The sequence below is a fragment of the Calonectris borealis genome, chromosome 12 (genome assembly GCF_964195595.1).
Source record: "Calonectris borealis chromosome 12, bCalBor7.hap1.2, whole genome shotgun sequence".
Taxonomy (NCBI): Eukaryota; Metazoa; Chordata; class Aves; order Procellariiformes; family Procellariidae; genus Calonectris; species Calonectris borealis.
The window spans coordinates 13,229,985-13,333,448 of NC_134323.1; the positions used below are offsets into that span (position 1 = coordinate 13,229,985).

Sequence of the window (103,464 nt, forward strand, 5' to 3'; positions counted from 1 at the left end):
CATAGATTGAAGTTCTAGTTATTAATGTTTCTTGAGTCACCCTGCCTCTGAAATATAAATAATTAAGCTTTTGGTTTTTAAAATACATGGTTTCTCTAGAAGTGAATCCTTATGAGGCCATAAAACAATTATCATTTTAGAATTGCCGTAATGTTTTATGTTTTAATGAGTTCATTAATGCAAAGTATTAATTTTAGTCCTTTAAGATGGGATTTAGAAAATATTTTTTGAATATATGAAGATAATTATCTATTATGTTAATTTAGGAGGAAACGAAATGGACGACTTATCTTCAGACATGCTAAAATTGAAATTGACTTTCTTCAGAAAGACCATAACAGTGATTGAAATGGAAGAACACCCTTGGAACTCTTATGTTTACTTTGCTGTTGTTCAACTGTAATTTGGTTTTTTTGAAAGCAAAATGTCTCCAAATTTAAAAAAAAAAAAAAAAAAAAAGGATAATCTTTTGGTGTGTCAAACATCTTGCTGGAGGCTCTAAGCTACTCTTACAAGATGAATCTTTCACTGCCTGTGCTGTTCCAGGTAGTGGTGCTAACCCCTCTGGCTTTTCAGCCATGGCAGGGTTGTGTTAAGGAATGAACTTCTCAGATAAGAACCTTTGCTTGAATAAAATCATCAGTTTCTGAGTCTTTGTAGTTCAAATACATACAAGGGAAAGGCTATAGATTATTAGGTTGTTACTGATGACCTAAACCAGACTCTGGTTGTCTGGGTCTGTATGTAGAGCTGCATGGCATATTGAATATTTAGTACCAAAAGCAGAATGTGTCTGTTATTCGGTCTTTTTAATTAAAAAATAAATAATATATTCATAGGATAGAGGCAGTTTCATTCCAAAAGCACACTTCAGTTGGAATTCAGTTTCCCCTTCAAAGAAGCAAGACATAAAACTTCCAGCCTGTTCTACTACAGCCTTCATAATAATTAATTACTACTACTCTGATCCACTCCGATTATGTGGAGAAGATAATGTAAGCACAAAAAATTAAGACAGCCAACAGTCTGAACTAATGCTTTGGGACACCACATGGCTCTGGTTTCACAAACATCTGAGATTTCTGCAGTCAAATGTAACTAGTTTATAAACAGCTATTCCATGTAGTGGGAGTTGCAGAAGTGCAGGTGAGGGCAGAATCTGATCTAGCATGCTTTCTTTTCTCTGGAAAAGTGAAATGAAGCAAGCTGTGGCTTGCACATGTACATCAATGCCTCTTGAAATTCAAATGCTTAAAAAAGCTCAAGGAACTTATTTTTTTCAAATGAAGCGCTTTACAAGTGGTAGTACACGCATGTGGTGTTACAATGCTTCAAAATCATGCACGTCTCCATAAATCTTAAGTATAGAGCACCTAATTCTGCTTTAAAATGACTTAAAAAAAAGAGGAGTAGTATTAAAACCTTAGACATTTCTTTTGCCAAATACAGCAATGCACCTAAGAGCATGGTGCTGTCGTTTAGAAATGACTGATGCAAAAGATTTGACTTGTCAGTGTAAGCTGATTATGTAGCACTTTGCCCTCTGAAATAGCTATGTCATCACTTTGGTTTGTGTTCCAGTATTGGAAGTCACAGACTTCAAGTTACTGGAGGGATTATATTGAAACCACGCTAACAGTTACATGCAAGAGGTCTATAAGATAATGTCGTAAACAAGGGAAGCAATTAATTTTCTCTATTGCCTTTGTTTGAAGACTTTCTATGTGGCAGAATCAACATTTCTAGTTGTTAACTTTTTATCTGAAGAAAAAGATCCTTGACTCCCCTCTCCCTGACAATTAATTATGTTTTGCTGAAGGTTTCTGGAGATGAAATGTTCCAAGTCCAGAAGGTGGCAGACGTGGGATCAGTGCCTGTAGGTAATGCTGCTTAATGTGCCGCTGCAAGATGCTATATGCATTCCTTGTGATGTTCCCTTAATAATTCTTGTTTGGCAGATTTTTTTTTTTTTTTTAGGCTAAGCATCTTCCAAAGAGTGAATTGCTGAATTTTTCCCAAACGAAAGCAGTTTCATTCAGTTGTAAGAATTTTGTTAATATGGGTTAAGCTTTTTTTTCTTTTTAATTTTGAGTTGTCTTAATTAAGACACTCTGGTTCCTTTCTTTCAGAACAAAAGCTGAAATAGCAATGTCCAGCACTAAAAGAAAACAGTTGTATCTGTTCACAAGAAGGCTGAATTAGGTTGCACAAGCTGCCTTTGAAAAGTGTTTTGATTTTTCAGTATGAATATTCACTAATGAAACTGTTGGTACTTGTTTGTATGTAACACTCAGTGTAGCTTTATGACACATGTAAAAATGTCATCCTTGTTTCAGACTTGCCAAATGCTTAAAAATAAAAAAAGCCTTCAAAATACGCCAGAATGGTGGTTGCAACTAAAAGGTGCTAAGAATAGTCTTGCATGAATATTCGCAAGAATGTGCAGTAAAATATTGAAGTTCTTGAGAAAAGGAGAAGCAGTTGTAAGTCTCTGGCACTCAGCTTACCAGATTGACAGCATTCTAAAAAAGAGGGACTTTCCTTTTAGAGAGGGAATGAAATGAGAGCATTAGAATTGAGTTAATTGACAGAACAGAGGGAATAACACCACTGAAAAGATAATGGATGGAGATGGCTACTGAGGCTTGGACCGGATCAGCTCTACGTATCGTTCACTGGACTTAGAGACTGAGGCACTAGAGGACAGAGTGCTCTGACTTGCATGCAGTGGCCCAAGTGACCGCCTGCAATTTTTGTCTTGCCCTACGTTGCCCATTTTCCTCTGTGAAAAAGCCTGGCCAAGTTTTTGGTCTGATACTGCCCTGCAAGGCAGTCTGGGATAGGCGGTAAAAGCCTGAGCCAGGTACAGCGAATTCACAACACGGTCACAGTGCAAATGGGAATGGTGGGCTCGTGTTGTGGGAGGGTAATATATGCCTAGGCAGAGGCCCAGTAATTAAAGTTTGTATCTGAACACAGACTTAACGCACATTTTGGTTGCAGAGCAAACTTGGATGTTGCACTCAAGTTTAAATGACCGTAGTGATCATGTATGTCTTAAATGATAGGATAAAGGTGGAGATGAATGTTACTTGCTGTAGTTGGTTAATAAAAACTGTTTTACATCAATAATAAATCACTAAGTACTATTAGATTAAAACCTCTCTTTTCCAGAGGAATCAGGTGATTATCCATGAAGGACTTGGTATAGTGACGATGTTCAAAATTTTCAGATGGTCTGAAAGACTTAAGTTACTGTGCCCATAGGCAGAGGGGGAGAAGTAGGAAAAAATTCCATTTTATTCAAGATCAGTCACTGACTGCACAGAAAATCTCTTAAATCCAAAACAAAGGCAAAAGGCTAGGGGGAGAGCTCAGCCAAACCTAAAACTGGATTTATCTAGCTTAGATGTGGAGGTCAGTAAAGAGAGTGATAGAGACTGTTATCATCTGTGCTGTAATCTCACTGTGTGACTCAACTCACAACTACTCGTCAGCTGACAATATCCTTTGGTACTAATTGTTAGTTCATGTTGTAATGGGCTGGTTTTGAAACAAGCAAGTGGTATATTAGCCTTTGATGTATGTAAGAGATTGGGGTTACTGAATTAATACTGAAATTTGTGTATGTTATAAACCTCAATTGTTACACACAGGTTTGTTTTCCTGGCAGAAGCACACATGCCCCAGAAAAATACTGGATTGTCAGTAGGCAACTATAATTAGCAACTGTTTAACTAGCTGTATTAGGATGTTTTGACCGATACCTTGCAATGCTGTTTTGCTGGGCTGAGAAATTGCCAGTGAAATTGGCAGGATCTGAAATATCTCAAATTTAGCAAAAGCCTGTCAAAATCTCTCCAAGTCACCTTTTAACTGAACAGAAGTACAACACAACTATTAAGAGAATGCTGTCATATTTAAAATATTTTTAGCACCGTTTCCTCTGCTTTTGCATCTCTGCTCTGTCCTATTCTACCCCCTCCTCAAAAATAACTTAAATCTTTTGGCCAACTTCAGTAACAAGATCTCGCAGAGAGCTGACTTAATACCAGTTGCATGAAAATTAGTGGCTTGGTGGAGACGATAAATCCAAAGACTTCCTCTGCTTTAGGTAGGGATTGCCAAGTAAGTTTGGCTAGTTCATAGGCGAGACAGGCCAAACAAAAATCTGTCGGTCTGCACACATGGAACCTGGCATAGCACTTGCTTCCTTTCGCTCAAGCAGTAGTTCGAGGACATAAATAGGAGCTAAGCCTGCTGTGTGTGAAAAGGGACCCTCGGGAGGGTGCTGGGTCATTGGGCTCAGTGGGAGGGGTGAGGTGGGGAAGGTAGGAAGAGGAGACATAAGTCTGCAAGGAATCAGGATTTATTAGTTCCGCTGTGTATGACTTTGTAGAGTTGGGGCCATATGCTTGCTTGAGTTTACAGCCAGTGATGGAAGACTTGAAATTATTTTTCCTGTTTAAAAAAAGAAAGAAAGAAATAAGAAAAAAGAAAAAAAGCCAGAACTTTCCCTTGCATGTAGAAGACCCATGTAACTAAAGAAATACTCTGCAAGGGAATGAGCCAAATTAGCTGAATATAAAGTTCTGTCGTATGGAGGAATTAAGTGCTGTTGGAAAAAAAGGAATATTCTTTGAACTGTTGTCATGTTAGGTGATGTTATTAAAAAAAAAAAAAGTTCAGAAGGATAATTAAAAATGGAACTTTTTAAACATTTGCAATTCCCCACCAGAAGCGCAGGGGACTGATTGGTTTGGTTACGTAACAACAAACACAGTATTAAAACAGTTGAGGTCAGTTGTTTTCGCTGGCCCATTTCGTCCATGGAAAGAAAGAATGTAGTGAGTGTACTTCATCTTTTTTTTTTAATCCTGCTAAGGGACCTTTAAAACTTTGCTTATAAAACATGGTTTATACAATTTTTTCATCCTCCCCTTCAGCTTCCCACCTCCTCAAAAAATAAAAATTGGCTCTTTCCCTCCAAAGTCCTGCTGTACCCTACACGCTCCATCTCTTGCTATAAAAATACTAGATATCACAGGGGCAGCATGACCATGCCCACGCAGTCAGAGGAACTAGTGTTTTCTGACCTTCTGTTCTAAACCTGTGTGTTTTTATGGTTTTATTGGAAGAAGAGTACCTTTTTTCTCTGTTCGGGGCTTTTTTCCCCGCAGTTCCCTGAATAAATGTAGTGCCATGAATAAAACAAACACTGCTGTCAGTCTCTCTGCATATCTTTCGGTGTGCTTCATTATACACGATTCTTTCAAAAGAAATATAACCCACAGTCTTGGCTGGTTCCCAGCCCCGTTAAAGGTCTACTGGCACTTTTCTTAAGAATATGAGGGTTTACGTCTATTTTTTATAGAAATTAATTTCACCTCCCTGCTATGTAGAATGGCTGCTGCCCTTCAGCCCAGCTGTGGCTGCAAGGTAACCCCTCTCTGGCACTTGCAGATTGCAGATGTCCTTAAAAGTTTTTGGAGGTGAAAGGAGTCAGTGACTACTTCATCAGTGATGAAGGCAGAGGAAAAAAAAACCTGGACCAGTAGACAATACTGAAGGAGACGTCAATCTCTAATCCTGGAGTAAAAAAAAAAAAAGTTGCTCTGTGAATGGCTCATTGTTAATAGCACATAAAGTCATGTTCAGAAGTCTGCAAAGTAAGGGTCTAGCTAATTTTATTGGCACTGTGGCCTTTCTTGGTTTTGGGGGGATTTTTTTCTTCTGGTTGGTTTGCTTTTGAAGGGGAAGTGCTGTTTCCTGATAGTGATGGTGAAATTCCAGGACTACACTCTTACCTGTCTCCTTAAGAGGTGAAGCCGACCCCATACAGCTCCTGGAGACAGGTCCTGTGGTGACTTCCAGTCACCGCTGCCTTCTGGTCCCAGCTGTAAGACCCGATGGCTGCCCCGTGGTGCTCATATTGGAAGAATGTGTCACACAAGCATACGAGGCCTGCAGGGCTTTCCAGGGCTGCTCTGTTTATTTTCCAAAGCTGGAATACAGGTGAAGGTGTTGAAAGTACGCATGGGCTAATGTTACACTAGAACTGCAGGATAGGAATAGGATTCACTAACGCTTTCTGTTACTAGAGCTGCACTGTTTTAACCAGACGAAAAGCTAAGAAGGTCACTTGCTGTGCTGTGTCAGTATGTGCCTGAAGTATCCTGACCAAACTGTCAGATTTGAGAAGCGGGCACTATGCTGTCAGCTTGTGCAACTTCTCTGGATATTCAGTGGAAGAAGCTTTTATAGGTTGCCCTTCAAATTAGTTTCTTTCTAACCTTCTCTCTGCTTCTCTTGGTACTTGCCTCAGTTGATATGACTGTGCTTTGACTCCTATAGCTGAGGAATTCCGTTCTCGTTACTGTTCCTGACGCGCCTTTATGCTGAGTGGTCTTACCCTGGGAGGTTGCACAGTGCTACTTCAGCTGTGGCTGGACATGGTGAAGTAGCAATCGTTGCACTGTTCAGCAGCAGTCATCCTCTACCAGTTGGAGATAACTGCACGACTCCCCACTGTTCTGTCCAATTTTCCTTCTGCTGAAAGTCCGTGTCAGAACTTACAGCTTATGCCCATTGTATATTGTATTAATTCCTAATTCTGACTCAGCAGAATTATTTGCCCGCTTCCCATGCTGCTCGTCGCTACAAAATCAAAGTGTGCATGCCACACTCCCACACTGTGAAAATGGACAATTTACTGAACTAAAGCACTTAAAACTACCAGATGTTTTCCTAAAGCAAGTTCTTTATTAGCTTTTTAGGGTGGGGTGTTGGCTTTTTTTTTCCCCCCAACTGAAATGTTGAGAAAAAGCTTCAGCATTTTTTACATTGAGAAATTCAAGGGGGGAAAAAACCTCCTCTCTGATGCCAGAGTTAAACGCTAATCACTGCTCAGCTCTCTTGGAATTTGGCAGCATACCAGTGCTCCTTCCCTTTGGGTAGGTCATGTGGAAATACCGGAGCATTTTCTTAAAGAACCTCTCAGCCCTTTCCAGGTACTTGCACAGATGTAACTTTCCTGTTAGGATTCTAATTCCTTTTGCGCTCTTAACTACACTTAAACACCATTCGTAATAAGCACCATTCAGATCTACAAAATTTTATGTATAAGCATTAAAATATTTTAAGTGTGTTAAAACTACATAAATGCAGCTTTAAAAACGTGGTTTAAAGTTGATACTCAGTTGCAACAGAATCACACACTTTAATCTTGAAAATACAACTTCAGTGTGCTTAATGAAATGAACCCACAAGAAGTTCACAAGTTTATTAAAGGCTGTTTATTAAAGGCTGTATGAATAGCTGAAAGTTGAGAGATGAGGGTTGTTTTGTTCAGTTTGATCAGTGATAATATTTAAGATTCTCTTTCCACTGCTTTTGACACCTAAATCACCAGTTGGTTTTAATTTATCACTACTGTCCTGGAGATTTCTTTCTGATGGGGAATTTTTAATTCTGTCAAAGCTGGCTTAACGGTTCTGTAAAAATACAGATCTTTGATTATTTGATTGTAGTGTCTACGAATAGCATGCTTGGATTTCCTCCCCTCTGTGCTGTTTCTTCCTTGTTTTCTTTATTCAGTCATATTTTAGCTGGATGTGAAATCCTCTCTGATGAATTCTCTGAGCCGATTAGCTTGATCCTATGGTGGTGTCTCGAGTGCTGATCATTGACCTGGTTCCCCATTTTCCTAGTCTTGGTATGCAGCCACACAATGAAATGGCAGGCTGTGCTTGAAAAGCTCATGAACTTGTAAAAACAAAGTTATCTGAAAGCAACGTGATCTGCCTTGGATGAATGCAATGACCTTTTTACTGGATCAATACTTTTATTTACATATTAAATGTAGACTTTTTTTTCCTTCACGTGCTACAGAGCAGGCTGAAAAGGTGCCGTATCAGGCAAGAATGTGTGTAAAGGATTCCTTTGTTAAATGTTGGCAGCAACCTCACAAGCCCTTGCCAAGTCTGTCCAGCCCACCCACCCGTCCAGGAGGATGCCAGAAAATCCCCCAGTATGGCTTGGTATTGGCGCTGTGCCATTTATAGCAAGGGGGACGCTGGCTGTACAGACCACGGTGCCGAAAGGGGCACCATGGCTATGGCCGGCGATGCCGATCTCCCGCTGCCCTAGGAGCTGCCTGGAATGTCTCTGAAACCGCAGTCAGTGACGCTGTCAACACGCTCGCTGAAAACATGCCTCACAATTGTTCAAGTAACACTTCAGATAGAGCAGAGAGAACACTTACTGTGCTTTCACTACCTAGGCTATTAGCTCACGAAAGAACAGAGAGTTTTTGGTGTGTCTATGCTTCGCGGCATGCTCTCATGATTTTAAATACATTTAAACTCTGTGTCCTCCACTTCATAGGAAAAACTAAGCTATTCAGAAGTTTGCTGAAGGCTGGGCAGGACTCAGTGGCTATGCAAAAAAACAGAATCAAGATCTCTTATCGCCTAGCCTTTTTCGTAAATCACTCAACCATCTCTCCCTTTGTCCTTCATTTGCCTTAAGCAATACCACCTTTTGATTCTCCTTCAAAATACTGATGTGTTTGGTTAGAACTGCAAAAGCTTCATCAAAATAATGTTCACTGGATGTTTCAAAAATGTTTTCATTGTTTTGTTCAGGATAGTTTTCTAGAATTGCTGCAGCAGTCCCTCAAAACAAATGTTAAATGTCTCTGTAGGTAAATGTCGAAATCCTGTGTTCCTGAAACAGCTGTGGAACCGTCAGTTAAAAAGAATCCAGAGAAGCTCTCGGAAATGGCAACCACCTACCCATAATATTTCCTGCAAGAAAAGGAGCTTTGTGAGACTTCTGATTTCCCTAGAGTTATACAAGAATTGAAATAAAAGACTGTAAAAACCTATTAGTCCATCATGGCAGGATTTTCCTCTTACATTTATGATTTCATACCGTTAGGCTAGTTTCATGTGACCCAAGCAACAGAGTTTCCATCCTCTCCATGCCTTGCTCATGGTTTCTTTTCTTTTTCTTTTTTTTCTTTTCCTGCCATTTGCCCTTCACCAAAGGGCAATGTTTTTGTTTCTTAAGCACGTCTCCTAATTCTTCATCTTGCTTGAGAATATCAGCCTCTTCCAGCACCAGGGTGTACCAGAGAAGCTATGAAGAGACTTCTACTGGCTGCATACTGTCAAGGATGTCTCCAGTTAACCAAGCAATGACTGTTAATGGTAGGCAAAACCCCGACTCTTTCTCCATCCAGCGTTCCTGGTGTGCTGAGTCTGTCTCTTTGGCCCTACTTCTTAGGGTCTATTTATACAGAGGCCAAAGAAAAGAAGAAAAATCTCTTCAAATTAAAAATCACATGGTACTGGGCAGAACCCTCTAAAAGAAGAAGGATTAAAGGGGCTTCAAGAGAACTGAAAGGGAAAGATTAAGCAAAACGCAAAGATAACTGGAGGGGAAATCACAACGTTGATAATCCACAGTGTTCATGGAAAATAGAAAAAACTGTAGCGGTAAGACTCTTGGAGGCCAGAGGAAGATGCAAGAAGAATTAATATACGTGGAAGTCCTGTACTAGTAATGTTGAAAGAAGAGAAAACGGTGTAGGCTGTCAATGACAAGAACAAGAGTAGGGGTCTGGCTGATGAAGGTGGCAGGTCACAGGATGCAACACTGAACACCCTGACCTTCCGCTCAGTCTGTGGTACGCAGCAGTCTGTCTGTCTCTCTCCATGCTAAAAAAACCTTCTTCAGCTGCATTTGATACACCTGTACTTGCCAGATTATGTTGCAATTTCTCCTTATTTATGGTGACACAGCATGAGAAAAAGTGTCTCCAAAAAGTGATTCAGAGCCTGTCAAAACTAACCATTTACTTGGAAAACTTCACTATTTAAAATCACACTTTAAAATGTTTCTAACACTCTGAAGGTTTCCAGTATTCGAACTACTGCGGGTACAGTATCGTAACAGCTTGAAAGTGTAATTCTGAGCAGTGTGAACTGCTTTATGTATCTCGAAGGATTAACTCTCAGGAATACAATTTAAAATGTCAGTAGCGTTGACTTTCTCAGTGTTAGCATCAACATCAATGCATTTTAAAACACCCCAAATCAAAAAGCCTTTAACGCAACAGACGCTAATGCCTTCTGAAGTGCCAAAACCGCCAGCAGGCAACACCTGTATCGGCCAGGCGACTCCCGCCGAGCAAGGTGACCCGGCGGCCGCGCCCGCCCCAGGCGAGGTTCGGCGCCGGCCGCGGGGCGGGGAACCCCGCGGCGGGCCGGGGGCAGGTGCCCGCCGCTCCCCTGCCCGGGCGGCGCCGCGGGCGGCGGGCAGGCCGGCCCGGGGGCGGGGACGCGGCCGGGGGCAGGTGCCGGCCGCGGGGGCGGGGCGGGCGGGCGGCCGCGGGCCGGTGGAGGCACCGCCCGATCGCGGCGCGCCCTCCGGGGCGGGCTCTCTCCGCCCTTTCCGCTGAGCGCAGGGGGAGGAGCGGCGGCAGCAGCGTCCCCGGCCGGAGCCGAGCTGCCCTGCCGGGACCGGCGGAGGGGGGTGAGCCGCGGGGGTTGCGGGTGCCCCGGCAACCTCGTCCCAGCGGGAGCCCGGGCCGGGCGCGCCGCGGCGGCCCCGGGCACGGCGGCTCCCCGCGCCCCTCTGCGGGGTGAGGGCGCCCCCGAGCGGCGGGGCGCTGAGCGCGGTGTGCGGCGCTGAGGGCTGCCCGCGCGCCGCCGCGCCCCTCCTCCTCCTCCCCCTCCGGCGCGGGGCCGGGGCCGAGGCGGCGGCGGCCGGGCCGGGCCGGGGCACAGCACCATGCTGCCTTCGCCCTCCCCGCGCCGCTCCGCCTGACGGGGGACGGGGGGGCCATGCGGCCGGCGCTCCGCTAGGTGAGCGCGGCGCGGGACGGAGCTCCGCGGCCAGCCCCTCAGCAGCGCGGCGGCACCGGCACCATCGGCACCATGAGGAACGGCGATGACCTAGAGGGCTTCGATGGCGAGGCGTCCAGCACCTCCATGATCTCGGGGGCCAGCAGTCCCTACCAGCCCACCACGGAGCCCGTCAGCCAGCGCCGCGGGCTGGGCGGCCTCCGCTGCGACCTGGACTACCTGCGGGGCACCTTCGGCAGGATCAAGCTGGCCGAGGTGGTAGGTACCGCCGGCGGGGAGCGGGCCCGCGGCCGCCCGCGCTCGGGAGAGCCCCCGCGGCGGGCGCCTTCCCCCGTACCGCTGCGGGCGGGGAGCGGGGGAAGGCAGCCCCGCGGCAGCGGGGCCGAGCCGCTCGCCCTGCCGGGCCGGCGGCGAGGTTGCGTACCTGCGGGCGCGGCGCCTGGCGGCGGCCCAACCGTCCTCCATTTCAGGCGACCGGGAAGCCCGGCGCGGGCCGGGAGCCGCCGCAGCCGGCCCGGGAGCGCCGTGTCACCGGCCGCTGCCCAGCTCGGCGCCGGGGCGCGCGCTGTTTGAACGGTCACCTCCGCTGGGTGCGAGGGGCTGCGTCAGCCCGGTGCGGGGGGAGGCTCGGTTCGGCCCGGCAGCGGCGCGAGCAGCCCGCCCGGCTCCCGCCGTTCTGCCCGGCTGCCTGCCTGCCGTCCCCGGCGGCCGCAGGAAACGCCGCTGGATTTCGCCTGGCTCGAGGTACGTCCGGGCTTGCTCCCGTCAGGTGGTGCGGCTTCCCCTTGCAGCGGGAAACGGCCCGGGTGAGGCCTCCATTACGGTGGGTTTTGTAGGGGTGTTCGGCTGTGCCGGTTGATCTTAGTGAAAGACACTACCTCAGCGAGCGTGCCAGGGCCTGCCTGCGCCCTCAGATCACTGGGGTATTAAACGCCAGCACTGCGGGTTTTGTGTAGGTTAAAAAAAAAAGGCAACTTCTCAGTACATAAATACTTCAATTTAAATATTACACGTTCTTTCGCTTGGATGGGCTTACCGTGGAGAGCCGTTGCGGAGCGCCGTGGCGGTGGCCGGAGGCACGCAGCGGCCCTGACCAGGTGAAGCGGCCCCGGCAGCCCGCAGCTGCGCTGCCTGCCCCTGCCCGCGGGCAGCCCGGGGCTCCTGCCCGCGCGGCGCGCGTCTGTGGCGGGCCGGGGTCCTCGCGTGAGCGCCGCGTGATGGGTGGGCACCGCCCGAAGCTTCTCGGTGGGGAGCGGCAGGCGTGGGGCTCGACTTGGGTGCCGGCAAGGTGTTCGCTGACGTGCTTGCCTTTAACAGGCTGAAGTTCTCTTAAGGGCACGGAGTGAAGGAAAAGAAACCCTGGAGAACAAATCCCCAAACCCGCGTTTTTCCATTCTGAGTTAAATGTAAGCTGTATTTGTTCATGTGCTTTGAGCAGCTAAGCTGTTCAGTTTGATGGAGTCCGTGCAAGTCTTGGAGCACCACAGCAGCTGAACGTGTGTAGTAGCGCCTAAGGGTTTTGTCAGTTTTTCTCTTGATGATGCTGATGTTTGTCTTCATCTGATCTACTTTCAAAGTCACTTTGATACTGATATATTTTAAATCAACAAATGTGTTTTTCAGGATATTTTAAAGTAAATGTTTTATGAAAATGGCAGTGAGTTTGAAATAAATTTTTAAGTAGTTTATTACTCGGTAGTACAAATTGTTTTTCCTTAAAACAAGGGTGAGCTCTTTGAGGACTGTGATGACAGAAACATTTTAATATTTCATGTATATATAACTTCAGCATTTAAAACCACTGCTGGTTAGTACAAGACAAAGCTTGCACGTACAGGTTTCATGTAAAATACATTCAAAGTATCCGAGGTTCAACAGTGACACAAGTTTATAGAGGACTTCAGTGATGAATCTATGATCATTTTTTACAAATACCCAGTAAAATCCACGATTTGGAAGGGCTGTTTGTTTCCGTCTCATCTCCTCAGTGTAGAACAGAATCTGTGGTCTGCAAGTGGTAGCAATGAGCGTGTTACCCGAGTAGTCTAACAACAGGGAATAGCTGTATTTGTGTTACGTGTTTTCAGGACTGAAGCCAAAGAATCTGTCATCGCTGTGCAACACCTACCTGTCTGAACTGTTAAAAACTGGCCATGTGGTGGAAATCCTGGGGTGGTGCTTCCTAATATGCTGAAATAATCTGCCCTCGGGATTTTTGTTTCTGTTCCTACTGCTGATGCTTTCTGTAGTACACTAATAACTGTGGCAAGTCACATTAAAAGCTTGTAATTCAAATGAGTGATTACTGATCATGAGCAAGCGAATCCATTATTATTAAACTCTGATTTGCTTGGAACAAGTTCCGAAGGTACATGGACTACACCTCTTAATTTTTTAAGTCTTGTAACGAAAGATGGGGGGAAAACCACGCTGTGCTGGAGTTACAGATACGGAGTTTTCTTGTCTGTTGAACAAAGACGTCACTAATTCCAGTACATCGTTAGGAAGATGTGTACGTGCAGATTAGTATCTTCAGGGGAACTGAGTAATGTTTTTAATAAGAGTGATCTGAGCTATTGCGCATGGGTCCTACGGAGTGTATGAGTCCAGGGTCAGAAGTTAACAAGAAATTAAATTCGCTAGTATAGGATGGAAGCCTGTGTACCATCTCGACACGTTTAGTTTCTGCACAATTATACTCAAAAGAAGCTCTATCTAATTCGTGGTAATGACTGGTGGAGCAGACTACTGAATTTTGCTGACCGATGGAAAACTGAGCAGTTTTGGAAAAGAAAGAAAGGAGAGAACACGTTCCACAGTGCACTTAATTCGCTTATTTGCCAAGTATAATTATTTTAATTATAATGTTTAACAATATTTACAAAAATGCTGTAAGAACTAAACTGTATCAAAGTCCGTAGTATAGAACTCTAGCTCTTAAAAACGAGGAGGAAATCCCTTTATCTCACACAAGAAAACTTTTTGGGGAAAAAAAAAAAAAAGACAAGTATTGGTTAAGATAAAAGGTCTCTAAATATATTCTATTAAGAAGAATGCTACAGGAAAGATTACAATGCATGTGCTTCATTTAGCATCAGGATTTTTCTTAAAACACATATATGATTGACAGACAAAAGTATCAGCTTGAGACAAACATTGCTGTTTATTTTAATCTTCAGTAGAAGGACTTTCCGCAAATTAGTTCGTAGTGCTGTATATGAAGGATAACTGTTGGGCATTGTGGCTGTCCTGGTTTCGGCTGGGATAGAGTTAATTTTCTTCCCAGTAGCTGGTATAGTGCTGTGTTTTGGATTTAGTATGAGAATAATGTTGATAACAACTGATGTTTTAGTTGTGACTAAGTAGTGCTTACACTAAAATCAAAGACTTTTCAGCTTCTCATGCCCTACCGACTGACAAGGCTGGAGATGCACAAGAAGCTGGGAGGGGGCAGCCAGGACAGCTGACACAAACTGGCCAAAGGGATATTCCATACCATACGATGTCATGCTCAGTATATGAACTGGGGGGACTCGGTCGGGGGGCAGCGATTGCTGCTCGGGGACTGGCTGGGCATCGGTCGGTGGGTGGTGAGCAGTTACATCTTGTTTTTCCTGGGTTTTGTTTCTCTCTCTCTTTTTGTTGTTTTCCTTTTCATTACATTTTATTATTATTATTTATTATTATTATTATTATTATTGTTTTATTTTATTTCAATCATTAAACTGTTCTTACCTCAACCCATGAGTTTTCTCACTTTTACCCTTCTGATTCTCTCCCCCATCCCACCGGGGGAGGGGGAGAGGGTGAACGAGCGGCTGTGTGGTGCTTGGTTGCTAACTGGGGTTAAACCACAACACTGGCTGAAATGGCTTTTCTTCCAAATGCCCATTTTTGATTGTCAAAAGCAGAAGGAACAGGGAATGGGGGGAAAAAACCAAAGTGACTGAAAATAGGTGATTGGAGGGCTCTATTGTTTTGTTGTAGATTTGTCTTTATTGATTCAAAATACTGTTACAGGACTTGTTGCAAGGTGGAAAGCAGTGTGATGTTTTAGGCATATGGAGTAATTTAAGTGCTGCTAGAGGGGAGAATAATTTTAACTTGTATTTATTAATATTTCAAGAGAATATGCCCTGAGGTGTCCTTTAAAGGGGCACCGGCATAATGGGTTATGATAATGATTCATGTATAGTATTGTGCAACTTATTTCGGAGTATTATTTTGGCTTTCTTACCCTTGACTCCCAGAAAAGGTTGAATAGCATTATGTTTTTTTGTTAATTTTAAATTGGGTATGCAAACTAAGAAAAGTGTATTTTACTCTTTAGGGCTTCGTACTAATATTCAAGGCTAAGTCGAACAATTACGTAGTACATACGGCCGCCTGCTAATGGTCAGTAATATTCAATATGAAGAATAGCGATGAAGTAATAAAAAGGACCCATGTGGAACAGCTTAGTATTGAACTGATTTTCCTCTTTTTCAAAGTTTTATTGTTAGGCAGGTGAGCTTTTCAGAAAGTAGCTTTTTTGCCTGTATCTTACTGTTCTGTTGAAATGGTTGCGTGTGTGTTTATTTGGATCTGTGAGGAAACATCGTCTGTAACTGGGGCTGAAGCTGTAAGCCTCTTTTAAAGAAGCAGCTTGAAGGAAGGTGGTGAGTGTTGGACCATATCAGGAAAGGAGTTTTCAGGGTACTGGGGTGGCCGAGACACCTGATCGGGTGTCATCAGGCAGGCGGGAAGTAAATGGTGTGAAGGGAAATGAATTGGGGGGGGAGGACATAAAGTAGCTCTCAACGGTTTTGTGCCTTTTTTTTTTCTTTTTTTTTTTTCTTTTAAATGAGGGCTTGAACTTAAAATGGAAGTCAGGGAGAAGCCAGTAGACTTGTGTACTGACCAAAGAAATACGTTTCCTTTGGGGAAGTTGAAATCTAGGTGGAAATTGTCTCAGCTGACTTTCCAGCATGTAGATGGAGCAGTACCTTGCCATACGGCAGATGTGAGAGATCAGATAGCTGTCCTTGGAGACCAGACCAGAAAAGCTCTTTAGAGTTTGTTTTCATTACTCTGGCATGGTTTAATGTTTCTCATGCTTTTGGGGGCTTTAATACTTCCCATGGAGATTATTGTACAATAATCAAACAGATTAGGAAAACTTTCCTATGGACATCCTCAAATGATTTGTTTTATTTCAGTACTTCTTCCTCCTTCCCTTGAATGTCCTAAGGAGAGTCTCTCCTTTTCCTGAGTGTGCTTGCTGAAGAACGGTGTTTAGTATGTGAGGAATCAGGAGGGGCCTGTTGCTGTTACCCAAAAGAGATGGGCTGGTTAGCAGGTACCACCTCTTTGCTGGAAATTGTTTCACTTTAGATGAGGTTGCCTGCTTTTTTTTTCCTCACTTGATTTTTCTCTTCAGCTTTTCTAAATGCATTATTATTTTTCCTTGATTGTTATAATTCTGCACCTTCAAGGATCCTCCTGTCGTTAAAGTTGGGCGTAGACATATATTTCCCACTGAAATTCCCATGGTGAATCATGACTGCCTGTTGTCTGCTTCTCTGTTTCTTTGGGAACTGAAGCCTGTTCATCAGGCCACCAGGTGAGTTATGAGGAAACCAGGCAGGATCCTCTTGGGAGCCTTGTTGGTTCTCACCGGGATCCTGCCAGGTTTTCACAGGCACTTGATTTAAAGTGACATATATCACCTTTAACAGTTGGGACAATTGATGTGAAAAATTGTGCCTGGCCAGTTCTTGGCAGTGACATTGGCAGTGGTTAGGAATGGTTTAACTGGAGCAGTAGGATCACAGAGCAACCTTCTGATAGAAGTAGCAAGTGTCAGAAAACTCTTACCACGTGCTAGCTTGAAAGAGGGTACCATTTGGGGTGGTTAGTGATGGCCTCTGTGGCTCGGACGGCCCTAGACTTTCTTTTCTTCATGTGTCTGTTCCAAATGCTACAAAAATCCATCAGAGACTCCTTTTAAAAAAGATAATATTTCTGCTTGGGAGGTCTCCAAGCTACAAGTTGCTGATGAGTGTACAGGGAGGTATCACTGTGTGCTTGCTCTCGTCTTGTTCTCTATAGCATATGCTATTGCCCGTCAGTGGAGGCAAGATTTTGAGCTAAGCGAAATCTGGTGGGAATAGCAGTTCATATGTTCACAATTTTCAGAATAAAAAGGTCCATCTTCATTGGTGGAGAGTAGCTGAACATTGGAAAAAGTTGTTTTGTGGCTTACTGTCATATATTTCCAGATCCAGAAATTGGCTAAGGCCAGGACTACAGTAAAATTCTTTGCTATCAGGATCTATTGCAATGAAGAAAACAAAATTCGAAGAGCCTGTAATACACGCCTACGTGGGTAATAAGACTATTGAGAAGTCTCATTGTTAATTATATTAAAAAAATTAGAGTAATAACATTTATGTTCCAAGGAGTAAGCTAACTATTAGAATCTGGTTGAAAACTATTACGAGGTGTTCAGTAATCTCGTATTTAATTATTGCTGCCTTCTTGTGCCTTCAGCTCAGCATCTCATTCCGATCACTTCAGGAGGGGAGGATTAGATGTTGGGAGTCCCCAACCTCCCACCCCAGTCCAGCGTGTCGCATCTTGCGGCATGTGAGCTTTGGCATTTGGTCTTAGAATACTAATACTATACTATACTATTGTATTAAAAGGATCTCTTTGGAAAGATTTCTCTTTAAAGGTTGTAGATCTGGGTTGCCGTGTGGCGATATTTTTATTCTGACGTTTACCACAGAGGGAAGAATGATGAGATAACTGTTCAGCTTTGCTTTTTATTGTTTCTGTGTGTAACTAAAGACAAGACTGTGGTTGTCTTCCCACAGAAAGGTGAATGGGTTTTGGTCTCTTTTTGTGGTGTCTCTTAACTACCATCTGGCCGCGGGCTGGTGTCCTACTGTCAGTAAACTCCAAATTCCTGTTACAAATTTCTCTGCAAGATGGTGGATAGTTTTAAATTCTGCTTTCAGAAGAAATTTCTATAATCTCTGTAATAAGTATGCTCTATTTTTTTCCTCCCATTATGAACCAGTATAATATTAATAGATACGCTATACTAATTGTAGATGCTACAGAAAGAAATGTAGTTCTAATGGTATTATTGTTCGGAATGCTACCTTCTTTTCTTGTAATCTCTTTGGTAATGACTTTTGTTGATGAGCCTCCCTAGTGATTTAATTATCTTCTTGAGATAAGAAGACAAGGAGAAGGACTAGAAGTTTAAGAGGTTGTGTTTTTCTTGTAACATAACCAGTATAGGAGGAATCTGTTATTTCTGATGCGAGTTAATGCATTGTTTTGTCAAATCAACTTGCACACTTTTTGCTCGTTGTCATCCTGTGCTCAAAACTGCATTTCAGAAATAGCTGCATTGCTTCTAGACCTCAACAAATAATTTTGTACTGAAATTTTGTATACGAAGAGGACTAGATGCACAATGAATAGATATCTTAACAGTGGGTCAATTGCTGTTACTCCATAGCGGTAGTAGTCGCTATTTCTAAATTGGAGCTGGATTTAAAAAAAAAAAAAAATTCTGATTTAAAAAAAAAAGTCACCTAATTCTCAGATAATTTGTGTAGTCAGTTGCTTCCAAAACATGGAAGTAATGTTTACGTTTCTCTGGAAGTTGTACCATCAACTCTTCAGAATATGGGAGGAGGAAGGCAAAAGCTGGATAACACCAACCTGATGTAGAATACGTGTAAGAATGAACAACCATGAGTAGAGGAAAGATGGGTCAAAAATACGACTGACTATGAGCTGGCATAGCACTCACCCAAACTGAGAAGCCCACGCAGTGTGCAACAGCATGAGTCGAGTAGTGCAGTCTTTACAGTGACAGGTCTTGGGCATTGTTTTATTTAGTAGATGTCTAGGATGAAATCTGTACTCATGCTGCAGTCTGTTACTAGAATGGCATAATGCCTGAAATGTAGTTTCAGGTAAGCAGAGTAACTTTCCATGTTTTAATCTCACTGTGTGCAAATTAAACTGGGAACTATGAGTATCACATTTCTGACTTGTATTTAATTAATTGTATTTAAGGCTCTGGTATTTAACACCTTAGCTTGTGGAAGAATATGATGCATTTTTACCCAAACAACTGTCTTCAGCATTGTCTGCAGTTAAACTTTTTTTAATATGTAACTTGAATAACGTCTTGTTCAAGACACTTCTTTAAATTTTCTTTAGCTTGTTTGTACGTTCACAAAGTGTTCAGCTTGCAAATGAGCTGAACTTGTTTGTGGTAGTTCCTCTCATTACAGTATAGCTTAAAAACCCAGCAACCATGTGCCCGGTCTGTAGAAATACTTTCTGAGCTTAGATCTGGAGTTGCATACGGTAACTTTCACTTAAGCTAAACATTTTTATTTTCAAATGCTATAAATCTGCCAGTGATACAGCACTACTTGTAACAGTTCTGGCTATTTTTTGCGAAATTATTTTATGAATCAACTACAAGCATTTCCATATTAGTAATTTTCTGTACTTTTGTACATTTTAAACTGAAATGTTCATGCAAGAAAGCAACAAGTATGGCTGTGAATATTAGGAAATACTTAAATTCTACAAGTCTTTAATAATCTTCAGTAACTTTTGTCTTATGAAATTATTTTCATGGTAGGAACTGATATTGCCACTTGAATGTTGTGGCCAAATTAATTAGTTGTGTGATCATATACTCTTCTAAAATAAACTAATTGTTGCATTTAATACTTAGAAACTTTTTATCTAATGCAGATGAAACCCTTTATTAAATATTGGGATCTTTTAATTTTATCTGATGTTATCACTTAGTAACATTTTAAAGTATTTTGGAAAAAGTGCTCTTCCAGAGTTATAGGATAGTGTCCCAAGTCTTTGGGATGTTCAGTATGCTTAGTTCATGGTGGCAGTACAGTAAGAATTGTGACCGAGAAGGCGAAGGCATCGTTGCCAGAGTCTTAGGGCTTTTGTGTTGTTAACAACGTTTTATAGTCCTCTGTTTGCAGCCTGCCAAGTTTGTTTGCAGTCTTTAGGCAGATCTGTTCCCGGGTTATAAAATCGCGAGTAGGTGGGTTTGCAGTTATGCAATGAAAGGGCTCTTTTCTATTTTGGATGAGATACTACTGTATAACGCTTCTAAGACAGTCTAAACAGCAAGACGGGCTTGAAGGTTTCATGCATTCCCCAGTACAGCTGGCAGTGCTCTTTAATGTTCTGGCCTACATCTATTTTTTTAATGTTCTGTTTTACCAGTATGTCTAGACTCTTTTTGCCTTTTAAGGCATGGCATCTAAGGGGGCCTTCAGATTGCAATCTTGGGAACGTTGGGATTGCAAGGACATTGTGCACCATTTCCTTTAAACAAAAACAAACCCAAAAAACTTTAACGGATTCTTTAGGACTACTTTAAGTTCTTGATTGTTTTCTCATTAAAATTCCTTTCTTCTTTTAGTATTTGTGGGATGTTTGATGTTTACTCATAATTGGGATTAAATGGGGTTTTAAAGGATACAGACTGATTCTGATAGTCTTAAAATAGAACTTTCACTTTTTAAAATAGCCTAACAGGCTAGTTAAACAAGGGCCTGCGCAGATCAAATACTTGACAAATTTATGAGTACACCTTTACTTCTTAAAACCGATTAATTTATTCTACTGTTTGTTACAGATTTACAGTACTGTGTTTCAATATTGTTTTGACTAGTCAGGTTTCCAACACAGGTTGGCCTGTGAACATGAATGGGAACATGAAGCCAGGTCAAAAGTGTTGATTCTTCTCTTTTTTAAGAGCTGAGTAGAGAATTCTCATAAGTGAAGCAATAGCCAAATTTTTTTTACTTTGTTTAAAAGTCATACAAATACAATCTCAGTAACTTGCTGTGTTCCAGTAGAGAGGTGTGTGTATGTACCATGCAGGACATGTGCGTGCAGCCTGAAGACAAACATAGGGTAACTGTATTTTATCCATTTTGTTTAAATAGCAAAGATATGGTAAGTTATGAGTTCTTACAGCTTGACTTAATAGAAAATACTAGGAAATGGACTGAAGAGGATACTGTACCCTTGCTGGAAAACTGGGGATGGGAAGTTGGACAATGTACTGAGAGGTACCTCTCCTGGACATGCTCTCTTGAGCATCCTGCACAGTTGTTACTAACAAACTAATAAATGCTGATACAAAACTAGTGACTTTAGTGACACAGCTATTAAATTAGTCTTTAAGACAAACAAGAATTACCAATGATTTGTAAGGCAGCTAAGTTGTATCTTCCCCTTCCTTTGTGACTGAAAGTGAGGGTTACTAAACTTTCTTGAACACAGCTGTTAAGCTAGATTTTTTTCCCCATTTTGTTTCCTGTAGTCAGTTTTTACTCCATGTTACTATTGTAGTAAAGCCTGCATGAGTAGGACTAGCAGCACATGGGACTAGTGGAAAAGTATTTTATTCTCCCCCCTCCCACCGTTCTGCCCCCACTACGTGCAGCTGGCAGTGGCTGAGAAAGATGTAGAGGACTCAGTGTATACAAAATTACATTTAGTGCAGCACTGAAGAAATGTATGATATTTTTCTGACCTGTTTTTACCTAGCTTGTCTAAGAACATGATACGCAAATGCTAGTCAAATTGTGATAAAATTGGACTTGAAGAAACTTAGTTGAGTAGTTTTACTGTCTAAGAATTTCCACTTTTCTGTTACGTGCGTGATTTAATTATGGTTTTTGCCAGCACTCCGGAGCGCTGTTCTGAAGTCTGATGTGGACGTGTTGCAGTGGTTAATCTGCAGGAGTTCCCTTCGCTTTGTGGCCTGTCCCCCCCTGCTCCTCTGGCGCAGGCATGGGCACGCCGAGGCTTGCTGAGGTGGCCGTTGGCAGAATTGTACTGTCCGACCTTCGTGAGCTGCAGCTGCGTCTGAGGAACCTGCCGTGTCTCGCACCGGGCAGTATCGTTAGAGAGACTAGCTTGTGATGTTTGGGAATTAGCGAGAGGTGGCTATAAAAAGCTATGCTTGCAGGTGTCTGTCAAAATGAGTATGAGACAATGAGTGGGAAAATTAAGCCTGAAATATCAGGATATGGCGAAAAGGAGGGGGGGAACCCCTACCTCCTATAATTTACTGTTTTATGTCTACTCACTGAAGCCATTGGCGCAATTCAGTGTACTATAGATACAGTATAAGCCTTTCCATTTAGGAGTTGTTCATTTCACTGGATTGCATAGGAATTAAGTGATTAATACAGCATATAAATGGGCAAGTTAGAAAAGTATAACTCAGTATGTTGGGATTTTTTCATTGTTGTCTTGCAGGACCTGTTGCCTATGAAAATATTTTGAACTATGATACACATGAATTGTAGTTTCCAGAGGCTGGAGGCACAGGTTCCTGTGGAAAGAAATCGGTGGGAGAAATCGGTGTAAAACATCGGTTATGTTTTACACGTTCTGTTTGCCTTTTATTTAAAGCGTGGCTCTCTGTGTGATCTTCAAGTGAACATTCCTATAGGATGGGGTTGCTACAAAACTGTTGATGGGCTTTTGTTTATGGGACAGGTGGCATGTTACATTCCTCCTTCGTCTAATCTGGAAGGCATGTTTGAATCTCATTCAGGTTTCTGTGAGGAAGTGTAATGTGCCTAAAACAGACACCTCCTTGCAACGTGCCTTGGCTTCAGGTTCTGTTCAGTGGTTCTTTTGGTCATTTGCTTGGTTGGATAAAACCTGAAATACACCTAAATCAGAGTGAGGGTTTTTTTGTTTGCGCAGGGGTTTTTGTTTGTTTTGTTTTGTTAGGAAGATGGTTGTGTTTTGTTTGGGTGCGAGTAAATAAGACAAATTCGCAGTCAGGTCTGCAAAGTCATGCGAAATAGGGATAATCAACTTTTTACAGGTGCCAGAATAACAGTGGGTGAGATACCGATGGAGATGGGGCTGGGGGGGGGTCGTGAGGTGACTCTTGCAATCCCAGGGGGGTGCACCCCTAATGCCAGAAGGCACTGGTGTGAGGGGCCACCTGGGCAGCGACCTTGCTCTCACAGGGAGGCGGGAGGAGGTGGTGGCCACGGCCATGTCTGATGCTGGAGCCCGAGGCCGCGTTGCGCGGAGCGGCGTCGCACGGGTCTGGTCACTGACACCTCCAGAATGAGCCGCGTGGCAGTTGTGCATGTGCAGTTACTACTTCGAATGCTAAAATGGATTTGCTTTGAGGACAATATAAATGTGAAAAAAATGTGAAAAAAAATCTTAAATTATTTAGCAGTAACAGGAAGAACTATGTTGGTTTTTCCTTTCAAAAAAACCCCCAAACATAAAATACTTCCATACTGTAAAATACTGTTTGTTTAATGGTATTTGGACTGGAGCTGGTTTTGCATTTATAGTAGATAAGAATGTTTGTTGTATAGGTGTGTCCAAGCAATAAGCAAAACACTACTAATGCATAGTTAGCAGGAAATAAGTCACTGCTTCATGTCTGCAGCTTTTTTTTTCATTCTAGACTTTATGATTAAGTTCACTTCTAAAATTGATGCATTTCTATTTTAGCCGGTTGAGAATCTCTTCTGTTCACCTTAGTTCAGTCCAGTTAATTTTTTTTTTTTTTTTTAGAATAAGTGTTAGTTTTCATGTACTTAATGTTTCAAAACAACTATCATTCTGTTGTTAACTTTGAGTGTTCATTACCCTTGTTCTTAAATATGACCCTTTCTCATAATACGCCATCAAAATGTTTCTGGCCTCAGAAATATGTTCTGTATTTAGAATTGGTCTTTTGCCTAAGTTGAGAAAGGGAAGTCAGCAGTAGCTGAATCTTTCAAGGATTATAGAAAACTGCTGGAGGTGGCAAAAGATCAGCTGATTTAATAAAGATTCCACGATATTTAATGCGCTGAAGTCTTGCCATGTTACATCCAAAAGTGAACTAAGTAATAATGAAAACTTAAGGATTGCAGCTACATGTAAAACCCTAGAGGTGCAATGAAGATCTGAAATTTAAGTATTCTGCTATTATTTCTATCGTCACTACCAAAACGGAATCAGAGTGGCATTCGGAGGTCTTGGTTGAGTTTCTCTGGATTTGTCCAGTGTTGTATTTTGTGCCGTTAGAGCACAATTTAGTTTATCTGGGGTGCTGAACCACTGGTGCTTCTTAAGCTTCCCTCTCTGGTAAGCGTCGTTTTCCTAAATTTTCTATCTTGTAAGAGAAGTTTAATACTCATTTGTGATTTAAGGCTCCTTGCAGTCCAATTACCAGAGTTAATAACACGTTTCTTCTAGTCTTAAGGATGCAGACTAGGAACAGGCGGGAAATCAGTCATTCTTCTGCTTAGGGTAAAAGATGGTTTCCTGCTGGAGAAGCAGGACTGTGTTTAAGCCATATGATCCCAAATATTCGTATCTGTGCCAGCTGTTTTAGATGTGGGAAATGCATGTGCTTTGCAAGGAATGAGACCCACTTGGTTTCATACATTAAGTTGGGACTGCTGGGCCAAGTAAATGAGAACAATAAATCTAGATTTTAATTCAAGAAAGTTTAATGTCTTCAGATACTTTAAGTGGTGTAAAAGCAATTTATTTCTTCTCTATTTTGTGCATATGTATTCTGCTCTACCATTAATTTAAACAGTCTGGATGTAAAAATGTCTTGGTAGTGTGACATTCTTACTAAAATTCTGTGGGTATTTTTCAGGCAGAAAAAATGCTGACCATTTTGTGGTTTTCTGGAAATCATGCGTAATTATGTCATTTAACCACACAATAAGGCTTTCTGTGGTAACGTTTTAGATAAACAGGAAAACTCATTTTTTACTTTGTTTTCATTGCAGAACTGTCTTTTTTTATTTTTAGTGCAAAGTTGTTTGATTATTTTCTTCAAAAATAAAACACAACATGTTCTGACAGGAAAAATACACCATTAGCAACCTCCTAAAAGCTCTCTTTCAGCATTGGTGCCTGTCGTAGCACATTTTCTCCATTTTGGGGAAATACAGTGTTTTATGTCTGACGTGCCTGCTGTTGCCAAGAAAGTGATGTAAATATAAGCCATTTACATAGCCCTAAGGCAGATGATTTCTTCATTAAGGGCCCTTCTCCAGGGGAATTTACAGGAAAGTTGAGATGAATGCAATAATGGTAGGAGGCTAATGTGGCTAAATTAGAGGACATTGGATCCCAGTATAGAGGCTCTCTTTCAGGAATTAAACGGCCCTAAATTGTGGTCGCTTCATCCCCTTCCAGTAAGGGGCTGCTTCGCTCTGAATGGAGCCTTTATGCGGCGGTTCAGAGCTGTTTAATAGCAGCGGGATGGCCTCGCACTGTGCATGAGTTACCTTAGCAGTCCTAAATGTCCCAAACAAGAAAATTGGATAACAGTTTGCCAGTTTATTGAAGACAAAAAGCACAAAAAATCATTATTGGGAAATACATCTCATACTTAATCCTCTACTTGGCGGTTTTTTTCCTTCTGCCTTTGCATTACGTGGTGGTGGGAGATGAGGGATGAAGGGCAGGGGGAGGTTTGCTCCATCACGGAGTTGGAGCTGTATTGCACACACGGGCTGCAACTCTGGGCAGACCAGACATTTTCTAGCTTACCCTGAAGCTCATTCTTGCTGATCCTGCTCTGTTGACCAGACTCTTGCATCTCCTTTGTTCAAGAAAAAGGTGGTATTGCAGGCAGCCTGGGATACCTCTGGGTGGACCTGAGCATCCAGCAGAATAAGCAGATGCTTCCATCATGACAAAGCTGCGTATCAATGCAAAATCCACTGTACTTACTTCAAGAAGAGTGGAAGTAGAAGGGAAACCAAAAGCAACTGTTAAAAAAGAGAAAGATAGTAGTAAAAGAGAGTTATACAAATCTTAGGCCATTGGAGGAATTAGGGTGGAATAGAAAACTCTCCAAAGTACTCAGTGCAGAGAAAAACAGATGAAAAGGTTTGTTTCATCCATCAGAAGAAACTTTTTCTATTGACTCTGCCCGAGAAAGCTGTAGCTGTGTCATTTGTGGGAGAGAGCAGTAATTCATGTAAGAGGAGATGTCCACCATGTTCAACTTCTCATTTTTCCTCAGTAGATGAACCTTGAAACTTCTGCTTGTGGAAAAACTTGTCAAAACTCATCACCCTAAACTATGAGAAGAGGTGTGACTCCAAAGTAAAGGTCACCTCCTGTGTTGGACAAATGGCAGCGTGCATTTCGTTGGCTGAGACCTGTGCTGTGATACGATGGGTTTTTGTGTGTATTGGGTTTTTTGTTGTTTGTTTTTTGTTTGTTTTGGGTTTTTTTTGAGTTCTTGTTTTGTTTTGTTTTTTAGCTAGTCCTGTAATGCAGTCATGGGAGGCAGACGCAGGCCTAGATAGATCCTGTCTCCTGGTTTTCTGAAGTAGCGTTGGTGACTTGTGTTACAAAGCAAGAACAAAACTTCAGGAGCTGGGGAGTGAGGGTTTTTCTCTGCTGCAGCTTTGTGCCTCAGTCACCTGGGGCAGCAAGAGTCCCTGCCCTCAAATGGTGTCTGGATGGAGCATGGAGGCTTCCCAGGAGGGCTGGAGGGTCTTTGTCCTTCTTCCTTCTTCCCAAAAAGAGAGTGTATAGCCAACGCGGTAAGGCAAGGCACCATTTTACCTTGGATGTGTGGTGTGGCAGAGGGAAGAACGTAAGAAGCTCTGGAGAAGTGACTTTTTAGGTCTTTGAGCCGTGGTAAGCTGTGAGCTGCATGTAGGTTAGCTAATTCAGTAGGCAGCGATGGGTGGTAGACAGGCAACGGGATAAATGTAGGTTATAAAGAAGATGTTTTTATTATAGATACAGAGCTCTGTGAGAGAACAGGAGAAAATGATTAGTGCTAATCCTGCACTGAAGTCCCTCAGAAAATAAGCCGGGGTAGCTGAGACCAAGACTGACTTTTTGTCTGTCTGCAGTTTGCGGTGGGGCACTCTGGGGGCACGCTTGTGATCACATCGTCTGCTTTATGGCCATGTCAATCAAGTGGTATTCTGGGTGGCACAATTGTATTAATTCAGTACCTAATTTATATAGAGTGTCTCATAAATTATCTATTTCATACATTTAAAAATGTAGAGAAAATGAGGCATTTTTCTTACGATGTTAACACGTTCTTTTTTTTTAAATGAACTTGATCACTGGATGAGCCATGGCTTTGGCAAGTTGCTTTTGCTTATGTTGCAGCATTTACACAACACTTTTAAGTAATGTAGCTGTCTGAGTAAGTCAGGGGTTTGATTCTATAATGTATTTCACTTTCATTTCATGTGTTCAGAGTAGTTCGATTTTTTTATTAGAAACAAAATTAGGTTCATCTCTGAGTGGAATGGCCAGTGAAGGCAGCACTGGTGTGTTTTTATAGAAGATTCACATTACTTGTACTTAATTGGAAGGATGCTTCTGGCAAGTTTATAAATGTGTAGGAGGAGGAGATTACCCTGATGTTTCAAAGAGCAAATATTTCTTATTAAAGACTGAGATTTTTATTGTGTTTACGAAAAGGGAAGTTTCTGTGGGAGGATAGCTTTTTCTGATGTGGTGATTAATTAGGATTTTATTTTTTGTCACATCATTCATTGTGAGACAAATAATGTGCAGTTAACAGGAAGGTATTATCTGTAGCACTGGTAGGATGGATAATCTTTGAGAAGGGTTAAAGATATTTTTATCACAAGAAAAACGGTAACACATTTAGTTGGAATCTTGCTTAAAGTACAGAAGTCTTACAAATAAATTGTATGCATGGGAATGCTCTCCTTTCCCTGTCCCCCCAACCAAGAAGTGTTCAGGTGTCCCGATCCACTCTGTGATGATAATACTCCTGTTAATAGGCAGATATTGTGCATGTTTCCAAAACACAGCCTCCGCTTTGTGGCCAGAATCTCCATCATAAACTGAAGCAATTGAGGTTTTCTCCCAACCTTTCTGATAAACATATCAATAGACTTGGGCTGCCACAACCCAGACCATTGTACACTAATGCCGCTGCACGTTACTTAATCTGATGGCACATCTTCAGCTTTACGTGCATTTGAAATGGTTTGGGTTAAGTCAAATCTAAGTGTACACAACTAACACTTTTTTCATTATAAAGGTGTGTCACAGGTAAATGTCTTTTATAATTTCTTAAGGGATAAAGTGAAATCTTAAGGTAGAATTGCTCTGAGGTTTATTAACTATTAATTCTGAGCTTGGGGAGTATATAAATGACGTGATGATTAGTTCGTTGCTTCAAGTGCCTCTTCAGTACATAATTTATTTCTAATGCTTTATACAAGAAACTCTTTTTCATCTTTTTTGAGCTTTGACTGCTAAGATGGGTACGTTAGCCTTGAAGAAGCAATGCGATCTGGTATGGAGGAGAGCCAGTGTAAGATTTTAATCAGCAAAAGACCAGAGACTCCATATGCCAAGTAGCAGTTGCCCAGTGTAACAATCGGCGTGCCAGAGTTTTTGGCTCCTTCAGCCTAATGTTGGTGGCACAATTCAGAGCTGTTTATATTTTTAGAAAATGAACCTAATATTGTTTGGGCTTGTACAACAGTATTCCTAGGTAATATTGCAGAACCATTTCGTTTTTAAAAGAATAAAAATTTTAGAAGTGTCATAATATATCAAAAATAGTGGCAAGAACAATGGAGACTTTATTATATTGGAACATCTAAAAGTTAAAGTTTTGCCAGCTAACACTTAGCGTTAATACTTGATATTGATCCTGCTTGCAATGGCTAAGATATTTTTTTTTTTTAGATCTTTACTTTCTTTTTTTTTAAATTGTATTCAATGTCATCTTCAGTTATGAGGCTTGTGTTCACAGAAAAGGTGGACTTTGCTACATGCGAATACTGTAAAATGAAGCTGTATTTTGGACAGTGTTTTTGTATGTGTGTGATTGCTGAAATCATAGTTTGACTTTCATTCTGGTTTTCTGAATGTTCCATTTCACTGCATATTCCTTCTTTCTTTTTTTCCAAAGCTATTCAATGTCAAAGATAAAATCTGAAGTTAAGTGTTTAGTCACTGAGTATCCTTTCAGAATTTGTTTGATGTGAATTGGCCTGCTCTATTAGCTGGCAAAAATTAGTATGGCATGTGCTCTCTTAAAGAGAGTGTGTTAAGTGAACCGTGAGAGACTTTCTACCCAAGTGTGAGTTTTTTTATTAGAACTGTTTTGCTTTGTTTTAATCCATTTTTAAACTTAAATTAGCGGCTACTGAAGTAGGTGGCAAACAAAGCATGCGGGATATTGTCCTTTACTTACAATTACTGCTGATGTTAGTGACAAAAATGGTAACTTTCAAAATCCTTTTTTTCATTTTGCTCGTTTTGTTGTAGGAGGCAAAGACAAATTAATGGATGAAGCATAAAAAGTGCTGGAAGAAAGTGTATCTGCAAAACATTATTGAAATTGGCAAAGAAGAATTTAGCAGAAATTGATTTGTATTGTGGCTTCTGTCAATCTTTTAAACTTATGTTTTGTTTGTACAAAACCTTCAAATTATGGAATATTGAGCTCTGAGGAGGCTAACCCCCAGAGTTCTTCGCCCTCAAATTGAAGTGACTTACTACAGTCTCATTAGAATTTTGCGGCAGAGCAAAAAAGTGAATTCTTTCTGAAAAATGTAAGTGGGTGGGTGGGGGGGGTTGTTGTCTTGAAAACCAAAGCAAAACATTATTAAGACCTTCCTTGCTTGCCATGGAAAATTAAAAAAACAAAGCAAAACTGTCCATGCAACCGGTTTTCTTTTACCAGTTACATTTAAAGAGGAGTCAGTTTTAAACTTAGACTTATATATTTAAGTTGTATACTCTGTGTAGGTGTAAGTGGTAGCTAATATTGGTGTATGGTTTTTATATATTTTAGTTTTGTTCATTGGGCAGGTTTTTTTAAGTATACTGAATTTCACTGTTTTGTCCTAAATAGTAAATTAAACTCTTGTCTTGTAAAAGTCTGCATTTGTGTTAACTTTGCCAAGATGCCTTCTGAATTCAGTGTGACTAACCATTACCCAGTTAGATGTATGTGTTTGCAGCACCAGGAGTTTCTTCTTCATCTATTAGCTGCTTGTTTTATTGTCTTATTAGTAAGGAAATGATAAAATATGTTTTTATATGAAATATAGCATATTGATGATAAAAACCATGAAAAGGGCAGGCACTTTTGGAGGCTGGTAGAGATCCTGAATCTATTCTGTTTTGAATTGATTTAGATCTCAAGTTGGTAGTGAACTTTAAATAATAGCTTTATTGAAATGTCTTTCACAATCACACTATATTAATCCTATATAATTGAGCTTGAGGTTGTCCCAGTAAACAAATGCATTCCATCGTCAGGTTTTGGAATGAGTGAAAAATGAAATAAAATGTTTGAGGTGCCGTTTGCATATTAAGCCAATGGCCTGAAGGGCCTGAAGGTTTCATGCCTTTCTGGGTGTCTCAGTCATTTTGATGTTAGATGCCTTGTAATTTTGCTAAAATACACTTCTTTGAACCGAAGGTATCCAGAAAGTCTTGCATTAATTTGCTTTTGTTTTTGCTCTTTAGACAGTGCCCTGTTATAAACTAAAATCACACATTCCTGAGTGTAAACTGATCATGTTCCCAATGGAAATTTCAGGAATACTTGTGGCTATTTTCAAAATGTGGAAATCTATTTATATTTTTTCCACTTGTTTTTCTTCCTAGGTTTTGGCACTGATTGCTTTCATCTGCATAGAGACCATCATGGAATGCTCCCCTTGCGAAGGCCTTTATTTCTTTGAGTTTGTGAGCTGTAGCGCATTGGTGGTTACTGGAGTTCTGTTGCTTATGTTCAGTTTAAATCTTCACACAAGAATACCGCAGATCAACTGGAATCTTACTGTAAGTTCATACAAATCCTCACTCTGTTAAAAGTAGCTGCAAATCTGTTTTTAAGTTTGGTTTTTGAACTTTACTTTCTACTTATGTTTAAGATCGTGTATGAGTCTTCTTTATGCTGAGTAAAGTATACATTTTACTTACATTTATTTTGAACACTAACAGCAGAATGAGCTTTGAAATGTAGCAAGATTAAGCTACGTTAAATAGAACTAAAATTGTCTTCTGGTAGATTCTCTTTGGAAGGAAAAAAATCCTGCTAATGCCAGCAATTACTGTTTGTGGATGAAGTGGGTAAAAATGCAGCCTGTAGTTATTTAACTTTGACAGATGCTGTATTTACAGTAGCCTGTTGTTCTCTCTTAAGCTGTTTTCTATATTAGGACAGCCGTGCTACATATATTTTCTTACACAGATTAATACAATCATCGGGTAGTAATGTAAAAACTTATGTGCTTTCTGTGAAAATCAGGTGTTTTGAATTGCTCACGCACATAACTATTAAACATTGACTGGCAATGCTTAATGTATTCTCAAATGCGAGGAGTTTTAGGAAGAGAACTGCTGGCAGTGCACATTCCTTTTGTACAAGTCTCCATTTCCATGCTGTATTATGAGTTAAACTTTCAGATTGGGTTGCATAAACACAGGTCACAAAATCAACATGTTAGTCACTCTAGCAAAAGATCCGTCAGCTTCAAGGACAATATTTATATCAACTTCTTTGGACAGTACAGATGCATATGTGCCTGTTTTATTTTCTGTTCTGTTTTATTTTATAACAGTAATTTTGTAAGTACTGTTGGAGAACAGTCCCGGAGGTTTCTAGGCTTCTGTGTGATTTTTTTTTGTTTGTTTGTTTTTAATGTAATTTATTAATGTTGCAATTTGCATGTTTGCAGTAACTGTTTATAAGCCTAAATGACTTGTGTAAAATGAGGCTGGAATGTGGAATTAGATGATTCTTTGTACCCTGGGGATGCATGATCTATTCAGGAACTCTTTCCTAAGAGTACTTGGTAGATAGATTACATGCACTGAGAACTGTGACTGGTAACTGAAGGTGGCTTGCAAAAGAAAACCAGTGGAACCACTGGAATGTTACTGGGTTGTCTTGCCTTTGCTCCTTTTGTCTCCATTCTGCCAGTATTGTCATCACTTATCTTCGTGGCAAGCTGAAAAGCAGCAGCTGCAGAGAGAAGGTAGTCTCTGTTTCTGTTGCCGGCTTGGTTGTTTAATGAGCATCGCAACAGCCTGACAGCTGATAACAGCAATTGAAGACCATCTTTTTCTGTCTCGCAGTTCTGTATGTGCTAGTAGGATGTACAAGAGCATGATACCAGGTGTGTAAGTGCATCAGTGTCACATAAAATACACGATGGTTTTGCTGGTGTGAGGTGGGTGGTTTCACAGTGAATACTAGATCTAGCCTATGGTCAAAGTAAGTTTGACCAGGACTTTTTACCAGGAGCCCACAGAGTGGTATGCATGGTGTCCATGACTGAGCTGAAGTTGTAGCTCCGGAAGACTCAGTTTAATGACTTTGCATACCCTTGGTTTTGTATGTCTGTACCTTTTTGTTCTGTTGTTGAGCCCTGTGGCACACACCGCCTACCAGAACACTTTGACAGTATGTTGAACATACGTAAGTACAGAAGCCTAAATGTAGCTCTCTGCCTTCCCCCCAAATAATGCAGTAGACATCCGTGTGTAACTGGTAGGTCCTTTCAGTCACTCTGACTTCTTACCGTAGTCGAGTGACAAGAATTGCCACTTCGAGTGCAGCGTTACTTGTCTTTGCATAGCACTCTGTTAGAGATCTTCAGAGAAAAGAGGTCTTAAAAATTCAACCAGTTGTGGTGTGCTTTTTTTGTTTGTTTGTTTAGAAAGTTAAGTATTTTGGTTTTTAGGGCAATGGTCACACTCTGAACCCCCTACCTAAACAGCATGGAGCAACGTGACACGGTTGGAGTTCAGCCTGAAGGGCAAATGGAATACACTGCAAATGCTTTTGCTTTAGTTCATATGGCCAAATCAACAGAGGTAGAAGTAAATTGTCATGGTCTCGCAAGTCTCATTCTTCTAGTTACGTACTGGAGATGAAATGCTTCTTCCATCGTTACACCTGAGATCTCTAACAGAAGTGAGAGGAGAACTGGAAGCGTCTGCCTTCCATTGACTGATGAGACCATCCTTCTTCCTGGTATTGCTTGCTGATTTTTAACAATCATTAGTCTGATAGGACTGTTACTCTGAGGAGTGTGGGAGTATCTTCATTATTCAGATAGCTGTTGCAAGTACAGAGTGGGAGATCGAAGGCTGCTGATAAAACACCTATGGGAGATCACTTTGGCGAAGCTATAGGAAATTTAAGAATGTAGAGTTGTGGCTGAATGTTTTTTGGCTTATTTTGGCATTTTATTCTTTATAATTTAGATGTATGTTCATACATTATTTGCCTCTTTCAATATTTAGAACTTTCCTGTGTTTTGACGGTTATTTGATAATTTTGCAGCCTCTGTATGTGACACAGTTATCACAGGAGTTGCTTTCTGAACAAGACTTTCACACTCCTGAATGCCTTAGGAAGAAGTCACTCCTGCTTATGTATAAATTCATTAATATACATGCTTTAAAAAAAATGTATGACTTTATAATGGGTATTTACTTTGTGAAAAGTCTCAAAAGTTTGCTTTTAGAAGCTGTGTGAGAAGAAGAGACTGTTACAGTGCTTGAAAGAATTTAATAGTCTTAGATTTAGGAAGAAGACTTTCTTTAAACACAGCACTCGAACAAACTTTTTAGGAACCATTTGAAACCATTTGCTTTCAATATTAGACAGTACCAGGCCATCAACTGCTATTGTCCAACACAGGATTGTTTCCTTTAGTACTTTATTAAAATTAGACTTCTTTCTAATGCATTGTGGATATTGTCTGATGTCCACTATCCCTGAAATGAAAGGAATTGAAATTGTGGATAAGTATATACTAGCATCTAACAGATATGCAAATTTACTAAATTTTTTAAAATGTGTATTTTTAGCCATTTGGGGGGAAAGAGCTTTGTTTTGATCCTAATTAGAGACTTGCCAACCATTTTCACGTTTTCCTGAGGTAAACATGAAAGAAACATGGGGATGGTGAGGCCAGAACAGAACCTTGCTTGGACGTGTTGGAAAGAGGCAGGTCTTTTACAGTAAGATGAAAGAGCAGTCACTTGTCTGTGTTGTGCAGCACTAGCAATATTATGCAAAAATGCAAAAGCTGGGGAACCTGTCAGTGGAATTTTCCATTTCCTTTGTGCTTCACAGCTCAAAGGGAGACTATTCTGCAAGGAGACTTGCAAGTGGCATAAGGGAATGAAGAGCACACCACATCAGAGATTCCTGCTTAACTGATGAGCTGCTGCTTTGAAATGTTTGTTTTCAGAGTTAACTAAAAACTGAGTGTTTGCTATAACTTTGTGTTTGGCTAGATTATCCTTCTCTTTTTTTTTTTTAATTCATTATTTGAATCTCGTGTTCTGCAGGGAGAGCTTAAGATCTTGCAGCCAAACCGTGTGGATGACATGGCCCGCTGGAAGTAGGGATGGGGTAGGAAAGTTAACAGAAGTGTTTGTAGTAACTTTGGTGTTCTGGTGAATTTGCATGTGGTTTGCCAGGCTTTCTGACAATTACTGTCACTGCAGACAGGATCCCTCTGTAATGCTGCAGTACCTTTTTTCCAGGGCTGAGAACTGAGATGGCTTGGGGAGCGGGAGAATACTGAAATTTGAAGTGTTTCTTGGATGAGAGTTTGTATGAGGAGAGAAAGCTGAGTCATTACAGATGTAAATCATTGCATAATCAGCCAGTAGAATGGACTATTTATGTCTGTGTGTAGAAAAAAAATATTCCAATAGATCTTGACTGTTGATTTTTTTTTTTTTAAATTTTTTTTTTTAAACATCCACTGGAGCTCTGGTAGTGTATTTTGTGTGTGTGTGGAGTTCTGAATGCAGAGTTTTTCAGCCTGGAGCAACCTCAAAGATGAGGCACAGAACTGAGTACAGCACAAACTAATTAGAGTTTGCCGGGCTTATTAGCCTGGACTCAGTCCCAGGGAAGCGCTGCTACAGGGAGAAAACATGAGGAGTCAGGTGTGTCTCTTTGAAGACACAGATCAGTAGTTGTATTTTGTGCTGCCTGAAAACTTATTTCATCATCTTTGCAGGGTTGGGGTTTTTTCAGTTGTTGCAGCGATGAAACCTTGTGTGCAAACAACTGACACTGAAGTGGTTGGCAGAAAATTTGATGTGGTGCCAGAACGACAAACTGTCTTACGCCAACCTTGGCTCTGAAGAGTGTAATTACAACGCTGTAGTTCAAAGGCCTTCACAGGGCAGTCTTGATATTTTTTTTTTTAAAAATTTATTTGTATTTTTCCCCTTCTGTTTTGAAAAAACATCTTGGTTTTCTTTGGCTTGCTTAGCTGTTGAATGAGAAATTAAGTCAGTCATGCTTCACTTTTATGTTCACTGCTGTCAAAATAGCAATACCTATTAAGGATAATAATGAATATTTTATAAATTTTAAAAAATTGTCAGAATTAATTTCCTTGGGGTTAGTGCTCTTTGTGGACATTTGTTCTTATTTGGTGCAGCATGGTGTAAACAATGATGCATTTTTCTGTAAGAAATACAAACACAAGTTTTAAATATGAGAAATATTACATAGTTTGATAGTTATTGCTAGTAAAGTCTGCCGCTTTGTGACGATAAAGGCTGGTCCTGTCTGTGTGCAGGGAAAACAGTGAGGGAAAAACATGCAGGGAAAGCAGTGAGGAGCAGCTAAGAAAGAACTGAGAGGGAAATAGCCAGGTGATCTTCAAGAAACCAAAATGAAACAGGGATTGTAGAAGCATTCATTCAGGAATGTGTGTTGTCATTTACAGCAGAGTTACTACATCTAACAGAGCTTGTATTCCAACTCAAAAATAGTAATAAGAATAAAATCATATGAAACTTGGTTTTGAGGCCGCTTCTTCCTTTTCTTCAAAATCATAGCTTGTCCCTGATCTTTTGGAGAGAGGACTAAGGTTTTTGAAAGTCACTTGAGTTAATTCAGAGTTTTTTTACATACTTTTCTTGAGATGCTGGAAATAGAACTGATTTCCAGCAAGTGCCAGACACCTGGGACCGGATCAAAGCGCTCGAGCAGGAGCACCTGCAGATGAATGCTAGAGACCTTTGGGGGCTGCTGTGTGTGATGTGGGACCCACGGGGACCTTCAGCCCTGCGGGGGGGCCAGGCAGCATAGCCCTGCGTTGTGAGATGGGCACTAAAATACCTCTGTTTGCACAGCGTGAATCCAGCCCTCTGGGTCAGCAACATATTTCTGAAATCGTTGGTCACGAACTATTTTATCAGGGGGAAGCCATGCTTATGTAAAATGCTTATGTAAATCTTGGAGTAGCGGAATCTAGTGTTTGAATAAAGGCTCCCATACCTATGTAAGCCTAAATAAATGAGAAGGAGAGATGGGAATTAATGCTCATACAGTTAATTCTGTTCTTTCTACCTAGGACTTATTTTTGCTTGAGAAACTGTGTTTCCAATTGTGGTGCAAAATGCTCATACAATGTTTAATAATATGATTATAGAGTAAAATTACTGGAGTTTGACCAGAGGTGCTTGGTTTAGAGGACTGATTGGTATGTTTGTAAACTTGATAGTTTCATATAGAAACAAGGGAAAAAGTGCCCAAACCTTGCCAGTGAAGTACTGGTTGGAAGAAAAATCAGGGGCACTGTACCAAAAAAAAAAAAGGGGGGGGGGGGGCAATCAATAACCACACTTCCTCTCCCTTCCCCCTCCAACTGAAAAACAAACCACCAAAACCCAAACAGAGCTAAAAGGAAATGTTACTTTGAGCTCTCTCTTTTGTGGAAAATAACCTGGACAGCAGCAGACTGCTAACTTCTGTCACCTTTTGTGACAAAGTCAAGCTGTTGAAATGTGCTGGCTTCTTTTCCAGATTACATTCATTTACCTACTTTAAGCTCCATCTAAATGTAAACTCTTGGATTTCAGAAAGCAAATGACAAAAGCAACCACCAGTTTAAATGTCATATTTTTGTTTATACAAATTACAATTGCAATATGGCACTGTCTCCCTTTTAAATAGTATCTGGTTACTTCTGCAGTCTTACTTCACCACGAAATACAGGATAAAAAGGCAGAGCCTGTATTTTGATTGAATGTCTCTTAAAAGTTTGCATGTGTGAAGTCAGAGAGAACGATGGATAAAGGCACGTGGATATTACTGACATCTCTGAGCATCAGAGCCAACTCCTGGTAATGTACCAAACTGGAGGACTGAACAGAAGCTTTCGAAGCTGATGTCCCTTGCAGCTTTCAGGAGTTACTTAATGGGAGTTTCCAGGTCTGTTAACAGACCTCTTGTTCATAGCACCAGTTCAGCTTCTCCACCCTTATTAATCCAGGAACCATACCTGCCCAGACCCTTAAAACCAAAACACTTTAGGATGCTGTCCACTTTTCTTTTCTAGAGTTTCCCACCTTTACGGTAGAATCGGCAGAATAAAAGCCTCGCCCTATCTATTTTAGTATAAAATGCTGTCTTGGCATAAACCCATCTTCATCCACAAGTTAAGATGCCTCCTCTGCCTTATGCTCCTTCTGAGTGGGACAGATAGCTGGTGATGGCAGTACCAAATATATGTCCTTGGATACTCTTCTTTGGACTAATAGGACCATTGGTGACTGAACAGGATGACTTGCGAATAACTAGCAAGCGACTAGAAGTCAGTCTTTCATTTTTAAATCATTTTGGAAAGGAGAAAGGGAGCAGCAGCAGTCTAGAGTGGATTTGATTCAGCTCATAGATTTTATTCTCTGTTATGGATGGCAGCTTTGTACAGTATTTTATGGCACAGCATACTGTCTCATGAGGTTGCTGTAATTTCAGCAGAAATTCTTCTATCTGTGTGATGTGGTTTTTACTTTGTCTATAAATATAATAGCAAGAACTTCAGCTACATCATGGCCAGATTTGAAACGGCTCATCTTTTTTCAATTAGTTTATTCTTTTTATTGTCACGATTATTCATTTTCTCTTACGTGGAAAAAAGCTACATTATTTTAGGGAGTGTCCTTTACTTCTTGAATTCTTGCTGTAGTTCATTCTCTCTTGTTTCTGCTCTGACTTCTTCCAAAAGTGTTGTATTTTTTGTTTTCTTATCTTTCTGCTCAAGTAGTAAGTACCAAATTCTGGATTAAAAACCTCCACCAATACTTGCATCTGTGATGTTACCATTGTATGACAATGTTTTTGTTAAGTGTCATTGCTCCTTAAGCTCCAAACAATCTGATCTGTGAATATGAAAGATTGGGTTAGTTTTAGCTTTTTAAGAAACCAGCCTTATTGTATGAATGTTACTCAGTTATTAATTGCATTAAAAGGTTTTGACCTAAACAGGGAAAATAGAATTGCAGAAACGAATAAATTGGAGCCTGAAGGTGGAATCAAGTCTTTAGATTTGAATTGTTGGATTCTTTGCAAGGAAAAATTTGATATTCATTGTAAAGAGTACAATAAAATAAAATGCTGGTGATGATGACAAAGTTTCTAACGCACTTGTATCTTTGGTTTCCTGGAACAATCATGACAAAGGCACCAGCAGTCTAATTTCAGCAGTATTTCATATTCTGCAGTATCTCAAACTTCTTACAAGAAGCCTTCAAGTCAATTTGTAGCATGGAGATAGATGATAATGTCTGTCACATTGTGGATAGGTCTATCTGTCTTGCTTATACTATTCTCCTTTGGCAAGACGATCAAGCTGACAGATTCAAAAAGTCAGAGGACAGCAGGATTAATTAATAAGCACATCTGACCCCATAAATCATAGAGCATTATGTGTCATCCACTTAGTCTTTAAGTATGGTAGTAAAGAAGTACAAAATGTGTGTCTGAAAAAACACAATCTGGATGATAAGAAGTGAAAAAGTGCAATATTAAGCACATCTTTGGTTGTTTTGATGGTTAGCTCCCTTACAATTAAAACATACTTCATTTTGAATATGACTTTTGTCTTAGCTTCGCAGCTGTTAATTTCGTTACACTATTAATTTTGTTGTGCTTTTCTATGCTAAACTTTTAAAACAGCTAGTATTTTTTGATTATTTGAATGCTGGAGTCTTTATGTACACAGCTCAATCTTTTTAATATTCAAAGCTGTTTAGGTTCTTTGATTTATACTGTGAGAAATTTTCTTCTCCTTTCAAATAACTTCTGTGGCTCTTCCCTGTACCCTGGCCAATTTTTCAACATACTTTTAAAAATGTGGATACTGGAACAGGATGCAGCATTCCAGTGTCCCTTGCAAAGGTAAGATTGCCACCTTACACCTATCGTGTCCATATGTCCAAAGGAACGAATAACTGCTTTTTCTCCCTTTTTTTTGTCATGGCATCACATGTTGAGATGCTTACCTACTGTAATTACTAAGTTGTTCTGAGTTATTCTAGGATTTTGCCTCCATTCTGTAGGTCATTTCTGTAGGTGGCAAATGTACTCTGGTAGTAAAATACACAACTTGACCTTGGGTTGAGTTTTTTTTTTTAAAAAAAATTTTTTTTTAAGTTATTCAAGAGCATAGCAGCCCTCTCCTCAGTATTTAGTTTCAGCATTCTTGGTGACATACATATGTTTACTTTAGAGACTTGATCAAAATGTTGAATACTGTTGAGTCTGGTATCTGTTGTCATATATAGTGAGACTTTCCCTCTAGTGAAAAAAGGTTCGTGTAGATGAGAACTACAGCTTTTGTTGGCAACCCTGGAAGCACAGTTAGAGCTGCTAAACTCAGAGTTGGAGAGGAGGGTGCTTGGAGAAATTGCGAAATGCCATTTATTTTCTGATATCTCTATTTCTTAAATTTATCTCTGCAAGGCAAGAAATTATATAATTAAAATTGCAATAACTATTTAATAAAATTCCAATGATGTTTGATGCCGTAAGTACCAGATAACATCTATCTCAGTGAGCTTGAACAGAGATATAAAGTATCTCTCTAATTATACACTGACAGGTGAAAAGATGGTAGGAGTTTCTGAGACCCACAATTTGCTTTTGTTTCCTTACTATTTGGTAAGACAGTTTGGTTCTTACTGGGCTCATGAAATCTGAACATGTGGGTGGAAATAGCGATGAGCAATGGAAGCCTCTCAGATTTCTTGGGAAAGTCCCCCTTTTAGATGAGGATCAGGCTACAGTGATCATACAGTTTATCCCCAGGTATGCTTAATTTTGATAACCAGCTGTTGCTGAGTCAGTACCCTCAAAGTAGTTTTCCCTGTGAATAGGGAAAACTGTGCCAGAAACTTTGAGTTTTTACAGTTACTTTCTAAAGCATTCTGAAATCATGGCTAGAAAAACACATGTTTTGGGGGTGGCTGAATGACAATGGTCTTTTCAAAGCCTTTGTGCTGCGTAGCTGGAACATAGAATCATAGAATAGTTTGGGTTGGAAGGGACCTTAAAGGTCGTCTAGTCCAACCCCCCTGCCGTGGACAGGGACATCTTCAACTAGATCAGGTTGCTCAGAGCCCCGTCCAACCTGACCTTGAATGTTTCCAGGGATGGGGCATCTACCACCTCTCTGGGCAACCTGTGCCAGTGTTTCACCACCTTCATCATAAAAAATGTCTTCCTTATATCTAGTCTGAATCTCCCCTCTTTTAGTTTAAAACCATTCCCCCTTGTCCTGTCGCAACAGGCCCTGCTAAAAAGTCTGTCCCCATCTTTCTTATAAGCCCCCTTTAAGTATGGAAAGGCTGCAATAAGGTCTCCCCGAAGCCTTATCTTCTCCAGGCTGAAGAACCCCAACTCTCTCAGCCTTTCTTCATAGGAGAGTCATGGGATTCATACCCAGGGAATAAGTTTAGATTTATATCTTCTGTTTTCTGAGCCTAACTTCTTACAGCACTTCAAAAGATGCACTTCGGGGAAAAAATAATAACAATAAAAAAAAAATTATACTTGTAGTAAGTGGAAGAGCAGGACCAGGAAGGGAGTGTGACTTGCATGTGAAAGAAGAGAGTCAAGTAGAACAAATTTGTCCTTGAATTCTATTGAAAGAGTGGAGATGGGATTTTTTTAATGGTGGGAGTTGGCATGTTCAGTGTGGTTTTGTTGTGTTTTTTTTTTTTTTCTTGAACTGAAAACTAAGTTGCACAGCAAACTTGTGTACAGGTTTTCTTTCCATCCCGTTTGGCTATGATAGTATTCACCTCTTGCCGATTTCATGTTCCTTCAGGATATTTGTGCTGAACTGCCATTCCCTGATTCCTCCACAGCCCTCCTTGCTCCGACTTCGCCTATGCATTCAGTATTCATGATAGTCTGTTATTTCCTGCATCTCTGTAGTGTGCATATAGTGCAGTGTACATACATATCAAATGTTTTAAAAAATTGTAAAAGATGCCCTGAGTAACATACTGAACAGCTAGTCCCTAATGGATCTCGCACTTTATTTCTTCTATTATTTTAAAGTCTCAACTCTTGAATCTTTTTTTTCCTGGCGTCTCATCAGATAGTCTTGTATTGATATAAATATTCTTGTGCTAATAGCTGCCATTCAGAATTCTTATGTCCCAATGATATGTTAATGACCCTGCTTTTTGTAAGGCATGGCAGCATAATCATCTGAACACTAAGTGACATATATAGCAGATGTATAACTGAATTTTGTAAGGCATGGCAGCATAATCATATGAACACTAAGCGATATATGTAGCAGAGGTATAAATGAGTTGCATGTTGCCTGTCATTTTTCTGTGCTTGGAGCAAAGCACGAATTTTCCCTGAACGTAGGTGCCCCTGGGATGTTGCTATATGTATGTTCTAAAATGTCTGCTTGAAACATCAATTTTATGCAGTAAATACATAAAAATCTGTGTATTCTCACAATATGGGCAGCTGTTATAGAAATAGCATAGGACATACAGTTTTCTCCAATAAAGGCCTCAAAGAATTTGTAGTAAAATTCATGACTGTTACCTGGGCAGTGCATGAAGCACTGTTGTGATGTGAAAGAGAACAAGGGGTTCCTGGTACTAAAGCTTGATATTCAGGTTACTTCAGTGTCAGCTGAGGTAGAACAGCTTTACTCATTGTTTATGCTGGCAGTACTTTTCTAATAAACCCAGTAAAAATTGAGGTAACGTATCCAGAATCTGCACTGGTGCTTTGTAGTACACACTGTTTGACTACACTGTTCGGACTAATGTGCACACATGCTACGTTTCCTGCGTAATAATCTTTGCCTTCTTTTGTATAAGTGATAAACTGCATAGAAAGTGGGAAAGTATTGCTATAGTTCCTGTTCTAACCTTCTTCTGTTTCATCACTTCTAATAAAAGCAAGCAAAGAATCATTGTTTAGTAATGCTAATGAATTTATTTTTTTAGGATCTGGTCAACACTGGACTCAGCACTTTCTTCTTTTTCATTGCCTCTGTAGTACTTGCTGCTTTAAACCATAAAACTGGAGCAGAAATCGCTGCTGTGGTAAGAATTTGAACTTCTTTATATATGACTCTTATCTTCTATTGAAATTAAGAATAACTTTTCCCTCATGTTCATTGAATACTCCTGTTGCCTTTGCCACCGCAATTTACTTCTAATTTTACAGTTGGCTATATGCTAATTCTGATTTAGAAAGTATTGATTTGTTTGTCTTAAGGCTTCAGGCAAGAACAAAAAGAAAAATGACTTGCAGAGAACACTTTAACAGTTGAACTTGCCTTGCTTCTTTCTCTGTAGCTAGCTTAGATGATACTGCTCCATATTGCAAGCCTATGGAAAAGATAGAGCCAAAAATTCACAAGAGATTGGAGCTGCTTACACATAATTTGCTGAATTCTTCTTGCTCATTACAGATCGTTTTTGTTTTTTGGAGTGAGTATGGTAGTACTTTATTCAAGATTTTAAATCTAGAACAGTAAGGTCAAGCAAATTAATTTTGTGCTTGAGTTGGCAACCTCCCCCCCTCCTCCACCTGGACGTTGAAAATCACACAACAGTTCTGCAGAAGCATATGGGAAGAACTGCAGATGAGCTCCTTCTCCAGGCTGATGTCTGGACTGGTCATCTGTTCTCTTGTCATTCATTTGCTTTTGTGCACCCTGAGGAATGAACTGTTGGATGAAGAGCTGTATTCTTCTTTACAAGAGGTTCTTCCATTGAAGTTGCGTTGCAGGATTTAATTGTCGTGTTTGTAGACGGAGAACTTTGTTTTCTGGGATCATTGATCTTAGTTGCTTTTGCAGATTCTCTCGTTCATTGAAGAAGAAAAACATCAATTTTACAGGCTATGATGATTTGTCAGTGCAAATAAAGTAGAAAACTAAGTGTCTGAGGAATTTGTTGTGAAACTACTATTGTTCGTGTTTTCAAAAATTGTCTTTGACAATTTTTTCTACTTCTTGTAGATATTTGGTTTCTTGGCAATGGCAGTGTATGCTGTGAACACATATTTAGCTATTAAAAAGTGGCGAATGAACAGCAGACAACAAAGTAGTCGGCAGACCAGTGATTACATACGTGCTCGGACAGAATCCAGAGAAGTAGATCATCGCCCTGAGATTCAGCGTCTGGACGCATGAAAGCGACATTCAAATGGGACTGCAAAGGGAAAAGAAGTGCTTAACTCTCTCATGGAATAAAGGGTTTTTTCTTTATTTAAGGAAGAAAAGGAAGATCAGATGGCGGCAAAGAATGCCGAGCCCTGCATATGTGCAGAGATGCATTGAGTCAGAAGCTGTTGTCATGAAGGCAGTAAATGTTGGTCATTCAAAAGCAAGATGGGTTTAAGACGTCCACATATATATACATATATTATATATCTTATATAATATATAATATATATGTTTTGCAGTATGTTGTTTTGGATTAACTGTGCAGTACTTTCCTTCCCTCTCCCAAGTGCAAGCTCTGAACATACGTGTTCTGCCACTGTTTCTTCATCTATAGTAAACACCGTAAGACCAGCACTTACATTGCTTGGTTAATATAAGAAAGAAATCCACCAAAAGTAAATTTAATACATGTGAAAAGGAAGTGAGGGGCAAATAGCAATAACTTTAGCCATGTATCGTGTCCAGCAAACTCTCTGTATCCATCCTCATGCAGCCTCGGCAGTGCAGCTCAGTTCCTATCTGCAAGATCTCCTGCAGTTTCACTGTTGGTGCACTTACATAGCTGAAATGGACAACGCGGTTTTAGGTTGATGGATATAGTGTTGAGGTAGTTACCCTATGGGTTACTCCGAAATTGCCATATTCAGTTCATGCATGGCCTTGGCCAGTTCTGAACTTGTGCAAAATTACCATGTTTACTGAATGGTCACCATAATGCATCAAGTGCAAGTATGTGGTTTTCTGCTCATGTTGGGATACATTCTGTTTTTCATTCCGAAATGGGAAAAGAAATATGCTTGGGAGGCAGGGTGGAGGAAAGGGGGTTGAGGGGCACAGTAGAGAAAGAAGGGGTGGTCATCCAATAGCCTTGCATTCCAGTCATGGCTTTTTTCTTTTCTCTGTTTTGTTTGTTTGTTTTTTTTAAGGTTCAAACTTTCTGAGAAGCCTTCGGTAAGCAAGAACTAGGAAAAAATTACGATGTGCTTATAAAGTGTTTCTAAGGTTGCATTATTGTGATTCACGTGAGATAAATATTTTCCTTTTTGGAAGGTTGTTTGTTTCTTCTAAAATTAAAACTGTTGGTAGTAGGTAAAACTGATTTTTTTTTTTTTTTAATTGGGTATTTCTGCAAATTTTTTTCCCTAATATTTCTTTGGAAAATGAGTTTAGATAATCGGAGGATAATATGGTTGTATTGATTTGTTTAGAAATAGTTTTACCTAACTGAAGTTTTCTTATTTTAATTGTACTTCCAGTGAAGAGAAGGATATTTTCTCTACTCAAAACTTGAATTAATCAGTTAGACAATATCATAATGTTATTAGGAAGATGTCCCTTGATATTTTTCTGTTTTTTTGATTGGTGTTTTTATCTATGTAATCCATTATTTGGCGTATGTGCATGCCTGCATGTTACATGAAGAAAATGTGTAGGGGAGAAGATCTCTAGAGCTGAATTCCTTTCTGGTGTGAGCCGATGAAATCTTTGAAATTAGCGGAACTGTATGCCACATAAGCCTGAATTTATCTCACATTTGACTTGAACGCTTTTTGCATTGTGTTCTTATGTAGCTGTACTCTTCAGTGGATGAATGCAGTTAACTGGAGTCTTTAAGAACAAACGGCAATACGTTGCAATAGGTCACTTTTAAATATGAAAAACAGGTTATACCAAACAGAAGATCAGTAGAAGTGCCTGGGCTTTTTTAATTCCAGAGGGAACTGGGATAGTGACAGGTATGAACCTAACGCTGCAATGTTTGAATCAAGCAACAGAGAATTATTTTGGTGTGTGAAAAACGGGTGACAAAACTGATGTCTTTTCAATTTACTGATGTCTACAGTGCATTTCACCTTAGTGGCTAAGATGGAGTTCAGAAAGAGTTACTAATGAGGTTAAAGAAAACTTGCATTTTCTTAACAAGTAATGGTTTACCAGTTATTACAGTAACATTTTATTGTGCTTCATTGAAAGCTAATGCCAAAGGGAACACCAGTTTAAAAAAAGATCGAACCATGTAAGCCAGCCTCTATTGGGTTGAGAACATAGATATTTTATTGAGGTGGTGTCTCACCAAGATTACTGTGCGTTTCATGAAAAGTAAATGACAGTTCCATGTTCAGCGTGGTGTGAAATAACAAAGTTTATTATTGCCAGTACAGTTGTTATAGCCCTGCTGTTTTTCAGCAGGTTCTGCCTAGTATTGGCAAAGTTTGCAAGGAGTTTGTAGATATTGTCAATTACTAAAAGAGCCTTTTTAAAAGTAGCACAAGCATATCTAGACTGGAATTATAAACTGGCATTAAAGCAGTTTGTATAAAGATTATTAAAAAAAAAACCCCAAAACAAAACAAACAAACAAAACCCAAACACAAAAAGCCAAACAAACAAAACCCAAACCAACCCAACCAACCAAACAAAACCCCCAAAATGAAACCACACCAAAAAGCCCCAAACCCCCTACTCAAATACAGAATATTGTCCTCCAAGAAGATCCATGCTTTCAGAGCGGAACCCTCATCTGAAATCAAGAAACAGAAGTTAGGTGATGTGTAGCAAAGGCTTTTCATCAGGAGTGTATCCTGTTTGCTGGTTAATGACAAGGACTGAAATGGTGCGTACATAAGAGAAGGCCCCGTTCCTCTCCTGTACTCCCTGTGCTGATCCTGGTTTTTCAGAGGTGTGGGAGGTCTCGTGCATCTGTAAGTTTATGAATTTGGTATCTTTCAAATCCTTACACCTTTCCTTACATAGAAACAGGATAACTTCACGGAGCTTTTTCTGGAGTGAGATCAGGAAAAGCTTTTGTTATCTTTTAGCTGAAATGACAAATGCAGAATGATACAGTTATACTTCTAATACAGTGTAATACTTCATCATGTATAGTATACCTGAATGACCTTGAGTGCTTTTACATGTGAAGTAAGTTTTCTTGAACTGAGAACAGTATGCCATTATTTATTACTTACATCATGACTTGAGCTTAGCACAGCTTTCAGGGTAGAATTCAAAGAGAATATTAATTTAAAAAATGCTATCTGATACACTTTGTAAAACAGAAAAACAAATGTAAATTTGTAATTTCCTTATTTTGGGGACCAAAGATGATTTTAGTATTGTACAGTATATACTTTCTAAAAATCTAACTTAAGCATTTATTACTCTACAGAGACATTATTTACTATTTGGATTATATAGAGGGGAAATAAAGTAGCTGTGAGAGACAACTGAATTTGAAACATTAACATCATATGATATATACACGGTTGATCCCCCCCCAACTTAATTTTACACGGTGTATTGAAGAGGTGGTAATATTTTAAGTTACCCAAGTCATCATAAAAAGGCTCTGCAGGAAGAAAGTAGGGTAGAAAGTTTAAATTTTTTTTGAAACTTGCTTAGAAAAGTGATATTAAATTGCTTCTCCCAGCCAGTTAGTCTTGCTTGTAATTGCTGAGCATATACGGATAATTTCTTTTAGACCTTAAGAGTGCTGTTTAGCTCCATAAAGGGACTCAAAACCCACTGTAAATAAAACTAAATTAAAGCTAAACAGTTGAACCTTGTAGGAATGGGATGATTGAAACTGTAATGTTCTGATTAGTCCTCTTTTGTCAAACTAAGCCCTCAAATATGCAATCTCCATGTATTTCTGCTTGTAGAAATGACAGTAAATTTTGAAACCTATGCACAGGTGTCAAAAGATTAATTAAAGAATAAGATATGATTGGAGCACAGCATAGCAACTGTTGTATAGTGTTGTAAGAATACATGTTTTCCTTTTAATGCTATGTATGCTCAGTTTTGTCAGCCTTAGTTCAAGTTTATCCACATTCCTGTAATGATGTACAAGCTGCCTACAACAGAAGTTTCTAAAACCGTAATTAAGAACTGATTTGACACTTTCATCGCTTCTTAGTAAAGTTGATTCCTTCTTACTCTCCACTTGTTCCTTTCATTTCATATATTCATGCCTCATCTATCTTACATTTTAATATTTAATTTTTGTTAAGCCTTCTTCATTGATCTGCATAGTGTCTACTTTAATATAAGGAAGATAAGAATACTGTGTCCAACGTCTTTTTGCTTAAATACGGTACTCTTCCCTTTTATGATAGCTTATGATGTTTGGGCTGGGTGTGCTGGGAGAAGTTTTATTCTTTCCCCTAGGACTTTGGAAGCTAGCTGGTATACTGCATGTGTTTCTGCGTAAGCTTTCTGGTGGAAGCCACATGCTCAGAGGTTGAGAGGGTTAGAGATTCATCTACCTCTGCCTTTTCTGAGAGACAAGGTACTGACTCTAGAGATTGATGCCTGTATTTCAGTCTGTGCTATTCATCATGGGCTTTGTATTCAGCAATGAGCTGTGCCTTGGAAGCAGCTTCTCATCTTTTGCTTATAAGATGTCTCTTACGTGTGAATTCAAATAAAATCAGTAATGTGGGGTGCTTCTTCATAGTCTTTGTCACATGTGTTTCACTGTGCACCTCATGATATGATCTATAATTGTTTTATCTGTTTGTATTTCATTGTTGATTCTAGAAAGAAGAGGGGAAAACTGGGGCAGTTTCCAGCCTTCCCTAAGATAATCTTATTTTACTGTTTCTTTTTTCCCTATGAATTATTTTGTACCATATGATGATTGCCCCTTACTAACATAGCAGACTTACTGTAAAGTGCTGTGGAACACAGCAGGAGAATTGATCTGCTACAAGCTGCATGTGGACTGTTATGAGTGAATTAACCACTAGTTTTCTGTGAACTTTAAGGTCCCTAAACAAATTTGATATTTGTCACCTTTGTGTGTTTTGGGGATGTGCAGGCACAGCAAATGCTTATCTAATATGTGGTTTTATTAATGCAACCGTGTTTTTCCCCTCTCTTCCTTAGTCCGTGTTGTATATCTGTTATTTTCTTGTCTGATAACAACTTTGTAAACATTCCTACTTGTTCTTTTTTGTGAGAAAACAAACAAACAACAACCCAACAACCCAAAATAAGTAAGAATAATGTTTTTTGGGGCATAATTTAAAAAAACCCCAAACCTAATAGCATTCAAATAGTGTAGAAAATAGTATCCTCTCTTCTACTCAGATGAGATACTGAACAGCTTTGTACATGAAAATCAGATCATAAACAACAGGTCTTATGCTGAAAGCTCTGGAGCCAAACATCTTCAGCAGGTATTTAGGATAAATAAAAACATAGGTGCAATCTGATCATGAATTTGAGATGTGATAAAGGGTGAGAAAGAGAGAGAAACCCAAACTTGACGCTTAATAATCCAGTGCTTTCAAAATGAGACGCGAATGTTAATAATCCCCAACCGCAGAAGGAAAGATTGCTTCTGCGCTTTACAGCGAAGGAGAGAGAAACACCTTAAATCGGTAATAAAAGTAGGTGTAGAAGCGTGTGTTTCTTCCTAACTCTGGGGCTGTGCTGGCTGAGTAATACAGTTGGAGAGATTCTACGCCGATGTTCTTAATGGTGCATCTTAAAACCTGAGGTATGTGGACAAATCGGTGTGATTATCAAATAACTTCTGCTCAGCTGAAGTGTAGTAGTTGGTTCACAGAGACCTGCAGGACATAGATGCTTGCATCAGAAGGGCTCTGTGTATCTAGAAGAAAGGACAGTTTCAGACTACTTTCTGCTCAGTCCCGCTGAAATGAGTAAAGCCGTCATGTAGCATTTCTGAAAATTGGGTACTTAGTTCTTGTTTATAGCATAAAATAATGGAATGTTTGGAGGGCCAACAAAGCACAAAAAGACTGTGCAGATAGAGATATGTATGTGAATTTTAATGGCAACAAAAGTAATAATTTAAAAATGAAACTGAAATAGGTACAAAACCCAGCAGAATGTTTGAAAATAGTTTGTAGAAATTATGCCATATTCCTCTCTTTATTTTAACAGAGGGAGTTGGTTAAAAATGAATTGATACAAATATTCAGGAAATCTCTGCATGCCACTTTAGAGTTTTTCCTGGTATATTATTTTCCCAGTTAGCCACTTGGCCACCTGGATAGATCTGTTTGACAGAGTCAGAGCGGTGCTGTCCAACCTGAAAGGGTTCCTTTGTTGTTTTGGTCTTATTTTTGCGTTGTCTTTTTAAAATCTGTCTATAATTTAACCATTTGTATTCTAAAATAATCTTTTAAAAATCTGCTTACACTGTGATTTATGATAGCCTTTAATTTAGAGTATACAACACAATCTAATTTTCTTTTGGGATATGCAGCTTTCAAAAGTGTTCTTATATCTGCCCAGAAATGAAAGTTGTCTATTTATCATGAAAATGTGATTAGATAAAGTTACCTATCCAGAATCCCAGTGCAACTCTTTCAAATGTGCTGGATGGATGAGTTAGTGAAATTGCTTTTTAATCTCTATGGGTTAATAAATATTTTTTTATAACTAGCCACAGATATTCCTTTTTAAATTATACTTGGCAAACAGAAGATATTTAATTTTATATACAATATACATAGTTACCTTGATTGACATATTTATAACATAGAGCTTTGTGTTTACTATGAAGGTTTTATCTGTATACCATGGACTTAGTGGGTAAAATTTTAAAAAGCCAGTTAGCATATATGGAAGGATATGGAAACTATCTTCATGAATTCAGAATGCGGACATAGGAGCATTTCAAAAAGCAATAGCCAGATCATATTAACAGAGTATCTGGGTTTTTTCTTATTTTTTGATTGGGGCTGGTCCCTACAGCTATTTTAATAACATCTGGATGTGAGTAACAGAATGAAGTATGACCATCTGCCTCTTCTGACTGTCACGGATTATTGTCTAGAATATGGGAAATTTCAGGGTATTGTATTTGTTTTGCTTTGGACAAATGTCTCAATAGACATATTTAATTAAAACCTTCATGCGTTTGAAAGAAAATACCCTCTCTTAACTAGGCTGATTTATCACTTTTGGTAACCTTTTAATCCCAAAAGTATTATTGTCTAAATATTTTTAGTAATTTTGCATTTATCCTGATGTCTACAGGTTGAAGTGGTTCTGGCTAGCACCCTTTTACTACAACAATTGCTACCTTCATTTTTCTACTGTTTATACTTTAATCTTGAATGTTTACCGGTTTCTACTTGTTGGATATTGTGGAGGGAAAGTGTATCTTAGCACTACAGTTCATCCAGCTTTAACTCATACATCACAGTTCTGGAGTAAGAAAATATTTTGATTTATATATTGCGGCCAATTTATTGCATTTTTAAATGATTTCTATACTTAAGATACAACATTTATGACGTAATATAACAAATGACTTAGCTAATCATTATATCTGTCTAGACTTACTCTCTTCTGTGTTAGTGTCATTTTGAAACTATTTGTATATGTTGAAGTTTGTAAGGGTTCAGGAACCCACAATAAAATAGTAAAGTATGTATTTATTTCTCATTATAATGCTCAATTTTGATTTGAAAGTTGACACTTTGTATGTCTTTTCACAGAATTGTAAACGAATACCGAAAAACTGCTTCACCTAGTGTGCCTTCCATGTGTGGTATAAACACTTGTCATTCACAAAAATAGAGATGTAAATTTATTAAACCAGTAAACACTATTTTTGTAATGTGAGTCACTAACGCATCTCTGGCTTCGTTGTGCATTGTTTCCACTAATACCAGTTTTATGGCTACTGTAGTCATTGTTTTCCCTTTGTGCAGTAAATAGTAAATCTAATAGTGGTGAATCAAAAGATTGTATCACTTTTGCTCTGCTCTGCCTTCAGCCGCTACCTGAAAGGTGGAGATAAAGCAGATTGCTGATGTGAGCTAGAAGGTATTCCAAATTTCCTGAGTCCTTGAGACTTGTGTAAAGAGATGCTCGGTGTGGGATATCTGTATCCTCGGTGCTGATTCTGGGTCCTCTAGAAAATCACAGCAGGCGTAATCTAAACATTCTCATTCCAAGCCATAAATTATGGTGTCCAAGGAAGGAGCATCCAGGCCTGACTAAAAGACTTTATCCCTCAGGGATATAGGTCCTATATTGACAGATTTGTAATTGTGAACAGCTCAGACGTATTAGTCAAAATAGTGGGTTAGAATTCCATCTCGGACTGAGCAAAGGGGATGCAATTTTCCTTTTATCGTATGAGCACAAGTCTGCTGTGTAATACCCTTGGTATTTTGCTTTTGAAGTAAGAAAAATTGTAATGTTTTGCCAAGGAAAATCTTACAAGCATACTCTGTGTGTGAATGCAGAACCTGACTCTGTTGTCCTTACTCAGGCAAAATTCCCCGTTGACTTAGGGGACTGCAGATCAGGTACCTGTTTATCACCAAATCCTGATCAAGGATTTGAAGAATATCAGAAGTTAGCGAATGTTCATATAGAGAAAATTTACAGCTTTGAAGCAATTTCACATTATTTTGGTAAGTGTTCTGGAAGTTCTCAAACTGCACACGAGGCCAGCTGATAAAATAGATGCTTTTGTAGTGGTGCCTACCAGCTGTGATCACTGTCCCCTCGGTATCGGCAGCTGTTAGATGTGTAAGCGTAGCATCTTCCACTCCGTATGTGAAAGTTGTGCTGTTAATGCTTGACCAGTTTCAAAGGCAAGGTAACTCTACAAGAAAACGTAACCTCCAACTCGTTTTTACACCAGTAATGATTTTTCAGTATGTTGTGTGCTTCTTTTCTGTTGGTTCTTATGCTAAACAAAAACCACAAGTTGAAGAATTGTAATGTCTTGCAGTACAGAAAGCAGTCTTGTTTTTAGAATCTATACTGTTACAGCATAATTTAAATGGTATATTTATCAGTTTTAAATGTCATTTTGCTTTTCCAGTCTTTCGTATATGGGCACAATACTTTCTGTAGATTTTTTTTTAGTTGTCTTTCTGTCTTTTTTTTTCTTCTGATATTTGAAGATTTGAGCTCTATGGATTTTCATGGTACTCTTCTGATCATGTCTTCATAGTGGTAAAAGTCTGTATTTTTGTATGTAGGGAAAATGGTAGTTTTCTAACACTTATCTTGATCAATATAGTATGGAATCATTTGTGAAGGACTTCCTGTTTAATAAATGGACATATTAAAGTACTAAAACATTGTCTTCATCTGTAAAGGCAACATACAAACTCCAGTATACCGAGTGTTGTGATTGATTAATTGATAATCCAGTAAGTGCAGTTGCTAAGTGCACGTTGTATGCAAGACAATGGCATAGGGGTTAAACATCAAACAAACCAGCCCTGTCAGGTTTTTGTGACTACGTCTCTGATAAGACAAACTTCATAGATGCAGGAGTTAATGAAAAACCATGTATAAGCAGTCCTTGATGAGAGGTTATATGTAACAGAAAGCATATGGAACTGCTTTATTGCTGAAGTGGTTGTGGTGGGATTACTGTGGTGGAGGTTTCTCCATCTGGTACGCTGTAATGGGCCAAAGTGCTGTATCTGGTGGTTTGCAGCATCACGTTCTGGACTGAAAAAGGAATTCTGGGGCTGAAATGCCAGAATGAATGGGTAATGCTCTGCCACCTCATGGGCTGTAGGTTGCAAGTCCTAGCTTGATGCAGGTGGGATTTTTGGTATTCAGGCGCTTTAGGTGTGAGATGAAAGCACGGAGTTAATACGGGTAAGAACTGAGGAAACGCAGGGATGGTTGAATGAGTGTTGTGGAAAGATTTGGGAAAATTGATGATGCTCTTAAAACACTGCTTAGGGATAACGTGTGTGGGGAGGTGGTACGATTGAGCTTCTACAGAAGGATTCACTTCAGAAGGAGAGTCATGTGCTTGTACAACTTTTCTGCTAGAGGACGGGCGAGTTCATTTTGCCTGTGTGGGGTTGTCAGCAGTGGTAAATTCTAATCTGTTGTGGTGTTGCATCCATTGGACCTGCTTAGAGATCAGGCCTTAATGAAATTGATGCTCTTTAAGGCAACAAAGTGCTGGACTTCATGCCATATTGCTGCTGCTGCTGTTATCCATGCTGTTCCTTGGTCAAGAGAACCTTTGTCAGCTGTTGAATTAAAAAAGTTTATTCTGTCTGAGTTTCAAATACTGAATCTTCCTTCAGTCTCCTGGGAAGACTATAATTGATTTCTTATTTAATGGATCAGGCTAACAAAATGTGATGGACAGCATCACAGATATATAAAATAACAGCGCAGGTATTACTTGGCCAAAATTAACATTGGAATCACTGTTTTCTTTTTTAAGGAAATAGATTGAAAAATGGATTTTGTAAAAATTTTTTTTTTTAAATACACTTACATTTTCTGGGTAGCATTGTGTTACCTTCTGACCTAGAAGTTCTACAAAACATTCAGAGTACTGCGAGTTCTTCCGGTAAAGGAGGAATCTGTGTTGCAGTGAGAGTGTTTTGATGCAGTCCTGTTTACTCAGAAGAAAGTCAAGAGATAGTGTCTCCATCCTGACTTTTAAAACGATACTCCATGCAAAAAGGCGTCTCAAGTATCTTGTAACAAGATTCACATTCTCAGTGCTTATCTAAATTTATTCTGCTTCCTTGATGTATTCCCTTTTTTTCTCCATGCTCAGAAAAAGATTAAAGGATGGTTAGGTGGAGCTTCTACATGCATATGTAAAAATACAAGGTGATACGTATCTTGCATTTGCTCTTCAAGGGCAGTTTGCATCCTGGTCTTTGGAATGAAGCCACTTCATTTTATTATTTTTAATCTCTTACAAGGTTGGTTACAAGCTGCCTGCTATGAGGTTTAGCTCAGCCTAGTAGCAATATGTATGTTTTCTCATTTATTGATGCATTTTAGCAGTACTGGTGTCACAAAAATGCAGTTAGTGTTTGGTTACAAGTACCTGCTCACTTAATGGTACAGGCTGCTGTCCCCTAGCAGGGGAAGATGCAGTTATAAAATTCAGGCTTAGAAATTTGCACAGTGAACCCTTACTGGAAGCATAATGATGAAAAACATGTGCTTGCTATGCAGAGCATTAAATTGTCTTCTGCTTTCCAACACACTAGGCTGGTGAAAGCATTCTTCTCAAATACCACATAGGCTGAGATACACCACTTTTCATTTAGTATCATGGAAATTACTTTGTCAGTTGGAAACTTAAGACTTACAGAACTTTGGACAGTATCAGGTGAAAAGCAAAATCAAGTGGAGTAAGGGACAAAGTGTTAAAAGGACAGTTGAGCCTCTTACTTCAGTGAGAATCTGAAAAGGCTGCTTGGAAAGGTAAGGTCTTTTGAATTCCTTAATATCACATGTCCAAAATCACCACAGGTGAGATACTTACCTTCCACAGGTAAGTATAAAAGCTTTTTGATAGGAGGAGGAGGGAGAGAGACCTTCAAACAGTGTGAGAGCTGTATGAAGTCATTCATCTGTGACGCCAGCTGATTGTTTTTCCTTCCTGTTAGTGGCTTTGATTCACAGCGTTGGTATCATAAGATTTCTTGCATTGTTTCTACGTAGATTTGTTCCACACTTGGTATTGGAAACTCTCATCACTCCCTAGGTTTGTCTATTGCTGAGTGCTGTTCGACAAGCACAGGAATTCAAAATGGGCATAGTTGCACTCAGGTTGTAATGAAGGCATGTATTAGCCTGTTTGGGTTTTGGAAGCGGCTCCTGCTTGGAACAAGAATGTTTTGTGATTGAAAGGAGATGTTTGATTATGACCCTGCTGGCACACCAAAGAAAGAACTTCAATAAGGCCTCCACGCTGCAGGTGTCGCATTGTGCTTGTGGCGCAAATCCTGAATTGCAGAGAAACCAGTGCTCCCACTCTTTGGATCTTGTCCGTTGAGGAAAAACACACAAACAAACAAGAAGGCCAAAAAATGAAGCAGACTTTTCCTCCGCCCTACAACAGACTCTGAGCTTAGTGCAATATTGCTGGCAGGAGATGAGCAAAAGACGGAGTCGGCTCCTCCCCCACCCTGCCCAAATCAGAATTGGCTTTAAAGTAATTATTTTTAACTGTATTCTTTTTTCTGAAATTATATTCATAAAATACAGAAGTGTATTTTATTTCAATCAGGGGAACAGGTTTTAAATAAAAGGCTGGAATCTTACACAGGTGCTTGACCCTGGGAGCAAACTGTGTAGAAATAAATGAAATCATCAAATACTTGACTGCTAATAATGAAATTCTCTGGACAGGCGATTTAGTGCATGGCTGCTAAAGTAGTCCTGAAGCAACTAATGAGCGATTTTGTTTGCCTCTTCTGTTGATTTTAGGAGTATTCCAAAGTAAAAAATTTACTAGAAAACCTCGGCAGACTCCAGGTTATGATGTGTCTGTGAAGGGTAAACCCAAAGGGGATCGTTGCTTACAATGTTGTTAGTTGCCAAGTAAGAACACTGTATCTCCGATATCTACTAAATATGCTAAAGCTAATTCTTGTTTAAATTCTTTAATGCTTATGTGCTGAAGATGAAGTTTCTCCTTGGAAGAGGTATAAGCACGAGCGATTGGTCCCCAGTGCTGGCTCTGTGCTGTTGTCGCCTCCCAGCACTCGGCGTCCTTCCTGATGGAGCTTCTTGAAACACCGTTATCTTGCTGGTCACAGGCAGGGCAGTAAAACCAGATCTTAAAATAAGTAAAGACACCCAACGCTTCTATTAAAAGAGGTTTAATCCAGCATGGTTTCTAAATATTAACCATGTACTAGTTTCCAGCTGTGACATGCAGTACATTTTTTTTAATTAAAAAAAGAGAAATACAAAACAATTGAATATAAAAATAAGCCCAGGTCCCCTGACGTCACAGTGCGTGCCAGTAAAGTATGACAATAGAAAAGAAAGAAATGTGGAATTTCATACCGGAAAAGGTCCAAAGAGCTCTTTCTTATAAAAGCAAAGATTATTTGTCACAGATGGAAGCAACCATTTGTTTTGCTTTTATTCAGTGGTCTGGAAACGGGAGATGTAGGAGCTGCCTGTGAAACAACTCTGAATCTGGCCAGCACCTCCCCAAGCACCTCCTCGCTGTTCGGTACCGTGTTTCTGCCCGTCAGCAGCCAGCTGCTAGCAGGGAATTGGAACCCACGTGGTAATTTTGTTCCAAAGCAAATCTGCCTTTATTGTTTTATCCCTGTTTTTAATTTACTCTGTTAGTACCATCTGCTCTCATTTTAATTACTTTTGTTAAGGCCACCTGTTCTGGTACTATTATTAATTTTTTAAAAATGTATACGGGTTTCTTTGAAATAGACCTATCTGATGCCATGGTTTTTCCAAGCAGTATGCGTTTATAGGTGGACACAAACATTTCAAGGTAGATTGTGCTACCCATGAAAACACCTTGTAAATTCAGAAGGCTTTTCCCCCAGAATGCTAGACCACGAGATAAATCATGTCCTTCTGGGGGGGCGGAAACCAAAGCAAACCAAACCAAACACCACACACATACCAAAAAAAGGGGTCTGGGAAAATGAATTTCATTGCAGACATTCTTTAGTTTGGAGGTTGGTTCTTTTGCCTTTTCACAGTGGGAAGGATGTATTGCCCTCCTGGGGCCCAGGTATCCTGAGTTTTGCAGAAAGAGTCATCTGTTTTGCGAACCCAGCGGACTAAGTCCAGTGCCACTCCTCATGGGAGGACCAGTGTTCGCAACACAGCGTGAGATCAGACAGTGATATCTTGCACAGAAATATTTGCAGGCTTTGATGGGCAGATAACGTTGGATGGTATTTGGCAAGCCTTCCTTACCTGTACGTGCAAACACGTACAAGGGCTTCCACGCAAATGGTAGGGAGGGGCCAGTAAGACGATGCCTCATCTGTTCTACCTCATATCTGTGGTAAAATTGCAGCAGATGGGATGTGACCCCATCCAAGCAGCTTAAAAAAGTGATACTGACCGTTTGACGAGCCAGCTACCCTGTGGCACAATCATACTTTGAGGTTTGTTCTTGCTGCAGATTTCCAGTTGTCACTTCTTCTTGTCGCAGATAGGCGGTAGATATAAATGTAATGAAACATTAACCATAATCTATGCCTTCAGTGCTTGAGATAGTGGAAGATTCAGACTTCAGATAAAGAAATGCTGTTAGTTAGTCAAGAAAAATACAAACAAAGTAGAGGCATTCTGAGCCTCTCTTCTTTGGCACAGCAAGAAGTATAAAAGCTATAAGTGTTAAAGATTTGGAATTAAGAAAGCATATTAAAAGCTCCGCTTATACGTTTAAAATACTATGTTCCCGTTTACTCAGTACATTGTAGTGCTGAGTAAGGAGGGGCAATGGAGAATTGAGATGTGTTGTTTGGATGCAGACCTCTCTGGCAGGCTGAACTACTGTAAAATCCGTAGTTCTGATGGAGTGTCGAATGGCATTGGGAATAGTTGTCTCTTCCACATCATTGCCCTGTCTGTGCTTTGGTGATTCTGTGAACAGTGAGGTGGAAAGAGGATACTGAGGCTGAAATAAGGGAGATAATTTCAATTGGCAGTGCATTCAGCAAAGAGGAAAGTGCTTGATCATCTTCCCTTCACACTTGGTTGGTGTTCGGTTCTTCAGTCAGAGTCAGAATCTGAGTCCTCGTCTGAAATTTAAAACAAGGAACAATAGTGAAAATGAAAACTGGAAATCTCCGTGTCAGCTTTAGCTCTTGCTGGGAGAGACACGCTGCCCTTCGGCAGGTGTCTGCTTCGAATGACATGGCATATTTAGAGAAGGGCTTGTAAAATGACAGTTCTAACGTGATGGAGCTTTAAATGGTGTTTCAAAGGACTTGAGAAATGCTGCTGAGAGGCACTTAGACCACTACAACGTAGGTAACAGGTCAGATGAAGGAAGCTGCAGAGAGCGTTGTTAGCATGACCACCACGAGGAAGTCTGCTAAGACATGCTTCCTGTACTACAACATTGCTGTTTGCTGTGGGTCACGGTTACGCACTGCCAGTTGAACGTATCTGAAAACCAGAAGCTTTAAGACCTTAAGAAATCCCGATAGGCCTATAGAGGTACATCTTGCCCAAGCTCGAGACTCGGCTTGCAAGGGATTTCTGGCCTCCGCAGTTGAGAGCTACAGCATGAATGTGAGTTTGGTGCTGGAGGAACAGTACTGCAGGGCAGAGCCCTTCTTGCAGGGTCAAATCATCGACACAAACCTGCATGACTGCGTATTTGTAAGTTTATATATTTCTCTCTCCATCTCCAGGGAAATTAGATCTAATCTTTAGCCTAATTTTGTATCCTTGTCACCTGATCTTCTTCTGAGGTCAGCTCAGTTTGTGGGGATAAAGTTTTTAGTCTAACAGTCTGTTTCCTATGATCTGTTCCTTTAATTCTTCTTTTCCTTGTCTCTCTTTTTGGCCTAAAGTTTGCAAAACATTTATCAGTCCACTAAAATACCTAAAAAAGACTGTTAGCATTACTATATACCTTCTAGGATTCTGTACATGTCTTAGGTTTTTGTTTTTGAAGGTTTTTGCAGGTTTTGGTTTTGTGTGGGGTGTTTTCTGGGGTTTTGGGATTTTTTGTTTGTTTTTAAGTGTGGTACAGTCTTTTTCATCTGTGTGGATGCAACGAGTAGTATCACAGGGGCATGATGCGTGATTGGGGCTCCTGGGTACTGCGAAATAGCTACTTGTGTCCTAATTTGACTTGAAATGGGTTTGAACTCCCAACAGTGGGTCCCTCTTTTTATCTTTGTCTAAGTGGACCTGTCTGATTTGAGGTACCTCCTGTACCTCCTATAATGGAAAGAAATTTGGTAACAATCTTGTAATTTTATGCTGTGTGGGCCCTTGGATTTAAAGGCCATTTGCCCACAGATGGTCAAAGCTTGACCCTGAATAAGAGGTAATCATGATAAAGAGATGATAAAGAGAAAAGCACTACTGGACACAAAAAACTGGACGAATGGATGTTAATTATTGAGTTATCAAAAAAAAAAAGGTAGGTGTTTATTTTTAAAGTAAAACATCTTGATGGGAGGAAAAAAGTTTGTGCTGCACAATGATTTCTATAATTGCATTTGGGGCCTTTTAAAATTAGATGGCGCAAAACTCTTGAGAAACTCCACATTCCTGGCTTGCTAGTTATCTTTATAAATCACTGGAATTCCAGTTGTTGCATTTTAAGATTAAGCAGCTTCATAATTCAGCATAGTTGTGGCATACAAAACCAAGGTAGCCAAGAATAGAAACTGTTATTACTAAGTGAGTGCTCTTGCTCCCCTGTGAAGGGTGAAATGGAGAAGAAAATCTCACGTTACATGCTCGTTTGACCAAAACAGGGAATTTTACCTACCTTCTGACTTGCGCCCTTCAGGGGAATCAGAACTGCCTTGCTTGAGAAAAGTAACCAGATCATTGAAGGTTATGTAGAAATCAATGGCGTACACTATTGTGGCTATAAATCCAAACACCTAAAATGGCAAAATAATACTCTCCTCAACAACAGTTCACATCCATCAATGACAAACCAAAATAAGCCTAACCGACACAAGAAAAATTCTTGAAGAAAACTTGGGCTTGATTTTTTTGGCCTGTGCCTTTCTAAGAAGACAGGGAAGGGAAATATCTCGTGACCCACTGGCATCAACTAAATTACAGCTAATTTGGGAGCCTAAGTAGTGATCCCTGCAGTTGCTCTATCAGATGTGTCCTTAGCCCTTCCCCAGGCCACATCCCTCGCTGGCTCTGGGCATGTTCTGAGCATCAGCATTGCCCTGTGCCAGGAGCTACAGGAGAACGTAACCTGCACCTCCACCATCCCAAGGCATCTCTTTGCCACCAAGAAATCGCCTCGATTTCTCTGGAAGTAATTTTTTACTGGTTTGCAAGGAGACATGTCTATTGCAGAGTGAACTAGATTGAGATAAAATGATTCTGGAGTTACCTATTTTATGTCAAAGCAGCAGCAGTGTGGCAAGAACAGGCTGTTTTTCAGTCTGAGAAACTAGGGTAGATGCTGTTTTGCATTGCTCCATGTCTAAAGGGAGTGACAGATTAAAACGAGGTCTTTGTTTTGAAATGGTGTATGAGTTGGGATGCCTCAGTAAAGGTTGCGGGCTAACGCTACTGGGTATTGTTTTTCCCTATCTTTTAAAATTATTTTACTTATGTTGCATACATTATTGATGCTGAGAGTCAAGTTACAGATGGAGAGGCTGTATCTTATTTCTGAACACAAAATGCTGACAACGAAGGGTCTCTCCTGGGCAGTCCATGTACAGGAGGGTAAAATGACACTGCTCTTGTTTCAGCTCATCCAAGTAAAATTAAGCAGTAGAGGCAGGAGGTTGAAATTACTTAATTTAGACTGTCCTTAGTAGTTACAGGTTCACTTTCTTTTTTTTTATTATTATTCCCTCCATTCGAGGATCTTGATGTTCTTTGCAGGAACAGAGAAGTTTATCTTCCCTGTACAGCTGGTGAAATTGAAAAGCAGAATAGGTGCCTTCCCTGAGCAGTACAGTTAACACTGAGCAGCACTGTTAGGATGAAAAAACTATTCATTGATTCAAACCCTGTTTTTCTAAATAACTGACCATGTCTTCCTTGCTTTAGGCAAATCTAATTCTCAGTTAGGTAATTGAAGAAACTTCTGCTACTTGCAATGGGGTCAAAATTGAATTTTTTCTAAAGTACGTCCATATGCAGTTCACCAAAATACCTAAGCTGAAAGCTCACGTCTACTTACTCCTGCTGCTTTAGATGCTCCGTCATTATATTTTGAGACAGCAGCAATTGAAATGGCAAAGTAAATAATGGCAGCAGTGACGCACCGCAAGAAATCCTGTAAAATAAGCAATGTTGCATTCTCAGATTAGTCATGTAATTCCAACATACAAACCCCTCCAAAAATGATTTCAGAAATTACCATTAAAAACCTTTGTTGTTGCACCAGTGGACTTGCCTGATGCCGGAGTGTGGCTACAGCCTGGTATTTTGTAGCGGATGAATTGCTCATCTGGGAAATATTTTTAAATGTGGGATGACCAGAATCTTGGCATTAGCTTCTGTTCTTACAGATGTTGGTATAAATCCTACTTTTAACATGCGGGTGTCAGGCAGACCTTCCTTCAGGCTGAGAAGGGCTACCTTTCCGTGACGTTTAACTTGGAGCACAGCAAGGGCGGAAGAATAATTTGAAATTATTTAATCTTTAAGCAGAACTCCTGGAGTACCAAAGGCTCTGGAGGAGCGTACCAGCGTCCGTGGGGAACAGGCGTCTGCTTGTTTCTATACAGAAGTAGGCCTCCTGAATTTAGGAGCTAAACACTTTGTTCAGTGTTTAAAACTATGATTTATACTTAGTATGTACACTTGTAACTCCAGCAGCTAGCCTGAAGTGAACGTACCCATTGCTATCTCTGAAATACGTGCTTCTCTGGCTGGGACTGTAGCTCTGCAGGGCAGGGGCCGTGATACAAGCAGTGATGTGCTGGAGCAACAGTGTCTCTGATCTGTATATTAAATAAACAGCTGTGATTCACAGGGCATGTGTAAATCATGTGAGCTGGAATAATGGTATCTTGACCTCTGTTCACCATTAGATCTTCTGCCTTTTCAGAACAGATGGATGAATAAAACACAAATCCTACAAGAAACTTGACTCCTCTGAAATCAGGACCAGGTCAATTATCTACATTCTGTGGCTGGAGTATGTTATGATAATGGACATAATAAACATACAAGTGCTTTTTTTGTCTTAGTTCTGGAATCAGATGCATGTAGGAAACGATGGAACTGAGATTGCCATCTGAAAACCACACTGTCACAGTCAAAGTCACTGCTATTGTTTTATCCACCAGTGGCCTTGCTAATGTTATTTTTATACACTGAGAGCTCTAATTCAAATCTCACTATGACGAACTGTTGCAAAACTGTACCAAAAGAGAATCCAAATCGATTGGAGTAGCATTTTTTTGAAGTATTTGCACTGCTAGACACATGCTCCCTTGACAACCTATGTTTGAAGCAACAGAGACATCCAGTGGCCAGTGCGCAGGAATCACCTGCAGCTACGGCCCTGGAGACTCCCCAGTATCAGCCAGTGGTTTCCTTCGTGTGAATGGGCATCTGCCGGCCAGAGTTGCAGGGCTTCCCCCCTTGACAAAAGTAGCTGTCAGTTTGTTTGCATGTCAGTATGACTCTGCATCTCAACAGCACTTACCTGAGAATTTCTAAGCATTTTAGTAAAGTATCTGCATTACTATATGGCATGCCTCAGTTTCCCCATTTGTAAGGGTGGCAATATCAAGGAGACCCCAGCAGTGGTCAGACTTACTTAGGGCGATGTTGCCTGCTTCTGAAGATCCAGCCTTAAGCCATTTGCCTGGAATCGGGCATAAATTCTGTGCTTTAATAAAACCATGCTTTGTGTCAGCACAGAGAAAGCGATAGTATGTAGTATAGCATAGTTTAAAGAGTGCTTTGGGACCTTTTGAATGAGAGGCAATATGGACAGGTTTCTAATAAGGGGATGAAGTTGTTAGCAGTCAGCGTAAACTCCCACATAGTCCTTTTTACTCATGTTATACTGTACAATTAAATCTGTATTTTTGTATTGCACATTTCACTTACTGTCAAAGGCCAGTAGAGTCCTTTAAACTTCTCATTAAGTTTGGAGGCATAGGCAAAAAAAAGAAACAGTGCCAGCAGAAACTCCAGGAGTGGTGCCATCATGAAAGAGGCAGCTAGAGATGCAATGTAGCAGATAAAGATGATAAATGACAGCACCTAAGTAAAGGGAAAACACAAGTTATTCGCGTGGAATAGCAGAGCCTCAGGCAGCTGAGCAGCTTTGAAGCGTTACTCTCCCTGCGTCTTTCTGTCAGTGCTGCTGGTGATGGCATATCTTGCTTCCTACTTTTTTTTTTCTTTCTTGGACCAAATGAATTTTCTTGTTTAGCACGGAATAAGTCTAAAGTAATGGCATTTATTTCAATGCATGTCAAATTGACTTTCCGGGGAGCTCGGTGGATTTGCACCTCTCCGAGTCAGTAATTTGCTCTGAATTGTAAACAGTTCTGACAACATAATATTGAAAATAGAGCGGGGCATTGCCAAGCAAACAGAGCTTTAAGCTTTCAACCGTGACAGTTCTCATTTGAAATCCAAATCATTGCTCTGAGAGCCCAAAGCAACTCGGCATTTATAATCATCTTAGAGTTGAAAGAAAAAAGTCTGCTGTTGATGGATAGAAAAGAGCTGAGAATTAATTATTCTGTGATTTCTGGAAGACTCTGGTTCTAGTTTTCCAGTGTAGACAGCTGTTTTAGAGAGTAATAGGATAGAAAACTTCCATAGACTTGTTTTATCTCCATGATGTTTCCTAACTCTACAAAATACTAAAAATGGCATTTGTTTTCCCATTCAATTAAAATACCTTTAGAATATAGTTTATGGCTCAAAATAGAAAGTTTCACAATGGGAAAATGGCTAAAGAAAATGCATTTTCACCTAAACCAGACTACCAAAGTGCTGTGCTACACTGCTGAACTTTCGCTGCTGTATTTGTGAAAGTGGGAGGTGAGGGAACTGTGGGGAAACTTAATAAAAATTTCAAATGATGTACTGGGAGTTGGTCACCTCCGAGAAGAGGCTCCAGCCCTACTGCTCTGCTGCCTCGTGTGGTAACTGGTTGCTGTTTTCTTCAAATTAGCTCAAAACAAAAAGTAGCTAGCATACTGAATAAAACATTTTCTGCAAGTGTGAGAATTATCTGCTAGTTTACACCTGGGCTGCTCTATTCAGCCTTTCCTCTTGGAGACAAATCTCTGCCTTAGCAATGCTCAGAGGTGCTTTTGGTCAACACAGCAGTAGGTACTGTTTGAGCATTAGATTACAAAGATTTTTTTGAATTTCTAAATTGGGACACTGACATTCTCACTCATATAATACTGAAAATAGATGTATTTTTTTCCCCCAGATAGCACATCTGGAGGCAGATGTGGCTTCCTGAAAAGCATAAATGTTTGGACTGTGATGATCAATGCATCTGCCTCATTAAATTTCAGATCTATGGATTTATTTGCTTGCTGCTACCGTGTACTCGGGAACCACCTGTACCGCAAAAAAGTCATTGTTACACTTGAACAATAAGGCTCCTATAATTAATTATTAATTAATAATTACTCCTATGAGAGGCCAGTCAACTCTCCAATACATGTACCAAAAGAGCCCATTTAGGTTTAGGAGGCAACTAAGCACTTCAATCCCGTTGAAATAATTTCTTAATTGAATTAATTAACAAGCCCTTTATTCTAAGCCCGGTTTTGGGGGAAAGCAGTCAGTTCTTGACCAGGATGCTAATAACTGGAGTATATTGTTTTGATCCATTAGGACTAGGAGGTGAAGTTTGAGAAGATGTGACATTTTTAGTAAGGTACTGTATTTATCTTACAATGCTTATGCATTGTTCTTGTTTCATTGGGTTGTAAGAAACTGCTCTGGTATAATATATAGAGTTCATTTCTGCATCGAGGCCTGTTACCTGTTAATATTTAGTCTATTTGTTGTTATTTATCCCATTATTATTTGCTTATCGCTTACATAGCCTATTTGCAGATTTTTCTAGAGTTTTTATATAGCAGAGGGTACTCATTCAATGTATCTTATCCTTAACGTGGTATTTTATTTCTGGGAATGAAAAGTGGTACTTATTGTTTGAAGAGAAGTGGATGTAACAGAACTTGAAAACTGCTGAGAGGAGAGAGGAGTTCTTCCTCCTTCCTATCACACCGGCTATTCCCTTCCCACCCCCACAGAATAAACCCAGAAAGGACTGGACTTTAACTTCGTGAATCTGCTTCACTTGCATTTGTGGAACATAATTTAGACATGGTTTCATGTTTTCTTGGTTTAAAAAGAAATCACCGTGCAGCTAGGACATGTTTTCTTTCTTGTTCTGGTGTTTAAAAAAAAACTCTTCCTTTTTCTGGTTAAAGGAAAGCATGTGATAACTGAGATGTTGAGACAGAGAAGTACGCAGGAACGGACAGCAGCAGGGAGGAGACGCCTGTGGGATAGGTCCCACCAGCCAAGCCCCTTTCAATAGCAGAATGTTAAGACCTGAACTAACCTTGGTAGATCTCTTATGAAAGAATTAAATGCAGTGTTAAATTATACAACATACTACAGCAGCGAGGGGAGGTGGAAAGGCAAATTTCAGATACGTAAGTTGATGATGCACAGAAGAGACAACTTTGATCTCAATTCTGTTTGATATGGCGACTCCTGCGCTCTGTCTGCCTTTGTACAGAGAGACAGTTTTTCTGTCAGAAGCGTTAACTGTTTGGCGAAACCAAGAGCCCTTCTGTTCTCTTAAGATCAGCCTTATGGTAATTTGTGTAATTTAAGGTTCCTGCTGCCTTCCCCTCACCCTGATGGCAGTGGGTGGGTCTGCAGTGGTTTGAAACGCATTGCAGTGCCCGAGACCCTGCTGTGTAACATGGCTCAGGATGCAAACAGAAACTTCCTTTGTGGCAAGAGCACACCAAGGGCTCCTGCCCCGGCGTGCTGGTGTGCCGGCGGGATTCCTGCCCGGGTGCAAGGTGGGTGGCTGAAGAGACAAAAGGATCAGTCTGAGCATTTCAGCGTTCTAATTCGGTCTGATCCGGAGAAGCGGCATCTGGGGAAATCTTAGTTGTCTATTTTAAAATCTAGTTAACAGGCCAGTTACTTGCTCAGACCAACCCCTCGGTGATGGGCAGGATCACAGCGGTCTCCTGCTGCCTGTTCCTCGGCCCTGATGCGCAGTAGCTGTACTCTGGCCACCAGCACCTTGAGGGGGGGCCCGAGTCCAGCCCCCCCAGCTCCCCCCTCCTGACTACCTGTCAGCACCCTCTTGCGCAGGGAAGGTGCACTCAGGGCCACATTAAAACAAAACCACCCTTGATTTGCAAGAAGTCCCTCGATTTCAATGGATTATTGATGATAATAGTAAAAGGGAAAGAATCTGACACGAGGTGTGATAATTGCTCTCCAGTCAAGCATCATTCCTCATTTTGGAGGCATTCAGAGACTGAAAAGGCCCAAGGGAGATTTTAGGTGAAATACACACTATAAAATAGTGGACCAGATTTTGAGAATGAAGGTTTGAAAGACGGTATTTTTAGATGCTTCGGTCTTCATTGGGGCAAGGCTGGACGGCGCTGGGAGGGGAGGCAGGCAGACATTAGAAAGAGCGAGGGAAACAAAGGGAAGGAGGTGCCTGAAGGCTCTCTCAGGTGACGGCTACGGTGCTACAGATTGTTCTTTGCTTTGCTTTTTTTGTCTGCCTGGTGCCTACATCGCAGCCCCGATGTGGATTTTAATGCCAGATCTCGGTAACTTAGGGACAGCCCTATGTAATACAGGAGCCCACAAAGCCGTCGGCTTTTGACGATGTTTCTCGTTCTGTTTGTTTAGGGTGGTTTCCCCTTCTGACAGGTGGGGTGCACGGGCTCCCTGAGCCATATTATCTATTACTATCTCTTCTGAATTATAAAAGTGGGTAGGTATCTTGTTAACTTGTCTGACCATTTAATTGCAGTGCTATTAACTGAAGCATTTGATGTCATCTAAAATGATTTAAAACAATTTTAAAAATATACCGGTCCTCCCACAATACAAACCTTGATGTGCCAGTCTGTACCCACAAAGAATGCTTGCTTACTTACTTTTCCAGATTTCAAGTCTTTGAGACAAACATCTGGCAAACTGAAAGTTGCTTTAAAAATGACAAACTCAAAAGCAACCTTCAGAATACAGCCTGACCCCTCTAAAGACTGTCAAATGATCCACTGCACATCACACCTGTTCTGCACCTTTTTTCCTGAAGCTGCGTGGTTAAAAGTGATTTCAGAGAAAGGTCAAGCAATGGGATTTTGTCATTTTTCTACAAACAGCTCTGTGTCTATGCTAAAAAAAAAACAGCTAGAGAGGAAGTTTGGGAGGCTCAATGCAGTTGCAAGATCATTTCTAGCACTTTCAGACTCAGACAGCACTGCTGCTTCTGGGCGAAAAAAAATAGTGTTTTATCAGTTTTGTCCATTTGTGTTTACACTTTTTCCTTTGGGATTACATCCTTGGCATTGATAGCAGCTAGGAGTCTGAGTTGTTCCTGCACTGCTGTTGAAAGGCTAGTGTGATCGTTGCCAGCTTCACTGCGGAGGAGTATGTGGATGCAGAAAGCTCTAGTGCAGCAAAGAACAGAGTAGGATCCTTTCAGTCTGGCAGTGGTAAGATTATAAAAAATCCTGGCAAAAAAGAGGCCTGATTCTTCATTCAGCACCTTTTTTGTGGGAATGGGAATGTACATAAAAGAGAAAGAACTATTACATATTACTTTTTCTTTTTTTTAAAGGAACTTCTTTGGTATTGCGTTTCAAAAAGTCATTTTCTCCCATGTAATTATTACTTAATATTGTGTTGCTGGGCTTCTTAAAATGGCCAGGCATTATGAAGTTACACTTTATCATATAACCAGCTTGCAATTTAAGGTATAAAAAATGATTAGTTACAACGGTTAGAAAGCACTGCGCCCCTTACGGGAGGGAGGACTGCTGAAGTGCTGAGGTCACGGCAGAGCGTGAAGGCGTCCGAATCCTCCGTGCGGGGAGAACAGACCCACTGCAGCCTGTCGGGGATGATGCGGATGCCAGGAAGCAGCTGAGATCACTGCACGCTACTACACACGCCCCAGTGCCCTCCGCTTGCCGCTCCGCGCGGTCAAATGCCTGCTCCGCATCTCCCCTCCGCAGAAAAGAACAGGTTTGCTTAAACGGTTCTAAAAGTGGCTAGCGGTGATCTCTTTTGGACAAGAGTCCATTTTGTTATTGTTTATTGGCAGAAAGTAGATCACTTAGTGGTCTCTGCTATTCAGTTACTCCTCTGTCGTACTTGTCATGGAGGTGAAGTTCCTGGTCCCACAGAATCGGCTGCAAGGGTCACCTTCTGCCTACAGACCCAGAGAAGGGCACAGGGCTCGTCTTCGAAGGAGGCTTTACACAGAGCAGCTGGAAGTTTCAGTTATGAAAGTCAGTTCAGAGAAGACTGAAAAGACAGAAGACAGACAGGAAAAGAGAAGAACAGGCACAATGGCTTCTACCTCCTTTGTGTCACCACAAAGGTGACACAACCTTACACAGGACAACCTTACATATTCATACTATATTTATATTAAAAAAAAAAAAATGTAGTGCCATTGCATGCTGGCTTCAGGGGACGAAGGAGATGCCAATTAAAGCAGTCATCAGGACAAACACAAAAGCTTGACTGAAATAGCCGGGGTGAGCAGCAGAATGTGTAAACGTGGCTCTTGCCTGGACAAGCTCTGGTGGCGCGTATGAGAGTGGCTGTTAAATGGTTCCAAGGGAACAGGACAGAGGGAACTGAAAAATGCATCTCTTAAGGGGGGAAAAGAGCATGGATGAGATGTTGACCTTCAAGATAGCAACTTGAGTATTTAGGAAAAGTGAATAGCTTAAAAGAAGAGTAGTGTTAAAATATATAGAAGAAATAATGGCATGGGGAGAAAATAGAAAGGAAAAAAGAAAAAAAAAAATTAACCTGGCAGATAAAGAATGGTGATTAGAAAGTTGGAGGAGCAAGACAGTGAGAATAAACAGGATCAGGAGGGACAGTGAAGCTTATACATGTACTTGATGTTACTGCTTCTTTGTGGCTGTGTAGCTATCCAGGTGGACTAAAAAATTAATAAGGCAGGAAGATCAAAAGGAAAAGGAGCAGGGGGATGGGGACTTCCTTCTCTGAATAAAATTTGAGATTATAATTAAGCTTCTAGCAGTAGTCAGCTTCATCACCAGCCAAACTTGTTCTAGAGGAAGCACCAGAATGCCCAGACCTGATAGCCCACAGAGCAGTTTACATGCTGACATGAAAGTTACACCCGAATATTGTAAAGATCCATACTCACTTCATGTGAAAATGCATGTAAATGTTATTTTTAAAAAGTGGTGTCGTGGTTTAACCCCAGTTGGCAACTAAGCACCACACAGCTGCTCTCTCCCCCCCCCCCCCCCCCCCCCCCCCGGTGGGATGGGGGAGAGAATTGGGAAAAAATAATAGTGGGTTTAGATAAAGACAGTTTAATAGGACAGCAACGGAAGAGAAAATAATATGATAAAAGAATATAAAAAACACAATGTAATTGCTCACCACCTGCTGACCGATGCCCAGCCTGTCCCTGAGCAGCGATCGCTGCCCCCCGGCCAACTCCCCCCAGTTTATATACTGAGTATGACGTCATAGCATATGGAACCCTTTGGCCAGGTTGGGTCCTGTGCCCCCTCCCAGCTCCTTGTGCACCTGGCAGAGCAGGGGAAGCTGAAAAGTCCTTGACTTAGTGTAAGCGCTACTTAGCAACAACTAAAACATTGGTGTGTTACCAACATTCTTCTCGTACTAAACCCAAACCGCAGCACTACACCAGCCGACACCAGGACAAGCGGCTACAGCAGTTTCCTTCCATCGGAGCAAAGCAATCCTCGCCGGTGCAGCCGCCTGGGCGACCTTCCCTGGGACCCCCCGAGCTGCGCTGCGGGCACCAGCGCTCCCAGCCGCCTCCGGCACTGCAAGTGAAGGGAACAGGCTGGGATGAATGGGGCAGTCGTCTTAATTTACAAAGTCTGAGTTGGTCCGCTATAATTTATGACAGCTGAACCGATCATTTGCCAGCCACTTCTACTGGGCAAAACAAGACTTTTTAATGAGGTTACGTCCACCAAGTACAGCAGGGTCACTGGGCTGAGGGAATTTGCTGAAGCCAACTCCTGTTCCCTTTCTGCCATAGACCGAAAAGGAGAAGTACAACAGTCTACCCCAGTCAAGATATGTTTGCAAGTTGCTTCTTTGCTTCGTTGGTAATATATTTTTCAGTATATGGTGGTTTGCTTTTTGAATATTGAAAAAACTGACTTGGCATTTCCTGTAGCTGAACAGAGAACCTCTGATCCACCTGCAAAGATGCCAGTATTTGCATCACTTTAAAGACGGAGAAATAAAGCACATTTCTTGGGATTTGCCAAGCTGCCGAATAATAATGTGACAGAGATATTTGGTAACAATAATGAGAACGCCATTTTGTTTCTGAACAAAAGACACTAGTCAAAATCTGTATCCCATGAATATTATTTACATACATTTATGCAGAACCCAACCCCACCCCACGTTAGTTCTGTGTCAGAGAGGAAAAATCAAACATTCAAGACAAGAAATACAAAGCTAAAGATGAAACACAGATTTAAACTATGATAGATTTAACTTGGACTCATCTTCAATTACTTGGCACTGCATTTGTCTAATTGTATACAGACTGGATTTATTCTGGGGCCTGTGTTGTCTTCAAGATTTCTTCTGGCAAAGCTGAGACAACTGGAGAGAAACTACTGCTGCCTCTCCTCTGCCAGGAAACGCCATCCTCAGCACGTGGGCTGGCCTGCAAGGAGCACACAGAAAGCTTCGCTGCAGCTTCGGCAGATGGGATTTTAGAGCTGCTTTCAGCCAGCCAAACCCTCAGGAAGCCCCGAGTGGCCTTACGAAGGATAAATCCCTGTTTTGTCAAGACAGAGCAGTTTTTATTACTCCAAGGAGGCATAATCAGTACTTCTCTATGACAACAGAAGGGTGAGTCTGATCCCATGACCAAAACAGTATTCCTCAAATATGTCATCATTCAGAGATGTTAAAAAGCCAGGCTGGCTGAAAGTCGTAATTTACTGGCTGTAAGCTTATATAGGAAATTCCACTATATGTAATGGTATGTAACAGAAGCATGTGCCAAAGGAGCAAAGTTAGTTGGGCTTTGGTATCTTCTAAACGTGTGTTTTTGTCAACTACAGATGCTGTATGAGTGATGGGGGGTACCTGGAATTTTTACAGCATTTTTAGTGGAGCTGAGACAGCCTGTGGCCTGCTGCTACCCCTGCGGCCCCTGTTCCCCACACAGAAGTCATCCTCATCTCCCGAATGAATGGTTTTTCTTCTCAACGCCAGCCTCGTACCTCCTGGCTGTTCCCCTTGCTGTCTGCCACAGGGCAGCACCCGCAGCCTCACAAACTTGCAGGGCTGGTAGAGAAAGGCTGGTCCGGGAGCTTGACGGCGCTGCCTGCTTGCTGCTCCTTCCTTCCCTTTCTCTTGCTCGAATTTCCTCGTTTCCTTCTCTGAGCTAGCACAGTGGATAGCCAGAGACACCTCACACATCTGAACAGTGCTCCACGTGCTTGACGACTAGTTTGGGCTGTCCTGATATTTGACTACCTGCTGTCAAAACTCCAGCTGAAATTACAGAGAACTTGGTGTTTAAATTTCTCATTATTTCTAGTATAAATGATGTTGAAAGTCTAATCTCAATCAACTAACTTACTCTTAAATTGAACTTTTGATTATCAAATACCCACTAGTTTTCTCTTTCCCTGCCAGGTGGGTACTGTTTCATCTGTCGGGCTTTAAGCCGTTACAAGTAAAATACCAGAAAGCGTTATACCAAAAATCAAAAGGCCTATAATTACCACCAGCCCAGATCTCAGGACATGGACCTAAGGGAAGACCACAGTATTTCCGGGGGAGCAGTGCTTCCATCGCCAGACTAAGCTTGTTTCTAATCGTTATTATTTGGTACTTTCACAGTAAGCTAACTGGCTCCATAGCAGGGAGCAAGTGTGTCCCTCTGTGAGGTCAGGGAGAAACAGCTTTCGAGAGCTCAGGACAAAAGCTGAGAGATGGGCGAGTGATGCCCTGTATAATGCCACACATCATGAATTAATGAGTAAAGTCTTTCTTGACGTACTGAGGACAAGCTGTCTTGAACGCCGTGCCTCCCCCACGGCACTAGGAGATAATGCAAATCTGGTCAGCAGTGGTGACTGGATTCACACTGCACATAGGTTAAAACGATATGAAAGCCATTTTTAACTGAAAAGGGGTTCCTGCTAAAGGGGAACGCGTTTAAGGCACTGGAAGCTTAACGCGACGAGTAATTTCGTTTCCTAACGCGCTCCGCCTGAACACAATCAACTGAACTTCCACGCGGACGTTCCCCCGTGTTCGTGTGGCTGTCCCTGTCGCTCCCCCTCAGGGGTGCTCTCCCTCGGCTGCCATCACGGCGCAGTCAGACAGACGAACGACGCCGAGAAAGCTCCGCTCGGCTCGGCGCTGGGGCGAGCCCGCTCCCATCGGCGCCGCCCGCCTCTGGAGGTAACCGGCACGTTACGGGGGACGCGCCCGCAGCCCCCCGCCTCTCCCGGAGCGCTGCCCCGGCTGTCCCCGCGGCGGGGGGCTGCGCTGCGGCCCCGGCAGCACCGTCCCCCCCAAATCCGTGCGAGCTCTCCCCCGCCCCCCCCGCCCCGGGGGCTGCCCCCCGCCCTTACCGCCTCGGCGAGGAGGAGCTGGCCCTTGCGGGAGCAGAGGAACTCCCGGGGGGGCAGGAGCGAGCGCAGCCCGGGCGGCGGCGCGGCGGCCCCCGCGGGCTCGGGCTCCTCCATGGCTGCGAGCGGCTCCGGCGGCCGCGGGCTGGCGGGGAGCGCTGGCGGCGCGGGGGGCGGTGGGGTGTTTCCGAAGGAGGGAAGCGGAAATGGTGACTGCGGAAACGTGAAAAAAAGTTTCAGCATCCCCAAACCTGGAGGGGGGCGGCCCCGCGCGCGGGGCGGCCCCGGGGGGCGGCGGGCCGGGAGGGGGCTCCGCCGGCTGCCCCGTACCCCGTCCCAGCCCCCGACGCCGTGGCTGCCCGCAGCAGCAGCTGCCGGGGGGATCCCGCAGGGGCGGCGCGGGCCCGGGCCGCGGGCACCGCCCGGCGGCGCCAAGCCCGCCTCGGCCCCGCGCCGGGCCCCGGGGCCCGGCGGACCCGCCGCAGCTGCCGGTGGCGCCTTTGCGGCCCCCCCGCCCGGCGCAGGGCTCGGTGCCCGAGGAGGCGTTTGAACGCAACCTCGCCTTGCGCAACGCCTGCCCCGTGTGGTTCGCTTTTGTCCATTGCGCTGCGTCAGCCTCGAAACCCTCTTCCATCGCGGGGCTGCTCGCCCCTCGGCTTGGACAGTCAGGCTGACGGGGAGGGCTCTGAACGTTACCTCTGGCTCCCTGGAGCAGCTGCAGCAGCAGCCCGCCAGCCACGTATTTTATATGGCTCACAATACCAGTTTAATTTTATCTACGCTCTTCGTTGCGCTGCGGTACAGTTGTGATTGCGTTACAGTAGGGCGGCAGCGTGGTTATTTTCAGCGCTATTCTGAACATAAAAATGGAAATTTGGTGATCAAACAGTCTCGCAGCAATAAAGTATTCATGCGGCATGAGACAGTCATCAGCCGGGACGCTGATCCATGGAATGAGGAACACAAGGGTGCAAAAAATCTGTTCCTAAAGATGTTTATTGGTACATTGAATCAAGTAATTTTTACTTCCGGTGCACTTAATAAATAAATAATGTTAAATAATGCACTTAGACCTATTGTATTTTCTTTTTATTATAGAAAGAAGACAATTATGAAATTAATTTTCATACAGGTGAAACGTTTACAAAGTTTAAGTTTAGAAAAACAGGACAATTTTCTGTGAAGCTTATACTGGTGAAATTGCAACACTGAAACTACATTTGTAAATGTAAGAAAACTTATGAACAATACTTGCAAAAATGTACTTAAAGGCACGGGAAATTCAAAGGTGAACACATGAAAATACAAATTCTTTAAAAGAGAACCGTAAAACAGTCATCAATGGAGAAATCATTCTTTTACTAAAATGGTAATCTTATTTCGCAGGAGTATTCCTTCCTCTTGGTCCATCAAGGCTAATCTTCTGGAAAAGAAGAACCGCGTCGACAACGCAGAGAACAAGCAATACAAGACCAAACACCTGTAAAAATAACAATAATGTTAGTTTCCCCATAGAATCTCTATCTTTTACTCTAGTGACTCATCTACCTACCGTTCCTCAGAGAAGCAGTAAACGCATCTTCCTAGGTTGGTTCTAGCCTTCTAAATACATGTGTGATGTGAGACAGCTGATAACTTAAATAGCATCCATATTTAAATCCCACCAGCCTTTCATACAGCAGTCTACACCCTGGCTTCGTTTGATGTTTGCGTTGGAGATGATGTCTTCTCCTTGAAAGCTAAGCTAATGCTGCGTTATGCCAGACAATGCTTTTATCCTAAATGAAAACCCTTCTCTCTCTTTTAAGAACTGCCTAATTAATGGTAGTGGCCTGGAGAAAAGTCAACATTTGTAGAAACAAGCCTAGCAGGAAAAAAATAGTGCTCCTCTCCTCTGACGCTCTGAACAGGAAACATACTCCAAATTGAAGAAAAGTACCTAAGTATTTAAAAAATATACAACTTCAGGCAGGCAACTGGAAAAATGTGTGTGCAGAACGACCGCTGAGTTAACTTGCTCAGCTCTTGCCCTTCAGCCCGATCCCATATGCACACAAGTTTTTTGATGCAAGCGTGTTTTAAAATGGAATTATCTGATCCGTGGGAATAAGGCCAAGGCAAGCTCTTTCAGGAGAGCACAGTTCAAGGCAGTCTGTGCCCGAGGCGTACAGGCCTCGGGGCAATTCTGTTTCTCTCAGCATTGAAGACGTCATACGTTCTGCCCAAACTTGTTTTCCAAGCTACCTGCTTAGTCTCCTGCTTCCAACTTAACTTTAATTTCTATTACTTCATAACTTAGAATATGTATTATATTCTAGCATAGCCGGTCACTTTATTGGAAAGTCTTGTTTTTGCCTAGGATGTTGTTGCCAGCGAAGACATCAGCTTTCCACGTCATCATCTGTTAAGCTGATTTTGAAAAACTCCTGTGGGAAGTTCTGGGTTTCTTTTGGTTGCTTGTCACATTTTAGCTTATCTTGTTCTTCAGGAGACTTAAATACTTTCAAAACTGAGTTTCTTCCCCCTTATTGTTTATTAATGTTAATTACATTAGTTTTCATTTGAATTAAAAATACCAGTTGCGTAACTATTAAACTGGTTTGATCTTAAGTATATAAAAATCTTACAATTATAGTATGAAAAAAACCTTTTCAGCTGCCATAATTTCTCAGTTTGTGTCAGAAAAAATAATATACACATCAGGACGGAGGTACCAGCATGTCTGTTAAAAAGTTTCAGCTCTTTTCAGCAGGATTGTAGGCATTTCTTCTTAAATAGTGTAACCGAACTGGACAGTCCTAAAAGAGCTATGGATTCTCCCACCTAGGGTGTCAAGCTATGGAAGTAAATGCAGGTTACTCAAATTAGTTACACTGTAAGAGTTTTCAGTGTTAGTACTTCCCTGTAGTAATTCTTAAGTCTAGTAATATCTTTAAATTACTAGTGATTTGAGGATTATTTTTTTAGTGAGATACATTCACATTTGCTGGTGACTGCTGAGTACGTTCTTCCATGACGGAATTATTTGCATGGTCTTACCACAATGTGAGTATACCAAGAGGTTCAAATCACATCCACTTTAAGAACTGAAATTCGTTAACAACTTACTCCTCCAGCCAGTGTCCCATTGTTGGTCTTGATTATTACTGCAAACAGGCACACAATGAGGAGGAACAACGCTGCAATCACCGAGTTGAAAATATCCTGAAACAGCCAGTGGAAGCAAAATATTTATTCTGAAATACACACCTGAAGAAGAACGTGAATAGCTCCCAATATTGTATGAATCTTTAAAAATTGCTGGTTTACTATGAAAATAGAATTGCACTAATATCCACGTAAGATCGATAGTGACACCCAGTGGCTTGATGTTAAAAAAAGCATTTGTGATATAATTCCTCATTTCACCTTTTTTTTTTTTTGCAAATTTATGCAACTTGGCTACACTTGGTAGACTAAAGCACCAAATAAATTTAAAAAAGGGAGGTAAGAGGAGAACTCATTAAGTGAAAGTGTATGTTTAATTTGTGATGGGAAGGATGAAGAGCACAGTATTACAAAGTTAAGCAAACGATGCTGATTACAGGAGGGGCTGTTAGCGGCTGCAAGCCAGCTACTTAGAAATGGATGCAAAAGAACTGTCACCTGTTAGGAAGAACTGGTTCAACAGAAACGAAACACTGGCTTTTGCTTTAACTTTATAGAAACGGTAACTGAGCTGACTGGCGATAACGCTCTGAAGAGGCAGCCACAAAACGGGTACAGTCACTCCCTTTTAAGGGCCAGCCAATACTCACAGCCAGAGGCCAGAAGAGCCAGCGCATCTTTCTGTCGAGCTTCAGCAGGTACAGCAGGAAGAACAGCGCCGTGATGACCACCTCCATGACGGCCAGCGCCGTGTACGCCCCGTGGGCGCGGGAGGCCACGAAGCAGAGGAACGTTACAAACGCCACCAGCTGCAGGGACAAGGGGGTCAGGGGGGTCGGGGGGTCGCGCCGCTCCGCGCCCCGCCCGCCCCTCCCGGGCCGCCCTCCGGGGAGCGGAGGGACCCCCGCAGGGGCCCCGCCCCGCCCCGCTCCCCTCAGGGCCTACCGCGCGGGCGATCTTCACGGCGCCCCGCGGGGAGCGGGCGAAGCCGCTGTCCACTGCCACCACCGCCATGGCGGCGGGCCGGGCTGGGCTGGGCTGGGCTGAGCGCTCCCGCACCCTTGGCCGGGGCTGGGGCTGGGGCTGGGGCTGGGGCTGGGGCTGGGGCTGGGGCTGGGGCTGGGGCTGGGGCTGGGGCCGGGGCCCGCCCCGCCGCAACCGCCGCGGCCCCGCCCCGGAGCTTCCCCGGCGGCGGAAGCGAGCGCGCAGCGGCCGGAAGCGGGGCGGGGCCGCGGCGGTGCCCGCGGCGGCGGTGCCGGCGGGGATGGGCCATGTGGCGCCTGGGCGCGGCCTGGGCGCGGCCCGCGGCGCTGCGCGGGGCCCGGGGCCGGCGGGGCCCGGGGAGCGGCGCGCCGGGGGCCGCCTGCGCGGGCGGAGCGGCCGCGGGCCCCTCGGCGGGCGGCCTGGCGCTGCGCTCCCGGCCCGGCCCGAGCGGCGCTGGCGGCTGTAAGTTGCGGGCGGGGGTGGCCGGGGCCGCGGGGGGGGACGTGGGTCCGGGCAGCGGTAACGCGGGCCCGGCGCAGCGGCGCGGAACCCGCTGGAAAGGGAAGTGCGAGAGCGGCGGCCGGGGGGCGGCGGCCGCCCCTGTGCGCGGTCCCGGTGCGTGGCTGCCCGCGGTGGCGGCGGCGGCCCCGGGGGCAGGCGAGGAGCGGTGCGGTTCTTTGAACAGTTCTGCAGCAGGGACCGCATGGTGTGAGGAGCCACCGGGTCTGGTGCCGGGGCGGCAGCAGCTCCCCTTACCCTCTTCGGACTGAGCAAACCCGCTTCTTCCCATTTCTTGCACATCCTGGCCCTGACAATCTTTGCGGTCCCTCACTGGCAGCGTTGGGGAACCGGAACCGCCTTTATTTGTGTTTTGCTTTGTTAAGGCTCTAGTGGTCCTAGCATTGCTTGCAGAAGGTTTATATGGGCGGTTTTGAGATGTAAGGCATCCAAATTGCTTGTCTTGGAGGTGTCCTAAAATCTTCATCCTTACCCAGCTTTGGAGCTAGGCCTGCGAAGTCTGTGGGCGTCGCACCATGACTGGCCTTTCCGAAAGTCATTTTTTCACCTATAGAAACTAACTGAGGAGCAGTAAATGTATAAAAAAATCTGCTGAAAGAGTGTAGGCGTACCATTTGACTCTTTGTAGTGTCAAGGACAATGGAGAACTTAAGCTAAAACTGTGTCAGTGTATGCCACAACGTGTCTTATTACATAATCCAATGATTACCTAAAACCTTAGAGATTGGTGATTTAGCAAATACTTATACTAAGTAATAGAGAACCTAAAAACTTCATGGAAAGGCTCACATTAAGAGTATAACTCTAAGTTATGAAGACCTCCTTGGTTGTAACTCCTGTTTATTTCCATTCTAGATAAACATCTGATAAAAGAAGATGATAGAAAGACAGTTGTAAGTATTTGCCTTTTGTTCAGAAAACTATGTAAAACATTCAACTTCTTATTTTATTATAATCTGACCGTATGTATATTGGCAACCATTGGACGTGGCTGATTTACTGAGTGGTGTCCAGGTGGTGGGTCCGTTACTGGGTCTTATGTGGTGCAAACCTACGCTTGTCTAGTTCTGTAAACTGCAATAAAGTTGTGAGGGATTTGTGCAAACGCATGGTATTGTGTAGGGACAGGTGTCAGTTTGGGGTCTGTATTGCATGTGTTGCAGTTGCTCTATACAAGCCTGCCTGTGAGGGTTTTTTTTTTTGTGTATTTGGAATCTAATTACTTTAAGCTATAAATTATTTTAAGACAGCTGAAACAAAATTCTCTTAGTTTATTTTAATTTTGCAGGTTTCTGAAAATAAAAATTGAATGCATCTTAAGGTTTAAACTATCTATTTAATGGATACTGAAATTATTACTTCAGTTGGCCTTTATTTTAAGTTGAAAGTTAAGTTGAAGTCTCTGAGGTGAGTTGTGGCAGACGGTGTGGGGGAGCAGCGGCCCAGCAGGGACCCTCTGAAACTCTTGGGGGCCATGGGAAGGGGGTGGGATGTGGAAGCACGGGTAGGCAGCTGGCTGCAGGGGTACCAAAAGTAAGGCTGCCCCTTGCCCGGTGAAGAGACAGTTGGTACATGTATGTCAGGGAGAGATAAAGTGGTGGTCTGTGGGGAGTCGCAAAATCCAAACTGATCCCCAACGTCTTCCTATAAAATAATCTACTTACATTATAAGGAAATAGCATGCTTGATATGGCAAGAGTGTATTTTTATATATGCTGTTTACTATTATGCGGTAGCACGGTTTTTAAAGATGAACCTGTTTTTCATCAGATATGTATCGAGGGGAACATTGCAAGTGGAAAAACAACATGCCTGGATTATTTTGCACAAACTACCAGCATTGAGGTACTGGATGTACATTTCTTTGTCTTTATTTATATAATTAAGCAGTTGCTTGTCTTGACAAAATTGACAGTTAACTTAGAAGTGTTGTCCTTTCTTATGCTAATGAGAACGGAGCAGCAGGTTGTGAGCCAGTGCACTTGCTGGTGCAACTCCCCCAATTATTTATAGTCAAACTGTAGAAGAGAAATTTAGATCGTATGTAATATAGTACTGGATGCCAAAATATCAGTAAAACCTGTGGATGAGAGTTTGCACGTCTGTAAAGTAAGAGCAACCCACATAGGTTGCGCATGTTTGGGCATGCTTGTTTGCTATTTCATGTCACTTAAATCTTAGATGTATCTTGTGATAAGCAAAGTAAAGACAAAGAAGTAATGATGTAAAAATACTGATGTCATGTAACTGAGATCCCAGTAAATGGATGGCTTTTTTGAAAAATGAAAAATCCAGAATTGTTTCTGGGGATTTCTTAGGCTGGTATGGTATTTGATTTCATATTGCTTAGAACAAGATTAGGGGAAGGGCAGGCTTACTGTATTTTAAACAAAATCAAGTTCAAACCTCAGTAAGCAATTGCTTTTGTGTACATCAGGTATTAGTACTTTTCCTGGCAGACCTGGGAACACATTTGATAGTACGTCTTAGGATTCCTCATAGAAATGCCAGGTTGCCAGATGTTACTTGGTAATTTAACAGGAATGATCCTTATGGAGTAAATAACTATTAACTCAAAGGATAGCAAACTTTAATTTGCACGTAGTGCAACATCTTCTAAAAAGGTAGTTAACTTCCCAGGCTTATCAGATTCTCTTAGGCCTGACTCTACAGTATCGTTGGAGTTTTAGACCCTGCTTGAACCAGGTAAGTCTCTTGTGATTTTACCTATTCAGGGTAGGAGACTTTCTGATTAATTTCGTAAGAGTTTTGAGCACATTTTGTTTGTTAGATCGTAAAAATAAAATGAAAAGTAATATGGTAGCAGTCTGATCCTCTTTTCCTTTGCTGACAAGTGCTACTCCCTGAGAAATTAATTTGTGAGGGAATGAGCAGGTCATTGAAATGCCATTAGTACTCAGCTAAGCCATTCTTTCCCTTACGTGGTACTGATCTTGACTCAAAAAAAAAGAAATTATATCCAGGCTCATTAGGTCATCAATCCAGTGTTTTATTTTGGCGGTTTAAAATGCTAAAAAGATGTTGTATAATGATATTTCTCTAGTTTTTAACAGTGTTCATTATTACCTTTTGTATTAGAGGATTCAGTGCTGTTTTTTGAAGAGGGATAAGCTTTGCAATACAAGTCCTGAATACTCTGACTTACTGAATGAGTATTCATTAAAAATAGTTGTAGACTTGTAGGGTCAAATAAAGTATTTTGAATCTAAAACATGTTTAACATGGAGTAATTCTTTTTAACAAGGTTTTGACAGAACCGGTGACTAAGTGGAGGAATGTTCGTGGTCATAATATCCTGGTAAGTGGCAGAAATTATTCCTACAATTACAGTTACTGTTCTTTTAGAAAGACATGCATGAGAACTTCTTACCAATCAGCTGTTACGGAAGGTGTGGTCATAATCTCATACAGCAAAAAATAAAGCTCCATGGTGCAAAAGATCTTTTACTGTGATTAAGACATGCATGTAGCAGAAATATTGCATATAAAATGTGGTTTTGGCAAGGACTGGGGTTTTTATTGGGTATGAGCTAAAGAAAATCACATAAAGGTAAGCCCTGAGTGTGACAGTTGTTTCTAAATCTACTTATGCCTATTTCGAAGAAGGGAAGAACGTCACTCAGAAAGTGAGGGGTGGATCTGATCGGTTAATATTGTTCGGCTGCTGAAGATAAGGAAAATTCAGTGCTGTGAGGTGTTGAGAGCTTCTGTTGGCTTTTGGGTAGTCACTGTTTCTTGGAACCGTTCCCCACAAGTATGTGCCTTTGTCACAGCTGTGCTCGGGGACAGCAGTCGGGGCTCTGACTACAGCAGATACGCTTTTGCTGGGATGATTGAAGTGGTTTCTGATGTCAGTCTTCCCTGCTTGTGTGATCACCTCCATTGCAAAAATCTCATGGCCGGCTGAGATGGGTATCTATGCTCAAGCTCATGTGGAATTTGCTGTCATCACAGCAGTGTGGATACACCCCAAACCACACGTGCCCAAACGTGTATTTGATGCAATTACTGCTAGCATAGGTCCTCTGGAAAAGTAAATTCTCCCTACTAGGAGATGATGATGCTTTACTTTCTTATTATAAGTGAAGGGATGGGGCATGCTTGGCTGTGTCTCACATCATCACAGCAATCTGTGCACTTCATAATACTTTCTCATTCTGATCTTGGACAAGGAGAAAAGAAAGAGGTCCGATCTGTGGACTGAAGCCATGCTGCTGGCTTAAAACTTGTCACCTCAGCAAATAGACACTGGATGAGGTCTTATTTTCTCTGCTTTGCAGGATAGACTGTTGCTTGTAAGTGTATGTGTGTGTGGAATGGCAGCAATCAGAAAGTGCGGAAGATCTGAGAACTGCTTTGAGGCTCCTTTGGGAAGAACAGTTGTCTGTGTTAAAATACACTTTTTCTGAGGCCCAGAACGTACTTACTGGAACCATATTTGCATTTCTGGATGGACGGGGTATACTGAGAGTCTATCAGTGCACAAAAATAGAGTACCGGATAGGTTTTTTTAATTACTAAACATATTTGAACTGTCTCATATGAGCTATGCCTTGGTCCTGACTGTTCCAAGGTGCAGAGTAACTAATTCCTGTTGATTTCAGCGAGCATTCCAAGTGCCCCTCTTAGTGTCTCTAAGGACCAGGGCTGTAATTCTTATGTCTTCATTGTGGATGGCAAATGATCACTTAATTCTTGTCAAACCCGGTGCCAGCTCTTTTAGTGTACTTCTTTTAGCAATTCTGTTGTGGTACAAAAGCTTACGAAATACCCAACTTCACTTTTTTTGCTGTTTGACCTAACCAAAATGTCTGTCTGTCTTGCTTCCATCTCTAACCCCAGGGCTTAATGTACCAAGATGCATCAAGGTGGGGGATAACATTACAGACTTACGTACAGCTTACGATGTTGGAGCAGCATACCAGACCAATGGTAAAGAAACATATTTCTCTTTTAATTTAAAAAGAGTTAGATGCGGTTATGAGTAATAGATATTTTTAACCTTGTATCCAAAAGGTAAGATGCTGTTTGCTTACTTTCTTTGTTCCTGCAGTGAGTATGACTTTTTGTGGTGCAAAGACATTGTTGGTATGCTCAACACGTGCTCCAGGGGCGAAACATCTGCCTCCTACCTGCTCAGAACTTCTACTTCCCCAAACTAATACTGCTTTTTTTGCACCACCCTTATGAACTAGGCTTGCACAAATCTCTTCATCATCACACGTCAGTGACTTGTCTGTAATTGTTCTCTATATAAATTTAGCTATTTCAAATCTTTGGCAAACATTAGGTAATCTTAAAGGTAGTGTTAGTATTCATTCTGCTGCTCCATGCTGTCTAGCACAAATTTAGCCATTGCTTCTTGTGTTTATCCAAAATACTTCCACTAAAATTTTCTGTTGCTTTTTTTCAGATGGTTTGCATCCCTTTTTTCTTGGAATTCTTTCTTTTTCTGTATCGATTCACACACACTACCTTTTTATAAAGATCTATTAATTTCTCTTTCCTTCAAACACCTTTTCTACATTCTGTGCTAAATCTTCCATTCCCTGATTACAAGATCTGATCTTAGGTGGCACGCTTATATCTTAATGATTGCCCTTGCAGTATATTTTCTGAGTTTGTGTCAGGGCAAACTTTCAGAAGTACCACATATGATAATGATACCGCACATATAATCATTAGCTTTTTGGAAGAGGTGTTTTTTCAAGATAATAGAAATCTCATTCTGTTGCAGAAAACGTTCATTCAAAAATTCCTGAGGATCGCCCTGCATTTTAATCTGTGCTTTGCTGTCATTTGCCATTTGAGCCTTCCTCGAGCAATTGTTGCTTCTGTGGTCATTAACGTGCAGAATACCTGGTTGGGAAGAGCTCTGCCAGCGTTACCTTGCTCTGCAGGGGCCAGAGAGTGTCAGAGAATCTCTCTTCTCCAAAGTGAAGCGCCGTTTGAACACGTGCAAGACTGGCTAAGGCAGCAGTACTTTGTCAGTTGTAATTATTTCTTTAAAAAGTTCTGTTTTCTTGTTACAGTTTTGCTGCTGTTAGGCCTGTGCTGTTACACAGTAACACACCTGAAGGTGGCAGCAGCTCAGGTAGCAATAGCTCCTGTTGCTCTGCACGTCCGAAGTGGATTGCTGCTTTATTGTCCCCCTCGTTAACTCGAGCTGCTCCCTTGAGTGCTTCTGCACTTACCTTTGAAACTTGCATATGAATAACAGATTAGTTATGTAGGTGTTTAATAATGCAGTGACCACAAGTAAGATTAAGAATACTTGTTTTTTTGTGGTCCCCACCCTCCCAGTAAGTTTTTTTTATCACAAGATCTGGAAGAACTGAAAATGTTATGTATTTAATAATGTAAAGGGCACGATGTGCAATATGAGCTTGAAAAGAAACAAACATGCTGAAAAATGTAAAGTAGTCAGTGACTGTCAAGTTTTATTTTGTAGATTTCCCCCATAAGAATGATGGAGCGATCAATTCACAGTGCAAAATACATTTTTGTAGAAAATTTGTATCGAAGGTATGGTATATGGTTTTCTACTTTACTTTCTTGGCTTAATTAGATTAAAAAGAATGTAATCGACTAATGATTTCTTTGGTAATTTGCATCTAAGTGGTCTGTGAAATCTGTCAGTTCTTTGTTGGAGTGGCAGTGTGTTTTGTATGGGACATGGTGCCCACTGGTAGAATAAAACCTGTAGGACATGGGCCAGACGAGAGCCGCTGTCGGAAGTGCTCTTGTGTGTTTACAACATCTTACTATTTAGAACACCATTTATTGAAGTTATCTGCTCTCCAGCTGAATACAAAAGTCTTGCTTAAATCAAAGCAAACGCATACTGAACAGGTCAAAAACCGTGAGGATATAAAGAATAACACTGTAGGAGGGAGAGAATTAGATAGCGTTACCCAACCTAGCATGTCCAGGATTGGCATTTCTTGCAAGCAGGAACTCGAGCGACAAGCGTTCCAGCCCTCACATGCTATTGCTCAGAATCAGGATTCATGGGGTCAAAATAGCCTGAAAACCTGGTAGGCTAGTGAGTAAAGAAAGAGCAAGAGCTGTTTGACTCTAAATGTCACTTTCTGAATCAGGTCCCCACCCCCAGGTAGAGCAATTGGGCCTAACCCAGGTCATTTTGTTCTGGGGAATAAGATTGTGGCCCGAGATAGAAAACGCATTTATTACCTGGCCGATGTATAAACTCCTCCATCCCACACTAACTAAAGCAATGCAGTAATCAGCACTGATTTTTTTTTTTGTTTTGTTTAGAATGCTGACATTATATTGAGAAATGTATGTAACAGATTGTTGTTTTAATGGATTTTTCAGTGGTCTTAAGGGACAAAACCAGTTTCTTGCCCCTGCCTGCAGGGAGAATGGCTGCATGCCACAAGATGGCATCCATGCTACATAAGCGCCTAGTCTATTACTAGAACTGCTTTGAAAGGTGAGAGACACACAGTAAGATGCAAGGCAAACAGAAAGAGACATTATTTATCCCAGTCTGTATGCAGCGAAATATACTGGAATGTCTTTCTCGTTTTTAATTACTGACTTTTTTTTTTCCGTTGTCGACAAAGTGCATATGAGAAAAGGCAGGATGATAATGGGAGTATGGAAATAGTAGTAACCACAACTACAGTAGAAACAAAGTCCACTTCAGAGTTCTGAAAGCATGTGAAATCTCGCACTAGAGGCAGTACCCCTGTGACTTAGAACAACTACTGTAGGGCCCGTGTTAGGGGGTAGGGAAAGACATCTTAGTAACTGCAGATTTGTTCATCTGCCTCAGTTTAGCACAACTTCAGAGCAAATTATGAAGGACAGAATAGTTAAATAGTTAGGAAAGAATAATTAAAGCTTTGGACAAAAATGTAAAGTCAGTGATCAACCACACATCCTGTTAGACTAATCTAGTAACTGTGTTCTGTAACATTCCACCCCCCCAACCAAAGGCATTCTCAGCAATCTGAACTGAAATCAGGTGTTTATCAAGGAGTTTTTGGGAGACTTTCATGAATGATTCTTCATAAGTGCAGAAGATAGCATTGTAATGTGATAGGAAATCCCATTGAAGGGAGATACTGAAAGGGGACGTATCGGGCTGGAAGGAGGTTACTTGTGTTAGATCAGCCTTTGGATTGATGCTTTGGTACAAAGGGTGACAGTATGCGAATAAATTCTATCATTCAGTTGAACTGACAACAGAAATTTCAACTATAAGATGAAAGATTGTAAGTTGAAAAGCAGAAATATATATCTATCTTTTTATATATTTATAGAGAAATAAAAATTGATCAAAAAATAATGCTAGTATTGTGTAGCTCAGAGAAGAGTAAATGTAACTCTTGGAAGTATCTGGCAAAGGGCTTCCAGGAGGGAGATGGAAATATTGGTGCTTTTGTACACAGCTTTTATGAGAGCTTTTTAACATTACTTTTTACACTTCTAACTGCTTGTTCATGATCTATGAACTGAAACTGAAACAGGTGTGAAGCTGAGATACTGGCATGATCAAAAGAAAGGAAAGCCTGTTTAAATAGAGGCAAAAGCAGCTTGACGTATTTGTATAGAAAAGTTGGAAGAATACACTTGTCACCTATGGGCACACCGGGTGCAGACACAAAAAATGGGAGTTACTGAAATTGCAAGACTATAATAACAAAAGAATAATTAGATACAAAAAGGCTGTGGATACATTAAGGGCTAAAATCAGAAGATGGTGTCTTAGCCATCAGAGGAACAAAGAGAAAATACAAACTTTACACTTGAAGCTTTTATGTAGAAGGATAATCGTGTCCTGTGGCAGGATAGAAGCCTTGTAACTTAAAACGATTGCTTCCCATGCTGTGTTTTTTTTTGTTCAACTGCTGCATGAAAATTTAAAAAAATCATTCTGTAACTAAACAGGCTTTGCAAAGGAAAGTTCCTTTGTATCCTCCAGAGGCTTTTTCTTTCCTTGTTACTATTTCCTGGAGGGAATCTCCTATCCCTCTAGGGGAGCGATCCTAATTCTTCTGTACGTTAGTCAACATGCAAAAATCATGCAGAGAACATAGGATGGGTTGCCCATTGTAGAAATTGAATTACGCCTCTCTGATGGAAGGTCTGGAAAACAAAACTGACCTGACATATCTTTAAATTTTGCTGAAAATGTTATCAATAAAACCCCTCAGGCTCAAGCTATTCAACAGGTGTCTCCAGCAAAGGGATTGTTAAATAGCTGTATGGAAGGCATTTTCCCATTAAAAGTATGTAAAAATGAAATAGAACTTTTTTATTCAAAATAAGACTCGGACTGAATGGGGTGGGCATGCTGCAAAGAGCAGAGGTTATTTTCTGCTTTCTGTTTTGTAAGAGAAGGTATTGCTTAGGGTCCCAGTCTTAAAGATGGAAAAGAATCCCTTGTAATCTCTAGTCTACACAAGCTCTTCTCCTTTAGGAGAATGATTAATTTAAGCAAGGGCTGAAGAGCTGTGGGAATATCAGGAATACCAGCTCTTCGTTGATTCCAATGTCACTCAGTATTTGTGTTTTGGCTTTGCAGGCTTTTTCCCAGAGAGAGTAAGATTTACGACAATGATGGAAGGCTTAAATTGTAAGCAATTGCTGTGAGCTTCTCCAGCATGCAGAGATATGCATGAGTGTCCAAGTTCTTACTGTGATTCTACGTCTGAGTTTAGCACTGAAAGACACGTTCATGTTAGGTGTAAAACTGTAGAAGAATTTTAAATGCGTGCACGTGAGTATGCATGGTACGTTACAGAGTAAGCACTAGCAGTTCACTTTGTCCCATCTGAATTCATAGTTATTTATGATATAAAGCTCGTTCCATTCATGTTTAACTTTTGCAGTAAAAACTTTACTTGGTAGGAGTCATTTAAATGTCAGCAAACTTTGGAAATGAAAACACCCTTTTGTGCCTTTTACATTACCTGTATTTTGATGGATCTTGAGCCTGATCCAGAATCCTCACAGGATTATCCAGGGGACTCCACTGACACAGGGAAGGCAAAGGCATGTTGTCGGCAGGGCAGGTCAATGCAGAATTGACCTGGATGTATCTGTCTTTCAGGGTAAAAATAGTGGGGGTTTTTCTTATTTCTAATTCCTTTTGACTTTCCTGTTTTCCCCATATATCTTGGAGAAAAGTAGCAGAATCAGTATTTGCCTTATGTGTATGTCTGCTACCCAGAAATGTATACAATTGATACATTGGAAGAATAGCAGTGAATTGTGTTATCGCATTTCTTGGGTGCTTTTGGAGGCAAGATATTCAGCTGGATGGCAGATAAAGAGGGGAGGTGGTATGAATACGGGTTTTGCTTTCTTGCATATTTAAGTGGAAATATTTTTCTGGATTATCTTTACTCAGTTTTGCCAGGGATCAAAGCATGTTGCCAGGACAATGGTTTAGAAATCTGTGGAATGTTTTTCGTCAGCACTATTTAAAATGTTGCAACTGGTCTTAATCATTCAGCTGGAGAGGACAGGAGCCTCTTAACCCAGTCTCTTTTTTATATTCCTATTGCAGAGGCATTTAGGAAAGAGTGTGGAGTATGTGTTACTATCACCAGTTTTGAAGACAGAATAATGTAAAACTAGTAATACTTGACTATTTAGGAATATGGTAATAAGTGAAAATTCCAATACTAGTAAAAACAATATGCCATACGTGATTCTTACTACGTCCTCTATGGACTCTCTTTTACATGAGTTATTTGATATTTTATTATTCTTACTGAGACAACTTTGGGACAGTTGTCTCCAATATTGTCTATGCTCTCTGAATACAGAGTTCAAATTAAGCATGTTGAATATTTCAGTACTCCTTCCACAAATATTTCTTACAGTGGCAGTAAATTTTATTTACACGGTATCATTATTTTTTCACTGCTCTTTACTATGGCTTCTGTCATGAATTGTCAGTGCTGCTTAGTAAATCAAGGCTTTCTGGTGACGTGCACTGCAGTAGTTCAGATATATTTGAAATGATCCTGATATAAAGAACTTGAGCAATAAATACCATTGACACTAATTTGTTGTTATTGTATAAATGTCAACATGGTAATGTTTTTCTTCTTAGTCACCAAGTAATTATTTCTTAACTGTAGTGGGAAAAATAATTAATGTTTGTAACTGTTAACAATAGAAACTTTGTGTTAGTAAGTACTTTTTTTCCAAAAGAAAAAGATTTGGTCTTTCTATTGTATAAACAATGCATTATGAGGCCTTCAATTTGGGTGGGCATAATATTGGTCTTGTTTTCATTTCACATATGCTGGAGTAAATTGGGAGTAATTCTAGTCAGGTGAAAAGAATATGAATTTAGAATTGATCTGTGCATACTGTTCAGTGAGTGATGACTTTTATGTTTATTCAGTGGAAAAATGCCAGAGGTGGATTATGTTGTCCTAACTGAATGGTTTGACTGGATCCAGAACAACACGGATGTTTCAGTTGATTTGATAGGTAAAATTTTGATGGGATCTGGAGGGGCATGTTTGTGGATGGGTTTCCTTACTGAGAGAAAAAATAATTCTTGTTTCTTGGGTCATAAATAATGACTTTATTCAATATAATAGTGGTTGCAATGTGTAGCATCAGACGGCATGAATTTGTGGATGGTTCATGGACTGATTAACAGTAACGCCAAAGGGGAGGTTCACTGGTGGTACCAAGTCAGGATTCTTTCCTTCTGTAGTTTGTGAAGTAAGTTTCTTCTTTGCTTTTCAAGCTGATCCTTGAACATAACTATTATAATTTTTGTTACGGCAGTTTATCTGCAGACTTCTCCTGAAGTTTGTTATGAGAGGTTAAAAAGAAGATGCAGAGAAGAGGAAAAGATCATTCCTCTGGTAAGGCGTTCTTTCAGTATATGTGGTTACAATAAGCTTTAAAAACATAATGATTCCAATCTAAATACTAAAATCATATCCTGAGTGTATTGCCAAAATGTGATGCAGCTGTTTCCATTGCAAACTAAAACTTCAGTATTTAATTTTGATTTATTTTATAAAAATGATCTATCATGCACATTGACTTTCCCAAGTGTTCTATTTTAGTAATCAGTGTACTATAGCTGACTGTTTAGGTGGAGTATTAATCAATGTTTATCTCCTGTAAGATGTAAAAAGGCAATTGCTTTTGGATCATTAAACGGCATAAAGGCACCTGGTTGAAGCACAAATACCTGTGCATGCAGGTGCTGAAGATTTATGTGGGCACTTTCTGTTGTCTGCTATTACCAGGATGTTTATCCATGAAAAGTGTCTCTGCTTGTGTCTGAAAACAAGCAACTTCTTGAAAATTGTTAGCATGGGAATCTGCTTAAAAATAAACTATAGTAATTGAATGATCACTTTCTATGTCACAGTTACAGAATGGCCTTTCATTAAAAATGTTTTCTCCTAAAGAAAGCCTAACCAGAAAGAAATGTAGTTACAGAAGACATACTGTGTACTACAAAGGTATCTCTAGTGTTGGATAGTGCAGTAGAAGCAATTGTCAGTTGAAGATACACGCAAAGAGCTAAATTTTGGGCCATATGAAATTTTGCCTTGGAGAATAAATCCTTGCTATAATGGATTTGAAGAGACATTGTGTTACTTCGCAGCTCTACTGACGGGTGGGGGGAGCAATTATGAATGAAAAATGTTAAGTGGTCTCCATGAAAAAAACCTAATAGTTTAATAGTTGATGACAAGCAAAAATGCTTTTAGAGGAAATGGAGTCAGTTAGGAGAAAGTGAGCTGGAAATTTTAGGAAAATGTATTGACACAGAAAGTGCCTTCAATACATATTCTTTGCAGTCTTGCCCTTTTTGTCCTTACTACTTTGTTGTATTTTTCTCTGTAAAATCTTGAGGCAGATGATACCTGTGGGACAGAAACGTGGTTCTTGATCTTAAAAGGAGCCAAGAGCCCTGTGTTCCTGTAAGCTCTGTGTCTTTGAGGTTCTTCATGGAGTAAAACCTTATGCTGGGAATGAATTTTCTTCAGAAACCTTCTGATACTTTTTATTTTTGTTAGTGGAAATATCTGATGCTGGCTTTTATATGTAGTTCTTAACTACTTACCAAATATATAAAAATTGCAATGTGTGTTTCATCCCTGGGCATACATGTTATTTTAATGCCTCTTTTCTAGGAATATTTAGAAGCTATTCATCAGCTCTATGAAGAGTGGCTCATTAAACATACGCTATTCAAAGTTTCCTGCCCAGTGCTTGTGAGTATTATTTTAGTTACAACCAATTAAGCATATGGAGGATTGTACTCTCCAAATACTAAGAGTGTTATTTAGTGGTAAAAGTAAATAATCTGCTTTTCTAATAACCTTTGGAGAAGGAAAATATCAGAAAAATGTATACAGCTATCCAGAATGTATAGCATAAAAGTCTGGCGTTCCATCTCTTCGGTGGAATTTGAGGGGCTGTTCACTGTGACTGTTTGCAGGATCAGACATGCAGCTTTTCAATGAATGCCGCGTTCTGAACAGACAGAACTCCAGGAGTGTATCGGTTTGGCTTCAGTGGTAGTCCTGTTCTGTTTTGCTCAAAAGCAAACATGTTTTATGGTGTCATTATTTCTAATGTTCATAATCTTCTTTTCTAGGTTATTGGAGCTGACCATGACATGCAGAAAATGATAGAAAAGTATGAAGAAAACCGGGACCAAATACTAAATCCATATAATATGCAACACCATTTATAGATGTCTGCGGTTGTTCTATTTTAAAAAATCTGTTTATAAATTCTGTTCAGTCATCTTCAGTTTGTTCTTAATTCTAATTTCATTATGGCTTGTAGAAGTTAAGTATGTATATTTTGCACATAGTCCAGAAATAGCACTTAATCTTTTTGTACAGAGAATCTTACAGTACAAAGAATCTCACTGTTTCAGCTTTTGAAAGCAATTTAAGCTTTTTGGTCAGATTTTTTTTTCCCCCTTCATTTTATCAAAACAGTAGTTTGGATGGAGGTTATTGATATTCATAATTACAATGGAATATAAAGGAATCATTTGTATAACTTATTTATTAAAAATTACAGTTGCAGTGGCTATAGAGAACATGTTTATTTTATGTTTTGCTGTCTATTAATTTTCATGTATAGATTTTCATATACAGGAAGGCTGTGGTATTTAATGAAAACTGGGAACAAAACCAAACAGGTTGCTTGTTAGGTGTCATAAATGTAAAACGTTTGCAGTCTGCTATAGATGTGTAGATAAAAATACTGTAGTAATCATAAGTAGGTGTTTTTAATCCTGGAATTTATTTGCTTTTGCTTCCTGAAATCTCTCAGTTGATGAGGGGAGGGCAAAAAGGGCAATCAGCATTAGTCTGATACGTATTTTGTTCCTTTTATGACTGTCTAAGCAGCAGTGATTGGGTAACAAGTGGCAAAATACCATAGAAAGTGTTCTGTTTCTGTAGGCAGACTGAACTTCAGTACCAGTGAAATGGATCATGTAAACAAGCTGCCACTTCTCTTGGCTTTTAAGATTTGGTCCATAAGTTGGATGTAGCCTGTAGTTGTAGACTGAACCATACATAACTGTTTTTGCATACATTTTGGCTATTCTGGATTTAATTACTTCTGTCACAATGAGTTCCACATCTAAACTGCAATATGTGTGAAAAGTCATTATCTCCTTCTGTATTGCCTTTTCTCACATACTAGACTGGATAGAGGGATGTCTTCCCCAGAGTTTGGTATTTACTTTGTTCTGGTCAAGGTGTCTTAGCAAATCAGTAATATCTGGGAGCAGCATATAAACTGATTTGAAGTAAGTTAGAGAGACTGGCAAAATGAAAACATTTAACAGTTGCATTCTCTTAGCCTGGCTTTTGTGTATTTCTTCTAGCATGGGAAGCATGTTTAGGAGATCTTTGTTAAACATGTCAGAGGTGACTGTCCAAAACTGTAGGTCTTAAGAAACCTTGAAAATTGTTTTCACCAGTGTAATTAGCACACAAAACAACGGTCTACACCAGGAAATAATCCAGCATCTCTCTTTCGTGCACTTCCTCCTGCAGACTGTAGGATGTGCCGGGTATTCTGCCATCAGTTGCTATTAAAAGATTCACACCTGAAGGTCTCTGTCCTTCTCCTGAATAATGGCTCTCCTAGAAAGCTACTGTCCTGTTTGAGGACTTGGAGAATCCAGTCCTTCCTGTAGCGTATGGAGGTTTAAGTAAACATTGTGCATTTCTAAAGATAAAGTCAGGTGAGAATTATGGTGGTGTTCCCTGTGCCCCCCCCCCAGCATTAGAGGGGGCTGACAGAAAGTTGCGAGCTTTTTTTTGAAAATGAAAAAAAGTTTAGTTTCAGAACAAAAACTAGCAGTCGGTAGATTAATTCCTACATAAGAGAAATGTAGTCTTCTGTCTAGTTCAGATCAATTTTTTAATTGATCATTTAACATTTTTTTTTGAGGCTGGCATGTGATAATTCTGTGTGCTGTACCAGGATCAGGGCAGAGTTTTGCTCTTGATCACAAGAGTGATCTCTGTCTGAACACATACAGAGGTTCAATAAGGAGAGTGACAGAATAGAGGAGCTCTGTTTGTTACCTGTGTATTCCTCACATACTACTTGATTTTACTTTTTTATGCCAGGTGGCTTCGAGTTGAATCCTCTGCTCCACCCTGGAGCCCTCTGCCTGGTAACAGCGATACATTCCTCCCTTGCATCCCGCAGAAAAAGTACTGAGCTGTCAGGACTTCCACTGTATGCTGCTCTGCAGATGCCACTATATTCCATCCCAATCCCAATTTTAGGTTTTTTACTGTTCAATGCTGTGAAAAGGAGCCTTGTGAGATTTAATCGGCTCTCTCACTTAGAGAGCTGTGCCAATTATTCTCCTATGGGTGGGACCTTTAGCTGTGGTGGTGGGTTACTGGTGGTGGTTGTCCCAGTGGTTAGGTACAAGTAAGGTAAAAAATGATGTGTTTCAGAAACTGTCTTTCTGTGGTGAGATGACTCTGAACAGTAGAGACACGTATCTTCATCAGCGCTTTGCAAGCCCTTGCCAATCCCTCTCCAGTATGCTTTGTCTGTGTCTCAGGGAATTGTTTTTTTAAGATGGTGATTTACAATTCTGAAGCAAATTGTAATTTCTTTATTCATTTAGTGTCTGCATGCTTTCCAGTTGTGTGTTTTTGGGTTTTATTTGGGTGTTGTTTTTTTTTTGGTCTTGACACTGAAATTTGGTTTTCATTCTTGGCTTTAAAACCAACAAAGTTTGTTCTAAACCCAAGCTATGCTTCTTGAGCACCTTAGCTCCAGAGAGGGCAAGGGTCTATGTGTGATACGAATGTTAAGGGGGGGGAAATGACTATTTTAAGAGACCCATCAGGGAGAGGTTGTGTGAGTGAGTATCAGTCAGCTACCAGGTCTGCTGCCTGAGCTCTGTGTCTGCGCTGATCAAAAGAGAATTTCTCTAATCCAAGGCTTGGGAGAACTGAGCCATTCAAAGTGGTCGTGTGTAGCATATAAATTTGGGAACAGAATTGGCCTTGTGTCTCTATAGACGTCCAATCAGTCACTAACTCCCCATTCAATTCATAGACAAATCGGGACCGCTGTAGCACAATTAAAGTTGACAGCTCACCAGAGGATAGGCACACATTTTACAAACGCAAATCACCTTCCTTTACAAAGGGGCAGCCATCTTGCTGGCTAGCAGCACTGCCCGAGTGGTTGCTCTTATTGAAGTTAATTAGCCAAGGAGGGGTGCAGTGGTTACTACCAACAGGGACAGGAGGGCACTGGCAGATGGGGTCAGAAATCTTATGGTCCCTTTTGTCTGCCCCTCTTCTCACATCTGACTGTATTTACAAGTAGGATTTTAAACTCGGTTCTACCTTACTCATGTGGAAGCAGTTGCACAAAGGACTGCTGCCTAAGCCCTATTAAATATGACTTACCTTTTATTTCAGCTGGTTTTCAAATCCCATCTCTTCACAAGCATCTTTAACTGTAAAGCAGTTGTCTCTTGAGACCCCAGAAATTTGCAAATACAGAAGTAGTTTCTAATACAAGACCTCAAAACCCTACCATTTGTACAGGAAGTGAAGTTAAAGGTGTTACTTGTAGCAATAAGAAACTCAGATGAAAATATCCAGAAGACTTTAAGTGCATAGTAGCTCTCCCTACACAGGAAGACAGTTGATAAGCTCCTGGACATAGAAGATGCTGGTCCAAAACTCTGCTCAAACAGGGGCAAAGTGAAGATCTATGTCTCCTGTATGCCAGGTATGATGAAGATGGAAGCAATTGTGCACAGGCCCATCAGGGGAAGTTTAGTAAAGACATAGGAGTGTTTCTCACAGTAGATGTTAACAAGTTTAATGAAGGCCAGCAGTATGGCGTTAATGGCGTTAGATGGCCAAGATGGTGTCTTTTCAAGTGGTAGTCTTTAGTTTCCTTTTGTAATGGTTTTGCATGTATAAATTGCTATTAAATACTTTTTCTCATGTGGCTACAGTAAAGATAAAAATGGAATGTTAGTTATATGAATCCTGTAGTACTGGTGGTCATCTGAATACTTAGGAGACATCGTCATTGGGATGAGAAGGTTTTTTTGCCATTTTAAATTAGAGTTCCTGAATAATTGACACAGTATGAGATTTAAAACACATAATTTTAATAACCCCCACAGGGGGAAAATATAGCTTATAAAAACCAAAATGATGAGGAAGAACAAATAGGTACTTGAAAGAAGAGCAAGGAGGTTGTGGTGGGTTAACCCAGCCAGCAGCTAAGTGCCTACATGGCTGTTTGCTCCCCGCTTTCCCAGCACGACAGGGGAGAATCGGAAGAGCAAAATCAAGAGAGCTTTTGGATTGAGATAGAGGTTTAATAAGTGAAGGAAATGGGGAAAAAAAACAAGTGATGCAATGACAGTAACACCACCTCCCACAAGCTGACCGATGCCCAGCCAGTCTCTGAGCAATGGCTGCCTTGGTAGACGAAAAACCCCACCTTCTTCTGCTACCCCAATTTTATTGCCAAGCATGATGTTATATGGTGTGGTATATCCCTTTGGCCAGTTCAGGTCAGCTGTCCCAGCTGTGTCCTCTCCCAGTTACTCATTGAGGGGTGGGGGGTATAGTTAGAAAAAGCTGTGACACTGCGCAAGCACTGCTCAGCAATAGCCAAAACACTGGTGTATTATCAAAAATTTTAGCCACAAATCCCAAACACACCACCCCAGGGGCTGCTATTAAGACAGTTCTCTCACTCCTAGCCAGACCCAGTACAGAAGTATTGATTCGTGTGTGCATGTCCATAATATCTGTTTCTTCCAACACCCCCCAAAACTGAAGGCAGTCCTGTTACTTGATGTTAGCTTGGTCAAAGTTTTATTCCTCCTACACTGCTGGAATCGGGTGATGACAGGACTTCAACAATTAGTTGCTCAAAAAGCAGATCTTTATATTTTCGCTCCTGAGGTTTTTCTAGTGTAATCCATGTGCTTCTCTTTTGGGGGATGAAAGTAAATTATAAACAATTTATATTAAATTAATTTCAGCTAATATTTTAACTATACATGAAACAACAAAACATTAAAGTGCTACTGGAAAAGTTACTTTAAGCAGTATTAAAGTAAACTGTCTTTCTAGGTAACAAGTGTATAAAGAAGCATTGACAATGGTGCTGAAATACAGAACCAGTGACGGTGTGCTTTTCTAAATTTAATTAAATGTTGTGTATGACAGAGGTTCTCAATGCTGGGACTCCAGCCTACAGCTGATCTGACCTAACAATACTGCTCTCTTTCCTTCTCAGCACAATGCTTTTAACACAGCACTCCCACCTACAGGATATCCCTTCCTTATCCTGGCTCTAATGCTCACCGGGACCCTTCTCTGATCCGATTGTTTTCCTGCCACTAAAATGGCAGAGAATGGCAGTGTTTTCCCTTGATTTTAGTGAGATGAACTGGCTTACAGAAAAGTCCAGTGAACTCCAGAGCTAGTGCAGAGTTAAGCGGCAGGAACAGGGGCAAGGGAAATGGCAGCAGTAGCTGGATCTCCCTCCTCTGGTAGCAGTGAACGATTATGATGCTCAGTGCTTCTCTTGAAATTTGTGATGGTAGCCACAAAAAATTTTGGTAACAACTAGAGACCTGTAATACAGGTTTTTGCCTCTATAAGATCTAAACTGTTACTCCTAATGCAAAAATAGAACCAAAAGTGTTTACAAGTCTTTAGGCCCTTCCTTAAACCTAAAGGAATGTTATCAAACTTTCTAAACTTATTTTCAACTGAAAACAGGAGCAAGATTATCTCAGAGCACAGCTTCATAGGAATGTAATGAGCTAACAGAAGTACACTCCAGTATAGCATTTGTAAAGCTATAAAGTTGGGTCTTCCAGTTCAGAAACATTTACCTGTTTCTATCATTGTACAGCATGCTATACTCAAAGAATACTCCAGGAATAGGTCTGTAAAGCAAAAAAAAAAAAAAAAAAGAAGTATGCTTAACTGAAGAAACCTGTCTGGCATTAAGTACATCCAGAAGGAATCTGGCTAATGAATTAAATGGATTTAAATTTATGGAAGTTGCCTACGCTTTAGAAAGGTGACCATTCAGGTTTCAGTGCCAAAGGTTCCAGATGAGAAAGGGCCATTAAGAATTTGCTCAAGTACTTCCCTTTTTTACTGTCCAAAAGTGGTGATTTTTTTTTTTTTAAACTGTTTTGACAAAGCGAATCATCTTCTTGAAAAGATGATCAAGGCCACAAGTGAGAGGAAAAAACCTGGGCAGATTACGAAAAAAAGCACTGGTAGAATCAAGTGTGATGGCATAACATTCCTTGGTCGGTTTTGTCAATAATGACATAAGGCTCCTGGATTTCATTTACTTCTGAATTATAGTTCTCCAGCTTTACTTCACTGGATTCGGGAGAGTCATATTCAGGCTGCAAGAGGTTCCTTTTGCCCTGTGCGCTGGTCCTTCTTAGGCGTGAAGACCGAACATCAATACTTTGTGGTGGAATGTAGGTGAGGTTAGGGGGCTCTCTAATGTGTCTGAAGCACTCAGAAGCTGTATGTGCATTAGAAGTATCCATTAGTAGTCTCTTGCTACCAGAACCAGTAGTGGAATCCTCCATGTCCCCAGTACAGCATAGATCTGAAGATGGCTCAATATGTGCAGCTGCTCTGTTCTGCATCTGAGCATTAGTCAGATATGTATGTTTTATTTTGGAGTGATTAAATTGTCTTACATGCCTGTCGCTTGTACTTGCATATGATACTGACTCAGGTTGGCCAGTTTCCTCTACAGGATACATAAGGTCTTCCTGAGTGTCTTTGATTTGTAGTTTTGTGAAGGTTAAAGACAGCTCACAAACTTCCTCTTCCCTAGGGACGCTGCAGTTTTGGACAGGTGCAATGTCCTTGTACGGCAGAGACTTCAGCTCATTGGGTTCATCTGCAGGGTCCGGGTCTATGCAGTTTATGGCATCGTTAATTTCTGCTTCGACTGACTCTTCAGGGACTTCTTGAGCTTTGTATTCCGAAGTGTTTTTGCTGTCACAAGAGCTGTCAGCAAATATTGCAAAGGCTGGCGGACCGCTTGCTCCTGGTGAGAGTGGCACAGGCCTGATCTCATTTGCAGTTGACTCTGCAGTGACTGCCAAAACACATTCTTCACTTAGACTGGCTCTTGGCTTTTTTTCAAAAGCTTTTGGAGAAAGATTCTCACTGAAAATAGGTGTTTGTCTTATGACAATGTCACTATATTTGCTCAAGAAGTCCTCACTGTCTGAGCATTTGCCCGGAAAATGTACAGTGTTAATGACTTGCCTTTGGTATTCCTGAAGCCTGTTAGTGGACTGAGTAACTGCTAACTGAGGCATGTCATCTTTGATCTTCAGATTCCCAGCAGCTTCAAAGGATATATTGCTATTAGTTGAAGACTTCTGTTGAGTAGCAAGGCACAAAGATGTCTCACTGTTTTCTTTATTTTCTAGATTTTCAGCGTCTTCTCTCTGGGGTGTCTGATCCTCTTTGTCCTTATCTCCATGATGCCGGTGCATTTGTGTTCTCTTCTGTAGGGTGTTCTCCAAATTGCCATGTTTTTCTTCATTTGTCATTTCGAGGATGGTTTCACACTCAATTCTTGCCAGGAATATTTCAAATGCAGTCTGTTTTGTTTCCTCATTGTTTCTCTTTTTGACAAGTGAGAACTCTGTTGCTGTCGTTGCAATGTAACCTATTTTCTCCAGTACTGTTTTTACAATCTCATCTGGGAGCACAGATTGAATATAGTAGACAAAATTACCAGTGAATGTCTGAAACAGAATGCAACATTGAAAAATAGATGAATACTGGGGGAGTGGCAGGGAGGGAAGCGTGAAAGACTTTCTAAAAATCAAAAGTACTTCAAAAATTACTTAAATCTTTAAAAAACCTATGTTCCTAAAAGTCTGAATTCTGAATCTGAGTGAGGCTTTTCTATCAGCATTATTTTGTTAGCCTCTCAAGCATACTAGCTTTGCAATAGCATATCCATTTCAGCGAAGTTTTGCCAGCTTAAACCTGCTTATATACTGGCTGACAGCATCAATATTCACAAAGGAAGAGAGTAAGAAAATAATTTTAGTCAAACTAGAGAAACTCAGAAATAAGTCTTATGTGCTCTACTGAAGAAAGGAAGATTTTTAAACAAACCAAGATTCATAGAATAAATCACTGAGGTCTAATCTTTTCCTAAAGAAACAGACATGATGCACTCACTGTTAATCGTATTTCTTAACTGGTGACAAGAGTGTAACATTTTGTTTTTCCATGGTTCAGACTCCTGCTGTAACTTTATGACCCCCAAAATAAGTTCTGCTTTCTTTGAAAGCACCTTTTTGAAGGGAGACAATTCTAGCAGAAATGTTGCCAAAACACGCTCTCTTTGCAAAAGCTGTCTGCAAAACATGACTTGACTAAAATGTTGCTGCTGTGTAACAACTTAAAAAATTGTTCAACATTTGCTCGATTTTGGAACTACCCCGGGCATGAGGCCTAGTTCATAAACTGGAAGTGGTTTTTGGTTTTGTCTGAAATGCTATGATAGGACAGACTATGTTGGCCTAAGCATGACCAACTCCAGGCAAGTCAGAACAGAATGGAGGTAGGAATGCAAAGTCAAGACTTCCAGAATCGGGGCACCTTTATTTTCAGGCTGCCCAGCTTGAGACTGACTTACCTACTTCCTAAGGCTGAGACCTAAGCACTGGTCTCATAAGCACAAGCTTGGGGGAGACCAAAACTGACCCCCAAAAAGGCCACTAACCTAAAAGGCCATAGTATAATGTAGCACTGAGCCTCAGTCCATTCTGAGATAAAGTTGTCAACAGTGCCTTTCGCTCCCCAGCTTCTGTTCCTTCTAGAGGGGAAGTAAGAAGCAGGCACTACAGGGGTGTGACATCAGAGTGGCTGAGAGGCAGGAAACAGGTGAAGTAGTATTCTGCATACGACCAGTAACTTTTTATCAAACCTGTATGTACACAAGATACTGGTTGTTCTCCAACTTGTGCCTTGCAGTAGAATTATTTCAGGCCTTCAGTAGGCTGTCTTGCACTTTGGATTACCCATGGTGGTCTTCAAAATTTGATTTTAATGAAGCCTAGGATTCTTGTGTTATGAAAAGCTGAGCCCGCTAACTCTAGACCTGAATACCTTATGCTTTGCCCTGTTTTAGGGAGATGAATGAGGAGAATAGGAATCTACAGCTGTTTGAGAATCCGCAGATGAGACCTTGGGGCAGGAAGAAGGAAAGAAATGGCTTTTCCTCACCAGCACCTGTTGCTGTAGGAAGGGAAGTAAGTTTGCATTTTGGGTGTTCAGGGATTTTGCTTAAATACAAATAGATTTTGCATGTGTTGAAGATTGCTGTCTCTTCTGGGCAATAAGATGTGTTCAGTGTGCTAGGGAAGCAGGGTAACCTTGACCAGATTGCTGCAAAAAGCAACAGCATTTCCTCTTTTGAATGGGGCTTTCCTACCCACTTCACCAGCTGCAGTCACCAGAGCTAGGATAGTGGTAAAATCACTGGACCAGAGAGACAGTGGTCCACCTAGCCTTTGGCATCAAACTGCTAGCAAAAGTGACAACTAATGCTAAAAACCATCTCCTCCTTATAGGCAAATCAAGGTTAAAACTCAGAGTAATGAGAATCTAAGCCTTTCATTGTACTTTTTTACTTCTCTGCCGTCTCGCAATAACTGAAGGTCCCTGTTTCCAAACCCTTCAACTGCTCAGCACTCCCGGGAAGGCCCTGAAGGCCTCAGCGAGGACAAGGCCTGCAAAGGCCCACGAACACCTGGCAGCACCCTTGCCCCGCGCAGGGCACCCCTAACCCGTTCAAAATGGGCTCCTAAACGCTGCTCCGAACTCCCCGGGGCGCGGGCGCCGCTGGCGTGCCTCCTGGCCACAGGCTCCGGGAAGAGGCCTCGAAGCCCCGCGGCCGGACAAGCCCTCCCCGGGGCTGGCTGCGCCCCCCGCCCAAGCTCCGCGGCGCTTCCCTACCTTCAGCGACCTGATCTCCTTCCGCCATGGGTAGAGGAGCAGGTTGACGCAGAGCAGCTCCAGCACTTCCAGCGCCTTGAGCAGGTCGCGGAGCACGCTGCCGCCCCGCTCGCCCCGGGCCCGCCGGCACCGCTCCGCCACGCTGCACACGTCCAGGGCGCCGCGCCGCCGCGGGCCCAGCAGCCGTCGCGCCCTCGCCTTCAGGGAGGCCTCGTCGCACACCGCCAGCTCCCCCTCCGCCCCTCGGGCCGCGTAGTAGGCCAGGTAGTCCCGCAAGACCTCCTCCTCGGCCGCCGCCGCCGGCTCCTTCATGGCGGCGCCAGACCGGCCGGGCCGCCCGCCCGCAGGCGCTGCCCCCGCCCGGCCGCGGCGCCGCTCGGCCCGCCGTTGGCCACTCCGCCGGCGCGCCGGGAGGTCAGTGGTGTCTCGCCGTGTCAGTCAGGGCGGGGGGCGGGCGCACCGGCGAACTGAAAGCGAAAGGCGGGAGGGCGGAGGGGGCGGTGCCGCGCGGGGCGGTGCGCGGCGCGGTGCGCGGGCGGTCGTCGCTTCAGCATGGGCGCGTGGCGGTGTCGCGCGAGGGAGGAGGCACCGTGTGCGGGCGGCAGCGCGAGGGCGGCAGCGCCGCCGCGCTGAGGTAAATCGCTCGTTTCCCGCTCCGCGGCTCCGGCAGCGCTGTGTTACCCCCCTCCTCGAGCCGCCTCCTGTCTCTTTCCTCCCCTGTGGCCCCGGCTGCTCCCTCGGCAGGAGGGACCCACCCGGAGGGAGGTGTCCACTGTGGGTACAGGCCTGGGCAGGCGAGGCCCTGTGCTCGAGGGCTGGCATGAGGGTGAAAGCTGCCCTAATGGTAATAGTGCTGGTAGGTGAAATGAGAGCATCTGTAACATAGCGCATTCCTGGTGCCTGTTTTGTTATTGTTTTTATTGTATGTTGCCTCTGACTTCCTGGACTAGGTTTGGGTAACAATCAGCTGAAAGAGACTTGTGTTTTCTGCTATGGTGGCTGAAAGGTTTCCTGGGATGGGTTTGAAATGAAGGCCAAGTCCAGCAGCTGAAAAACAAACCTGACTTTCATCCAGATGATTTTGCTAATCTTGATCTTTGGAATCTGAATTTGAGAGTCACTTCCTATGACTGCAACAATGTTGTGTGCCTGTGTGATTTCACAAATTAGTGCTGGTATTGGCCTCCCATGACCTTATTTTTTGTTGTAGACCAGCTGGGCTGGTGCCTTCAGTGGTGTCTCCACTGACTTGACTTGCTGCAGGTGTGAATTTGACTTGATGGTTTTTTAATGGCTCATCTTATTATAGATTGTCTTCATTACATGATAGATTTTAAAATTAGTATCTGTCTCACTGTTAACCGCTGGGAATGTATAGCTTCTCCTGATTAAGGGAAATCTCAGGCTTACTTGACCACAGTCCTATTTCTTTCTTGTGGAAAATGACTGTACGGTGTTGCAAACAAACTGGTTTTCTCTCTGACTTTCCAGGTAAGAGGGCTTTCCAAAAACATACGCTTTTGATCGTCATTCCAAGTGAAATGTCATTAGGAAATAGTTTTGTAGAATTTGTGTATGGATAATTGCTGTATAAAAATTGCTGATTTAGCCAAGAGGGAAGGGGGGACAAATCCCCGTACTACCACCACATGTTAAATGAGGCCATCTGGCCATCCGCTGCAATGTCTGAGTTTCCTCCCCTACGATATGTGCATGCATACACAGACAAGCTTGGCTGTGCTCTTAGTAGGGTGCCTGCAGGCGGCTCAGCTCTCTTCTCGCCGTATGCAAAACTTTATTGACCCAAATCAGAGGGTTGGATTTCATGTTTCTGCACACCCGCTCCCACGGGGGGAGGATTGGATCCTTTAACCTTAGCAGTTCTCGTTAACATATACAATAGCTGCATTTTTGTTAAAGCCTGGTGCGTTTTAGTAGAATGATACAGGGAATCTTGCTTTGTTGCTGGTTCTTTTGAGTGTTTCGCTTTTCAGTAAAGCATATTTGCATAATATAGTAAATACTGATTTGTCTCATCTATTTAGCTATCATTGCATTCTTACGCTCTGAATTAGTTTCCTAGTACAGCCTCCAAGGATGGCATTTATGTTCTGTTTTTTGAAGGTCCTAATACTTTAAAAGCCTGTTCTTTAAAAGGGAAGCTAAATCACTTCCCTGGTGTCTGTGTGTGGTACCAATCCCATCACTGCCAATAGGGCAGAGTACTCGCCCATGATCCAGGTGCCTGAAAGTCCAGTTGCAGTTCCCTGGGCCTTGAGGTCTCCCATCTTGCTCCTCCTTCTTCAATGAGATTTTGAAATGTTTTGCAAAGAAGTTTTGCTCTTTTCTGGGTGTATTAATTTTGTTTATTACTGATTTCAATCTCTTGCAGAAATATAAAATCCTGCTAGGAGCAAAGCTGTGACAGAATAATCTTAATTTTTAAAGGGTTCTTTCACTACTTCATTGTCATTTGAATTTAAATTTAAAAAAAGTGTCT

General features: G+C 41.3%; 5 protein-coding genes across 9 annotated transcripts; 2 read left to right on the forward strand and 3 right to left on the reverse strand.

Moving 5' to 3' along the window:
- Window positions 1-10,740: 10,740 nt before the first annotated feature.
- Window positions 10,741-47,904, forward strand: CMTM4 (CKLF like MARVEL transmembrane domain containing 4). 2 transcript variants are annotated; one of them, XR_012675411.1, is made up of 5 exons: window positions 10,741-11,129; window positions 30,573-30,749; window positions 42,222-42,320; window positions 43,244-44,057; window positions 44,377-47,904. XR_012675411.1 is itself a non-coding variant. In XM_075161435.1 (4 exons), the coding sequence occupies exons 1-4, from the start codon at window positions 10,944-10,946 to the stop codon at window positions 43,415-43,417; spliced, it is 636 nt and encodes a 211-aa protein (XP_075017536.1). In that variant the 5' UTR covers window positions 10,741-10,943; the 3' UTR covers window positions 43,418-47,904. The 2 variants fall into 2 exon arrangements, 1 of the variants encoding a protein (XP_075017536.1); XM_075161435.1 differs by having other exon boundaries at window positions 43,244-47,904.
- A 412-nt stretch (window positions 47,905-48,316) lies between these two features.
- On the reverse strand, window positions 48,317-73,196 carry CMTM3 (CKLF like MARVEL transmembrane domain containing 3). Its single transcript, XM_075161434.1, has 5 exons — window positions 72,754-73,196; window positions 62,966-63,121; window positions 61,080-61,175; window positions 59,685-59,802; window positions 48,317-57,972 (listed from the first exon to the last, which is right to left on the reverse strand). The coding sequence occupies exons 1-5, from the start codon at window positions 72,991-72,993 to the stop codon at window positions 57,944-57,946; spliced, it is 639 nt and encodes a 212-aa protein (XP_075017535.1). The 5' UTR covers window positions 72,994-73,196; the 3' UTR covers window positions 48,317-57,943.
- Window positions 73,197-73,824: 628 nt separating this feature from the next.
- Window positions 73,825-77,069, reverse strand: LOC142087314 (chemokine-like factor). The gene is made up of 4 exons (XM_075161436.1): window positions 76,843-77,069; window positions 76,548-76,706; window positions 75,859-75,954; window positions 73,825-74,230 (listed from the first exon to the last, which is right to left on the reverse strand). The coding sequence occupies exons 1-4, from the start codon at window positions 76,909-76,911 to the stop codon at window positions 74,126-74,128; spliced, it is 429 nt and encodes a 142-aa protein (XP_075017537.1). The 5' UTR covers window positions 76,912-77,069; the 3' UTR covers window positions 73,825-74,125.
- A 73-nt stretch (window positions 77,070-77,142) lies between these two features.
- TK2 (thymidine kinase 2) lies at window positions 77,143-91,197 on the forward strand. 4 transcript variants are annotated; one of them, XM_075161430.1, is made up of 11 exons: window positions 77,143-77,343; window positions 78,256-78,293; window positions 79,171-79,245; window positions 80,666-80,719; window positions 82,264-82,353; window positions 83,873-83,946; window positions 86,978-87,028; window positions 88,814-88,902; window positions 89,209-89,288; window positions 90,579-90,659; window positions 91,046-91,197. In XM_075161430.1, exons 1-11 carry the CDS (start codon window positions 77,169-77,171, stop codon window positions 91,142-91,144), a joined length of 906 nt encoding a protein of 301 aa, XP_075017531.1. In that variant the 5' UTR covers window positions 77,143-77,168; the 3' UTR covers window positions 91,145-91,197. The 4 variants fall into 4 exon arrangements, with proteins under 4 accessions (XP_075017531.1, XP_075017533.1, XP_075017532.1 ...); XM_075161432.1 differs by lacking the exon at window positions 90,579-90,659; XM_075161431.1 differs by lacking the exon at window positions 86,978-87,028.
- A 3,864-nt stretch (window positions 91,198-95,061) lies between these two features.
- Window positions 95,062-101,350, reverse strand: LOC142087309 (uncharacterized). Its single transcript, XM_075161429.1, has 2 exons — window positions 100,965-101,350; window positions 95,062-98,737 (listed from the first exon to the last, which is right to left on the reverse strand). The coding sequence occupies exons 1-2, from the start codon at window positions 101,274-101,276 to the stop codon at window positions 97,235-97,237; spliced, it is 1,815 nt and encodes a 604-aa protein (XP_075017530.1). The 5' UTR covers window positions 101,277-101,350; the 3' UTR covers window positions 95,062-97,234.
- Window positions 101,351-103,464: the final 2,114 nt, after the last annotated feature.

Excerpts from the sequence above, each read along its gene's own strand:
- CMTM3 (XM_075161434.1), bottom strand. The coding sequence starts at position 72,993 with ATGCTGAAACTTTTTTTCACGTTTCCGCAGTCACCATTTCCGCTTCCC. Across the intron at positions 61,176-62,965 it reads GACTCTACTGGCCTTTGACA|GATTTCTTGCGGTGCGTCAC; the intron begins GTAAGTGAAATG and ends CTTATTTTACAG. Across the intron at positions 59,803-61,079 it reads GAGCATCTAAAGCAGCAGGA|GTGTTTGGATTTATAGCCAC; the intron begins GTAAGTAGACGT and ends TTGCCATTTTAG.
- CMTM4 (XM_075161435.1), top strand. The coding sequence starts at position 10,944 with ATGAGGAACGGCGATGACCTAGAGGGCTTCGATGGCGAGGCGTCCAGC. Across the intron at positions 11,130-30,572 it reads GGATCAAGCTGGCCGAGGTG|GTTTTGGCACTGATTGCTTT; the intron begins GTAGGTACCGCC and ends TTTTCTTCCTAG. Across the intron at positions 30,750-42,221 it reads AGATCAACTGGAATCTTACT|GATCTGGTCAACACTGGACT; the intron begins GTAAGTTCATAC and ends TTATTTTTTTAG.
- TK2 (XM_075161430.1), top strand. The coding sequence starts at position 77,169 with ATGTGGCGCCTGGGCGCGGCCTGGGCGCGGCCCGCGGCGCTGCGCGGG. Across the intron at positions 88,903-89,208 it reads TGTTTCAGTTGATTTGATAG|TTTATCTGCAGACTTCTCCT; the intron begins GTAAAATTTTGA and ends TTGTTACGGCAG. Across the intron at positions 89,289-90,578 it reads AGGAAAAGATCATTCCTCTG|GAATATTTAGAAGCTATTCA; the intron begins GTAAGGCGTTCT and ends CCTCTTTTCTAG.
- LOC142087314 (XM_075161436.1), bottom strand. The coding sequence starts at position 76,911 with ATGGCGGTGGTGGCAGTGGACAGCGGCTTCGCCCGCTCCCCGCGGGGC. Across the intron at positions 76,707-76,842 it reads CCGTGAAGATCGCCCGCGCG|CTGGTGGCGTTTGTAACGTT; the intron begins GTAGGCCCTGAG and ends TTGTCCCTGCAG. Across the intron at positions 74,231-75,858 it reads ATGGGACACTGGCTGGAGGA|GTGTTTGGTCTTGTATTGCT; the intron begins GTAAGTTGTTAA and ends TTATTTTTACAG.
- LOC142087309 (XM_075161429.1), bottom strand. The coding sequence starts at position 101,276 with ATGAAGGAGCCGGCGGCGGCGGCCGAGGAGGAGGTCTTGCGGGACTAC. Across the intron at positions 98,738-100,964 it reads AGGAGATCAGGTCGCTGAAG|ACATTCACTGGTAATTTTGT; the intron begins GTAGGGAAGCGC and ends ATTCTGTTTCAG.